Consider the following 108,071-nt stretch of genomic DNA (forward strand, 5'->3'; position numbering starts at 1 on the left):
AAAAAAGTATTGCCGTAGGGAATTTTTTATTAACTTTTCCGTATGGGTGTGGTTCGGCTTAGTTTTTTTTTTAATCAGGTCCAAAGTTGGTGTCGGAGACCCTACCCCACCCATACGGAAAAGTTAATAAAAAATTCCCTACGGCAATACTTTTTTCCGCACTAGGTTCAAAGTGAAGCTGAGTAGCTGAGGTTTACTTGAGAAAAAATCCAGGGTGTGGTTCGGCTTTTTTTTTTTTTTTAATCAGGTCCAAAGTTGGTGTTGGACACCCTACCCCACCCATACGGAAAAGTTAATAAAAAATTCCCTACGGCAATACTTTTTCCGCACTAGGTGCAAAGTGAAGCTGAGTAGCTGAGATTTACTTGAGAAAAAATCCAGGGTGTGGTTCGGCTTAGTTTTTTTTTAATCAGGTCCAAAGTTGGTGTCGGAGACCCTACCCCACCCATACGGAAAAGTTAATAAAAAATTCCCTACGGCAATACTTTTTTCCGCACTAGGTGCAAAGTGAAGCTGAGTAGCTGTAGTTTACTTGAGAAAAAATCCAGGGTGTGGTTCGGCTTAGTTTTTTTTTTAATCAGGTCCAAAGTTGGGGTCGGACACCCTACCCCACCCATACGGAAAAGTTAATAAAAAATTCCCTACGACAATATTTTTTTCCGCACTAGGTGCAAAGTGAAGCTGAGTAGCTGTAGTTTACTTGAGAAAAAATCCAGGGTGTGGTTCGGCTTAGTTTTTTTTTTAATCAGGTCCAAATTTGGGGTCGGACACCCTACCCCACCCATACGGAAAAGTTAATAAAAAATTCCCTACGGCAATACTTTTTTCCGCACTAGGTGCAAACGGAAGCTTGTGACCTAGGGCCTGCTAGACCAAAATTCAAAATCGGGGTATAGCACGGATCTATTTTTTAAATAGATAATAAATAATTTCCTTGCCCACCATACTTTGTGTACAAAAAATAAACCTTTCGTCTAATCAAAAGTAAACGAAATCTACTGGTTTAGAAATAGAAAATTTCGTTAAAACATATTTGTCTGATTAAAATAAAATTAAAGCACGAGCGCAACTTTCTATTCTTGTAATGCAGAACAATGTTAACTTTTCAGGAACTATTTGACAGGATGCCGAGAATATGGAAAGCCATTTGACACAATATCACAAAAATAATTTCTGATGTCTTAGTCAATTCCATGTTACAAGCAATTTTGCAAGCATTTCAATAATTTCATAACTATTTACGATTCTATATACACTCAAAACTGTTGACTATTAAAAATTTAAAGCGTGCAGTACGCTGTTTGGTATATTTAAACCGATTAATATTGTCTTTAAGTTAATGAACAGGAAATGATTTTTTTAAATTCATTGAATAGTGTCTTCGACTGCTTAATTATATATTAAAAACTAATTGTATAGTAGTTATATATTAATAAAAACATTTTGAGTACGTTTGAATCTCATGCAACTTTTGGGTTCATAGACATATCCGAAAACTGGCTGCTAGCGTAGTGGCTGCTAGCGAGTGGCTGCTAGCTTGAGCCTGGTTAACATCTAGGCATGTAATAATATAGCTCCCTAAATATTTAAGTATAGACAAATTTTCATTAGTAAATAACCAAACAAATTTTGCCTCATTTGAAAGATATATAAAATTAGGACAGATACAGTTTATCTCCTTGAAAAATATCTCCCTATCATTATTGTATGCTGGACAACTAGTAATAAAATGTTGTTCATCTTCAACCAGATTTAGAGTACATTTCTTACAAAGCCTTTGGTCTCTTTCTATATATAAAGTTTTATACCTGTCTCTTTCTATTTTGAGATCATGTGCACTGATTCTGATTTTACATATGGCACTTCTCAATTGAAAATTGTTTAAAGATAGATACATTTCTTTCGAAAAACAAGTTTTAAGTTTGAAATAAGTATCTAATTTACTACTCTTTGTAGTAGATAAGAAACACAAGTGACCATAATAAATTAATATTGATTGATTGATTGATTGTTGATTGCTTAACGTCCAGTGGCAAATATTTCATGCATATTCAGGACGAGAACAAATTAACAATAAATAAAATAGGTAGTAGGGCGTCCGGGATTAAGGTCGGAGAAAGGAGTAGGTCCGGTAAGGGCCGATTTTGGCCTCAAAATTCAGGTTCATCTGATGAAAGATTTTGGACACTTTTTAAACACTTAAGTGTCTACTTCAGTCGATTCAATTAGTTTATGTGAAAGATTTGAACTGATTTAGTCATTAAAGACGCTCAAATTCAAGCTTAGATATGAAAAATCTATCAAATATGCCATAATATGTCACTTTTCAGATGGTTTTTGTCAAAAATGAAAGTGGCCGCATCCGTGTTCATTCTCAACCTTTATATATGTTATGTATTATCATCAAATACAACTTACATTTAAATATTAAGAATGAACACAAATGCGACCACTTCCATTTCGGACGGAAACCGTCTAAAACTTAACCAAAAAGCTAAAATTTCGAGGATTTCAGTAATTTAGCATGACTTAATGATGCTAGTACCCGATACATGTGCATTGTATTGTCAAAAACAGCCCATATTTATGTAACAGAAGTATTCTTCTTTCCAATAAATAGCTAAAAATTTACATTTTAACAATTTTGTAAAACTGATATATTTTGGGGCCAAAAAGGGGTCTTACTGGGCCTACTCCTTTAGACTGCCACGGGAAATGAGGATATATTGGATAGGGACAGAAATTTAGCCTTGCAACAGGTCACATACGGACCCCTGAAAGAGTTGTTGCAAGGGTTCTTAACGTGCAAAGAGCTTGGCATCGGATTTAACGTCCCCATTCTGACCGGACGTGGCTGCAAATTTGTACATCCCGCACAGCCAAACGGACGCCCCACTTTAGCAAGGGTTTTACTGCCGGTCGAAGGAAGACCAATGGTGACCATATTTCTATTCCCCAGTCACCCTTGGGAGTTAATAAATTAATAAATAATCTAACTAATTTCAAAGACAACGTCGAAATAGATAGTATTACTGATGCTTTATCTGAGTGCTTTATCAACTGACCGTACTGAATTATTATAGCAAAACAAATCGAAGGAAAAAGAAAATATTCCGTTAGTTTTAGTTACTAAATATAACCCATATATACGTAAAATAAAAAAAAAACGTACTAGTATCATGAAACACTTGCATTTATTGCAGTTTGATGAAGAATTTGTACAAGTATTCAATGTTGCACCAATACTTGCACATAGCAGACATAAAAGTATGGGAGACATGCTTACTAGATCAAAGTTAAAGAATTGAACATAAAATTGACAGTTGGACCCCTGATGATGGCAGATCTGTCATAATATCTCGATCTATTGATGAAGAATTAAAATATAAATATATCAATACATACATGAATAATTTTCATATTTTTAATTATATTAAAGTAATGCCTGCCGAAACACTAAAATAGTGTCGGGTCCTATCAGGCAATATATGGGATGTGTGGTTGTATGGATGTTTTATAATAACAAAAAAAAATGATGTTGGTTCTCCTTAGTTGGTGCTCCTGGAGGGATGATTTTTGTGATGGTGCGAGCACAACCGATTCTGACAGAGTGTTTCAAACGGTAACTGTTCTAGGAAAAAATGAATGTTGATAGATGTTATTGTTACTCCGAGATATTTAGATGATGTTACATGTACATGTGTTCCAGATAGTGGCTGTGGAGAGTATATTTCTTTGTTATTGATGTTTTGTTCTATGTGACAGAGAGTACCTGACATTTATCAGGATGGAATTTCATCATCCGCTTTTCTTCCCACGGAGGGACAATTTGTCTAAATCTTACTTGAGGGTATTTTCCTCTGATGTTACAGTGATGTATGCAATGGTGTCATCTGCAAAGAGCCTCACAGTCGATTTAATGTTCTCTGGTATGTCATTTATATAAAAGAGGAAGGTACTGGGTCCTAGTACAGATCCGTGTGATATCCCATACTCTACATCAATGGAATCAGATGGTTCCCCTTCTATCAGTACTCGCTGAGTTCTCTCAGAAAAAAGCTTTTGATCCAGTTGTTCAAAAAACATGTGCAAATAAAAATGTCTATTGCCTAATAATAAACTGAATCATAGACAAAATGCCCATATAAGCAAGCTGTAAACATTTATTTGCTTTTGATATTTTAAAAGTTTCTGTTGCTCATACCATAGATTAATAGCTCATACTATATATTTTATAGCTATAAATACGTTACCATCATAAATTCTGAGTGTAACCCCAATTGCGTCATAGGTCAGATGGAAAATCCCGACTAAAAATAAACGTACTCTCACTGGTCCGGACATATACCCCTGTTTGCCCATATTCTCTCATTCAATTTCCATCTGCGACATCGGTCACACGTGCAAATATATACAGATTCAACAGAGAAGTGTTTAGTTGTTTGTAAAGTTTTTGAATAGCTTAATTGCTTTTCATATTGTGTATATTATTGGAAATTTATTCCCTTGTTTAGCTTGAATTTCTAAACAAATTATTTGTGTTTTTTTTGACTAAAGTAAATTTTATTATGGACTTTAATTTGAATAGTCCGTATGTAAATATTCCTGGTTCGGACTATCTCTTAGATGGGTCACTACCTTTAAGTCCCCCCCAAACTACCAGTACAATGACCGGAGTTTCGACAACGGTGTCTGGTAATGCTACCTATCCGACCCTTTCACAAGGTTCGGCCATGCATTTTGGGGGGGTACCTACATCAACTTCGGTGACTCATACTTTATCTAGGCCTGTTAATTCATCGGGTACTATTAGTTCTGTCCCAGGTACAGCTATGGGCTTGAACTTGCCAGGTTCTAGACCCCCATTATCCTATTGTGGGTATATGCTTCCCAACACGGGCACACAACCTTTACCCTCATGGTCTCAGCCACCTTGGCCACAGTCTTACCCTTATGGTGGGTTTATGCCAAACCAACCTGGTTTTTGGCCTTATAGGGACAATTTCTATGGTCCCCCTTCTGGGGTAGCTACTGCACCACCTTTAGCTCCTGCTCCACCCGTAGCAGTATCTTTGACTCCTGCAGTAGCTCCTTCTACCACCGTACCTGACTCTCGAGCTCAATCTTCTAGCTCTTCTCATGGTACTCAGGGTTCTGATCATGCATCATCTTTGGATGGTTTTCAGAAGTTGCTTTTGGACTTTGGTGAGTCTTTCAAGGCTGAATTTAGTACTCTATCCAGTCGTATGTCTCTACTGGAGAATAGAGTTTCTTCTCATCAACCTTCTCCAGCTAAGTCTGTAGAATGTGATGAGAGGGAGGATGACGAGCTTTCTGTTTCCCCTGGGAGTCATGAAAGGGCTTTCCTCACTGATGAGGATGTTGAAAGTTCTTCTTCTCCCAAGGTATCGAAGACGGCACCTGAGCCTTCTTCTAAGTCAGCTCAACAACCTCCCACCAAGGAGACTGAGGATCCTCCATCCTTGAAGGATCTTAGGGATAAGGTGTATACCTTGATGAGGGATGAAGCACATATCCCTTTTGCCTCTCCTTCCAAGCCGAAGAAACCTTCTTCAACTTTTGAAGCTTCCTGTGGTATTTCTCAGGATACTGTGACTTCTCACAATTCTTTTCCTGAATCTGGCCATATGGCATTTGCTTTACAATTTATTAATGAAGGTATCGCTAATTCTGCTAGTGAAAAGGTTGCTAATAACAATATCTCTGGATTTGGAATGTCATCCTTTTCTGATCAGGTTAAGTACAAGGATTTTGATATCTTCGATTCTTCACTGGGTAGACTTGTTCCCAGTTGTGACAAATCTATGTCATCTTTATTGGGAAAAAAGCCAGTAGATGGTCTTCGTCTCACTCAACCTGTTTGGTCAAAGACTGAGAATCTCCTTCGTAGTGCTTCTCAAGTTCTTGGCACAGCCGAACATTTTCTAGCTGCAACCGGACATTTGCTTAACAGCGAAGATTCGGTTGTTCCAGCAGAAGTACGATCCTTCTTACTTCAACTGGATAAAGCTCTAGGTTCATCTCAGTTGCTTTTAATGGGTTCTATTGCTAATTTCACCCTATCTAAAAGAGCAGAGTTTCTTGAAAACATTTCTGTTGCTGAGCCTTTGAAAGATTCTTTACTGAAATCTCCACTTACTGACAAGATGTTTGGTTTACCCTTACAGCGGGTTCAAGAGGAACTCAGCAAAAACCCTCCTCCAGTTAAAGTTAGTGTACAAGTTACTAATGGCAAGAGGTCGGTTAATGCTACATCTAGTTCTACTAGTACTTCTGCTTCAGGTGGTCCTCCTTCTTCTGCTAAGAAAAGGAAGAATAACTACGGCAAACCGCAGAACAAACCCAATAACTCCGGAAAAAGCTCAGGTAAGCCTTCTGGTGGTTTTAAGGGTCCCAAGAAACCTGGGTCTAGTACCTAGGTTCTTGCCCCCTCGTACGTTATTGACAGCTTCCCCAGGGGAAAATTTACAACAAGTTCCTCAAAAATCAATACCAGTAGGGGGGAGGTTAAGTTTTTTCCTAAATCAGTGGAAGAAAATTACCTCAGACTGTTATGTGCTGTCAATAATTCGAGGGGGATTAACACTTCAGTTCAAGAACCCACCTCCTCTGTCTGCAGTTCCGATAAGTTTGTCTCATACTCAAGACCCAGTCAAGTATCAACTTCTATCAGTAGAAGTGGACACAATGTTACAAAAATCTGCAATAGAGGAGGTGTCGCTCTTAACTCTGTCTCCGGGATTTTATTCCCGTCTTTTTCTGGTTCCAAAGAAGACTGGAGGAATGAGGCCGGTCATAGACCTATCTATTCTGAACAACTTTCTTATTGTTCCCCATTTCAAAATGGAAACCAACAGATCAATCAGGGCTTCAATCCTTCCAGGAATGTGGACTACTTCTCTGGATCTTTCAGATGCTTATTTCCACATTCCCATTTCCCATACTTACAGGAAATACCTTCGCTTCGTTTGGAACAACAAAGTTTTCCAGTTCAAGGCTCTCCCTTTTGGCCTGTCTACAGCCCCTTTGGCTTTTACCAAAATCATGCAGGCAGCTATAGCTCACCTACATTCCCTGTCTATTCAGATTCATTCCTACCTGGACGATTCCCTTCTCAAGGAATTTTGCCCAATCAAATTGAGAGTTCAGACAGATTTGGTCATCAATTGTTTTCTGTCCCTAGGCTTCCTAATCTCTTGGAAAAAGTCAGAGATAATTCCTTCTCAAGACTTTGTTTTCCTGGGAGAACATTTCCTAACCAGTGTAGGCCTAGTCCTCCCACCAGAGGAAAAATTTACAAAACTATGTCAGAAAATACATTTATTCCTGACGGTTCAATCAGTCACAGCACGTCAATTCTTGCAACTTCTGGGTCTATTGAACTCACTGGCAGATGTAATTCCATTGGGACGACTTCACATTCGTCCGCTTCAGTTTTATCTGCACAAGTTATGGATTCCAGCTTCACAAGAATGGGAAGCATTGATTCCAATCACTCAGCCTTTATTTCCACACCTTCAATGGTGGTTAGTACGGGAAAATGTAATGAGGGGCCTATGTCTGTCCCCTCAAGTTCCCAGTCTAACATTATTCACAGATGCCTCCACCCTCGGTTGGGGAGCATATCTGGAGGGGCTTACAATCTCGGGAGTCTGGAATCCAGATCTTTTAGAAGAGCATATCAATGTATTGGAAATGAAAGCAGTTCTGTTTGCACTGAATCATTTCCAAATGTCTCTAAAGAACCAGTCTGTCATTCTGGCCACGGACAACACAACAGTTGTAGCTTATCTCAAGAATCAGGGAGGAACTCATTCACCTTCTCTTTATCAGATAGCCAGAGACATTCTCCTTCTGTGTTTTCAACTCCAGGTTCATCTAGTGGTGAGACATATTGCGGGGCACCTCAATATTCTAGCCGACACTCTATCCAGATCCCTTGCTCCAGTAAACACGGAGTGGGAACTACTTCAAGTAGTTTTCAAAGCTGTGACTCTTCATTGGGGGTCACCTCAGATAGATCTGTTTGCGACCAGTCTCAATCACAAACTTCTAACATTTGTGTCTCCGGTTCCAGATCCAAAATCTTTTGCGGTAGACGCAATGAGCCTATCTTGGAAAGGAATGTTCGGGTACGCCTTCCCTCCTTTCAGGTTTCTCTCCCCAGTACTTCAGAAAATAGCAGGGGAAAATTGCAAGATCATAGTTATTGCTCCAGCATGGCCGAAACAGTCTTGGTTTCCAGACCTTCTGCGCCTATCATGTGCTTGTCCTCTAGTTCTACCTCTGAGACCAGACCTTCTGTCTCAAATCAAGGGCAAGGTTCTTTATCAAAATCCAGAAAAACTTCATCTACACGCCTGGCTTCTCTCAGGGTTAGCCTCAGAAAGAGAGGTTTTTCTGAGGGAGCAACCAAGCATCTCACAAAGTCTGTCAGAGACTCCACTAGCATTGTCTATGATGCAAAATGGTCAATCTTCTCAGATTGGTGTAGTGAGCGGGAAATTGATCCTTTCCAAGTCACTGTACAACAATTAGCAGACTTTCTAGTTTTTCTTTTTGAATCCAAAGGATTATGTCCCTCTACTATTAAGGGATATAGATCAGCTATTTCAAGAACTATTCATATTTCTGGTGGCCCAGATTTTGGAAACAATGAGCATATTTCTCTTTTGGTTCGTAGTTTTAGTCTTGAAAGACCAAGACAAAAAACTTTAGTTCCTAAGTGGGACCTTGGACTAGTTTTATCCTTTTTAAAACTTCCTCCTTTTGAACCAGCAGAAACAATAGATTTAAGGTTTCTTTCCTATAAATGCTGTTTTCTTTTAGCTTTGGCTTCTGGACGGAGAAGGAGTGAAATCCATGCCTTCTCTATTTCTGATGCTTGCCTTCGATTTAACAGGGATAAATCTTCTGTTACTCTTTTAACGGATCCTGCTTTTTTGGCAAAGAATCAGATTCCAGATAAGGGTGCAGAATCAGTCGTGATTCCTGCACTCCCTAGCGATTCTATTTCTGTACTTTTATGTCCAGTAAGAATCCTTTCTATTTATCTGGATAGAACGAGTAGTTTACGTTCTGTTTCTAACTCAAGACTCTTTATTCCTATTAAAAAAGGAATCTCAGATCTTTCTGTTAAAACTATTTCTACTTGGATATGCAAATGCATATCTTTAGCTTATGGTTCTTCTAAGTCAGAACTTTTAAATAGTTTTAATGTTAAAGCTCATGATGTTAGGGGTATCTCTACATCCTGGGCTCTGTTTAACAGTGCATCTTTAGAAGAGGTACTGTCTGCAGGTTTCTGGAGAAATGAGAACTCTTTTATATCTCATTACCTCCAATCTATGGCTACTTTTGCCGAGAGTTTATACTCTCTTGGACCTATAGTTTCAGCACAAAGATTGAACTTTCCTCCTGTTTCTTCTGTTACAGGGGATTCAGCTTTACGTTAGATTCTGTTACTCAGAATTTATGATGGTAACGTATTTATAGCTATAAAATATTCAAATTTTAAAGTAAATTTGGATTTTATTAGATAAATACTTACCATCATAAATTATAGGTCCCACCCACCTCCCCTTCATCCCCTTTCCCTACGTTTCTGTCTTGAGGAAATTGAATGGGAGAATATGGGCAAACAGGGGTATATGTCCGGACCAGTGAGAGTACGTTTATTTTTAGTCGGGATTTTCCATCTGACCTATGACGCAATTGGGGTTACACTCAGAATTTATGATGGTAAGTATTTATCTAATAAAATCCAAATTTACTTTAAAATTTGAATAATTCAGCTGATACACATTTCAAACGTCTTTGTTTCATGTCCTCTCCGTCAAAAGTTTCTAATTATATGAATTATTCGCAGTTTCCGGTTATTTCTCCACGAAATGAAAATAGACAAAACAATTTGAACTGTTGTTTTATTTTTGCACAACACATTTTCTTTAACATTTTATTTTGAAAAATGTTGGAAGGCTTATTTGGAGAAGAAGATTTAACCTCTTCGAAAATATCCGAGCCTTCCAAACCTGGAATACAGTCACCACCAAGACCACGTTATCAGTGTGGTCTAGCAGGAATTAGTAACCAAGGAGCCACATGTTATCTTAATTCTCTGCTGCAAACCTTACTATACACTCCAGAATTTCGTGGTGAGAATTGGATAACGAAAAATAAATAGCAAAATTCAAATTTCATCTTTTGTCAGGATATACAGCATGTACAGTACATGTATATAAAAGAACGAAATGAAAATCAATCACAGTCTGTCCTTTCTGTTTGACATGTTTGATGTATCTTTACCAGGGCTTTTTCCTGCATATATATTTGATGGCAAGATTATACACCATTCCTAATGAAAAAAATGTTTTCCCTTATCTGCGTTACAAATTATTCCCATTATGATAAAGATTGTTATTTTTCAACTTGTACAAAATCCAGACACAAGTTTCCACTTCCCAAAAACAATATTTGATGTGGCCTAAAATACATGTAGTCAATTTTGATATAAAATAAGATTGCAAAATTGTGTGTTGCATGTATATAACAGGGTGCTTCTTTCAAACAAAATGAGTTATGTATAAAAATAAGATGTGGTATGATTGCCAATGAGACAACTCTCCACAAGAGACCAAATTACACAGAAATTAACAACTATAGGTCGTTGTTCGGCCTTCAACAATGAGTAAAACCCAAACTCAAGATATTATGTCAGATAGAGTTGTTATAGTTCCAGGGGGAAAATGCAAAACTACTATAAAACTTAATCTGCATTTAATGAAAATAACACTAAATGAGTTGGGTGCATCTGAAGTGCTTTTCTGAATATACCTTTTTTACTACTAAAAGTTTTTGCTGGATGTTTTACAAGTCATAAATGCTCAAACCTAACAAGGTGAAAGCCATAGATGCATGTATAAGTACCACTGTCTCTAACTGAATACATATGGAGTTTATTATTTAATGTACTTTCAGAATCATTATTTGACTTGACAGAACATGAGCTAGGAAGTTTTGATAGTAAAGATATTCCTGGGAAAAAGGTATAAATGATATGATTTTCTTGAATGTAACTTTTTTATGCATATCTTATAAATCATTTAATACATTTAAATACATATTTAAAGTAGCATTGCAAACAATGTTTTGGGGGTGGTAAATTACTGCAAATTATTCATTACCTTATATAACTTGCCAATACTATACAAAGGATATACAGTCTCAAGGGTTTGTTTTAACATGTTTTAAGCAAAGGAAAATATTAAGACTAGGATTAAGAGGGGACACAGAAAAAGTCTGTTTATAGTACAGGTTGTTTTAACCTGCCCTTTGCAATACAATTAATTTATAAGGACATAGAAATGCTGGGGCATCCATCTTATCTTGTAACTTGTAGGTGCTTTCATGCCTACATTTCATCTCAAATGTCTAAGACATTTGTATCAAAGTGTTTAATCAGCAATGTCCTAGAAACTTTCAAAAGTCATTGCTGATCAACTATTTATATTGGAGATATGTCACTTGCCTTGGAAATGTAATTAATGTGGATTTCTTTTAGACACTCTCACCCTACATTTTTGTCAGATTTTTATTAAATTAAAATCAGAAGTTTATTTAGCAATGTCTTGGATAAACTCCATAATCAGCACCATTCAACTATTTTTACAAGAGGTATGTCACTTTGAAATGAAATTACATGTATATGGAAAATTTTAAGTGCTCCCTTGCCTACATTTTTTTCACATTTAAAAAAAAATATATTGAAGGTTAATATAAGCAATATTTTGGTAGCCTGAATGTTCTATGCATTTGAAATATTGGACAAATTATTAGAGTTTTTGCCCTTGGACAGATATAATATATGCTGTGGTGGAGGCATATTTTTTACTGTGAACAAAAGTCAGTGGTTTTCTCTGGGCACTCCAGCTTCCTCCGCCAATAAAAACTGACTGCCACAAAATAGTACAATAGTGCTGAAAGTGGCGTAAACACCAATCAATCAATCAATTTTTGCTGTGACAAATTATAATGATTAAAAACTCAAGTCAATATTATATAGGTATACATAAGTACTATCAGTATGTGGATTTACATTGTAGGCTAGAGTGATACCATTACAATTACAGAAATTGTTTACAAGATTATTACTGAGTAATCAACAAAGTATATCTACAACAGAGCTGACTGATAGTTTTGGATGGAATAACAAAGAGGTGTGTGATTATTCTGTGTAGTCATTTAGTAATGGTATATTGCTTATAGGTTGACAAAGTATTTTGTCATGAGACTGAATAATTTCAATCACCTTACTTCATTGACTCATGGGGAAATGTATACTACAGGAAACTAGCTAAGGTAGCTACAGCTGTTGATTGAATATTGCTGCTCAAGAAACAAAACAAAAATCAAAAACAGCATGTCTAACAGGTTTCAAGAAGTCCCATCATAAAATCTGATTGAATCAGCAGTATTTGTGAAAACCCTGTAGAAATAAAAAATCATCAGACCATTGGAAGAAAGAACCATTGTTACTGAATTAAAGTATATTACATTTGTAGCCCTTGGTTTTGATAGATGTAAGAACTTTCCCCAGTTTAGATATATCATTTTCAATGTTTTAGTTCTATTAAAAACATTACAATAAAAGGTAGGATGAGAAATACTGTCTATTTTTTTTAAGAGAAACATAATATTTACAGATATGATGTTGATAATACTGTAATTTTGTTTTAAGTACAAAAAAATGTATACAAAAGTCTGTGGTATCTGTAATCTTGGAAAATTAACTTTTCTGTCCTCTCAGTATCTTAAAAATTTAGTTTATTTCTTATCTCCTGTTCTTTAAGGATAAATCAAGATTAAACATAAACCTGGAAATTTCTTTTAATCAGGAATTACAACAACATGATGTGCAGGAACTTAATCGTATCTTGTTTAGTGCTGTGGAAGCTTCATTAGTAGGGACTTCAGGAAAGGACTTGATAAACAGACTTTACCATGGAACACTTGTCAATCAGGTAATGAGCAGACTTTGCTATGGAACACTTGTCAATCAGGTAATAAACAGACTTTACTATGGAACACTTGTCATTCAGGTAATAAACAGACTTTACTATGGAACACTTGTCATTCAGGTAATAAACAGACTTTACTATGGAACACTTGTCAATCAAATAATGAGCAGACTTACCATGGAACGCTTGTGGATCAGGTAATGAGCAGACTTTACCATGGAACACTTGTCAATCAGGTAATGAGCAGACTTTACTATGGAACACTTGTCAATCAGGTAATAAACAGACTTTACTATGGAACACTTGTCAATCAGGTTATAAACAGACTTTATTATGGAACACTTGTCAATCAAATAATGAGCAGACTTACCATGGAACACTCATTAAAGAGGTGAAATTCAAATCCACAAATGACAATAAGCCACCATTTTGAATTGCTGGAATTCACAAATATGCGATTAATACAATGTAATCGAAATACAACAATTCCTACCTCAAAAATGCCTTTTTAATGAGATATTATATGTTACATGATTCGTACAAGTAAGGAAATAATCTTCAGGCTTGAAATTTCCATTTGAATGATGTCAATTCTTGCCATAACGTTTATGCTCCAAAATCATTCGATAAATTTTATTCGTTCTTAAATTTATACATTTTTACAAGCCCTTATGGACTATTTCAATTGCCTCCTCTACATGTCGCCAGTAAAACTGTATTTGTGACGATCAAGTGCCCAATTGATTGGGACAACATTTCAACTACAGAATTGTCATTCCTTCAATATGCTATTATTTTATATCATTCTACAATTGAAACAAGACGACATTGAAAAAACACCAGACCAACCTTCAAAACAGTATGAATAGTGTTAGTTTACTGAATGAACTAATCGAACAAACCATCATTTTGCAAAAAATTAATATAAAATTGTCTATAGCCATTTATTATTCAGGTTTTTGAGAGTAATCTGGTTATTTAAATGTCAAAGTACGGTGGGTGGGTGGGGAGTTTCAACCAATACTTGTCTAATTTTAATGTGTTGCTTCTGATGACAAAATTGAAGTCAAGTTCAAATTTAACATTTTATCTACAATGTATTACCTTTCAAGAGTTATGATCCTTGATAGATTGGAAAATGGCACTTTATGTTGCTTCTTTGAATAACATGTGAACCATTCAACCAATGCTTTTCAAATTTTGATATGTTGTTACTCATGACAAAATAGAGTTCAAATAAGATATTGACCATTTTATCATTCAGGAGAAATGGTCATGAAAATTTTTAAAATATACGCAGAATGAGGTAGGTTGAACAAGCCTGAAAGCACCTTCAAAATACAGAAAACCTGGTTTGCTGTCAATTTGATAGCTAATTTCTTGTAAATGAAAAAGCATGCACTTAAAAAATAGTCTGAAGTAAAAAATTGCATTTTATATTTATAGAGTACATTTTTTTATTTACATTTTTTTTCATATTCAAACATTGGTAAACAGATAATTTTATGTTCTTCAATTTCATCATAGAGCTTAGAAAATGTATCTATTTAAAAAAAAGCAATATAATAAGGAGGATGTCAAATTTCATGGTTAAAGTAAAAGAAAGAAGACCTATCCTAAATCTTTACAGTATGTTCTTACACAATGATAAAACATGTTTGTTCAAATCAAATTGGCTCTTTTTACAAATGGAATAGATTTTATATTTAGACTAAATCTTGGGTAATAAATGTTGTTTTCTCTCATTTATAATGTTTTCATAGTATCTTTTTATGCTATTTTTGTCATTTAATGGCACACAATCTTCTCATGTAAAATATGAAATTATCAAAATACTATTTACATTATAGATCATTTGCTCTGTGTGTGGAAAAGTTAGTGAAAGAGAGGTAAGATAATAAACAAGATATAATAAGTTCAATGATTTCTGATACACATCAAGTCAAGGTAACCAGTAAAAATATTAATTCATACCAGTATGGAAAACAATTTTTTTTTTTTAATTTGTTTAAAACATCTTGAGGTTGAGTCAGAAAGGAAATATTCACTGAGCTTCATATGACCAAAGTTTGTTATTTACAAATATTTGATGTAACTCCATATAAATAGAATAATATGAAAGTATCTTGTCATCTAACAGATGTATATCATCTCACTTCTGAAATCTGTTAATATACAATTTTTTTTACTTTTTTTTAAAATTTGGATAGGCCTGTGATACTAATGTGTAAGATACTGATTTATGATTGTGGGATGTAAATTATCAATATTTGTAATTTTAGGAGGATTATTTAGATTTAACATTAACAGTTGCTGGCAACAATAGTTTGGAAGAAGCTCTTTGTGGTAGCTTTGTTGATATGGAAAGTATGGATGGTAAAAACCAATACAAATGTGAATCTTGTAACAAACTTGTCAATGCTAAAAAGGTAAATAACTAAGACTATTTACTCAGGATCTTTGAGGTCTTTGCTATATCACAGGTTAAGAACATTGTAAAGCTGAGGTAGTCTGACGTTCACCTCATGCCTTTAACGTGTGAGGTTGCTGGTTAAATCTACATATAATCAGTGTTTAGACTGTTAATATTGCTAATATTGCTGAATTAGGTGTTGAAATAGGTATTTACTGATTCTCTACTAAGCATGCATCATTTGTGAATAAAAGCATGAAAGGTACTATGTTTTCTTGTGGACTTTTATCTTATTAGAAAGATTTGTATGCTCTTGTCGATCATGAGATAGTATCCAGAATTAAATTTTGTAAAAAAAAAAATCCTATTTATCTGTATTTTACTTATAAATGGACTTAGTTTTTCTGCCAGTTAACATTACATTCACTCTGTGGTTATGGTTTTAAAAATTTTAATAACTTTCTTAAACTATCCTGGATTTCTACCAAACTTGGACAGCAGCTTGTTTATGATGAAAAGCTAGTATCTAGAAGGAAATTTTGTAAAAATTTATTTCCTGTTTTTCTGTATATTACTTATAAATGGACTTAGTTTTTCTTCCACTAAACATTACATATAGTCTGCAATTAAAGTTTTTAAAACATTTATTAGATTCATAAACCATCCTGGATTTTTACCAAACTTGGACAGAAGCTTCTTACAATCAACGTTTTATTTCATTAAGTGTAAATCTATTATGTGCATTCCCCTATCACACTGAAAACATAGACAACAGCAAAAGTAGGCGAGACACTGGGTTCTGCATAACCCTTACGAATTTTTAACTTGGAAAATTGCAAAGCCTGAGCGGGGCCATTTGTGTCCTCAGACACATTCTTCTTTATATTTAGAATGAAACTCGAGTAAAATTGTAGCACAAAGTATTTTATTTCCATGTTATATTTATATGTTATACTCAGGAGTGTGTATTTTATATTCCCTACCATATGTGTTCTGTTAATCATACTGTTAATTTTTATGTTATTTTAGGGAGCCAAATTAAGAAGTTTACCAGAAATTCTGTCTATCTCTTTTCTAAGATTTAGTTTTGACTACCAAAAGATGGAAAGATACAAGGTAATATATAGAGAGATAAACAGTAAAACCAGCAAAAATGAACTCTATTGTAGAGAATGGTTACAAATAAGTCAACATACAAATCGATCATTCTGAATATATATAAACTATAATAAATGACTATTGTGTCTCTAAGCATTTCAGACATGTATTTATTTTTGAAATGGTTTCTACATAACTTCAGTAATTTAAGCATTGAATGAAATATTACTCTTGTAAAAGATTAATTCTCACCAGATTTATCAGGTTTTTAATTCAGAAAATAAATTTTATTTTTCAGGAGGCAGGAAGACTGGTTTTCCCACATACCATTGACATGGCTCCATATTGTGAAAAGGTATCATTATGTTATAAGGGACATAACTTTCCATTGATTATATATATATTTTTTATTGGAAAATTTTGTTAAACACACAATTAGTTTAATCAAATACAAATTTTGTCCTTTTTGAAAAAATTTTAAGGGAACAACTAACAATTTATTGATTATTGTCAAAAAATTTAAATGATTCTTGTATTTAAAACATTTATCTCTTTATTTCTTACTGGTAAGACTATATTTGTTGGGCTAGATAGCTGATAAACCCCTACCAATTGCCTACAGAGGTCACTACAGTTTCTTTTTAAAGGACTACCTTTAATCCCTGGATAGAGTTTAGAATCATTTAAGATATTTTAAGGGTTATGTTTTACTGCAATTAGGCTAATTTAATTTAAAATGATTGTTAATTTATGTACTTGATATATTTCCCTACCGTAAAAGCTTTTATGAGACACCATAGATCACATGTTCTATCTTTGACACCATAGATCACATGTTCTATCTTTGACACCATAGATCACATGTTCTATCTTTGACACCATAGATCACATGTTCTATCTTTAACACCATAGATCACATGTTCTATCTTTAAATGTTTAATGAGACACCATAGATTACATGTTCTATCTTAAATGTTTATATTTTAATAGATTAGAGTGAGCTGTGTGAAATTGTGTTGTGCTCTAAATATATAACATTAACTTATGTAAGAACTATGAATAAAACAGAAACGAGTAAACATCTATGAGACAGCAATCCAGCAAGCATCAGTAATGTACAAGCACCCACACCATAAACTAAATTATGTATCACACTGAGTCTAAACCTGTGAAAAAATCAACAAGGATTTTTGTTTTCAGGAAGATCATTCTTCAGAGTATGAGTTGTTTTCTGTTGTGATTCACAAAGGAGGAGCCTATGGTGGCCATTACCATGCATTTATAAAGGATGTAGACTCTCTTGGGAAGTGGACTCACCCAGTTAGTAGGAGTTACAATAGTTTGTAAATCTGTAGAATGGGAAAACACCATCAAGCAAAAATTCTGTTGCTTATTATTGATGATTGTTATGAACAAGCTCTTTTGATATGGAACTTTGTCATTAATAACACTATACAAAATCATTAGTTGTAGTATTTTTCAATTTCAACAGACACTTAAGAAATTCTAATTCTAAGAGTTCCTTGAAGGTATTGTTTTACATACAATTCAAAGGGTGTCATATGAAAATGTTTTGGATAACCCGACATAAATACAAGTAAAAATGGTGTAAATTAAATAGGAGGGATACCAACATAGACAAGTAATGTAGAAAAAAATAAGTAAAAATATAGATTCATCTGTTGCAAATGAAGAAATATTGTAAGTCATTGGAATTTGTTTCTACCTTAGGGTTGGTTGGTCATGTGTAAAAACATCTGCTTGAATAGGGAAATGTAGCGACCACTAATATGACATCATAATGAATAAGCTACCCATCACACAACACCCGAAATTATCATTTCATTGCACAAGACACTTGCAGTCACATTTGGTTTAATGCTAAACCACTTGGCTGAGTGTCATATAAAAGCAAATAAAATAGGGAGAAATTTTTTTTACCCTTTTAAAAATCTGAGTTAATGAGGGGGATTTATAAATAGAATTACTTCATAATAGGATGGTAATAGAAAATTCAAATGAATTCAAACTAAATGAAAATGGCAGCATTAATCCTATTGATCTGCGAGAGTTAATAATGCTGTTGTTTACAAACAAAATCACATTTTGATTTATCCACCTTTTTACAATACAATTACAGGTGTACAGAACACACAAGGCAATATACATATATAGTCTCCTGATATCCTCGTCTGTTGCTAGCCTTGCTTTTCTTACTGTTTCTGTAGGTTGTACAAAAGTTTTTTATATTTCTTGTGATGTACAAATATAGAATATTTCTTTAAATATTAGGATGAAGAAATTATCCAGCTTCCAACAGACCCAAGTACTGGTGAAGTTGACTACATTGAGGTAGACTCCCCTGTAGAGCTGATACAAGCCATTCTTGTCAGAAATCCTGTCCTCACTATAGACAAACTGTGTGCTGTAAGTCATAGTACCTTAAGTCAGATTTCTTCTAAAACTAAGCTATGCTATTCTTGTCAGGATTTGTACTACAAGTGTCAATTTATAATTTAAAATACTTATGTTTAGATGTAAATTGTATTGGTACTAGTTGTATTTTATGACATTGTCTATGCAATGTAAAATCTGTTTTTGGATGGTAAGATTTCATGTTTTAGAGTAAAATAGAAAAAAAAGTATAATACACATCTTGCAATTATTCCACCTCTAAGATACTGTTCATTAAATAGAAATATGTCCCTCAAAAATAAAAACTAGTAAGAAACAAATAAGCTATTTAAACATATATGTAGGCCTCAACTTTGTATAATATGTTTCTTTTGATTTTCCATTAGTTTATCATTATTCTGATGTGCTGTACAAAATATAGGGTCACATCTTTTGACCTAATGATCTTATACTGTTGTTTTCCAATTTATAGTAAATTTGTTTTCCAATAAATACCAAATTTCCCAGGGTTTATACATATGATGTCCTCTAAACAATTTTCAGTCAATGGCTGAAATTTGAATGTCAGAAATTTTCATTCTTCCCCAAAAAAGACAAAACATACCTGGATTATCAACTTTTATTTTTTATCTACAGGCAATTTCATTGAAAGAAAGTTGATCCTTATTATCCAGAGATTAAAGCATTTTTACATTCTAGATTTGTAGATTTGAGGAGAGTTGTTTTTGTGCTGGAAAGTTTAATTCAGTTGGAGTTAAAATAATCACAGATGATCCTTTCATTTTTTATTCAAACGTTTCTCAATAATTGTTCTCAATAAAAAACATGTGACATAGAACTGGCAGTTGATTTATTAAGTTTAATGAGCTCAAGGAGTGAAACTTTAACATGTATAATTGTTTTTTAACAGGAGATAAGTAAACAGACTGGGGTATCATGGAACAAAAGATTTAGGAAAAACTTTGGACCTATTGTTAAGGTTAGTTATGGTTAAGTCTGAAAACCATTGGAAGTAAAACACTGCACAACAGAAAATAGAATTTTTCTTTTATTTGTGGTAATAATTTTTTTTTAAATGTACATATCTATGAAATCATGAGTTGTAAGTTATCCTTTATAAAATACTATTGTCAGACTTTATTCGTATGAAATATCATAATTTTACTAAAAGAAACAATAGTTACTATAAGTGAAAGTTGTTTCCTGTAGAAAATTGTACTAAAAGAAAAAAAAAATTGCTATAGGTGGCAGTTGATCACTACCAAATTTGACAGATGACACAGTTTTTCACAGCTGTAAAATGTCTGTCCCAAAGCAAACTTAAAAATGGCATAAACGTTTTGGTTGAAACAAACAAAAAAGAGTCACAATTTATTTATTCGTTTGGTCTTTTCGCAAATGGTTGACATTTTACAATTGTGGTTGTAAAAAGCAAAAATCATGTATCTCACACAAATTATTAATTGATAAAACACATCATTTTTATGCCCCAGCCGAAGCAGAGGGGGCATTAAGTTTTTACCCTTGTCCGTCTGTCCGTACGTACGTACATCCCAAAATTGGTTTCTGTTCTCTAACTTAAGTTTGCCTCAACCAAATGTTATCAAACGCATACACAATGCTTATTACCACAAAACACCGAGCAAGATTGAATTTTGGTGGCGTCACTTTAACCGTTCTAGAGTTAAGCCCCTTTATAAATGGAAAAATTGCAAAATTTTTCATTTCCGTTCTCTAACTTAAGTTTGCCTCAACCAAATGCTATGACACACAATACACAATGCTTATTACCACAATACACAGATCAAGTTTGAATTTTGGTGGCGTCACTTTTACTGTTCTAGAGTTATGCCCCTTTACAAATAGAAAAATTAAGCAATTTTTCATTTTTTTTCTAAAAATATCAATGATGTCATTGTTCAAGTAATTTTTAAAATTGGAGTTATCTTCCTTTGTCCATGATTATAATTGAATCAACTTCAATCAATGCTTTATACAATGCAATGTTTAATTTTGCCTTCCACTGATAAAACACAGATCAAGTTGAATTTGGGAAGTGTCACTTTAACCATTATTGAGTTATGCCCCTTTATAAATCGAAAAATTGCAAAATTTTTAGTTTCCGTTCTGTAACTTAAGTTTGCCCAAACCAAACATGAAACCTATACACAATACTTATTACCACAAAACTAAGATCAACTACAAATTTGGGTAGCGTCACTTTTATTGTTCTTGAGTTATGTCCCTTTATAATGTATGCCAGCGGGGGCATCATCTGTGTCCATGGGGACACATTCTCCATTTATTTGTATTTTCTTTGATAAAGTCAACTGAAGTCTTTAGGTTCTGAAATTTTCAGTGTGATGGATAATTTGATAGAATAATTAATTCAGAGTTCTGATCATGTTGATGACATTAGTAGAAAGACAATAGAATGAATTTGTTGTCTTCATTTTACTTGATGTTTCTGAATAATTCTAATAACAATAAATGTCAACAACATTCAGTACTTCATCATTTGTATAGAAATAGATCTATTTTAAAAGGTTGTATAGATATATTTTTCTTGTTGTATTTTCAGTTTTTAGAAAAAAATCATGAAGTATTTGTATTTGACCCTGGTAGTAATCATGTATCACTAGGAAATTCTACGAAAGTGACGGGTGATAAAGAACAAAATTCTCCTACAGCAACTGCTGAGCCAAGAAATAAGAGGTAAACTTCTTAATCAGAACTTCTCTCAATAGCTTCTCTCTGTTACAGCTTTTTCATTTTGTTGATAGTAAACTTACGGTGACCTAAAGTTAACTTCTGTGTCATTTGGTCATTGATGGAGAGTTGTCTCATTGGCAATCATACCACATTTTCTTATTTTTATATTAATTGACAGTTAGTGTCAGAATTATTAAGAATCTAAAGGCTTATCTTGCCATAAGTAAACCTCATGTATAGGTCATATCATCTTTTTCATTTAAAGACAAATTCCTACTCAGGGAAGAATTACAATCTTCGAGAGAACCATCAATAAAACTGATATTCACATTGATCCAGGCTTGTATAGATTTCATAGCCTCTAAGCACAGAAGTAATTACTGAGTGACAAACTGTTGATGTGTTATTTCATGGAATACCCATTATAAAAATCTAAAAATATCACTGATGAAAACACATAGCTTTAGTTCATCATCTATGCAGATGATTATACATTTATTTGAAACAAATAAAAGATGGTAAAAAAACTCTTATTTCTGTTGTAGACCACAATCACCAACACCAATGCCTGGTCAAGCTTGGTTTAACTTTGATGACTCAAGAGTTTCTCCAATCAGAGAAAAGGAAATAGAAAAACAATATCAAGGAAAAGAAAGTGCTTATATGTTGTTCTACAGAAGGAAGACATTGACAAGACCAATAGAAGGTAGTATCCCTAAAAGTCATTTCATTGCACATTTATATACTTACACTGTAAGCTAACACTACCATTTAGATACTTACACTGTAAGCTAACACTACCATTTAGATACTTACACTGTAAGCTAACACTACCATTCTCGCTGGTCTTTATAGTGAATTAAGACTTTCCATTACTTGCATACATTATGAAAAACCTTTCCAGTACAGTTGGTATTAAGAAGAGTAAAGGATTTATTTGAGTCTACCTTATTGAGTAGAATACTGTATTCGTACTTTTGCCTTGGGTTTTGTTTCACCTTGACGGAGTCAAAAAGTGAGACATAGGTATGCTATTTCTGGCAGCGGAAACGGCGTCAACAGCAGCAGAGAAGGCAGCGTCAACAAGGGATTAGGTAGTTTATGGGGAACCACTAGTGGTAGGTCAATGATATTTGGTATGCAGTTGTATAAACATTGGTACATCTCATTTCCATGGAGATTATTTTGCCCCACCCCCTCAGTCACGGTCTATTGACATTGAAACTTTTGCTTAGTTTACATGTATTAGTTTGTGTTTAGGTCAGTTTATGGGGAACCACTAGTGGTAGGCCAATGATATTTGGTATGCAGTTGTTTTACTGTTGGCACATCTCATTTCTATGGAGATTATTTGGGCCTGCCCCCTCAGTCATAGTCTATTGACTTTCAAACTTTTGCTTAGTTTACATGTATTAGTTTGTGATTAGGTCAGTTTATGGGGAACCACTTGTGGTAGGTCAGTGATATTTGGTATGCAGTTTTGTTAGCATTGGCACATCTCATTTCTATGGAGATTGTTTGGTCCTGTACCTTCAGTCATTGTTCATTGACTTTGAAAATGTTTCATAACTTACATGTTAAAGTATTGCTATTTTAATTTTAATATTTGAATTTTACTATCAAAATAACGAAAAGGTGAGACATATCTCTGTATTAACAGTTTATTGTATTGACCAATTGTTTAGTCCAAGTGAATGAGCCTTTATTTAAGTATGAGGTATGTGATATCTTGTCTATTGTTAAGCGTTATATTTAGATTTATATATATACATGTCCCTTATTCTCACCAAATATTACTGTGTGTAAAACAAGTAAAAATAAAAATGTTATGAATATAAATTAAAGATCAGCAAAATATTCTGTAAGCTTTGAGTTTCCTTATTGATTTTTACATCTCTAGATATAGGAAGATGTGGTATGAGTGCCAATGAGACAACTCTCCATCCAAGTTACAATTTATAAAAGTAAACCATTATAGGTCAAGGTACGGCCTTCAACACAGAGCATTGGCTCACACTGAACAGCAAGCTATAAAGGGCCCCAAAATATTACTAGTGTAAAACCATTAAAACGGAAAAACCAACGGTCTAATCTATATAAAAACGAGAAACGAGAAACACGTCTACCCATTTGAAATGTTGATAGATGTATACTAGTTTCTGCTTCTATGCAGATTTGGTCTTCAAAGTGAGTATATCTTTAATTTTAGCTGAAGGAAATCCAGCATACAAGGTTCCAGATAACCTAGTTACAGATATTATCATAGAAAATGATGAACTCAGTAGAAAAAGGTATTTATAACGTCACCTCACTGAAAAAGGTACTTATAACATCATCTCACCAAAAGGGTACTTATAACACCACCTCACCAAAAAGGTATTTATAACATCACCTCATTGAAAAAGGTAATTATAACATCACCTCACCAAAAAGGTACTTATAACACCACCTCACCAAAAAGGTACTTATAACACCACCTCACCAAAAAGGTACTTATAACACCATCGCACCAAAAAGGTACTTATAACACCACCTCACCAAAAAAGTACTTATAACACCATCTCACCAAAAAGGTACTTATAACATCACCTCACAGAAAAAGGTATGGGTTGTGCTCATTGTTGAAGGCTGTAAAGCAACCTATAGTTGTTAATTTCTGTGTCAATTGGTCTCTTGTGGAGAGTTGTCTCATTGGCAATCATACCACATCTTCTTATTTTTATAATAACATCCCCTAACCAAAAGAGGTAATTTTAACATCAAAGTTAACGCTACAGAAAAATGCACTGAAAACATCAATGTTAACTCTTCAGAAACAGGAACTAATAACAACATTAACTCTACAGGAAAGGGTACTTATAACATCAAAAATAACTCAACAGAATTGATTGATTGCTTGTTGGTTGCACAATGTCTAGTGGCAAATATTTCATGTATATTCAGGATGAGAACAAATTAATAATAAATACTATAGGTAGGTCCTGTAATACAGGCCGTCTGAAGGTCGGGGAAATTTGGACCACCACTATAAAATGAGAGTATTTAGGTTAGGGACAAATTTTTTCTATGCAACAGGCCACTTACAGACCCCTCAAAGAGTTGTTGCAAGAGTTCTTAGCTTGGCACACTCTTTACACGGACGTTGCTGCATACTTGTACATCCTGCATAGACAAATGGACGCCCCACTTTGGCAATGGTTTTAATGCCAGTCGAAAGAAGACTAAAGTGACCATTTTTCTATTTCCCATTCACCTTTTGGGGCAACTCCACAGAAAAAGGTACTTTTTACATCCAAGTTTACTCCATAAAAAAAAGTATTAATAACATCCATGTTTACTCCACAAAAAAGGGTACATATAACACAGAAAGAGGTACTTATAACATCACTGCACAAAAAAGGTACATATAACTTCAAAGTTAACTCCACAGAAAAAGTACTTTTTACATCCAAGTTTACTCCACAAAAAAGTACTTATAACGTCCAAGTTTACTCCACAAAAAAGGTACTTCTAACATCCAACTTTACTCCACAAAACAGGTACTTACAACATCCAAGTTACTTATGGCATAGTACATAAAAGTTTACTCCACATAAAGAGGTACTTATAGCATCATTGCACAAAAAAGGTACTTATAACTTCAAAGTTAACTCCGCTGAAAGAGGTACTGATGACATCTCTTCACTGGAAAGGGAAAAACTAACATTTAATGAATTGTCAGTTGACTTATTTTGAGATATGTTTGCTACAACTATCAATGAGAACATAATTAGGAATGGGTAGGGATAAATGTAATGTCTGACCACAGATGTAAAATATCTGTTTCAGACAGGAATATGAGATAGAAGTCAACACGATTACTGTACAGATCCACTTCAGCCAATCATATCAGTACTACTCTGGGGCATTACATCCTAGACCAGACCAGTGTGGCTGGATGGAACTTACTGTTGACAGGAGGAAAACTATAGCTGATCTAAAAATAGCAGTAACTGAGGTCAGTACCAATGGTACTATGATAGTGCAGAGTGCTTACACTTATAATTCAGATTTATTTGATTGTATAGTTTGTATAAAGACAAAGTATGCTTAGCAGCAAATAGAATAGAATGGTTTGGCTATGGCAAGCTAAAATATTAAATATGTACTCCTTAATACAGTAATGGAATTTTTTATAGTGCTCTAATCATTTCAAGTGTATACAAACAAATGATTCCTTTTTTTTTAAGTTTCTAATAATTTCATCTATTATTCTGAATAAAGATGTAAGACTGATAGGAGAATCTACAAGTATATCTGAATGAACAAGGGAGTCATTTGCTTGAAATATTGTGTTGCATTGTATATGATCTATACTGTCATAATTAATAGAATAGTTCTTAGAATGTATATGGAATTTAGTGTTTAATATTTTGGACTCTCCAACTTGGAATTGATATACCTAGCCATGAATATAGTGATGTTAAATAGTGTAGGGAAAACACACTCTTAATGAGAATAAATGACTTTAATATTTGTGAATTTTCCTGTATATTTCTGATGTCACAATGCTTAAATAAATGTTATTATATATCAGTAAGAGTCGATTGTTCAATGAAGTCAGGTCAACCAGGATAACTGAAATTCTGTTGAACATTTTGGAATTATTGAATAGAAAGGAGAAAATCTTATAACCTGGAACATTTTTAAATGATTTTCTATTTATTCTGTGTTTCAGTTAGGAGGAGAACTGGTACCTGAAATATTTGTAATACAAAGGTTGAAGGAGTTACCAGCTGGCCACCATTTATATGAGTTTTTATCTGGTAAATGATTACATGTTATAGATCTGTTAGGTGTTGATGCTTCAGGAGACTTCTTTGTTCATCAATCTTATACTAGCTTACAGACATAGTCCTTTAAAGACAGTGTCCATATGTTTGGATATTAAAATATTGAGCTGATTTAGCATCATCACAATAGCCAGATTTTTTTTGAAACTGACGTTGATATAAAATTTTAGAAGGTGAATAATCCATTAATTCATGAGAATGATAATTGTATTTCAGCATGCTTATAATCATGTTTGGAAGTGCTGTATTTTCCTCTAAAAATTAAGCACTTATGACTTTTTTATTGGATTGTGTCCTGTAGCCTCTTATCATAACTGAACATCTTAAAATTTCAAACCAAGAGAAATGAAGAACTAATTGTATGTCAACAGAAGATCTATAAATAGAAAGAGAAAGACAGCAACACATCAATACATTGAATCATAGAAATATTCTCAGTAGGAAACTTGAAGAATATGGATGCCACAGGTCTAACATTGACAGAACTATTTTATATAATATCAGAAACTTAAGTCTTTTATTAAGAAATATTTTCTAATTTGAAAACAATTACTGTTTCAAAAATAATCCATCAAAGAGAATAAAGGTTGAACTTAATATAATGTCTACCTGACTAATGAACAACAATTATTACAGGTGATGACAGTAAACAGATAAAGGACATTACTATTGACGATGGAACTATGTTATTTATATGGGATGGTCATCAGGTTAGTAGATACATTACTATCTGTTTATATTTTGTAAAAATGAACATAATATAAGCTTAACATTTTACTATATCTATGATGACTTTTTGAATTGGTCATATTAACTTATAAACATCACCTTTCACACCATCATTTTGTTCACATTTTAATTTTCTGTGTCATTATATATGCCTAAAGTTGCCTAAAAATGCATTTGGCCACAAAAATAGGTAAAAATTTCAACACTACTTTGAACTAACGAATATTTATAAGATATGCATTTACTTAAAATCATTCCAAGTTAAAACTTATGATAAAATAAGAGGTTTAAAGAATTTGAAAAATTTCAGTTTATGACAGTTATCCAAGGAAAATAGTTTAAAAGCATTTTTGTATAGTTAGACACAGAACTGGAGAACATTATTATATGAGAAGAAATCAGGCAGATACTGTTGATTACTTTGTACTCCGAATAAATTCTTCTGTGATAAATGGCAACAACTATGCCTTCTAAAATGTTATTGATAAGTTATTGAAAGTAATGAATTTCTAGAGTGTGATACAAAATTTGAGAGAGAGAGATTTTTGGCAAAGCCCTGTAGCTAAAAATGGTTCATACTTAACCAATAGCCTTCTGATCTGTATATTATCTGAATTAACACTATAACTGCAGTGATCTCCGCATGCCGTTTTAGCGTCGCGGCACCTGGCCGCTATATATAATTTTTTTCCCTGATGCTGTAATATTTTGAGGATGAATTTTTTTTTGTCTCTATACATTGCCGCCAAATCGATGTCCTAATTTTTGAACTTTCGTCTAATAACCGCTTGTGATCATAAAAATTATATCACCTTTAATTGTAATCCCTTCAAGTCGGACAATGGAGGCAATTAAGAGTGATTAAATGGGTGTTAATTGCCCTTTGGGTGATAACTGTTTGGATACGAATACCCCAAGCTGACACTTATGACATGACTAATAACACGTGGTCCAATCGCAAATTTTGACATCGAGAAAATGGAATAAAAAATTCATAAACAATTAGAAATCTACATTTGCATCATGGCATAACCGTCTCCTAAGAGAAGAAAAACTAAGCGGGGTACCTAGATGTTGACAAAATGGCTGACCAAACCAAGTTGTACAAATACGCATTTTTTTCATGTCGATTAAACAGCAATTTTTCATTTATAAGTAAAGAAATTCAAAGATATAAACGATTTATTTCTTTAGAAAAGAGGTGAAAGCACTGAATTTACAGATTGGACATATATTGAATTTACAGATTGGTTGTATATTGAATTTACAGATTGGTCGTATATTATTTCAAACAAACAACTTATAAAGAAGTAGTTTCTTTCTCTACCGGTACTTGTTACTCGAGAGAGTACATTAAACATTCTGATTTTCTGCAAAATAAGTTTGATACTTCATTAGAACGTGATGAAAATTGCCTTTAGTTAATGTTTCATCCATTTATTGCATCAAAAGCGTCATATTCATTCCAAATCGCTTGTCAAACATTGTTTATTTTCGTTAATTTTTCTTTGACCGCCATTGAAATATTTGTTCAAACAACGGATCGGATGCGGGATTCATCGGAAGGGGACCAGCTATGACCAAAATCCGCATTTTTACGATAATAACTACAGACGCACAAATGGCACAGCTGACAGAATAATAATGATCCAAAAAAGGAAAACTACTCATTCCACACGCATTAACAGACTTCCTTGCTAAATGTATTTATTTCTATGTAAATGCATTAATTGTTTCAATTTACTGATTAAAGTAGCTTAAATATATATCTTTTTGATGGGAAACAACTGGGACTAATACATTGAGTCCCAGGAAACAATAAATTTCATAAACATGATAAAAAGAATAGTTTTTTAATTGAAATTTTATTAATATATGATACTTTCTTTTCCTTTTTGATATAAAAAAAAAGGTTTTTTTTGTACTAGATATTTAGTTGTAGTTTCTGACAAGAGGAAAAATCTAATTCTGTAAGAGGAAAAATATAATTCTGTAACTATAAATGAATATTGAAGACATAAACTGAAACAACTGTTATACTTTAATTGTATTCTCACATGTCTCAGTTATGAATTGAACAATATAAACATTATTTAAAGGAAATAGAGCATTGCCGCGAATCATCAAATGACATTGAAAAGAAATACAATTTATTTTTTTACGCCAAATGTGATGCTATCCAAAATTTCTGGGGAGAACACTGAAGTGGGAATGTTTATTATGACAGTTATTTACACTGTTTTTCTAGACAGGTAAGTTATTTTTATTTGACAGAAATGTTGCTTAAAACTGAAATAAATCAACACAATTTATCATTTAAAACCTGGTAAGACAAAGTTTTAAGGGAACTTTGCTGGTTGCTGGTTTATATTGAAAATATGGCATTTATTTTTTATACTCAATTTTGAAAATTTTGAGTGTTGTATATGCTATCTTTTCTGTCATTGAAGAACATTATTGTTTACAGGTGAATGGAACAACTGTACCATCTGGGCTGGAATATGAACCTATTCTACTTAACATATCTTATGGGAATGACCAACTGTTTATTAGAGGTTTTTCTAAAAGTTTGACATTGGAGCAGTTCAAGGTCATTGTTAGTGAGGAGTCGAGGATTAGAACCAAGGATCTGAGATTAAAAAGAATTGTAAATCAAGGTGAGTTTAAAGTCAAGTAGAAGATGGGGATTAGAATAAGGATATAAGAATTAAAAAGACTTTTAAAAGGACTTGATTTTACCAAGAATTGGTATTAAGGTGAGTACAAGTTCATTGTAAATGAGGAGAAGAGATTAGAATTAAAGACCTGATTTAGATTCAACTTTTAAAAAGTATCTGATATAAAATGAAAAGATTTAATGTATAATTACACCTCATGTAAGAATCCTGGGTTTTGATTGGTTGATAGCCAGTGTATTTTTCACCAATTTACTTTTACCAAATGAATATCGTTCATTTTTAAACAGCGCTGGGGTATATGCAAAAAGGATATGCCTTTTTTACCCTCTCTGCCGTAGTATTTGCCAAAAAATACTCTATCCGACTGGACGCTTGTAATGTCATGATCATCAATGCGTTTTATGTCACGATCATCAATGCGTTTTGTACGTTAACATTCGGTGTAATTAAACAGATATAGCATGTTCTTGAGGGGTATTTGCGAAAAATACCAGTCTTGAGAATGAATTTCCCTCGCCTTACGGCTCGCGAAATTTAACATTCTCGCGACTGGTATTTTTCACAAATACCCCTCCTTAACATGATATATCTGTTCATTATTTGGTTGAGGCATATTGCAATGATTATGCTGTATATTTATGCATAGTTGTAGAAATTGATAAAAATTAAATTATGTAGGCCCAATTCAAATACAGATTGAATTCAGCATATGTCCAACATACCTTCGCCTAAAAAAATAGGAAGTGTAAAGAAATATGTGATTTTTCTATCATCGAGTATAGCTGTTTGATATTTTCAACATATATGTTTTGTGAGTAGTAAATAAAAATAGTCTAACTATATGTACAAATTAACTTTTATTTGTAGACACCAACCCAAAACTGATAGATTTTTCCAGTGATTTATTGGATACAACTTTAGAAACACTTAGACTTAAGAATGGAGATGAAATAATTGTAGAGGACAAATCGGAGTAAGAATTAGTTGTTTTCTTATTAAATACAAAATATCATTCATTAAACAATTATTCTTCTATCTGGAAGTGTTTAACGACCTTGACTGGCTGCCCTCGCACGGTTGGGTATTCTTCGGTTTTCTTATATCAACTTTAAGGGAAAATATTTTAATTCATATGATCCAAGGAACAAGTGTGAACTATTGCACCTAGTTTATTTGATATTAAACCTGGTAGAAAACCTCCTTATGGTGTTAGGTTCAAATTGGGACTCATGTTTGGTCATTTAATCAGCAAAGTACCAAACTTATTTTTCAAATTTGAAAAACATCAGTAAATATTGTGCATTGGTGAATTCACAGTCTCACTTTTTCATAAATGTAAAATTAGTCTTTTAAAACAGAAGAGAAGTAGTATATGTATATGGGTGTATGATCATATCACCTTGACAGTATTTGGTCATATTTGACATCAGAAAGCTAAGATAGATGAATATTTCTTAAAATTTATCATATAAGAGGTCAGTTATTCCAATATAATCAGATGTGGATACATGTGTAATGTTGTTTAATTTCAGACAATCTGTGTCAGATAGAACCTTTCAGAACAAAATGAAAATGACCTATCCTATATATATAGAAAATCGCTGTAGTAATGTAAGTATCTGAAGACATGTGTTTGATTATTGGAAATCAATGCTTAACTTAAAAGTAACACAATCTGAATATAAATAAAAAGATATCTAAAGGGCAATAAAAAGTCAAAGTAAAGAACAGACAATGCAGCAATAAAAAGACAGATAATATCCCACAAAACATTATACCAATAAAACAACCTAAAAGTTCAGCAACATGAAATCACTTTAAGCAAAGGTATCTCAGGTGGCTTGTAAATGAACGCAATTCCTGCTTCAATATTATATATATTTTTACTATTTAAGGGGACCAAATGAGGGTCCTTATAATGATTACTCCTAAATATTAATCATTATAAGTTGCATCCATTCTTCACCAATAAATAACTTGCTAAATATCAAGGAAAGTAAACATTATTGTTTTATAAAAATTGTTCTATCTTCATTGTATATAAAGCATGTATTCTGTTTCAGAATGAAAGAATCCCAGTTTAAAGTTGAATTTTTATGTTTATAGATTTTACATGATGACAACAAGCGCATAAGATTAGAAGTTACAGCAGACATGGTAAATTTACGTCTATATTCTTTAAGATATTACAAAATTTGTACTGGTTGAGGACCATTTACTGTCAGTAACCATCTGGTATTTTGTCCAATAGCAGAGGCATTGTATTAATTCGGCATACAGCTATCATCTGCAGAAAAAACACTTTTATTTCATTTTTAAAAACTTAGTTTTGTTTGATTTGATTCAGACTAGGAAATGCTGAGTTTTCTGTTTTTAAAGGCAGTGCTTTAATGCCTTTCTAGTTGCCGGGTCAATCCTTCCTTCCGCGATATCCAACTTATCTACGTGGGGGGTCATTAGACTCCAAGTAGATCCGGAAATGTTGAATTCTCTCCTCTTCTTATTGCGATATAAAATGTTTTTTGTTTCATTTCATCTACATTGGGAAATAGAGAAACGATCATTGTGTTTTGTTAGTTTTAAAAACTTTTGATATATTAGTATTTTGCATTATAAGCAGTCAACCGATTGACAAACTAGAATTATTGAATTCCGTGTGGAAAGAGCTCAGGTTAATTTCGAGTGTTATCTGCAATCTAGATGTTTATAAATCATTTCAGTCGTTGATATAATAATTAAAGGTCGACTGAACATGAATTATATTATACAATTTAAAGCGCATTTCTGTTTATGCACGTGAACCCGTCTAACGTTATTTTCGCAGTTATATAAAGTAGCAAATTATCGTTCGTGAATAGGTGGCGCCGTGGTAGCGGATCCTGTTCCTCTACTTCCGGTTTCTGCACTGTGCAACTATTTCAGTTATATTTTTAATTAACGATGCCAAGTACTTGTTGTTGTGTACCTGGATGTCATTTAAGAGGAGGACATGCATTTCCAAATGACTTAAAAAGAAGGAAAAGTTGGATCAACGCCATGGCCCATACGCAGATTGGACGAGAACACGATGATATCGTGGAGTCCATCTCAATCAGCTGTTGTTTGCAAGGCACGTTTTACTGAAAAAAGACTACGTGCAGGAAACTATTCATGGTAAAACTCTATTTTCTTTGTGAAATATATAGTTATATATGTAATCGCCATGCGAATAAACCAAAGTCTGTTTACAACCGCAATTATCGTTTTAGAATAAAAGGGGGTGGGTAATTCAAGACGTCATAATTTTTTGGAATACGATTCAATGTGATCTGTTTGAGATTTTTTGGTGATTGCTACAATTATAATGATTTCTTACAAGAGGTATATCATACTGAGAATTATTTTAGCAGTAATTATGCTAATGACAGTTACTAATGTAGTAATGACAGGAATGCATAAGCTATGCCTCATAGACTTTCTTGAAAAATATCAATGACAATGTTAACAGGAACAAAACAATGACATGCTCTTATCTATATTATAGTTATTTAGGTACAAACAATGTACGTTTGTTGCATAAGTCTCTCATTGTTTGTCCTTTGGATTTACATAACAAACATTGAATCAGGCAAACATAGTTTTATCCAGATTGTAATGAATAAATCTAGTTAATATTTCGCCAGGTAGTACAAAGTATACATTGCTAATGGAAGTTCATTTAATTATAAAAAAACTAATGTTTTATAACCTTTTTCAGGGCGCAAACCCACCATACAGAGACTTAAGTCTACTGCAATTCCCAGCCTATTTTCCTGGACCAAGCAAGAGACTGAATCGTCCGCAAAAAGAAAAATCAGGGCAGTTTCCTGTGAAAACAAAAGAACTAAACTTGATGAATATTGTAGTAGAAATCTAGAGGAAAGTTTTGATTGTAAAGTTGGTTTTCCTGAAGAAGTCATTCATACTGCAGAAAGGATTTATGACTGTCCACCACCAACTGCCGAGCTAATGTTGAGCTTCACAGATGGAATTACGCAAACACCATCAATGCCTATGTTTTCAGCAGAGAATTTTGAAATGAAGACACATGACACAGCCATGCATTTTTATACCGGTTTAGAGTTGTATACTAAATTTTTATTTGTTTTGACCACACTTGGTCCAGCAGCACATTGTTTGAGATACATATATTTTCAAATTGATAGGGTGTCAGTTGAAAATCAGTTTTTTTATGACTTTGATGAAATTGAGGCATCATACAACCAACTTTGAACTGTCTAGATTCTAGATTGAATCTAGTGTTAAGAATATTGTGTATACATGGATTGTTTTTATGTCTAAACAGTGGTGTGAGGCTAACACTTGGCCATCTAGTGGTTTAGTCAGGTATTTTTCACCATCCAACTTCAAATTAAAGTTTCCTACGACTTGGATTATTATTGACAGCACAGAATATCCCGTGATAAAACCTAAAGCTCCTAGAGCTCAGGCAACCTTTTCATCAAATAAAAACAGAAACACTGAAAATTCTTGAATGTTCGACACCTGGTGGTTTAGTCAACTATGTCTCTATGTCACATAGAGCGAATTATTGGACTTGGCAAAACATACAAAATTCTAATAAATCCTATGAATGGAACTGAAACAAAACTTTCATCTGAAATAACATTTAGTTGTTTTATGTTGTGTAATTTTAGAACTTGTATTGTGCCAAAGGATGCATAAATAAAAGTGACGCAATGAATTTTGTTCTGATATATATATATTTACAATTACATGCACATGTAAATTGTAATGCATATAAAAATAAGGAGATGTGGTATGATATTCAGTGAGTTTATCAAACTAAAGTGCATAAGAAATGGGTTTAAGCAGTTACAGGTGTTACTGTCAACGTACAATCTCCAACAATGAGAAAAACTCGTACCCTGTAAAAAATTTCAGAGATCTTACAACTAAGTTTTGTTGTCTCACCTTGACTTTGGTGAATTTTTTATATCTGTTGATGTAAATATAAAAAAGAAGATGTGGTATGATTGCCAATGAGACAACTCTCCACACATGCACAAGAGACCAAATGACACAGAAATTAACAGCTATAGGTCACAGTACAGCCTTCAACAATGAGCAAAGCCCATACCGCACAGTCGGCTATAAAAGGCCCAGAAATGACAATGTAAAACAATTCAAACAGGAAAACTAACGGCCTATTTTATGTAAAAAAATGAACAAATATAACAAATATGCAACACATAAACAAACGACAACCACTGAATTACACTTTTATAGGCTCCTGACTTGGGACAGGCACATACATGTACATACAGAATGTGGCGGGCTTAAACATGTTAGCGGGATCCCAACCCTCCCCCTAACCTGGGACAGTGGTGTAACAGTACAATATAAGAAAGAACTATAAAAATCAGTTGATAGAGGCTAAACTCATCAGATGGATAAATACAAATACAAGTGGACGTGGTCGGGTAGTTGTACACATGTACATCCAAACAACAAAAAGACACTAAGTACAAATCTGAGAGTACTCGCAGTTACTGACAGCTAGTTCAAAGCCACTAACAACTGATAAAAAAATCTTGCATCTAAGACTAAATTATCAATCCGTAAGCTCCCTTCAGAATTTTATAAATTTTAGATTTTACATTTCTGAGTTATGGGGTTTTATTCATTAAAAAAGGGGGGATTTTCCAGTTTTTGGACAACAACTCAAAAATGCTTTAAGCAGTTCACATGAAACTTTGGTGAATTATTTATAGCTATTGATGTAATCTCCCTATTGATTTTCATAAATTTCAAATATGACATTGAGAAGAAATTGAACTTTATTTGTTTATAGTCTGGCAACAGATTTATTAAGTATTGCACAACAGCACAGTGTATTGCACAACAGCAAGAAATCTTTAATTGAATATAAATTCAATTCATATAACCGATTTCAAGTTCATTGACTTCATTTATTCAGAAACTATAATATGTCAAATATTTAATTACAATCCAAATTCAGACCTGTATCAAGCTTGAATATTGTGTCCATTTTTGCCCCAGCTGTTCAGGGTAGTACCTCTGCGGGTGTATCCAGCTGCGCTCAGCGAATCAGTTTATTTCTTAATTAAGAACTCCTTTTTATACGACCGCAAAAAAATTTTTGTGGTCGTATATTGGTATGACGTTGGCGTCGTCGTCGTCCAGCGTTGTTCGTCCGAAGACACATTAGTTTTCGCACTCTAACTTTAGTTTAAGTGAATGGATCTCAATGAAATTTTAAAATAAGGTTCAATACCACAAAAGGAAAGTGGGGATTGATTTTGGGGGTTATGGTACCAACAGTTAAGGAATTAGGGGCCAAAAATAAGCATTTTTGTAACTTCCAGACATAACTTGTGTGTAAGTGTATGGATCTCTCTGACATTGTACCACAAGGTTCCATATCACAAAGGGAATGCTGGGATTGATTTTTGGGGGTAATTGCCTCCAAATTTTAGGAATTAGGGGCCAAAAAGGGGCAAAAAACAAGCATTTTTCTAGTTTCATGACAATAACTTGTGTGCAAGTCTATGGATCTCTCTGACATTGTATCACAAGGTTCCATATCACAAAGGGAATGCTGGGATTGAATTTTGGGGTAATTGCCTCCAAATTTTAGGAATTAGGGGCCAAAAAGGGGCAAAAAACAAGCATTTTTCTAGTTTCATGGCAATAACTTGTGTGTAAGTGTATGGATCTTTATGAAATTGTACTTCAAGGTTCCATATCACAAAGGGAAAGCTGGAATTGATTTTTGGGGTAATTGCCCAAAAAGTTTAGGAATAAGGGGCCAAAAATAAGCATTTTTCTAGTTTCCAGACAATAACTTGTGTTCAAGTGTATGGATCTCTCTGAAATTGTAGTGCAAGGTACCATACCACAAAGGGAATGCTGGGCTTGATTTTGGGGGTAATTGCCTCCAAATTTTAGGAATTAGGGGCCAAAAAGGGGCAAAAAACAAGCATTTTTCTAGTTTCATGACAATAACTTGTGTGTAAGTCTATGGATCTCTCTGACATTGTATCACATGGTTCCATATCACAAAGGGAATGCTGGGATTGATTTTGGGGGTAATTGCCTCAAAATTTTAGGAATTAGGGGCCAAAAAGGGGCAAAAAACAAGCATTTTTCTAGTTTCATGGCAATAACTTGTGTGTAAGTGTATGGATCTTTATGAAATTGTACTACAAGGTTCCATATCACAAAGGGAAAGCTGGGTTAGAGTTTGGGAGTAATTGCCCTAAACGTTTAGGAATTTGGGACCAAAAAGGGGCCAAAAAACAAGCATTTTTCTAGTTTCCAGACAATAACATGTGTTCAAGTGTATGGATCTCTCTGAAATTGTACTGCAAGGTACCATACCACAAAGGGAAGGCTGGGATTGAGTTTTGGGGTGATGAATCATAAGGGGGTTCAAAAAATTGGGGGGGGGGGGATTCTTTTTCCTTTTTTTTCTTTAAAATTTTCCATTTTAAATTGGTTATTTCTGATTTATATATAATGATATGGTTTGAATATGTAAATTAAATTTTTTTAAGTATCTTAGACCACTTTCATTCTGTGTCAGAAACCTATGCTGTGTCAAATATTTAATTACAATCCAAATTCAGTGCTGAATCAAGCTTGAATGTTGTGTTCATACTTGCCCCAACTGTTCAGGGTTCGACCTCTGCGGTCGTATCAAGCTGCGCCCCAGCGGAGCATTTTATTTCATTCATAAATTACTTTATGCTTGGAAATATAATTTTGCTTGGAGTTGAAAGAGTTGACATGTTGCAATGTACATTTACTCTACATAGTTCTATGGTACCAAATCAAAAGTTTATATAAAGAAAGAAGTCAAAGGTTTCCCATCATAGTTTAGTTACATACATTTTTTTTGTACCTGAGGTCGTTGAATATAGATCATTATATAAATAAGGAGATGTGTTATGATTGCCAATGAAAAAACTAAGGATTTTCTTATCCAAGGAATAGATTACCTTAGCCGTATTTGGCACAACTTTTTGGAATTTTGGGTCCTCAATGCTCTTCAACTTTGTACTTGTTTGGCTTTGTTACTATTTTGATCTGAACGTCACTGATGAGTCTTATGTAGACGAAACACACGTCTGGCGTATTAAATTATAATCCTGGTACCTTTGATAACTAATTTGACTATAAACATAGATAAAAAAGGTACAAACTGGACATAATGCACTAGTTCATAAACAAGTGAGAACAATCGCCTTCATATAGTGCTCAGAATATGACATTCATAAAACTTATTCAATATCATTAGAGAACTCTAAATCTTAAATACTGAAAGCCACCTCTGATAAGTACACTGTACTATGCAAGATAATGATGTAACTGGACTTAAAATACACACAACCTGTAATTAACTGCCTTTACAGCGCTTTCGTGCTTTGATTGAACACATTGTGGGAGATATACGTGTAGAGACATGACATCATTACTTTACGATGTCCATGATTTTATAATACTTTTGGGAGATATACCTGTGGAGACATGACATAATTACTTTACGATGTCCATGATTTTATAATACTTGTGGGAGATATATGTGTGGGGACATGACATCATTACTTTACGATGTCCATGATTTTATAATACTTGTCGGAGATATACGTTAGGAGACATGACATCATTACTTTACAATGTCCGTGATTTTATAATACTGATTTCAGACAAAGTAATATACTTACTTTAGATCACAAAGTTCTTTCATTGGAATTCAAAACAGTTTATAAAAATGAATATCAAATTATGTGTTCCTCTTCAGTACAGAGCAACTTGACATAAATTCATGACTAGTTCAAAAAATGTAAATATTGCCCAAATACATATACTATAAAGTGATTTAAATAAAATATGCTGTATATGACCGTATGTCTTCTTTCATATGTTACTATTGCTTGACATCACAATTGAATTTGCATACATCAGTTCAAATTTAAGCAATTTCTTGAGATAAAAATGACATCTGCTTAGGCCTGAGAAGTTGGAAATTTATTTTCTTTTACCATGAAATAGCCATTCGTTAAAACAAAGTAACATCAATGATATAAAATAATTTTTTAATGATATTATACTTTATATTTTTTCAGATAGTGAGTGAAGTGAAGTGTATAGCAGTATCTAAGTTTTGTATGAATAATATTGTAGATGGAGGTCGTTTACGTCACGACCATGAAACACTTGGATTAAGATCACCAAGTAAGTTATACTTTTATGGATGTAATCAAAGATAACCTGGTTTGAATAAGTTTGTAGTCTTGTAAAGAAAATCTAAATAATTAAAAACATGGAATTCAGGAACATTTCAGAATAAATTATGATCAAATTTTATAGAAAGATCTTTTGGTGAAAAAAGTTGTTTGTTTTCAAATTATTGTGATTTCCATATGTTTTGTCATATGCTATATTGTGATTTATATCATTTTGTTTCCCTTTTCATTATAGTATATGAGAACATGACTCTGACTGAAGCCAACATTACCAAGGGCAGTAACTTAGTATTAGAATCGGGACCAGCCCCCAGTACTAACCAGGTAACACTGTAAATAAATGAACTGCTAGGTACATTGTTTAATCTTATAATAGATAGACACTTTTCCAAGTTTGAATAGCATCATTTGTTGGTCTAGTGTATTGTTGTCCAACTTTAATTTGATTGTTGAATAAATGTTAAATGAACATTGGCAGATTTTACATGATATTATACATTTTTGTCGAGCCTTCGACTTTTGTCGAAAAAGCGAGACATGGCGATCCTACATTCCGTCAGCGGCGGAAGCATCCACAAATATTCACTCTGTGGTTAAAGTTTTTGAAATTTTAATAACTTTCTTAAACTATCCTGGATTTCTACCAAACTAGGACAGAAGCTTGTTTATGATCATAAGATAGTATCCAGAAGTAAATTTTGTAAAAAAAAAATTCCATTTTTTCCGTAATTTACCTCTAAATGGACTTATTTTTTCTGCCAGGCAACATTACATTCACTCTGTGGTTAAAGTTTTTAAAATTTTAATAACTTTCTTAAACTATCCTGGATTTCTACCAAACTATGACAGAAGCTTGTTTATGATCATAAGATAGTATCCAGAAGAAAATTTTGTAAAAAAAAAATTCCATTTTTTCTGTATTTTACTTATAAATGGACTTAGTTTTTCTGCCAGGAAACATTACATTCACTCTGTGGTTAAAGTTTTTAAAATTTTAATAACTTTCTTAAACTATCCTGGATTTGTACCAAACTTGGACAGAAGCTTGTTTATGATCAAAAGCTAGTATCTAGAAGGAAATTTTGTTCCTGTTTTTCCGTATTTTACTTATAAATGGACTTAGTTTTTCTTCCAGTTAACATTACATACAGTCTGCAGTTAAAGTTTTTAAAACATTTATTAGATTCATAAACTATCCTGGATTTTTACTAAACTTGGACAGAAGCTTCTTACAATCAAAAGATAGTATCAAGAGGAATATTTTTATATTTTTTTTTCCTCTTTTTTGTTGAGCCTGCGATTAACAGCAAAAATAGGCGAGACACTGGGTTCCGTGGAACCCTTACGAATTTTATATATAGGATGAGATCACATTAAGGTATTATAATCTTAGACCAACTTGCTCATTCAGACTTTGAACTGTAATTTACAAGCTGGCAGTCTGAAGGAAAACAAATAATATTGACCTTGAGTCTACAAACCATTGCTCTTTCTCATTCCTGCCAAAGGTCAGTGGTTTTCTTTTAGTACTCCGGCTTCCTCCCAGATAAAAACTTGCTACCAGTATGTAGCCAAGGTCGCTGGAAGTGGCATTAATCACCAAAAAACAAAAGAACAAACAGTCTTTCGTCTAAATGGCCAGTAATTAGCAGAGAAGAAACAGTACCAATACTTTGTATTCCCCTCCATGGACCAAATGACATAGATGCTAGCAACTATAGGTCACCGTAAGACCTTCAACTAAAGCTACTATAAATATCTAATACATTTAAAAAACAAACCTAATCAGGATGTGTTACATTCTACCATCTATTTCATGTGTTGATTTCTTAGATTTTAGAGGTTTTCCATTAGCCTAAAAGTGACTTTTGCATGAATTTTAAACCAAGAGTTCAAGTGGTGGGTTGAAGTCATCACTTCGTAAATTTTACGGAAGTCATCACTTCGTAAATTTTTACGGACGCCATCACAAGTTGGTTGACCTTTATGGAATATCCATTTCACAGATGATAACAGATATGTTCCAATTGTCGTAACTACAATCTCATCACCTTTTCACTGAATGTGACCTACCGAATTAGACTTATCACCGGATTAGCTTACCCTTCCGGAGCACCTGAGATCACCCCCAGCTTTTGGTGGGGTTTGTGTTTGGTTTTCTATGTTGTGTTTTATTTACGGTTGTTTATCTGTTAGTCTTTTTCTTTTTTAGCCATGGCGTTGCCAATATAAAAAAGAAGATGTGGTATGATTACCAATGAGACAACTCTTCACAAGAGACCAAATGACACGAAATTAACAACTATAGGTCACCGTACGGCTTTCAACAATGAGCAAAGCCCATACTGCATAGTCAGCTATAAAAGGCCCCGAAATGACAAATGTAAAACAATTCAAACGAGAAAACTAACAGCCTGATTTATGTACAAAAAAATGAACGAAAAACAAATATGTAACACATCAACAAACGACAACACTGAATTACAGGCTCCTGACTTGGGACAGGCACATACAAACAGAATGTGGCGGGGTTAAACATGTTAGCGGGATCCCAACCCTCCCCCTAACCTGGGACAGTGGTGTTACGGTACAACATAAGAACAAACTATAAAAATCAGTTGAAAAAGGCTTAACTCATCAGATGAATACAAATAGAAATACATCTAACAAAAACACAGAGTGTGCAGTTTGTTTTTCGACTTATGAGTTTGAATGTGCCTTTGGTATCTTTTGCCTCTCTTTTAAAGGGTAAACCTAACCAAACTTCAAAATTATTTTCAGTAGTAGTGTTTCACCATTTTTGAGATTTACTTTTGATGTTGATTTTTAGTATTTATTTTAGTCAAATATGAATTTTTGCATATGTAGTACTCTAAAGCAAATGTAATTGCGCTAAGTGAAGATATGCACTTCACACACTTTTTCTGCTTTGAGTTCAATGTCAGAGGTTTCCATAGTCATAAAATGAACTTTGGTCAGGTCACCCCGATAAGTAAAATTGAATAGCAAGTAACACACCACATATAGGTATATGTATAAAAATGCACATGTATTCCATATGTACAAGTATTGGTGGAGAGTGTGGAGCTTTAAATGCTGGCACTGTTTTAGAAGCAATCACCTGAGCCAGTGTAGGGAGTGATTTATGATGTCTGCCCTTACATGTGATATATAAATAATGTTTTAATAAAATACATGTATTGTTTAATTAATGTAACTGGAAGAAATTGAATATTATGTAGCATATATAAAATATTATTATTGAGAATAAAAAAATGGTGAAATACTAACATTAATATATTTTTAACATTTCTTTAAAACTAATTACAGATGACCTTGACATTTACACCTGGAGACCTCAGAAGTGACCTTTCAGATTTGGAGGTTACTGTTGACAAAATGACAACTGTAGGAGATTGTTTACAGTGTATGATTCTCAAGGCAGGGTTTACAGGTAATGCTAGATAAATGTCCATGATTTACCCTGGGTACACACACACATCAAGGCAGGGTTTACAGGTAATGCTAGATAACTGTCCATGGTTTACCCTGGGTACACACACACATCAAGGCAGGGTTTACAGGTAATGTTAGATAAATGTCCATAGTTTACCCTGAGTACACACACACATGCAAAAAATTAAAGTCAGGTAATTAGTCTAAACAACTTGAATCAGTCTTAAGGAAGGTTAAACACATAGCTACAATTTAACTACACATTGATACACAATATTAGGTCAATGTCAGAAAAATATCCACTTTTTTCGTATAAAGCCTAGAAACGGGAGAAAGGCGAGATTAACATTGACCTAATATTGTTATTATACTGCAGATAAAAATGGCTACAATTATAGTTATGAAAATATTAACACAAAAATAAAACAAATTTTCCATCCCTAAACGAACCCTAATTGTAACCAAAAGTGACGTAACAGAAATCTATATTGCACAAAATATCACTTTGTTGCTATATTTGACAGATAAAGACAATAGGAAGTGGTCTTCCTGCAGAATAAATAATATTAAGATATCATAAACAGAACAACACATAAAATTTGCCATTTCAGAATCTATTGAATTCTGGGTAATATTTTCAAAAGCTTGTGATTTGCTTACAAAGTTCTAAACAATGTGATTTCAACCAATGACGTTATTTTGATTTTGGGGTAAGAACAATGAAATTATTCACAATCCCCCAGATTCTGTACTGGTGAATTGACAAAGGTGTTTGGTTTCCTCTTATACAGGGTTTACAAGTAAAATAGTTCACATAAAATTGATCGCTTAACTATGGCTAGCTTAATCTCCACTTCTCCAGCTGCCAATATTTCATACATATTTGGTACAATGTATAAAGAATTGTGATCCTGATAACAGTGTTTGTGAGTTTGCCAGTTTAATGTTGTGGATCATTAATTTTTCAGAGTAACGGTCCTTGAACATAATATTTCATTAAATTTTATGGTTTTCTGTACTATTTTCTTAATCACCTTGGACATTAATTGTGTATATGGTGAGAAATTAAAAGATTGAGCTCACATTTTATTCTGGTCTCATGATTTCTCTAGACCTCACTTTTTAACTTTGAAATTGAAAGAATTTGAGGTTTTTAAAAATGTTTTCAACATATCTTAAAAAGACCTATATCTGTCCTATTAGAGAGAAACAGCTTGTATTTCACTTTCTCATAGTGTTATGGATGTATGATTTAGAAAATTCATGAAATTTAAGGTTTTCACCCTTAATTCTATAATTGTGTTTGTCATGATTTCTTATTAAATTCAGATAAAGTGTTTCAAATGTTTTATTGCTTTTTATGAATTGACAGCCCTTAGACTTCAATAGGTTGAAGAATGTCCATTTTAAGATAATGAGTGGTCATCTTCATATATTACTACAGCTAGAAGGGAGACAATGTATTTCTATTATAAATATTATTAGGACATTTGTTTAACAGATGATGACTGGCATTTACAGAAAACAAATTGGTGTGGGGAACCAGCAGAAGTCCTTGATGACCTAGACTTGACCTTGGAAATGAGTTTAGTTAACCATGGTGACCATTTACTTCTCGTGAAAGGAAAGCTCCCTCCGAAAGTAATTACTATTAAAATAATATACAAATTATATTATAAACATAAATTTCTTTGCACATGGTATCTGATGATTTGTCTACTGTACCTTTACTTTTTATTTTTCACTTTCTGAACTTTGTTATTCAAATATCCCTGAAAATGAATCATATTGCAATGTAGAATTATTGTTTGAGTATTTTGTTTTTTATACGACCGCAAAAATACTTTTGTGGTCGTATATTGGTATGACGTTGGCGTCGTCCTCGTCCTCATCCGGCGTCGTTGTCGTCTTCCGAAGACACATTAGTTTTCGCACTCTAACTTTAGTTTAAGTGAATGGATCTTAATGAAATTTTACCATAAGGTTAAATACCACAAAAGGAAGGTGGGGATTGATTTTGGGGGTTATGGTACCAACAGTTAAGGAATTAGGGGCCAAAAAGGGGCCAAAAATAAGCATTTTTGTAACTTCCAGACATAACTTGTGTGTAAGTGTATGGATCTCTCTGACATTGTACCACAAGGTTCCATATCACAAAGAGAATGCTGGGATTGATTTTGGGGGTAATTGCCTCCAAATTTTAGGAATTAGGGGCCAAAAAGGGGCAAAAAACAAGCATTTTTCTAGTTTCATGACAATAACTTGTGTGTAAGTGTATGGATCTCTCTGACATTGTATCACAAGGTTCCATATCACAAAGGGAATGCTGGGATTGATTTTGGGGGTAATTGCCTCCAAATTTTAGGAATTAGGGGCCAAAAACGGGCAAAAAACAAGCATTTTTCTAGTTTCATGACAATAACTTGTGTTTAAGTGTATGGATCTTTATGAAATTGTACTACAAGGTTTCATATCACAAAGGGAAAGCTTGAATTGAGTTTGGGGGTAATTGCCCAAAAAGTTTAGGAATAAGGGGCCAAAAAGGGGCCAAAAATAAGCATTTTTCTAGTTTCCAGACAATAACTTGTGTTCAAGTGTATGGATCTCTCTGAAATTGTACTGCAAGGTACCATACCACAAAGGGAAGGCTGGGATTGATTTTGGGGGTAATTCCCTCAAAATTTTAGGAATTAGGGGCCATAAAAGGGCAAAAAAACAAGCATTTTTCTAGTTTCAGGACAATAACTTGTGTGTAAGTGTATGGATCTTTATGAAATTGTACTACAAGGTTCCATATCACAAAGGGAAAGCTGGGTTTGAGTTTGGGGGTAATTGCCCAAAAAGTTTAGGATTAAGGGGCCAAAAATAAGCATTTTTCTAGTTTCCAGACAATAACTTGTGTTCAAGTGTATGGATCTCTCTGAAATTGTACTGCAAGGTACCATACCACAAAGGGAAGGCTGGGATTAATTTTGGGGGTAATTCCCTCAAAATTTTAGGAATTAGGGGCCATAAAAGGGCAAAAAAACAAGCATTTTTCTAGTTTCAGGACAATAACTTGTGTGTAAGTGTATGTATCTTTATGACATTGTACTGCAAGGTTCCATATCACAAAGGGAAAGCTGGGTTTGAGTTTGGGGGTAATTGCCCTAAACGTTTAGGAATTTGGGACCAAAAAACAAGCATTTTTCTAGTTTCCAGACAATAACTTGTGTTCAAGTGTATGGATCTCTCTGAAATTGTACTGCAAGGTACCATACCACAAAGGGAAGGCTGGGATTGAGTTTGGGGGTGGTGAATCATAAGGGGGTTCAAAAAATTTGGGGGGGATTTTTTTTTCTTTAAAATTTTCCATTTTAAATTGGTTATTTCTGATATCTGATTTATATATAAAAGCAAATAATAATGATATGGTTTGAATAGGTAAATTAAAAATTTTTAAGTTCTTTCATTCTGTGTCAGAAACCTATGCTGTGTCAAATATTTAATTACAATCCAAATTCAGTGCTGTATCAAGCTTGAATGTTGTGTCCATACTTGCCCCAACTGTTCAGGGTTCGACCTCTGCGGTCGTATCAAGCTGCACCCCAGCGGAGCATTTTATTTTACTAGTCACTATTGAATTGAGTATTACAGACATCTACCCTTATTTCTGTTTGGAAGTATTTGGTTATTGATTGGTTTTCAAAGTTTCTAGACAGTTAAGTATGCTCAGTAACTGACATGTTTGAAAAACAATTTATTTGATGAAATAAAGGCACACATCAGTTGCAAGACATTTCTAAAGAGTTCAGTGTCCTACATTTTTACAGGGTTTTGTACGAATTCCAATCTGGCTGTATCCATCACCAAGGAAACCATTTTGTGATTCAGCTAACAATACAGGAAATGGAATGTTTAGTTGGTTAACCAATCAGATACAAGGTATTGAATTATATGCATGGTATTAACCAATCAGAAATATATGATAAGGTCAATAAAGTTCCCATAACTTATTCGTCTGTCATCTTTCTTAGTGTTCTCAGCTGTGTTTATATCAAACCAATTTTCTCTCTTTTGGCACTTTGGTATTCCACTTTTTCATTACACACCACATGAAACCCAAACAATATGGGAAAAGGTAACATTTTTTACCTACACAATATATGAAAAAGTATACATTTTTAAAATCTAAATTATAAGAAAAGGGTGGGGTAACAGAACCCCAGCGGCACCCCCTATCAATTAAGTATTGAAGTGCCCCCCCCCCAAGGTGTTTACTGACAGCACAATCCTGTACATCAGTCTTAATTTATTTGAATCATTATAATTCTGCTACTGTTACTTAATGAAGAAAATTTTTGCTATAAGTTAAGTGTGGGGAAAAAATCCTGAATTAATGGACTGGTTTAAACCATGTCATACATTTATGATGACATATCAAAATGATGAATGAAGACCTGAACCACCATCAAAAATGATATCCACCTTTATTGTCCCCCCTCGCAACAAAACATTTCGTTTTTGGCTAGAAGATTAACACAAAGTGATCAATGTGTTTTAAATAGAATCCGTGTTTTACTTACTAATAATGGCCTTGACCTTTGAAATATAACCTTGTCCTCAATATAAGCTGATATTATTTTGTGTATCATAACATAGTCAACATTTTTTAAAGTCTGTTGTTGATAATATAAGAATATTATTCTCCAAAATAGGACCACATAATGGCATACAACAAAAGCAATATAATTGGTAACATTTGCATAACAATATATATATGAAAAGAGATTTCATAGTTGATCTTTGACAACACTAATATATTTACAGGCTTGTTCAGATCAGACAGTAAATCTCAGGATACCAGTACAACATCAGAAGAACCATTATACTTAGGTGATATAGAAGTTGCCTTGGTGATGACTTTAGAAGAGTTTAAATTCCAGATACTGACCTTACCATCATTGTCAGGTTTATCATTACCAACACATGGGTTTCTAAGAGTTACAATGGTAGAATCTGGGTACCTGTCTACAGTATTAAAAGGAACCAGTCAGACATTACAGTAAGTTTTACATAATCCATTTGTAGGATAAACTTATGATTCTAAGTGGTAGAATTCTCTCAGTTCAGTATTTGGTGTAAAAAATAAATCTCTATGCCAAAAATCATGCTTTCGATGTTGCTGTTTACTGAAACTAGCAAATATATTTACATGAATGTAACTTTTTCTGATTGATAAATATATTTTTATCATTTTGATCACATGTTTACTTGTACAAGAACTTGCAATACAATTTTAGGGTAGATGTGCTAAATAGTATGATAATTAAGATTATTAGAAAACCAACAGGCTACTTTTAGCAGTAGGGAACTTCTGAAACATCAAGTGTCACTACAAGACTAAACATTGGTTGAAAATTGGCATGTAGAAAATCAATATATGTATAATAAAGGATATATATGGTTTTTATGAAGTTTAACTTAAGGTAAAAGATTTAGAGAGCTGTGAAAAATTTGGTTGAATATATAGGGATTTTGAATTTAAGGGCATACAATATAGTTACAGTGGAGGTCATTACGTTAACATAATGTTATTTTTCGCGACGTCAAACTGAGACATATGGGGAAAAGATGCATTTTTTCAACTGATTTTAATTATTAGCTTGAAAATGAGTACATGTACCCCTCTTTTTAAAAATTTCATTTGGCTTGATTATGTTTGAAGATTATTTGTTTCAATTTTTATGAATAAATCACAGATGAATTTTTTTGAAATAAAGAATAAGATAATTATGCAGCACAAAAAGCAGGTTTTTCCTAAAATCATTACAATTTAATAAAAAATGAATTATTTCTAAAGAGTTGTTACACAAGCTTAGATCATACTTATTTAAAGAAGATATTCATGATATTTTTCCAAAAATCCGTTTGTCTTTATCTTTTGAAATAAAAAAGTTAAGTTTGTCTGTCCAAAGGATAGAAATGTCCAAGAAACGGAAATTTTGAGTAAATTTCTAAAATTTCCACCCCATTTATCTCTGAAGGTAGCTTATGAAATTATGATGGTATATTTTTTATTACATATATGAAATGACTAGGTGAAAAATAGCTTGTATGGAAATTTTCGTAAAAATATCACTGTGGGATCAAAACTGTATTGTATGCCCTTAAAAGACATTAGTAAATATAAAGTTTAAAAGTGTTTTACATCCAAGATTTATGGAGGAATGTTTATTTATTATAGGAAGCTTAAAGTCAAGTCTTGTAATAAATTGGCAGTACAGATACTTGATGAAGAGGAAAATTTGAAGTAAGATGTAATTACAAAACTGACAGTTCTATTTCACCAATGAATTTATATTGACCTCATTTTAAAGCTTGTTGAAAAAGATATAGTTCCTAGCATTTTAAACTGTATTCATATCAAATATAAATGTTATAGAAGACGAAGTCCTCATAACAAGAAGACAATCATTAAAAAGAAATATCAATAAAAAATCAATATACTAGTGAATTCAAAATCATTTAACATTTTTTTCAACATTTGCACATTACCCTGATTGATGTCAGCTACCATACCTGCAACTTTGTGTATATCTGATTACCAAAAAGTTTCATGAAAATAAAACAGACTTTGTCCTCTTTCATAGGTTATACCTGCCTTATATTAAAAAGAATAACTAATCCAAAAATTCAAATATAAAAAAAAATTTCAACTTGTGACAGAACAACAGTGATATTTCACTCATGCTCGGCTGTTGTCTGCTCTATGGTCGGGTTGTTGTCTCTTTGACACATTCCCCATTTCCATTCTCAATTTTATACTATACACATTTGTGTCAGTTTCCATTGCATATTGAATATTTATAGATGATCAAATTTTAGGAGCAGATTTTTATAGATAATATTTTACTTGAAATATTTGCATTAAAAACAAGTAAAGCAGCTATATTTTTATAATTCCAGTGTAAACCAGATGGTTTTATACATTAAGCAGAGAATTCCTAATACAAGAGAATACCTTCCATCTGTAGAAATAATCTGGGACACATCACAAGGACCAACTATAAATAGCCTACAGAAAACCATAGCAGATAGACTATTTATACCACCAGAACATCTAGGCATGGCTAAGCATTTCTCAAAAAGATTTGATTGGTTGATTATAAGGGAGTGTCCAAATAAGGTTAGTAATAGACTAGGGAGAATTTAGAGCTTGAAATATTGTATAAACACCTATCTTTTGATGAATACTGTATGTTGCTATCTAGATGTCTTTTGGTTATTTTTATCATTGGGTTGCTGTCTATTTGGTGTATAACCCACATCTCCTTTTATTCATAGTTCTTCAGTTTAAATATTGTACTCAGAAGGCTAATCTGGTTAAGAAGAAGATTGATTTGATAAGTATGAAATATGGAGACAAGGGTTGAAAGTCAGTAAAAACACAGAGATCCTAATACAACCTTCAATAGTGGACACAAGACAAGGGTTGAATGTTAGTAAAAACACAGAGATCCTAATACAATCTTCAATAGTGGACACAAGACAAGGGTTGAAGTCAGTATAACACAGAGATCCTAATACAACCTTCAATAGTGGACACTAGACAAGGGTTGAATGTCAGTAAAACACAGAGATCCTAATACAACCTTCAATAGTGGACACTAGACAAGGGTTGAACGTTAGTAAAAACACAGAGATCCTAATACAACCGTCAATAGTGAACACTTAACTAATACAACCTTCAATAGTGGACACACAACTAATACAACCTTCAATAGTGAACACACAACTAATACAACCTTCAATAGTGGACACACAAATAATACAACCTTCAATAATTGACACACAACTAATACAACCTTCAATAATTGACACACAACTAATACAACTTTCAATAATTGACACACAACTAATACAACCTTCAATAGTGGACACACAACTAGAACAACCTTCAATAATTGACACACAACTAATACAACCTTCAATAATTGACACACAACTAATACAACCTTCAATAGTGGACACACAACTAATACAACCTTCAATAGTGGACACACAACTAATACAACCTTCAATAATTGACACACAACTAATACAACCTTCAATAATTGACACACAACTAATACAACCTTCAATAATTGACACACAACTAATACAACCTTCAATAGTGGACACACAACTAATACAACCTTCAATAGTGGACACACAACTAATACAACCTTCAATAATTGACACACAACTAATACAACCTTCAATAATTGACACACAACTAATACAACCTTCAATAGTGGACACACAACTAATACAACCTTCAATAATTGACACACAACTAATACAACCTTCAATAATTGACACACAACTAATACAACCTTCAATAATTTACACACAACTAGTACAACCTTCAATAAACTAATTCATTTGGCTCTTTCTGAATGAAAGTCTCCTTAAACCCTGATGATTAACTCAGATAGAAACTGATGATCTGACATCAACATTCTATTCCTATGAGATAAGCAATCTAACTAACAAAAAAGTGGCAACATACACTCACAGGATTCCTGTGACATATAAATGAGTATGGTGGGGTTCTTGGAATTTTGTTTTTATGCCCCCGCCGTAGCGGAGGGGGCATTAAGTTTTACCCTTGTCCGTCTGTACGTACGTCCCAAAATTGGTTTCCGTTCTCTAACTTTAGTTTGTCTCAACCGAATGTTATGAAACTTATACACAATGCTTATTACCACAAAACACAATTTTAGTTTGAATTTTGGTGGCGTCACTTTTACCATTCTAGAGTTATGCCCCTTTACAAATGGAAAATTTGCTGAATTTTTCGTTTCCGTTCTCTAACTTTAGTTTGCCTCAACCAAATGTTATGAAACTTATACACAATGCTTATTATCACAAAACACAGATCAAGTTTGAATATTGGTGGCGTCACTTTAACTGTTCTAGAGTTATGCCCCTTTAGAAATGGAAAAATTGCTAAATTTTTATTTTCTTCTAAATATCAAGTTTTTTTTAAAATTGGAGTTATCTTTCTTTTTCCATGATTATAGTTGAATCAACTACAATCAATGCTTTATACAATGCAATGTTTAATTTTGACTTCCACTGATAAAACACAGATCAAGTTGAATTTGGGTAGTGTCACTTTAACCATTATTGAGTTATGCCCCTTAATAAATCGAAAGATTGCAAAATTTTTAGTTTCCATTCTGTAACTTAAGTTTGCCCCAACCAAACATTATGAAACCTATACACAATATTCATTACCACAAAACTAAGATCAAGAACAAATTTTTTGTTTCCGTTTTCTAACTTGAGTTTGCCTCAACCAAATGTTATGAAACTTATACACAATGCTTATTACTACATAATACAGATTAAGTACGAAATTTGGTGGCAACACTTTTACCATTCTTGAGTTATGTCCCTTTATAAACATAAAAATTGCTGAATTTTTCGTTTCCGTTCTCTAACTTTAGTTTGTCTCAACCAAATGTTATAAAACTTATATACAACTGTTCTAGAGTTATGCGTGTTTACAAATAGAAAAATTGCTGAATTTTTAGTTTCTGTTCTCTACTTAAGTTAGCCTCAACCAAATGTTATGAGACTTACACACAGTGCTTATTACCACAAAACTCAGATCAAGTTCAAATTTGGGTAGCGTCACTTTTACCGTTCTTCAGTTATGTCCCTTTATAACTATATGATATGCAAGCAGGGGCATCATCTGTGTCCACATGTGGACACTATCCACATTTATTTATAGATAACTCAAAATAGATCATCTGCATCAATGATTTTTACACCATATAAACTATTTCCTAAATGTAAAGAAGTAATATAATTGTATAATTTTGAGGTATTGGGTACTGAACAACACTCTAGAGTGGAAAATAATATGGAACAAACACAAAATTTAATCATAACTTCGAAAGAAATGGGTATGGAATATATGTACATAAGACAAAACTATCCTGAAATAATTTGTTTATCTAATGAACTGCACTATTATTGCCCATCTTTATTTTGAAAGGACTATGCAGTTCCTCAATAATGTAAAATGTCTACACCTGACAGTGATGTCTTGTGTGTGATAGACTTAATGGGCGCCCGCCAAACATGTTTAACCCCGCCACATTCTGTATGTGCCTGTCCCAAGTCAGAAGCCTGTAATTCAGTGGTTGTCGTTTGTTGCTGTATATCATATTTGTTTTTCGTTCATTATTTTGTACATAAATCAGGCTGTTAGTTTTTTCGTTTGAATAGTTTTACATTTGTCATTTCAGGGCCTTTTATAGCTGACTATGAGGTATGGGCTTTGCTCATTGTTGAAGGCCGTACAGTGACCTATAGTTTTGAATTTCTATGTCATTATGTCTCTTGTGGAGAGTTGTCTCATTGGCAATCATACCACATCTTCTTATTTTAAATTAAGGATATTAGCTGCTTACATTTTCTACTTTTCCTTATGTTTTGTAACCTCTTGATTATATTCCTAGGCAATGCGTACAAAAGTTTGCCCAGCAACCACTATTTTACTGAATACTTTTTATACATATACCTCAAAAACACTTATGATAATTTACATTAAAATTCTTGTTATATCTGTTACATTATTATTTATATTTTTTCTCATCATTTTCATATGAAAAATCCAGAAAGATGATTTTCCTGTCAAATACTCCAGTTTTGCAAAAGATCATATCTCCAAAACAACTCCATAGACCTATCCTTTCCCCCCATAATTTTGACATTGTCTATATTTGCTATTGAAAAGGACCAATTAATGAAAATGTTGTTATTTTGAATTCCAGCAGCTAAATCCATAAGTGGTATTATTTATTTTTTGAAGAAACATGTGAAAAATCTCAATTTTGTTGGATAAGTTTTAGTTTTGTATAGAAATATAATAAATAACCGGTCAGTTTTGAAGATTTGTTTTATTTTGTTAACATTTTATAGTATTGATGTGTGAAAAAAATTAAATTTTTAATGAGTAAATTGATGAACATATTATTTTTATTTTTCTAGTCAGGTGGTAAAGGCAAGAAGAAAGTACAGAAAACTAACCTACGACACAGTCCTTATAATCTACAAGATGGTGATATTATAGGCATTAAGGTAAACTAACCTACGACACGGTCCTTATAATCTACAACATGGTGATATTATAGGTATTAAGGTAAACTAACCTACGACACAGTCCTTATAATCTACAACATGGTCATATTATAGGCATTGAGGTAAACTAACCTATGACACGGTCCTTATAATCTACAACATGGTCATATTATAGGCATTGAGGTAAACTAACCTACGACACAGTCCTTATAATCTACAAGATGGTGATATTATAGGCATTAAGGTAAACTAACCTACGACACAGTCCTTATAATCTACAAGATGGTGATATTATAGGCATTAAGGTAAACTAACCTACGACACAGTCCTTATAATCTACAACATGGTCATATTATAGGTATTAAGGTAAACTAACCTACAACACAGTCCTTATAATCTACGAGATGGTGATATTATAGGTATTAAGGTAAACTAACCTACGACACGGTTTTATAATCTACAAGATGGTGATATTATAGGTATTAAGGTAAACTAACCTACGACACAGTCCTTATAATCTACAAGAGGGTGATATTATAGGTATTAAGGTAAACTAACCTACGACACAGTTTTATAATCTACAAGATGGTGATATTATAGGCATTAAGGTAAACTAACCTACGACACAGTCCTTATAATCTACAAGAGGGTGATATTATAGGCATTAAGGTAAACTAACCTACGACACGGTCCTTATAATCTACAAGATGGTGATATTATAGGCATCAAGGTAAACTAACCTACGACACGGTCCTTATAATCTACAACATGGTGATATTATAGGCATTAAGGTACACTAACCTAAGACACGGTCCTTATAATCTACAAGATGGTGATATTATAGGCATCAAGGTAAACTAACCTACGACACGGTCCTTATAATCTACAACATGGTGATATTATAGGCATTAAGGTACACTAACCTAAGACATGGTCCTTATAATCTACAACATGGTGATATTATAGGCATTAAGGTAAACTAACCTACGACACGGTCCTTATAATCTACAGGATGGTGATATTATAGGCATTAAGGTAAACTAACCTACGACATGGTCCTTATAATCTACAGGATGGTGATATTATAGGCATTAAGGTAAACTAACCTACGACACGGTCCTTATAATCTACAGGATGATGATATTATAGGCATTAAGGTAAACTAACCTTGACAAGGTCCTTATAATCTACAGGATGGTGATATTATAGGCATTAAGGTTAACTAACCTATGACACAGTCCTCATAATCTACAAGATGGTGATATTATAGGCATCAAGGTAAACTAACCTACGACACGGTCCTCATAATCTACAAGATGGTGATATTATAGGCATCAAGGTAAACTAACCTACGACACGGTCCTTATAATCTACAAGATGGTGATATTATAGGCATCAAGGTAAACTAACCTTGACAAGGTCCTTATAATCTACAAGATGGTAATATTATAGGCATTAAGGTAAACTAACCTACGACACGGTCCTTATAACCTACAAGATGGTGATATTATAGGCATTAAGGTTAACTAACCTACGACACGGTCCTTATAATCTACAGGATGGTGATATTATAGGCATTAAGGTAAACTAACCTACAACACGGTCCTTATAATCTACAAGATGGTGATATTATAGGCATTAAGGTAAACTAACCTACGACACGATCCTTATAATCTACAAGATGGTGATATTATAGGCATTAAGGTAAACTAACCTACGACACAGTCCTTATAATCTACAAGATGGTGATATTATAGGCATTAAGGTAAACTAACCTATGACACGGTCCTTATAATCTACAGGATGGTGATATTATAGGCATTAAGGTAAACTAACCTACGACACAGTCCTTATAATCTACAAGATGGTGATATTATAGGCATTAAGGTAAACTAACCTACGACACGGTCCATATAATCTACAGGATGGTGATATTATAGGTATTAAGGTAAACTAACCTACGACACGCTCCTTATAATCTACAGGATGGTGATATTCTAGGTATTAAGGTAAACTAACCTACGACACGGTCCTTATAATCTACAGGATGGTAATATTATAGGTATTAAGGTAAACTAACCTACGACACGGTCCTTATAATCTACAAGATGGTGATATTATAGGTATTAAGGTAAACTAACCTACCACACGGTCCTTATAATCTACAAGATGGTGATGTTATAGGCATTGAGGTAAACTAACCTACCACACGGTCCTTATAATCTACAAGATGGTGATATTATAGGCATCAAGGTAAACTAACCTACCACACGTTCCTTATAATCTACAAGAAGGTGATATTATAGGCATTAAGGTAATCTAACCTACGACACGGTCCTTATAATCTACAAGATGGTGATATTATAGGCATTAAGGTAAACTAACCTACGACACGATCCTTATAATCTACAAGATGGTGATATTATAGGCATTAAGGTAAACTAACCTACGACACAGTCCTTATAATCTACAAGATGGTGATATTAAAGGCATCAAGGTTAACTAACCTACGACACGCTCCTTATAATCTACAAGATGGTGATATTATAGGCATTAAGGTAAACTAACCTACGACACGGTCCTTATAATCTACAAGATGGTGATATTATAGGCATTGAGGTAAACTAACCTACGACACGCTCCTTATAATCTACAAGATGGTGATATTATAGGCATTGAGGTAAACTAACCTACGACACGGTCCTTATAATCTACAAGATGGTGATATTATAGGCATTCAGGTAAACTAACCTACGACACGGTCCTTATAATCTACAAGATGGTGATATTATAGGCATTAAGGTAAACTAACCTACGACACGGTCCTTATAATCTACAAGATGGTGATATTATAGGCATTAAGGTAAACTAACCTACGACACTGTCCTTATAATCTACAGGATGGTGATATTATAGGCATTAAGGTAAACTAACCTACGACACGGTCCTTATAATCTACAAGATGGTGATATTATAGGTATTAAGGTAAACTAACCTACGACACAGTCCTTATAATCTACAAGATGGTGATATTATAGGCATCAAGGTAAACTAACCTACGACACGCTCCTTATAATCTATAAGATGATGATATTATAGGCATTAAGATAAACTGAAACATTAAGTTATGAGTAAACTTGCTGCTCTATATGATAGGTATATGAGTCCTGTAATGGGACAGGAATACTAAATATAGTGTTACACTTTTTTTATATGCAAAAAGGTAAAGTGGATTGTATAAATGCAAGAATCAATGAAAATAATACCCCTCTAAGCAGGAATTGATTTAAGTAGAACTTCCTCAGAATATTTTTTGTTTGAAATATCCAAAAGATAAGGTCTAAGAAAGTTTAAAGCTGGTAAAATAAGAAAGTTCAAGGTTGATAAAACTTTCTTTAAGAATCAGTTGTGTTACTGCCCTGTTTTAATACCCTACCTAGGAAAGCAGATGGGTATTGTTTTGAGGGATAATAACATAATGTCTGTCCTGCTTCTTAATAACAATATAGATATTTTGCTGTAGTTACATTTTGTGATAAGACAACTATATATGATCCTTTCTTTCAGAATTTACAGTTAGATTTTGAAAGGAAAGAAGATTATTGTACAATTGAAGATGACCAAGGCAAGATAGAGTTACAGAAACAGACAGAGGAAAAGAAAAAACAGTAAGCTATGTCAAAATTTCAAATGAACTTAAAATAAAATCTTCAAAAACAGGCAAACATATTTAGACTATGTTCTATATGTCTAACAAAGAATGTTGTAATGAATAAAGTCTATGAAAAGTTAATTCAACTTATAGATAAACTATGGTCACCCTGACTAAAATGTTAATCAGTACATCTCCAACGGATTAAGCATAAAGACGTCATTTGAGAAAAGCATGACCTTGTGCAATACCAAAATATAGTATTGAAAGAATGAAGGACTGTAAGTGTTGATAGATATAAGAAGATGTGGTATGAGTGCCAATGAGACAACTCTCCATCTAAGTCACAATTTGTAAAAGTAAACCATTATTGATACCTGGATAGCAATGTCTAGGTATGTATTTAATAAACAGTTTTACTTAGAACAACTTTACTGGAATATTAGAGTTGACTTTCTCAGTGTCGGTATACTTTTGGACTATGTTGTAGAATTATTGGATTATTAGAGTAGACTTTCTCAGTGTCTGTATACTTTCGTACTATGTTGTAGAATTATTTGATTTTATACGAGAGGTCAATACTCATTGTTTTTAAAATCTTGTGGAAAGACTTTTCAGTATGAAAAGAATGATATATAGTGGATGGATATAAGATAATAATCATTGTGTTTAAATCAATGTTTTATTATTACTCTAAGATGAAAGATTTGTATTTTTATTTCAGGAGAGAAGAAAGAAAAAAATATCAAGATGCCTTAGATAGTACATTGTCTAGGTCCCGGAGACCTGAAGTGTCACTGACTATAAAAGTGGACGACTTTAGATAACTCATAAAAACAGAACAAATATTTGTGCTGTTCTTTACTATAAAGTAGTAATTGCAATATTAAATTATAATACAAGAGGAGTGACTTCTCATACCAACATTGCTGCTTTATGAAAAGTTTTTTGTATTTTTTTTATGTTACTGAACGTTGACTAGAATGTCTTTATTTTTGTACATCATCATTATACCAATCTGATTAAAGGCTTTTTGTAAGGATCTGACTACACTCTGTACTATACTGGGATCATTAGATTTCTTGTAATGATCTGACCACACTCTGTACTATACTGGGATCATTAGATTTCCTGTAATGATCTGACCACACTCTGTACTATACTGGGATCATTAGATTTCTTGTAAGGATCCGACCACACTCTGTACTATACTGGGATCATTAGATTTCTTGTAATGATCTGACCACACTCTGTACTATACTGGGATCATTAGATTTCTTGTAATGATCTGACCACACTCTGTACTATACTGGGATCATTAGATTTCTTGTAATGATGCACCCTTTCAAAAATTTGGGAGCAGACATTTTTTAAATATGCCCCCAAGTGTTGCCCTTGACTGCCCGTCTTTCCATCCGTCCTTCCCTCCCATTTTCGTTTCCGCATTCTAACTTAAGTTTGCCTCATGCAAATTTTATAAAATTATACACAATGCTAAGAACCAAAAGTTGCAGACAGAGTTCGAATTTGGGCAGTGATTCACTTACCGTTCTAGAGTTATGCCCTTTATAACATTTGAGGTTCATAGTCAAACCCAATTTTGAGTTTATCAGTACTTCTGTTGTTACACATTTGTTATATGTCTAAATGATCAATACAGTTTAGTATTTCCTGATATGAGCTAATAACTCATAATGGAAAATCAAATTATAGTACATCATACACATTCACTGTTATACTCTACTACTGGGACATTTTTATTTAACTACATTTTGTATTTTATAAGTATTTCTTATAATAGACTGCAGGTGTTTTTACTCTTATAAGTTGAAGTAAATATGAAAAGTAGAATTTTCATGGTTGTTAGAATTTTGTGATATACATTTTTATAACAAAAAAATTGTTGATTGTTAAATTGTTGAACTGTTTCAATAAAACATTTTAATTGATCATATTTGTTTTCCTAATTTATTTGAAATTATATGTTTATCTGATAATAATAGTGGTCTTCTATCTCCAAGGAATATATTCAAGGTGAATGTATACATACCATTTTTATTCAGAAATTAAGATTAAAACATGGTTTTATGTAACCTGCTACAAAAGTGATGCAAGCAAGACAGTATTATACTGTGGTGAACTGTGCTGTTCCAGTGTGTTCATTATAAACTGTAGGGATCAATGTTGTTCCAATGTGGTCAGTATTATACTGTGGTGAACAGTGTTGTTCCAATGTGGTCAGTATTATACTGGGATAAACAGTGTTGTTCCAATGTGGTCAGTATTATACTGTGGTGAACAGTGTTGTTCCAATGTGGTCAGTATTATACTGTGGTGAACAGTGTTGTTCCAGTGTGGTCAGTATTATACTGGGATGAACAGTGTTGTTCCAATGTGGTCAGTATTATACTGGGATGAACAGTGTTGTTCCAATGTGGTCAGTATTATACTGGGCTGAACAGTGTTGTTCCAGTGTGTTCAGTATTATACTGGGGTAAACAGTGTTGTTCCAATGTGGTCAGTATTATACTGTGGTGAACAGTGTTGTTTCAATGTAGTCAGTTTTATACTGGGGTGAACATTGTTGTTCCAGTGTGTTCAGGATTATACTGGGGTGAACAGGGTTGTTCCAATGTGGTCAGTATTATACTGTGGTGAACAGTGTTGTTCCAATGTGGTCAGTATTATACTGTGGTGAACTGTGTTGTTTCAGTGTGTTCAGTATTATACTGGGATGAACAGTGTTGTTCCAATGTAGTCAGTATTATACTGTGGTGAACAGTGTTGATCCAGTGTGGTCGGTATTATACTGTGGTGAACAGTGTTGTTCCAATGTGGTCAGTATTATACTGTGGTGAACAGTGTTGTTCCAATGTGGTCAGTATTATACTGTGGTGAACTGTGTTGTTTCAGTGTGTTCAGTATTATACTGGGATGAACAGTGTTGTTCCAATGTAGTCAGTATTATACTGTGGTGAACAGTGTTGTTCCAATGTGGTCAGTATTATACTGTAGTGAACTGTGTTGTTCCAATGTGGTCAGTATTATACTGTGGTGAACTGTGTTGTTTCAGTGTGTTCAGTATTATACTGGGATGAACAGTGTTGTTCCAATGTAGTCAGTATTATACTGTGGTGAACAGTGTTTTCCAGTGTGGTCAGTTTTATACTGGGATGAACAGTATTGTTCCAGTGTGGTCAGTTTTGTACTGTGGTGAACGGTGATGTTCCAGTGTTGTTTTGTGCTGTTCCAGTGTGCTCATTATAAACTGTAGGGATCAATGTTGTTTTAATTTGGTCAGTATAATACTGTGATGAACAGTGTTGTTCCAATGTATCAATATTTCACTGTGGTGAACAGTACTGTTCCAGTGTGATTATTATCCTACTGTGGAGAAATGTGCTCTTCCAGTGTGCTCAGTATTATTCTGTGAAGATAAGTGCTGTTCAAATGTGCTCAGTATTATTCTGTGTTGAACAGTGTTGTTCCAGGGTGTTCAGGATTATACTGGGGTGAACAGTGTTGTTCCAATGTGCTCAGTATTACACTATGGTGAATTGTGTTGTTCCGGTATGTTCAGGATTATACCGGGGTGAACAGTGTTGTTCCAGTGTGGTCAGTATTATACTGTGGTGAACAGTGTTTTTCCAATGTGGTCAGTATTATACTATGGTGAACTGTGCTGTTCCAGTGTGTTCAGTATTATACTGTAGGGAACTGTGCTGTTCTAGTGTGTTCAGTATTATACTGTAGGGAACTGTGCTGTTCCAGTGTGTTCATTATTATAATGTGGTGAACAGTGTTCTTATGTGTTCAGTATTATACTGTAGTAAAATGTGCTGTTCTAGTGTGTTCAGTATTATACTGTGGTGAACTGTGTTGTTTTAGTGTGTTAATTATTATACTGTAGTGAACAGTGTTGTTCTAATCTGTTCGGTATTATACTGTAGTGAACTGTGCTGTTGTAGTATATTCAGTATTATACTGTAGTGAACTGTGCTGTTCCAGTGTGGTCAGTATTATACTGTGATGAACAGTGTTGGTTCAGTGTGTTCAGTATTGTACTGTTATGAACAGTGCTGTTCCGGTGTGTTCATTATTACATTATGATGAACAGTGCTGTTCCATTGTTTTCAGTATTATACTGCAATGAACTGTGCTTTTGTAGTGTGTTCAGTATTATACTGTGGTGAACTGTGTTGTCCCAGTGTGTTCATTATTATAATGTAGTGAACAGTGTTGTCCCAGTGTGTTCAGTATTATACTGTATTGAACTGTGCTGTTCCAGTGTTTTCATATTATACTGTGGTGAACAGTGTTGTTCAGATGTGGTTAGTATTATACTGTCGTGAGAACAGTGCTGTTCCAGTATGCTCAGTATTATACTTTGGTGAATGTTCAAATGTGCTCAGTTTTATACTGTGGTGAACGGTGATATTCCAGTGTTGTTTTATACTGTTGTGAACAGTGCTGTTCCAGTGTGCTCATTATAAGTTGTAGGGATCAATGTTGTTTTTATTTGGTCAGTATTATACTGTGATGAACAGTGTTGTTCCAATGTATCAATATTACACTGTGGTGAACAGTACTGTTCCAGTGTGTTCATTATTATACTGTGGAGAAATGTGATCTTCCCGTGTGCTCAGTATTATTCTGTGAAGAACAGTGCTATTCCAGTGTGTTCATTATTATACTGTGGTGAACAATGTTCCAATGTGTTCAGTGTCCCGTAGTTACTTATTTACTTGTAATTTTCGATCTACAATACATAAAATGAACATTAGCTCTGAACGCCATACAATTATTCATTTTCATTGGGATATAATGTTTATCAAACTTATAATAGGCGACGCTAAGATGAGTTTGAAAATTAGTAAGCCAGTGTTCGAACAGAGAAATGCCTCCAAAAAGCAACCATTTACAAGTAAACGTTGCAAGACAATGAAATTGAACAGTTAATTTAGTTGCATGTCCCTTTATCCATTGGTCCCATATTATATATAGATTTATATAAGAATAAAATGTGGTATGATTGCTAATGGGACTACTATTGTTTAATAGCAGTTCTCAGATTATATGATGAAATAAATGTGCACTTTTACTTGTTTTATTGTTGAGTTTTCTCTTTTGCATTTTTCTGTACGTTGCCTCAAAGGTTGAAGCGTGTACATGTATTTGAAATGTATCTTCAAACTGCAGACACACAATAATTTGGAACCCCCAGAACACTGCAGGGCGTTTAAACTCTTTTCCATAGCAGTCTGATTTTTTTTGTGATATGTTTTTGTGTACGTTATGTATACAAAAGATAATGTATAAACCAGATAAGCAGACTTGGAAAAATTAAATTATAAAGTTAAATCCATTTACTTTGAAGTAACAGTATTTCACAGATTGATGGTAATCGGTTTTATTTAGTACTTAAGAAATTTAATCTGCTTAAGAATATCAGTAATTTTAATACCTGCAAATTCCTTTGGGATTAAACATAAAATTAACTTTGAAGTCGGTCTTTTAAAATGATGAGTAATGATTTAAAATCCACATTAGTCCTGTAGTTTATTTGTACTACATGAATTTGTATTTTGTACTTTAAGTTAGTTCTATACGTTAATTATTAGATTGGTAGACAATAGCAGAGTTAGAGGTAAAATTGTTATTTTTTTTAACTTGTATTAGCTTGTTATTTCTAACACAATTTTGATGTTTCATTTTATTATAAACTAAAGAAAGTACATTTTCTATCATTTATCTATTTCAGTCGTAACATTATACTTTACTAATCAAATATGCAATATGTATGCTGCACTAAAAGCTAGATAAACAGTGGTGCTTTTATGCTAAATTGTTTTTTTAAGAAATCTTCGTTATTACCATAGAAAATTTCTTTATATTTGATGTATATCCGTTCGTTCATCCATCTCTCGTTAGTTGAGACACATTTCATACCGGTATGATGATCGTAAAACTTGTGTAGTCTCAATTTCTGTCGTTCCTCATAACCCTGGTGAAAGATGTATGGATTGATTGGTGTTTAACGTCCAGTGGCAAATTTACTTTCAAATCAGTACGAGAACATATTGATGTGATATGCATGTGACACCTACTTTGTGTAGTTGTTAATTTCTGTGTCATTTGGTTTCTTGTAGAGAGTTGTCTCATTGGCAATCATACCACATCTTATTTTTACATTTGTATATAAAAATAGGGAGATGTGGTATGATTGCGAATGAGACAACTATCCACAAAAGTTCAAATGAAGTGGATGTATGCAACTATAGGCAACCGTAAGTACTTTAACCATGAAAATACCCATACCGTAAAGTCGGTTATAAAAGGCCCCGACGTGAAAAAATGAAACAATTCAAATGAGAAAAAAAAACAAATATGACAGACCAACGACAACCACTGAACTACAGGCTCCTGGCTTGCGACAGGCACATCAAGAATGTGGCTGGTTAAACATGTTTGAAGGCGCCAACCATCCCCTGATCTGGGACAGTGGTGTAACGGCACAACACAAGAACAAACTATGCAAACAATAAACGAAAAACAAACATGAGAAACAGCAAAAAACGACAATCACTCGATTACAGGCTCCTGACTTGGGACAGGTACATATAGAATGTGGCGGGGTTAAACATGTTTGAAGGCACCAACCCTTCCCTAACCTGGGACAGTGGCGTAACAGTACAATATAAAAACAAACTATAAAAATCAGTTGAAAGGACTTAACTAATCAGATCGATACAAAGTAGAAAAACATCTAACAAAAACACAGACCGGACGTGGCAGGGTATTTATACATCCCTCACAACAACAAAAAGACACAAAGTGCAGATCTAAGTGTACACGCAGTTACTGACAGCTAGTTCAAAGCAAATAACAGGATGAAAAATTGTGTCCTGCATTTTTTTTTAGTTGTAATCTCGGTCCTGCTTATTTTTTTATTAGTTTATCCTGACTTTTTATACATAATTTGTCATGCTGCCTTTTTTTTTTGCCCAGTTGCTCATCCTGCCTTTTTTTTACTCAAAACTTCTGTGCTGCCTTTTTTTCAAATTTCATCTTAAAAAAAGTTCAAAACCAAATGTGCGCAGGAAGAATATCCTCTGATTGGATACCTAATTCCGACTCCTAGCCGATCAGTCTTTTTTCTTACTATAAATTATCGTGTGCTAGTCGCGGGAGCAGCAAATACCAATGATAAAGTACGCCACAACGAGAACATCTTCATTTAATGATCACTTTGAACAGATACGGTTATGACTAGGTCTATCATAAGTTTGTTTGATGAACTACGAAATACTTTTTTTAATACCTTCCCAACGCTCAATTGCTGATAGCACGCAGATATTTCTACACTTTTTCGTATTTCTTCAAACCAAAACTGTTTTTATGGTTTCAAGCTAACCCTAAGAGCATTAAGGTAGCTGCTCATACCGCTGTCCCAAATAATGTGAATAAACATTTGTATCCACCATCCTCTTAAAATCATAGCTTCCTATAATAATCTAATGTGCGCGAAAAAAGATTATCAGCAGACCCGTACTATGATGGCTGTTTGTTGCTGAACGTTTCTTTTGAATAGATATAGACGTCCTTTAGAAGTCGAATAGATATAGACATCCTTTGAAAGTCGAAAGGATGTATCTACAACTTTTTTTAATCTATGCCAAAATTTTTAAATTCATTTAACCATATACAGAATACCAGAATACAGAGAAACCCCCAAGCTCAGATAAAACAGATATATTACTGGCCTTTTCCTGAGTTCAAGGTATATGCTTAGTACATAATTTTATATGCAGGTTTCCTGAAATCAGGTTACCATATATCTTATCAAAAGAAAGCTGAACATCCCCTCAGTCTAATGGCAATGTCATGGGACAGGTGAACATAATTAAAAACTTCTTTTATTGATATGCTGAATATTGATAATAGAAGTGAACGCTATTATAGGTCTCAATGCAAACGTATAAACCAAATCAACATCGAACCAATTCTACGTCTGGTCATCTCTTGTCCATATTTGAGAACCATTGTAGCTATCAGTATTATGCAAACTTCCATACATTCATTTCTTTAATTCCTCATATATGAGATTTAAATAACAAAATGTTTTCAAAGAGTGTGATACAATGTCGTTTTTCAGTCTTTATAAGTGTACGAGTATCATTGAATTTTTTTGTCACCATGGGCTGTTTCTTTGATTGATAAACCTGAAAATCATAAAAGGCATTTTTTTTTAGAATAAAATACATCAACATGAATAATAAAAGTATTGATTTATTAACTTATCTATCATATTTGATTACTCTACCGTTTAAAACTTTATACCTCCCTACTTCGTAACATACAACCACCTAATATTTCGTAAACGTATAAAAAAAAACAACAGTATAAGTTTAATTTTTTAATTATAAGTCAGTTACATCAGACTTCAATATAGATAGTTTTCTTCTTCAACATGAAACTTAACCCGAATAATTCAGTCCCTCCTCGTAATCGATCTCTCCTACTAATGGAGTAATCGTAGATCAGCGGAGTATAGCGACTGAATTATTCGGGTTACATGAGACTGTGAAACGTATAGATTCGATCTCTACGGCAATGTTATTACAGGGGACCTCAAAATCGTTCAAGACCGAGAGGTTATAAACTTTTTGAAAAAAGAACTAAACTATCGTCCATTAAAAATGAATTGGAAAGAGTGTCATCAGATCATGCAAAATGCACATTCATCCTTTTGTAAAAATTGGTGTAAACGGTGTAAATCTGACCAAAAAAAATCACTTGATTCTTATTTGAATAAATGTATCACATTTCGAAAATAAGTTAGGCAATAATATAAGGGTTAATTATACGCCCATTTCTATGATTTCAATTTAACTTCAAGTATCAAGCGTTTTGTGTTCGTGCCCGTCGTGGCCTGTCTACAAAGCAGTCAACAGTGTGCTTCTGATATGACGTAAATACGACACGGAAGTTTTTCTGGAAGGAAATTGTAAATTCTTCTGCATTCAAAGCCGTGCGCTCCACGGCGGAGAGTCAAATAGTAGACCGTCATTTAAGCTTAAAGTTTCTTCTGACCATTCAAAAGTTCCTTCTAGGTATCGGCTGCTTAATTATCGATACATGAAAAACGTCAAATATTGTTTCATCTAAGGCTTCTAATGAGTTTTCTACAATCCCTGACTACAATTAAATAACTTATTATCTATTTTATGAAAATACTGGAATTAATTGTTTATCAGTTTAAAAAAAACTCTTTGGATGTTTTAGATTAACTACGTGTTTTTTATGGTGCTTTTGATTCGGTTGATTTTTCGACTCTATACATTACACTTCCACACAATCTTATCAAACAGAAATTTTCTCATCTGATTGCAAACTTAATTACTGCAACTCTTAATCTGTAATGAGAAAGGTAAGTATTCTAGATGAACATTAAGAAAATGAGATGACTAAAGCTGTTAATTTTCTCCTGACAACAGCTATGTACGTTTCGGCATTCCTATGAGCACTATTTGTGCCCTTGAATAGCAGACTTGTTCCTTCATTGTTATGACGCACAGTTTGTAAATACACTCAGTAAAATCCGTCTTTTCAGTTTATAGAAAAATCAATATCACCTATCGTTATATTGATGGTAATATCTTGTTTGCTTAAATAATCAAGAATTCTTAAATTATAATACGAAAATCACCTCCTAATATTTTTACAGTCATGTTATTTATAGAGCCCGTACATTTGGATATCGTCCATGTAAACTTATCGATCCTTCGAATAAACTTATTCTGAAAGGTTATCAATTTAACTCTTTAGTTAGATCTTTGAATATTGTCTTTTATTTTGATTTTGATTAATCAAAACTTAACTGAATGTGTATGGCTGTACATTTATCGTCAGTTGTGAACACGTTTGGTCCTACATCCTGTCGATACTTATATTTTCGCATTGGCATGCACAAGGCCATATTTTCTTGGGCTTTTTATGACGTCTATACACTAAATTCACCGGTACCTTGTTTTTTTTTTTTCTTATGTTTTTTTTTATGTGGTAAGTGCTTATATTTGATGAGTCAAGCCTTTTACAGCTGCTTTTTGCAGTTTTTTTCAGTGCTGTTACACCACTGTCCGGGTAAGAGGAAAAACTATTTAATCCTACCACATTTGTGATGTGCCTGTGCTCTATATATACAGTTGTTTACATCCTCATTAAAGCGGGGTAAAGACTGCGGGAGAAATATGTTTATATCCATGTTGATATGGATGACGATTTTAACATGTTGGTTCAAACCAATACAAATCAGGCGTTATAAAGTTTTACATTCTTTCCATTCGACTTAAAGATTATTTTCCTAAATCAAGATAATCAGATTTAACTTCAATACGTGTTAGCAGATGATGTCTAAATCGAAGATATGTCTTTATTTTATAAGGCGGATCAATTATTTACGATCAATTGGTATTTAATGCTTGTAGATCACCCAGAAGAAACATTTAAAGAATCCTACTACTTTAATAAGAGTATTTTATTTGAACTGATAACGTTGTTTAATTTTTTATCAAGTATTTGTAATTGTGTGAATCTTTAAATTAGTGAAGTCCCCGACAAATACTATACACGTGTGAATGGAAACCATTTACCTACTGGATACTGGAGCCCAGACACCAAGCACTGTCATACTGGACCCCAAACATCAAGCGCTGTCATACTGGACCCCAAACATCAAGCATGGTAATTCGACCGTCTCGTCCGTGAGCCAAGTTAATGAGATATCCCACATTTTTAACGCACAAGGTCACAGGCAAACAGTTATGAAAGTACTGAAAATCAAAATGATAATAATTATTGTATTTAAGCAGCTACTGAAATATTTCAGGACCTCATAATTCGAATTCAAAATACCAATAAATCATTGAGAACCTCCTGAAATATGTCAGGACCTCCATAATTGATTTAATGAAAGATTGTTTACTTAGAATTTTAATTAGTTCAAAAGGTAAGGGAGTTTATAAAGTCTCAATGTAAGATCGGAAGAATGTACAATGTCCCCAGGTAAGATCGGAAGACTGTATAATGTCTCCAGGTACGATCGGAAGAATGTATAATGTCTCCAGGTAAGATCGGAAGAATGTATACTGTCTCAATGTATAAGATCGGGGAAAAAAACTAGTATGATGTCTCAAAGTAGGATCGGAAGAACGTATAATGTCTCAACGGAAGATTTGGAAGATTACAACATCTCAATTTAAGTTCGGGAGAATGTACAGGTATAAGGTCTCAATGTACCGAATCAGAAAAATTTAATCGATGTCGAGGTGAAGATCGGAAGAATGTATTGCGTTTCAATGTAAGATCGAGAGAATTCGAATGTCTAAATGTAAGAATTCATAACGTCTCATGAACGCTCGAGCCCCAAAAAGAGTAGCCACATTCATTAAATCATCAACTTTTGCACGAGAGACTACTTCTTAATAATTTCTTAATTTATTGACGAAGAATTCAAGAAAAGAATCTTATAAACCATGTCAGTATCAAACCCACTCTCTTTACCTGAGACAGTGGTGTACACAACATAAGAACAAACTTTAAAATCCGTTGCTTTATAACTAAATAGATGGGTACAAAGCACAAAAAAAAAAAACAAGTAACATAAAAACAATTACACAAGGCACCGATATAGGAGTTATCGCAGTGAAAGCTAGTTGAGTATTATCAATCCGTACACATCAAACGTATTTAGTACAAAGAAGTCATAAACAGTCTGGAAATATAGTTAGCTGTGGATAAAAGACACAGAAAATCTACAAATAAAAAACGGTTCTATGTATCGTTTTAGGGGGGGGGGGCAATTTTCTTTTTTTATTTCCGTTTTTACTCTTTTTATTTTTTTTTTATTATTATCATTATTATTATTCATTGTGTTATAATAGTTATCTTGGTGTAATCAGTGGTGTATAGAATTCAACATCGGTGTAAAATTCCGTACATCCCTGATTACACCAAGATAACGAATTTATTTCTTATTTTAAGTTCCTTTACTTATTTTATACCGGGGAATAAAATTTAAAATTTGTTATCATGGAAGAGCTTCCACTACACATTTTTTCAACACCGATGTATTGCCTTTTTCAATTTTTTTTATTTGTAGGAACTTTGTAAAATATTTATAATTTAGGGGATTTTTTTAAGAAAAAGAAATGTTTTTCTAAATTTGAAAAAAAAAAATTGCAATTACGCATTTTTTTTTTTATTTTTGCAAAATTTTATCTTTTTTTAAATTTGGCAAAATTTTAATTGTGCAATTTTGAACATTTGAATTTTTGCTATTTTCTTATTTTTTTGCTAATTTTGGCAATTTTGGCAAACTTCTATCACCGGGTGAACTGGGTGGGGTGTTTTTTTTTACACCAGGGTACTTAACCAATCAGATTGCATGATTTCTTGCTTCATAAGAAATAAAAATGATTGTAATTCTATGGTATCAATATAAAATATAAAATCATTGGTTATTATTATTAACCGTGACTTACTATGATCATAGACAGTGGTATACACAGGTAGCGGTTAAGATGTAGGTTAATAATATTTGTAAACAAACAAAAACGTGGTGGGATTTAATTCTAAAAATAATAACTAATCATTAGAGAGAACTAGGACGACCTTAAAATAAACGACCAATGAACGATCGCTTTAAATATACAACGTTTCTTTAAGCAGCCATTTTATTCATTTTCATAAATCACATGTTGTCGCATATAAGGACCAAAGTGCGTTGAATTAGACAACATAAAGACGCGTGTCAACCTAGTTTTGACTAGAAACTATGATAAAACATATTTTGTCTTGTAGACTAATCTGACAAGGTGTGATATTTGCGATTTCAAATTCAGAAAACATACTTTGATTTTGAGGACAGAGAATCGTAACCAACGACGCCTACCAGCTTCAGCAACAAAAACAAAGTCAAAAGACTGAAAAGGAATGAGATTCTCTAAATGATTAAATATTAAGAACGAAATCCAGTGATGTCTAAGCATGAATTGATGTCTTACAAGATTGTTGTGGTTGGAGATGGAGGCGTGGGAAAATCAGCTCTCACCATCCAGTTCTTTCAGAAGATGTTTGTAGAGGATTATGATCCTACAATAGAAGACTCATACATTCAACACACAGAAATCGATGGCAAGATGTGTATATTAGATGGTAAGGAGCTTATTAAAGGTGATCAATAACAGATGACAGGGTTTACACATACATGTCCCATAGAGTTCCAGGTACAAATTTAAAACCAGTTCAACATTGCATCAGATGTTGGTTTCACATGTTTCATGTTTTCCTGCTTCTCTTTTCATAGTTGCAATGAACATATAGCCAAAAGCCATATTCCCTTTTCAATGTTTTCTCTCAGATTTTAACACCCTCCCCTTCCTAACCTTTCTCACAAAATATATTTCTTTTTCATGCATATTTACATTTGTGTACTTTCATGAACCCATAAACTCAGAAATATAATGACCTAATTAGTATAGCTTCAATCCAGATTGGATTTGGGTTCCCTAATGTAAATTCCTTTCCGTACTTTGAAATCTTCCATCCCTAGCTTTGCTGTCTTACTATAACTAAGATGATATAGTCTGGCCTTCTTTTAGGGTAAGACTTGGTTTACTTTAATTCTTTTTTGGATTGGGACCCCTTAAGTAAAAGAAGGCTGAAATATTTGTTATAGTATTTATAAGTGGTATATATTGTGAATTTTTGTAAAAGAATGACTGCAAATTTTAGGGGACGACCATTTGATTTTTAGGGCGACTGGAGAATTTTTGCAGACAGAATATCCATTCACCTATATATAGCTATTGCTGCATTTGTACATGTAGTCCTGTTTGTTTATTTTTTTTATCTTTTGAACGCAATTATCTACTGTACTTTTTTTGGGCAGAAAAATTCCTCACTTCTAATTTCAGTATGTATTACTTGGTTGGATATATACATGTAGTATGTTTCATGTATGTATCATTCTAATTGTGTAAAGGACAAATTGAATTTGATTGTGACATGTAAATGACTGTCAGGACACATAAAGTTGTTAGTCCCTGGACATTAAAACCTTTGTATTGTTATGGTTCTATAAAACCGTTTGTATACTTCAGTTATAATCTGACCATAAAACTGTCATCATCTTATAGTCCATAAATTTATACTGCGGGACATGTTTAAATGATTTTCTGATAAAAACTTCCAACTGTGGTAGACATTTACTTTAGATTATCATCAATGAAATATTTTATTGTCCACTTACAGTGTATAAAGCAAGAGATGACCATAGGTGACCAACACTTTATATCGCCAGGACAGAGTGTAACAATGAAGAATTGTGGGTCCCAACTATTTATTAGATTATATAAAGCTTAATCATTTCAATGTGATAATTTATGTGAAGTGTTTGTTAATTTAACACTAAATACATACATGACATAGGTGAATATGTACCTGTAGGTATATAATGAATGATACAGTCTTTCTCATATGTACAAAATGAATATCTTGGTGTTATAAAGTATATGTTAATACTCAGACATAATCATATTAAATGGACTTCATTTAAAAATTAAACCACCCATATAATTACAAATGACATTTAAACACTCAATTACAAATATCCCCCAGCATAACATAACATCAAGAAAGTCAACCAGAATGGCCTCTAAATTTTCTATGTATCATTAAAATGAAATTAAAATATGTCTTAGAAGTTAGATTATTTTCTGTTATTCCTCACAATCTACATGTTTGTACATGGCAATGAAGCAACTACAGCTTCAATATAATATTTCTTTTTATTTTAGACAGAAATGTACAGCTGAACATAATAAGGGTCAATTACTGGTTAGAGTCAGGTGCTTTTGACCTAAGAAAACAAAGTGATCACCATTTTCACAACAGAGTACTAAAATATTTTGTATTGAACAAACTTGTGGAGCCTCTGCCCAGTTTGTTGGAGATTAATGATTTTTTATACCACATGTTATATATTGTAAGATTTTGGGAGCTAGCTTGTTGATTGTTTATTACTTTTATTGCTGTAGAATTTGTTTGAAAAATTTATATTTCCATTTGTTTGAAAAAAAGTTATATTTCCATTTGTTTGGTGAAATTTTTGCTTTGGGTTTACCATTTTAACCATGCCATACAACTGACATGACTGACCCCAGTAAGCTAGATTGAATTTGACACTCACTGAGCATATTAAAATCTCCATGTTTATCAATAATGTGTATAACTCAATGGATCAACCTATATGTATACTTTTGAAATTAAAAAAAAGTGCACTTTTTTCTGCAATAATTCCCCCTCAAACAAACAGAGTCATTTATGACAATTAAAGGGTCCATGATCAATGAGCAAAGTAATTTATTACTAAATTACAATTATTTTTTTTATAATTGAGAGACACAAATAATTTTAATAATGCCTAAAGCATATGTAAAAAGCATTAATACAACTTATTATATAAAATATTAACACACAAATATTCTCAATGGGTTGCATATAAACATGTCAACTATATTGATAGTTTTCTGAGTTCAAAACATAAAAGTTCTGATAATTTTCAATACCTCTAGATTTAAAAAAAAAGCCAATTGAACTTAGCACTTGTACATGTATGTACAATGTATTAAGATTAGGTTAATGTTCCTGCTAACAAATTGGATTTTTTTTAATAATTAAGTACATCACTTGACAACAGTGGCCATCAGTACCTAAGTACCATTAAAGTTTAATTGTCATTATACCAATAAGAATTTAAAATAATTAAAAGGAGATGTATGTGGCTAGGTCAATAAAACAGCTAGTATGATTCTAAGTAAATATTCATATTTTATGTATTTAAATTTTTCCTAAAAAGGTGTGTAACTTGAACCTTGACAAATTTAGATCTGAGAAAATAAGAGATTTATAAACTGGTAGTGAAAAGACTTAATTATCAACATCCTGTCCAAGAGAAATTTCATATCTTTTTATGTAAACATATCAGTCAAATGAAGACAGGTTTATGATTAATTTTTGTCATTGATTTTTGTTGAAAAGCAGAGGTAAAGATTTAAATATCTCAGCATTTTAAATTTGTGATGTTAACAAAAATTAAATAGTGTCATGGTACAAATCTATTAAAGATTTGTGTCAGGTATTTGTATTTAATATTGCGTGATACTATTAGTGATACTATTAAACGGGAAGTTAGGGTTCATATTCATCTAACAAAAGAGATTCATTATAGAAAGGAAGTTGTGGGATAGGTGACATACATTTCCTTGTATTTGGAATATTAGTTATTCACACCTAAAGTGTCTTTGGGCCAATATCTTAACTTACTTAACCTCAGTCCTGATGTTTACCTTTTTCTCATCTTTCATACTTATTAATTACATTATTATGTACATTACTTCTATAACTTCTATCAGTTATAACCACAGTGGTGTAGAAGTAGACTTAAAATGGGGGCTGCAAACTTCTAAAAGTGACAAGCAACAAAAAACACTTTTATATAGTCAAAGAGTCTAGAAGTTAGTGTCAGCTTTAATTTTTTATCCCTTAGTGTCTGTTGTCATTGTCTGTTAACTTTTAAAAATCTTCTCCTCTGAAACTACATGGTCAAATTAAACCAAACTTTACCACAATCATCAGTAGGGTATTCAGTTTAACAAATGTGTCCTATATATGACCCCGTCTGCTAACCAAGATGGCTGACATGGCTAAAAATAGAACATAGGGGTAAAATGCAAGTTTTGCCTATTATTTTGAAAATAGCTATAAATAGAAAAATCTGTCAGTGCAAAAATTGGCAAAATTTTGAGCTCTACCTATTATCTATTTACATCAAAACTGTCAGACGAATTCTTATAGGAGTTATTACCCTTAAATGACAATTTTTTTTTTAAATTTGCCTTTTATCTGGAAAATTATAATAGATGGATAGAATTTATGTAAATGCATCATTTCCCATAAGTTGCAATATTTAATCTGGCTATTTATTAATGGTGTTCAACAAATACAACAATAAAAGCTCACAAACATTTGGTTTTTTGATTTTTTTCAAAATTTTAATATGTTAAGAAGAAAAAAATTTCAGAAATTTTTATGTATAACTTAATTATATCAATTTTTTCTGAACATTTTAACAACTTTTTGTTCATTTTGGGGTTTTCTTGTCCTAATTAGGAAATTTATGCCATTGAGATTAAATTGGGAAATTTTCAGAGTTATCACCGGTTCCTTGTAGGGTAAGAATTCCTTTTGAATCCCCCAACATGTACATGTACATGTATGACTATGTTTGTCTACCAACAAAGGGGGTACAACAGAAGTATTTCAGTGATTTGATTTTGGGGGACATAGTGCTAATTAAAAACATGTATCTCGAGTATCCATGGATTTGGGGTGCTATTTGAAAATACATGATAGAACACTAATTTAAACTTTTGTGGATTTTTATTTAATTAACAAAAATAATCCAAACTGATTTACTTGCAATTTTGGTATCATAGTAATGGCACTGAAATAAAGTGACTGGTAAATTTGATCATGTTGATATTCAGAATAACGTGTATTGGAAAATGAAGCACTTGATTTTATTACAATACTCCTTTGGTTATATATCTCTTACTTGTGTGAAATTGACAATACCACTAAGTTAGAGCAGAAGCAATTTCCAATTTCATAAGAGCTTATATCAAGTTATAAATATACATTTTTAAGATTCATAATAAGTAACCAGTTCAATCTGTTTCAACAATAATGTTGTTGGCAGTTATTATGTCTGTTGAATTCATGTCAGAATTATTTTGAACATTGATTTCAGATTATTGTCTCACCTGTGACATATATGCAATACTAAGACATTAAAGAGATTTTTTATATTTTTTTGTGGGAAGCTTTATATTTTATTGGATAAAAGACCTGGATAGTTCATATCTTTATATACAGATATCTTAAGGGATGAAGTTCCTCTGTACTTTGCCCTTGACCTTATTTTCAAGGTTCAATTACTAAATAAAAAATATTTTAGTATAGGTTTCTTTTTCACATGATTGTAATTTGTACCTTAATTGATTAGCTATATATATATATATATATTTACATGTATAGATATGTATATAGGACATCAATTCATTCATCAGTCACGTCTCAGTCATTACAGCTGAACGGACATGCTTGGTCATCTCCTCTTTACCAGCAAACTAAGATGTTGGACTGCTGGTGGATGGCTCAACGACATACTACTTTTGATGACAGAAACCAACTAAACGGTGTACAGTCTATATAAATGTCCGCGTCAGCATATGCCATACACTTCAAAACCCATTGTGGATGGGGGAGTGTTATGCTGCCTGATGTCTGAGGGCCCTGTATCCGTGGTGTTAGATAGTGGACCGTCATTTCACCGTCTCACGACAGTCCTGATAACACTTGCTGTCATCATTATTACTACGTCCTAGACTCATCAACCAATACTTCATCATCCTGGTTGGCGGACTGCACAGCTGACCTACCTGGCCCTGAAAACAGCCGTTGTAAATGCACTATACTTCAAACCAAACCAAAATAGTCAACAAACCAAATAGATCCATGCAAAACCAAAATGACTGCCTTTTCCAACTTTAAGACAACAACAACCACATTCCAATGCTCATCAAACACCGTCAGCCGACCATGCGAGGGCTTAACAGCCAGTCAAGGTCGTTAAACAACCCCTAGGAGTAGTAGTAGTAGTATATAGGAATCACCCTGTGTGTATCCATCTGTATACATGGTCATGTGCCTTGTAAGTGCAGTTTTTAAAGGTCTAAATGGAGATGTTGATGAAACTTAACACAGTTGTAGAAAATCACAGTGCATTTTATAAATTTTGGGAATTGCATGGAGGCAATTTTGATGTAATTTTGAAAATATTCTGTTAACTTTAGAAAAAAGATGCTTTTTAAAGAAAATATACTTGTCAATAAAAGGCAAATCTACTTTAAAAAGAAAAATGATAGAAGTTTGATGCACATTGAATCACATTGCTGGTATTCTGGGTATTAATTTGAGCCCTTAACCATATCTGTACATCAACGATTGTCAGATAAACAAGACTTAATACAAACAAATTGTCTAAAAATTGACTTCATGGTTACACTCTACCAGTGTGTATCGGTTACACTCTACCAATGTGTATCGGTTACACTCTATCAGTGTGTATTGGTTACACTCTACCAGTGTGTATAGGTTACACTCTACCAGTGTGTATAGGTTACACTCAACCAGTGTGTATCGGTTTAACACTCTACCAGTGTGTATCAGTTAACTTACTCTACCAGTGTGTATCTGTTACACTCTACCAGTGTGTATTGGTTACACTCTACCAGTGTGTATAGGTTACACTCAACCAGTGTGTATCGGTTTAACACTCTACCAGTGTGTATCGGTTAACTTACTCTACCAGTGTGTATCGGTTACACTCTACCAGTGTGTATTGGTTACACTCTACCAGTGTGTATCGGTTACACTCTACCAGTGTGTATCGGTTTAACACTCTACCAGTGTGTATCGGTTTAACACTCTACCAGTGTGTATTGGTTACACTCTACTAGTGTGTATTGGTTTAACACTCTACCAGTGTGTATGGGAAAGGGTTAATTGTCTTGACACATCACATGATAGACATCTGTCATCATCTGTCTATTGTTGAAGACTTTAAGATGATTTCTAGAGGACTTTTGATTACTTGTGTTGTTGGGTTGCTTTCTCATTGACATATATTAACCCCATCACTCTTTTCCCCTTATCTCTTTTATTTACATTGAATGTAAGGACTGTTAACTGAGTGCATGTTTGCCTAATGCATCAATGTCTGGACATGTGCAATCTGAATAATATGCAAATTTTTCAGGTATGTGTGTGTCCAAATTCTTTTACTTGGTTTTAAAGTACATACATTGTACAAATGCCTTCGAGCAAGGTATGAAATTGTCATTTTATTAGTCTGACTAAACACTTATGTAATAAGTAGGTAAGATACTTAAACAAATTTATAAAAGTTTTCCCCAAAACTAATATCCACAATTTGTCACATAATTTATACAGACAATCATGTCTTCATTAACCTTTTATACCTCAAAGTCTTATATAAGTTCACATTAAACAGGTGTATTTATACCACATCTTCTTATTTGTATTTACATTAACAAGTTCAATTATTGAAGTATATGTAACAGTAGGTAGTCCAAGATTAATATACAGTGCCTATCATATACATTATATATCTATTTAATAAACAATGAATTATACATGGTTAATATTGTCTAGAGCAGTATATCATAATGTACAACCTGTGAGTGTATTACCATATACTGTGAGGGACAATAACCCTTATATTATATAGTACCAAATATTTCACCAACATTTATACTTCCTCCAATTCCTGTCGCTATGAAGCTTGCAGTAATGACCCGATGTCAAATTCTGTCATCTTTTAATCTCTTGTCTGCTTGTATGCAAATACTGTTTTACTTGGAACCTCTCTAGTGCAGTGCAAACCTTCTTCAAGGAGAAAGTATGGGATGAAATATCGACCAAATGCAATATATTTAACTCATTGGAAATGTTCTACTTTTTAGATATATTTGTAAAGGAAGACCATTAAAAAATATCTGCAAACATTTACATTATTATTTTAATAGAAATCTACATCAAATATTCATACTATTATAATACACCAAAAGTTAAAGCAAGAATGACCAGAAATACCCCACAGTTCAGCAGAGAGAGCAGACCACATCAACTACCCACACTCCACTACTCTGAAAAAAAAATAGACGTAGTAACAAAAATTTCTTTCTACACAATATAATTTACATTGCAACCTTTGGTGTTATTTTTATACGACAGCAAAAAAATTTTGTGGTCGTATATTGGTATGACGTTGGCGTCGTCGTCCGAAGACACATTGGTTTTCGCACTCTAACTTTAGCTTATGTGAATGGATCTCTATGAAATTTTACCACAAAGTTCAATACCACAAAAGGAAGGTTGGGATTGATTTTGGGGGTTATGGTACCAACAGTTTAGGAATTAGGGGCCAAAAAATAGCATTTTTGTAACTTCCAGACATAACTTGTGTGTTAGTGTATGGATCTCTCTGACATTGTACCACAAGGTTCCATATCACAAAGGGAATGCTGGGATTGATTTTGGGGGTAATTGCATCAAAATTTTAGGAATTAGGGCCAAAAAAGGGGCAAAAAACAAGCATTTTTCTAGTTTCATGACAATAACTTGTTTGTAAGTGTAAGGATCTTTCTGAAGTTGTACTACAAGGTTCCATATCACAAAGGGAAAGCTGGAATTTAGTTTGGGGGTAATTGCCCAAAACATTTAGGAATAAGGGGCCAAAAGGGGGCCAAAAATAAGCATTTTCTAGTTTCCAGACAATAACTTGTGTTCAAGTGTATGGATCTCTCTGAAATTGTACTGCAAGTTACCATACCACAAAGGGAAGGCTGGGAGGGACTGATTTTGGGGGTAATTGCCCCAAAATTTTAGGAATTAGGGGCCAAAAAGGGGCAAAAAAACAAGCATTTTTCTAGTTTCAGGACAATAACTTGTGTGTAAGTGTATGGATCTTTATGAAATTGTACAACAAGGTTCCATATCACAAAGGGAAAGCTGGGTTTGAGTTTGGGGTAATTGCCCTAAACATTTAGGAATTTGGGGCCCAAAAGGGGCAAAAAAACAAGCATTTTTCTAGTTTCCAGACAATTACTTGTGTTCAAGTGTACGGATCTCTCTGAAATTGTACTGCAAGGCACCATACATTGTAACACAAAGGGAAGGCTGGGATTGAGTTTGGTGGTGATGAATCATAAGGGGGTTCAAAAAATTTGAAGGGGGATTTTTTTCCCCTTTTTTTATGCCCCCGCCGTAGCGGAGGGGGCATTAAGTTTTACCCTTGTCCGTCTGTACGTACGTACGTACATCCGTCCGTACGTCCCGAAATTGGTTTCCGTTCTCTAACTTGAGTTTGCCTCAACCAAATGTTATGAAACTTATACACAACGCTTATTACCACAAAACACATATCAAGTTTGAATTTTGGTGGCGTCACTTTAACCGATCTAGAGTTATGCCCCTTTATAAAAGGAAATATTGCAAAATTTTTAGTTTCCGTTCTCTAACTTAAGTTTGCCTCAACCAAATGTTATGAAACTTATACACAATGCTTATTACCACAAAACACAGATCAAGTTTGAATTTTGGTGGTGTCACTTTAACCGATCTAGAGTTATGCCCCTTTATAAAAGGAAAAATTGCAAAATTTTTATTTTCTTCTAAATATCAAGTTTATATAATATATTTTTAAAATTGGAGTTATCTTCCTTTGACCATGATTATAGTTGAATCAACTACAATCAATGCTTTATACAATGCAATGTTTAATTTTGACTTCCACTGATAAAACACAGATCAAGTTGAATTTGAGTAGTGTCACTTTTACCATTATTGAGTTATGCCCCTTTATAAATAGAAAGATTGCAAAATTTTTTAGTTTCTATTCTGTAACTGAAGTTTTCCCCAGCCAAACATTATGAAACCTATACACAATATTCATTACCACAAAACTCAGTAAGGATCAAGTACAATTTTTTTGTTTCAGTTCTCTAACTTGAGTTTGCCTCAACCAAATGTTATGAAACTTATACACAATGCTTATTACTACATAATACAGATTAAGTACGAAATTAGGTGGCAACACTTTTACCATTCTAGAGTTATGTCCCTTTATAAATATAAAAATTGCTGAATTTTTTAGTTTGTCTCAAACAAATGTTGTAAAACTTATACACAACCGTTCTAGAGTTATGCGTGTTTACAAATAGAAAAATTGCTGAATTTTTAGTTTCTGTTCTCTACTTAAGTTAGCCTTAACCAAATGTTATGAGACTTACACACAATGCTTATTACCACAAAACTCAGATCAAGTTCAAATTTGGGTAGTGTCACTTTTACCGTTCTTCAGTTATGTCCCTTTATAACTATATGATATGCAAGCGGGGGCATCATCTGTGTCCACATGTGGACACTATCCACATTTATTTCTTTATTTTCCATTTTAAATTGGTTATTTCTGATTTATATATAAAAGCAAATAATAATGATATGGTTTGAATAGGTAAATTAAAAAATTTTAAGTTCTTAGACCACATTCATTCTGTGTCAGAAACCTATGCTGTGTCAAATATTTAATCACAATCCAAATTCAGTGCTGTATCAAGCTTGAATGTTGTGTCCATACTTGCCCCAACTGTTCAGGGTTCGACCTCTGTGGTCGTAACCAGCTGCGCCCAGCGGAGCATTTTATTTATCTGTCGATTGGTGAATTTTGAATTTATAAAGTTTTATTTATTTATTTATAGTTCTGGATACAGCAGGACAAGAAGAGTTTAGTGCTATGAGGGAACAGTACATGCGGAAGGGTGATGGCTTCCTGTTAGTGTATTCAGTAACAGACAGACAAAGCTATGAGAATGTACCAAGTTTTCATACACAAATCCTTCGTGTAAAGGATCGGTATGTATATATATATATATATCTGTAACCTGTGATTATGCTTTGGTTTACTCTGTTACTGATTGAACATTGCCTACTGGTCAATAGGTAAATTATTGAAAGTGTAATGGAAAAAAAAAGCAAGAAATGTTTGTAATTGATGTGCTACAGAAAACATGACTTCTTACACTGTATATCTACCACTGTACCTCTTAGTATGGAATATTTCTTACAGCAAAGTCGTCAACAGTTTAAAACTTGTAATAAGTTGAGGAAATACCTTGTATATCATAATTCTCCCAAAATTTTAATGTCATGTAAAACTTACCTTGAATAAAAGATGACCAAAGGCAGTGAACCTTAAAATATTGGTTATAACACCTTCATTCTAGTGGCATGTGGCAGGATTAAGCTAAAAAATACAAAATAATAGGTCTTAAGAAAGTTTTTAATATTAAAAAAAGAAGTTCAAGATTTAGTATGATCTATAGGTCATGGCACAGCCTTCAACAATGAGCAAAACCAATCCCACACAATAAGCTATAAAAGGCGTGAAAGGACAAATGTAAAAAGAATTTTAACAATGAAACTATGACCGGACCTTTGATGTACTGATTAGTTTTTATACGACCACAAAAAAATTTTGCGGTCGTATATTGGTATCACGTTGGCTTCAGAGTCGTCCGCAGACATTTGGTTTCTGGACAATAACTTTAGTTTAAGTGTATGGATCTCTATGAAATTTAAACAAAAGGTTCAATACCACAAAAGGAAGGTTGGGATTGTTTTTGGGGGTGATGGTCCTAACCGTTTCGGAATTAGGGGCCAAAAAGGGACTAAAACAAGCATTTTTCTAGTTTCAGGACAATAAATTGTGTTTAAGTGTATGGATTTCTCTTAATTTGTACCACATGTAACAAAAAAAAAAATCTTCAAAATTATTTTTTTTGGAAAAGGGGGGGGGGGGGGGGGGGGGGGGTAAACAAAAAAAATTTTTTTTTTGGGGGGGGGCAGTTTTTTTAAAGAAAATTCTCAAATATTTTTTTTTGGAGGGGGGTAAAAAAAAATTTTTTGGAGGGTCAATTTTTTTCCATCAAGATTTAAGAAATTTTCAATTTTCCAAAGAAAAAAAATAATTTTGCTAATTTGTTTGTATATAGTCTGAAAACAGATTTACTAAGTATTGCGCAACAGCACAGTGTATTTCACAACAGCAAGAAATCTTCAATTGAATATAAATTCAAATCATATAACCAATTTCAAGTTCTTTGACTACATTTATTCTGTGTCAGAACCTATAATGTGTCAAATATTTAATTACAATCCAAATTCAGACCTGTATCAAGCTTGAATATTGTGTCCATTTTTGCCCCAACTGTTCAGGGTTGGACCTCTGCGGTCGTATCCAGCTGCGCTCGGCGAAGCAGATTATTAAAATTATCAAGAGTGACAACTATTATATAATTTGACACTAATTAATAAGGGTAAAATACCTGACAGAGTACCTCACATTCTTATATTATTTGACACTTATTGTTAAAACTAACATATACTGTTATTGACCTGCCTTTCGATAAAACATAGATCATTCACAAGAAGCTTTAGCTATTAGAAAGTACTGAATGCATCCATAAATTTAAGCGAAATTTTCATTTATCCCCCAAATAAGTGAAAAAAAACTCTGCTATACGGTATGATATACAGCAAAAAACAACAATAACTGAATTACAGGCTCCTGGCTTCAGACAGGCACATATAGAATGTTACGGGGTTAAATATGTTAGCAGGCACCCAACCCTCCCCTAAACCTGGGACAGTGATACAAAAGAACAACACAAGAACAAGCTGTACAAAACAATAAATGAAAAACAAAAATGATATACAACAAGAAACAACAACCACTCAAAAACGCTAATGACTTGAGACTTCTGACTTATTGTGGATGAATACATACTTTAAAGCTGAGAGTATTCCAATATGTCCAATTGTCTTAAACTGTCTTCAGGCAAGAAACTAAAAAACTAAAGTTCTTAGTTATCCATATGCATGTTGTTTATAAACATACATTTTTTTCATAAATAAAACATTTGAATATGATTTTGTTAATGATTTGCAGAGATGACTATCCTATGATTCTGTGTGCCAATAAAGTAGACTTGGTTAGTCTGAGGAAAGTATCTGAGGAGGCTGGGAGAGATATGGCTTCACACTTAAGGGTCAGTATTTATACCAACCTTACAGTCCAACAATAAATTTAAATTCTTTCTATGAAATCAAAACATATTTGGGTTTGATTTAGTATTACTGTGGATTCATTATTGTTCGTTGGATACCAATTTTCGTGGATTTCGTGGTTATAGGTTAACCACGAAATTAAATGTTCAACAAATTTCAAATTTACTATAGGCTTGTATGCAGACATAGTCAAAAACCACGAAATTAAATATCCACGAACATGGAGGTTTTCCTGAATCCACGAAAATTGGTACCCACGAAAATAAATAAATCCACAGTATCAAAGTTTTAAGCATATGCAGTGAAATTTCATATACATTGTAATAAGAAATAGTTTAAAATTCTATGGTGGTGAAAAGGAGATAAAGATAATGTTGACAAGACAGCAACCCAGTAACATGAGTGAAACAATATAGATTGCTTCAGTCCATCTGAGCTTACAATCAATTGATATTTTATCCATGGACAATGGGGAAACTGTTCTGACTATTGATATGAGCATTCATAAAGTATGTGATGTATATTCCTACCCTTTTCTAATAAGATGTATTCACTTTAATTTGTACTTTACGTTTTACTTATTGTAGATTCCATATTTAGAAACTAGTGCTAAAGAGAACATAAATGTGGATCTGTCCTTTCATGAACTGGTCAGAGTTATAAGGTTAGTCAATTTTATAAGTGGATTTAAATTAAAATGTACTTTCACATGCTATAAGTAATAGTTTTTCCAGGAATAAGTTACTAGGTTTTTATTATACCTGCAGTTGTTGAAACACACTGTATATCAAAATATAAAGCTATGCACATAAATATATGCTGTTTTTACATGTATATTCAATATGAGAAGAGTGCAACAATGTTATATTCAATTGTAAGCATTAATATTTTAATTTTTATAAATGAATGCTTGAATATGTTGTGTGATTTTATTTGTCACACATTTTTTGTAGATTATTGACTTAAGCAGCTTTGTATTGAGTTAAATGTTTATGAAAAGGAAGCATTGTGGGTTTTTTAAGGAAAAAAGTACAATATTCACTTCTATTAAGTGCATTGCTATATAATTTTTTAAATTGTGACATAATCTGTAGATAAACCTGATGGTTATATAATTTTAAGCTCACCTGTACCAAAGGGCTAATGGCCATTGCTTTCACGTGGCATTCAACATGCATCTGTTACAGGGTCATAAAGTTTTTTTTACCATTTTCAAATTATTTCCATGACTTTTCTATGATGTTTTTTGAAAATATCCCCAAATGATAAAAAAAAAACAGACAAAACCCTTGTAAGCAAAGAGAAATGGTTTATGCTAAAAACATACTTGTGTGCCCCATTTAAATCTTGTAACAACCAGTAATCTTGTTACTGTAAATTCAGAAATTATTGCGTGCATTTATTATTGCGATTTTGTTGTTTTAAACTAAAATGCGATTTAAATTTTTGCGATATTGAAAACAAATCCTGTTTAATTCATATAAAAAATTTTCAAATGCGAGTTTAAATTATTGCGATTATAACCATGTCGCATTTTTCGCAATAATAAAAACATCGCGATAATTTCTGAATTTACAGTAACACAATAAAGTAGTTTTAAAGCACTGAAACATAATCAGAATTACTAAACTTAAATAGGAATAGGAGTGTACTACAGGTGTTTATTTATGAATTAGACCTACTCTTATAGTTTCAATGAAAGAGGATAACCTACACATTTAGTATTAAAAACATTAGTAAATTTATAAAAGTTTCCAAATTATTTGATAAATACTTTTGTTCTTCAAATTAATTTATCCATTTCTTTATCATTTTCTTCATTAAATATTTTTGAATGATCATTTTAAGACACTTTCAGCCTTCAAAAGACAATGTTCTGTTTAAAATCTGATTGATATTATATATAATTAAAAGATACCATGTAAACCATATAGTCTCTATGGAGATTGTTATTTTAAGTGTTGCCACACCTTCAGCAGACTTATAAAAAAGATTAACATAATCATTTGTAAACTTTTGCAGTATAAAATATTGCATAATTACTAACAACAACAGTATAATACTAAGATTAGTCCATATTGTTCTGAATATCTATCAATTAATTCAGGTCCTATGTTAAGCTTTCAAACATGATACAGTAGTGCCTAACCACCAAATCAAACATCAACAGACATACCATTTTTCCTCAATCCATAAATTTATGAATTCACAGTATATATTTTGACACTAGGTTATTCTGCCTGCTGCTTTTTACACTGTAAATATTTATTAGAGAATAATCTTTAGCACATTACAATGATACTCTGATTACTATCCTATAATTAGTTATTGAAAGTTATAATCCTTAAAATGAAATGTTTGATTTGATTTTTACAGGCAACAGCCTCCTGATTACAAGAAAGAAAGACGACGTCTTGGGAAGAAAAAGAGGAAATGTACCATACTGTGATCATCATCAGACTTGTCCCACCTGTTTATGTACTTACCATGATTGTAGAAGTTGACAAATATTCCACATAATTAGTTCTGTTAATTTTATGAGCACAAAAATCTAGTCATCAATTAAAAGAATATATAAATAAATGTGTATAAATATGTTAATATCATGTGTATAAATTTGTTAACATGAATAATGTCTGGAAGCCACATGTGGACACATTTGAGAATTTCAGTGAATTGATCACAATATATTTTATTCCTTTAAAAAACAATTTAAAAAGCATTTATCTCATTCCTGTATTCCAATTAGTTACACTGAAAAAATATGAAAGATAAAACAATTAAATAAAATTCATTTTTTTCATAGGGAAATGATAAGATGTTTAATAGATTTAGAATATATGAAAACTAAATCCAGATAATACCATAATGATGAATTCATGATCGTCCTGGATTTTATTCCCTATTCCACTGCCTATCTTGGCAGGGACTGGTAAATTGTTTTTAATTTTCTCAAGTGGCACAACCATTAATTTTTAAATGCATAATCTGTCTAGAAGGGGAGACAACTGGAATATGACTAGAAGTTCATTGATGTTTCAATGTTAATACATAAAAGTTATGATTATAAAATATTGTTAAGTTTCAGTTGTGAGTATTTTTTATAAGGTTATTTTGTTTATGGTTGTAACTTGCTAGTACGCCTAGTTATTGTTTAAGTGTACAGAGTTTGGAACAGAGAAACCACAAATATATACAAACTGGAATTTTTTATTAACAAGGAAGATAAATGTCCTTCAAAATTGGAATTTTTATGTCAGGAAAAAAATTACTACCTTCAAAACACATATTTGGTCATGTATATTATTTTAAGAAATGCAACATTAAGCTTACAAAAACCTAGATAATTTATTACGAATATTTGATGTTGATAAATGTCTAATTTTTTGCCTTTTTAAAATTACATGTAATGTTTTAACTACCTTCTGTGTTAAATAAATCACAACCAGAGCTAAGGACATTCCAAAGAAATGAACTGTTTTACAGGTTTTGTTTTCAAGGAATCATATACAGATTTCATTTGAGCAATTAAAAAAGTTATTCAAAAGTCTAAACAGGCCAAATCATATATTTATATCTATCACTGAAATTGAAGCTGGTCATTTACCTGTAAATAATTACATTACATATATGTTTCACGAGAATTTCTTAAATTTGATTGGCTAACAACAATTGCGCGTCATTCAAAAATTAACCTTCATATCAAAATGAAATGTTACATTCGTGATGACACGTGCTTCTACAAAAAGTGCACAGGTAAATAAAAGGAAAACTTGATAAAACTTTTTTTCATGGTCTTATTAGCATAAAAATGTAATATAAGAAAAGAATGCTTCTTTTTGTATTTTATTGGGGTATAAAAGGGTTGATTGTGCACACATTTCTAGAATGAAGTGCTTGTGCGCTTCATACGAAATGTGCTTCAGTCAACACTTTTACATCCAATAAAATTACAAAAAGAAACATTCATTTCTTAAATAACTGTATCAGTTTTTTTTTTATATACAGTCCATGATAATGATGTTCTTTATGGTTGTATGTAATTAGAGGAAACAAAACATTTATCTGACTTTACAAGATCAGTTTATCACCTGATGTAGGAAAGAACAAATCATAAGAGTTAATTGTTATTATTAATTGGATTAATGATTTGATTATGTTATATTTATATTTTTTGTTGATTTGTTTTATATTTTAACTTGGTGCATTACTCCTAGGGCTTGTTTATATTACATTTGTGAATACGTAATTGATGTTAACCGATCATTTTAATAACATGTATGTAAATCATAAATCATGCTTATTTTTGACAAACCTTACATCTCCTTTATTCCATTATAGTTGCAATAATTGAATGATTAGACTTTTCAGAAAATTGTAAAATAAATTAAGATATTGAAGTTAACAACATTAATTTGCTTACATATTGTAATCTTTATGGACAATGTTTTAGAGTGGACAGGTGCTAATCATGTGTAAAGCGAAAAATGATTCAAAAGAAAATGAAAAAAATTAATTTGGTTCTCAAAATAGTTGAAAAACAGGCAAATTAAACCCTTAATTTCCAAATTTAGCTAGTTTATAACATATAGCATACAATATATGTAACACTGACTCAGTTCAATACAATTTCAATAGATAAACCAGATAAATATGGTCCATAAATAAACCAGATAAATATGGTCCATAAATAAACCAGATAAATATGGTCCATAGATAAACCAGATAAATATGGCATATCTTTGCGGGCGTCATCTGTTCATTCAAAATATGAGATTGATTTATATGGTCAGGAGTTAGCATTTGACCCCCCATGTGTAGGAATTTTTAAAGGCGCTACTGGTGATATACACAAGTCATTTTAATTTTGATCTCTTGAATATATTTTTACAAAATTTTAGTCAGTGTAGAGTAAACTAGCCAATATAACTTATACATAGAATTTTACTGTTAGAATAATCATAGTTTATCATCCGCTCAATGTTTATAAAGTTTTCTACAAAACAAAGATTGCTAGCCATATAAGTCTACCACCATCAAACAGTTAAGATAAATTTAGTTAGAAAGTAATAGAAAAAGAATCTTCATTCTTGAAATACTAATTTAGGTAAAATTACTTCTATGTTACATTGATCTCAATTAAACTGTTATTCCCTTTGTGTTCAATGCAAGCCCATTGATGTTTGTTTAAAGTCCAAAAACCCAAAGTCTTACACAAAATTAAAATGATTTGATCAACAATGTAATTGTATTGTGGTGATTTGAATTATTGTTATTTACGATGTATGGTTTGTAATTATTCCAAAATTTAGCTACTAATAATGTGTCATACATGGATCATTTTGCTGGTAGATCCTTTCCATATTTGTGATGACAGTGATGTTACATGAGTATTAGGTTGTAAGACACCTTTTGTATGCCTATAAAAAAACCATGAAACCTTTTGCAATAGATTTACCCGTTACACGAACAACTTTTTACATTTGATTTTTATACTAAAATCCGAACAAAGATTTACTGTAAATTTATAAATACTGAAAACCTTATAACAAACTTTTAAGGAGAACATGAGAATAAACTTTTAAAGGAGATTTGAATACTAATAACCTGTGAAAAAACTTTAACATTAGATTTAATTACTAAAAACCTTTGAAAACACTCTTCCAGTAGATTTATTTACTTATAACAAAAAAAACCCAACTTTATAGTAGATTTATGAATACTGAAAACATTGAACTTTTAAAGTAGATTTATTAATACTGCACACCTTTAAAACCTTCAAAGCAGATTTAGATACTAAAAATATGAGAATGAACTTTTACTTAAGATTTGAATACTAAAAACCTGTGAAGAAAACTTTTACATTAGATTCAATTAATAATAAACACAAACAAACATTTACAGTTGATTTATAAATACTGAAACCCTTTGAACAAACTTTTTAAGTAGAATTAGAAATACTGAAAACCTCTGACTTTTAGAAGAGAGACAAAGAATACCAAAGGTACATTCAAACTCATAAGTCGAAAATAAACTTGACAGCGCCATGGCTAACAAAGAAATAGACAAACAGACAAACAACAGTACACAAAACACAACAGTAGATTTATAAATATTAAAAACCTTTGACGTTTTAAGCAGATTTATTTAATACTGAAAACTTTTGCAACATTTTAAGCAGATTTATATACTAAAAACCTTTGCACAAACTTTTACAGCAGATTAAACTACTAAAAACCTTACATGAACAATTTTTGTTTGTTTAAGAAACCATATTCCCTGTTGTGCCATATTATAAATGATGTATATATTATAATGTTAAAATCACTGTTGAATGAATAATTAGAAACACTGGTTATAATATGTTTATATTTAAAAGTGTTCCTACACAGATATTTATATGGTAAGGAGCATCCATTGTTTATCCTTTTGAACTTTGTTTACAAAATATGCTGGCACAACCATCTGCCATGCAATTTAAACAATACAAAACAATTATTTTACCTAAGTTGAAATTTTAATTAACAGATTTTTAAACTGTTTATGGCAGTATAAGTTTATGTTTTTGTTGTTTTTGTTTTGAGGCAATATTACATTCCAGAAGTTAGAACCTCTTTTGTTTTCTTTTAACCTCATACTGCATGTACATTCAATTATATAGTTATAAATGATGTTATAGATAATTCACACCATGTTTTATTTTTAGAGTTTATTGACACATATTATTTGTTATGTTAATATAATTTTCAGTCTATCTCTTATATGTGAGAAAATTCACTTTTTATCTGTCTTTTGACATGATTTTGAGTAGATATATTTCATTCAATAATTCCCATGAAATACCGTTAAATCAGAGGAAGGGCAGTGCAAAAAGTGTAGATTTTTATGTTCATACATAATTGCAAGGTCATTTTCAAGGTATAAAAAGTTGATAAATTAGGATTTTGAAAATTCTTACTGTTATACAGTATCAAAGAAAACTATGAATTATGCAATAATTTTAAACTGATTCTATGAGCCTAAACCATTTTGGTAAATGTTGACTATTCTGAAAAATGCAGGTTGTAATACGTATTAGGCTTTCAAACATTATAACTATCAGTTTATTGTTTATTTTTGCATTTTCCTTTCTCTGACTCGAGGAAAATGTGACAAAAAGTAAGATTGTATGTGAACTGCAGCAAAGTAAAGATAGGTTGTATTTTTTACTTACACATAATGTTATTTTTACATGTATTAACTGATTTTATTTACTAATTTCTATGTAGGAAAGAAACAAATAAATGAGTATCTTTCAATTGTTAAAGAGATATGAAAATATATGTTGTTCAAATGTAGCAAAAAAATGAGATTTTTCACTTTTACATGTAAAATGATCTCAATTGTTCTATGTTAGAATACATTTTTGTAAAATTTAGATATGACAAAATAAAACGTCATCAATATTCATTATAGAAAAAAAATAATGAAATAGTCTTAACTTAATAAAGTCGTGAAAATTGAAACTGTTTAGTTTATTCCCAGTCTGTTTAGTCCATTTTTGGTAATATCCTTTTGTCGTGGCTCGCTACTTATACATCCCGCCATTGTGTTATTGTACTATGGTCATTTTTTATACGACTGCAAAAAAATTTTTTGCAGTCGTATATTGGTATGACGTTGGTTTCGTCGTCATCGTCCGAAGTCACATTGGTTTTCGCACAATAACTTTAGTTTAAGTGAATGGATCTCTATGAAATTTTACCATAAGGTTCAATACCACAAAAGGAAGGTTGGGATTGATTTTGGGGGTTATGGTACCAACAGTTAAGGAATAAGGGGCCAAAAAGAGACCAAAAATAGGCATTTTTGTTACTTTCAGACAATAACTTGTGTGTTAGTGTATGGATCTCTCTGACATTGTACCACAAGGTTCCATATCACAAAGGGAATGCTGGGATTGATTTTAGGGGTAATTGCCTCAAAATTTTAGGAATTAGGGGCCAAAAAATGGGCATAAAACAAGCATTTTTCTAGTTTCATTACAATAACTTGTGTGTAAGTGTATGGATCTTTCTGAAATTGTACTACAAGGTTCCATATCACAAAGGGAAAGCTGGAATTGAGTTTGGGGGTAATTGCCCAAAATGTTTAGGAATAAGGGGCCAAAAATAAGCATTTTTATGCCCCCGCCGTAGCGGAGGGGGCATTAAGTTTAACCCTTGTCCGTCTGTACGTATGTACGTACAAACGTACGAACGTACGTACCAAATTGGTTTCCGTTCTCTAACTTTAGTTTGCCTCAACCAAATGTTATGAAACTTATACACAATGCTTATTACCACAAAACACAGATCAAGTTTAAATTTTGGTGGCGTCACTTTTACTGTTCTATAGTTATGCCCCTTTACAAATGGAAAATTGCTGAATTTATCGTTTCCGTTCTCTAACTTAAGTTTGCCTCAACCAAATGTTAAGAAACTTATACACAATGCTTATTACCACAAAACACAGATCAAGTTTGAATTTTGGTGGCGTCACTTTTACAGTTCTAGAGTTATGCCCCTTTACAAATGGAAAAAATGCTGAATTTTTCGTTTCCAATCTCTAACTTAAGTTTGCCTCAACCAAATGTTATGAAACTTATATACAATGCTTATTACCACAAAACACAGATCAAGTTTGAATTTTGGTGGCGTCACTTTAACCATTCTAGAGTTATGCCACTTTAGAAATGGAAAGATTGCAAAATTTTTATTTTCTTTTAAATATCAAGTAATTTGATTAAAATTGGAGTCATCTTCCTTTGTCCATGATTATAGTTGAATCAACTGCAATCAATGCTTTATACAATGCAATGTTAAATTTTGACTTCCACTGATAAAACACAGATCAAGTTGAATTTGGGTAGTGTCACTTTAATCATTATTGAGTTATGCCGCTTTAGAAATGGAAAGATTGCAAAATTTTTATTTTCTTTTAAATATCAAGTAATTTGATTAAAATTGGAGTCATCTTCCTTTGTCCATGATTATAGTTGAATCAACTGCAATCAATGCTTTATACAATGCAATGTTAAATTTTGACTTCCACTGATAAAACACAGATCAAGTTGAATTTGGGTAGTGTCACTTTAATCATTATTGAGTTATGCCCTTTATAAATCGAAAGATTGCATAATTTTTAGTTTCCATTCTGTAACTTAAGTTTGCCCCAACCAAACATTATGAAACCTATACACAATATTCATTACCACAAAACTAAGATCAAGTACAAATTTTTTGTTTCCGTTTTTTAACTTTAGTTTGCCTCAACCAAATGTTATGAAACTTATAAACAATGCTTATTACTACATAATACAGATTAAGTACGAAATTTGATGGCACACTTTTACCATTCTTGAGTTATGTCCCTTTATAAACATAAAAATTGCCAAATTTTATGTTCCATTCTCTAACTTTAGTTTGTCTCAACCAAATGTTATAAAACTTATACACAACCGTTCTAGAGTTATGCGTGTTCACAAATAATAAAATTGCTGAATTTTTAGTTTCTGTTCTCTACTTTAGTTAGCCTCAACCAAATGTTATGAGACTTACACACAATGCTTATTACCACAAAACTCAGATCAAGTTCAAATTTGGGTAGCGTCACTTTTACCGTTCTTCAATTATGTCCCTTTATAACTATATGATATGCAAGCGGGGGCATCATCTGTGTCCACATGTGGACACTATCCACATTTATTCTAGTTTCCAGACAATAACTTGTGTATGGATCTCTCTCAAATTGTACTGCAAGGTACCATACCATAAAGGGAAGGCTGGGATTGATTTTTGTGGGTAATTGCCTCAAAATTTTAGGAATTAGGGGAAAAAAAGGGGCAAAAAAACAAGCATTTTTCTAGTTTCAGGACAATAACTTGTGTGCAAGTGTATGGATCTTTATGAAATTGTACTACAAGGTTCCATATCACAAAGGGAAAGCTGGGTTTGAGTTTGGGGGTAATTGCCCTAAATGTTTAGGAATTTGGGGCCAAAAAACAAGCATTTTTATAGTTTCCAGACAATAACTTGTGTTCAAGTGTATGGATCTCTCTGAAATTGTACTGCAAGGTACCATACCACAAAGGGAAGGCTGGGATTGAGTTTGGGGGTGATGAATCATAAGGGGGTTCAAAAAATTTGGGAGGGGGGATTTTTTTTCTTCATTTTTAGCTCGCCATAATCATTATTAGGGTATCTAGTTAAAAAAAATTGTCCGATGACCCAGCCTTCCAACCATCATGGCCGACTTGGTTAAAAATAGAACACAGGGGTAAAATGCAGTTTTTGGTTTATATCTCTGAAACTAAAGCATTTAGAGGAAATCTGACAGGTGGCAAAAATGTTCATCAGATTTAGATTTATCTGCCCTGAAATTTTCAGATGAATCCGACAACCCGTTGATGGGTTGCTGCCCCTGAGTTAGTAATTATACAAAAATTTTGCAGTTGTTATTATCTTAGATATCATTATAATATATAATATCTAATACTATTAATTATGATTTTAACCTTATTTTACATGATTTCCAAAGCATCAGTAAATACAGGTGAGCGACACAGGCTCTTGAGAGCCTCTAGTTTTCCTTTTTTTTCTTTAAAATTTTCCATTTTAAGTTGGTTATTTCTGATTTATATATAAAAGCAAATAATAATGATATGGTTTGAATAGGTAAATTAAAATTTTTTAAGTTCTTAGACCACATTCATTCTGTGTCAGAAACCTATGCTGTGTCAAATATTTAATCACAATCCAAATTCAGAGCTGTATCAAGCTTGAATGTTGTGTCCATACTTGCCCCAACTGTTCAGGGTTCGACCTCTGTGGTCGTAGCAAGCTGCGCCCAGGGGAGCATTTTATTGTATTCTTGTCTTTCATTTTTATGCCCCACCTAGGGGCATTATGTTTTTCGGTCTGTGCGTCCGTTCATTAGTCTGTCTGTTCGTTCGTTCGTCCATCTGTCTGTCCCGCTTCAGGTTAAAGTTTTTGGTCAAGGTAGTTTTTGATGAAGTTGAAGTCCAACCAACTTGAAACTTAGTATACATGTTCCCTATGATATGATCTTTCTAATTTTAATGCCAAATTAGTGTTTTGACCCCAATTTCACGGTCCACAGAACATAGAAAATGATAGTGCGAGTGGGGCATCCGTGTACTATGGACACATTATTGTTGCTTATGTGCTTTGCCTATATGCCATTTTGTTTTTCTTTGTTGACATGTTTGTTTTTTATAGTGATTAAGGTTATAACACAATGTTGACTGCTGTACCCTATTTTGGACATTTTTGTCGAAAGCTAGACATAGTGATCCGGCGGCGGCGTTAACAAACTTCTTAAAAGCCTAATATTTCAGAAGGTAGAAGATACTTTGTATATAGATGCCTTATGTTATGAAGTTTCCTTCTGTCGTATGTCCATTGTCCTTGACCTTATTTTCATGGTTCAGTGAATGCTTGAAAAAAATTTTAAGATTTTTTGTATTCTTAATTTCTCTCTTATTATGAGTAAGAGGATAACTATATTTGGTATGTGCGTACCTTGCAAGGTCCTCATGCCTGTCAGACAGTTTTCACTTTTCACAGGATCAGTGAACAAGGTTAAGTTTTCGTGGTCAAGTCCATATCTCAGATACTATAAGCAATAGGTCTAATATATTTGATGTATGGAATGATTGTAAGGTGTACATGTCCAACTAGCAGGTGTCTGACCTTGACCTCATTTTCATGGTTCAGTTGTTAAAGTTAATTTTTTGTGTTTTGGACTGTTTTTCTAATATTGCATGCAATAAGTCAACTATATTTGGTGTATGAAAATATTTTACGATGTACATGTCAGTGTGGCCGGTTTTATTTGACTTTGACCTCATTTTTACAGTTCATTGCTCAATGTTAAGTTATTGTGTTTTGGTCTGTTTTTCTTAAACTATGAGCAATAGGTCAACTATATTTGGTGTATGGAATGATTGTAAGGTGTATATGTCTATCTGGCAGTTATCATCTGACCTTGACCTCATTTTCATGGTTCATTGGTCAATGTTAAGTTTTCCTGGTTAAGTTTTTTTCTTAGACACTATATACAATAGGTCAACTATATTCTAAGCATGTAATGATAGTAAGGTGTACATGTTTGTCTAGTATGGATCATCTGACCTTGACCTCATTTTCATGGTTCATTGATCAATGTTAAGTTTTCCTGGTTAAGTTTGTTTCTTAGATACTATGTACATTAGGTCAACTATATTTAAAGCATAGAATGATTGTAAGGTGTACGTGTCAGTCTGGCAGGGTTCATCTGACCTTTACCTCATTGACCTCATTTTCATGTTTTTTTGCTCAATATAAAGATTTCATAGTTTTGTCTGTTTCTTGTATACTATAAGCAATAGGTCAACTATATTTGGTGTGTGGAATGATTTTAAGGTGTACATGTATTTCTGGCTTGGTTTATCTGACCTTAACCTCATTCTCTTTGATTTGGTTAAGTTTGTGATACTTATAGTAAAACTTTATATTTAGGACTATCAACATAAAATTAATGGTCAGTAAAGCAGGCGAGACATTTCAGCGTGTGCACTCTTGTTTCCTATTATATATAAAAATAAGAAGATGTGATATGATTGCTGACGAGACAACTCTCCACAAGAGACAAAATGACACAGAAATTAACAACTATAGGTCATCGTACGACCGTCAACAATGAGTAAAATCCATACCGCATAGTCGGCTGTAAAAGGCCACGAAATGACAAATGTAAAACAATTCAAACAAGAAAACTAACGGCCAGATTTATGTACAAAATAATGAAAGAAAAACAAATATGATATACAGCAACAAACGACAACCACTGAATTACAGGCTCCTGACTTGGGACAGGCACATGGAATCTGATGTTCAGTAGTTGTCGTTTTTTGATGTGGTTCATAAGTGTTTCTCGTTTCTCGTTTTTTATATATATTAGACCGTTGGTTTTCCCGTTTGAATGGTTTTACACTAGTAATTTTTGGGGCCCTTTATAGCTTACTGTTCGGTGTGAGCCAAGGCTCCGTGTTGAAAACAATACTTTGACCTATAATGGTTTACTTTTTTAAATTTTGACTTGGAAGGAGAGTTGTCTCATTGGCACTCATACCACATCTTCTTATATCTACATACAGAATGTGGCGGGGTTAAACTAGTTTGATGTCTGTTTGTTTTGTTCACACATTGTTGTCAATATAATGGAATTCTATGTGACTGTCATACAAGTGAGAGGTTTAGCTAGCTATAAAACCAGGTTTAATCCACCATTTTCTGCATAAGGAAATGCCTGTACCAAGTCCGGAATATGACGTTTGTTTTCCATTCGTTTGATGTGTTTGAGCTTTTGATTTTGCCATTTGATAAGGGACTTTCCGTTTTGAATTTTCCTTAGAGTTCGGTATTTTAGTTATTTTACCTTTTTTCAGAAGGAGAAATACATTTTATTTCTTCAAACATTCCTACTGAAGAGACATTAATTGTCTAATGCGCAATTGTTGCATAAAAATTGGTACTGTTAATGTTATTAATATTCAAAGATCCTTATTTGTGATGAAAAATTATTTGACTATTTTAGACAAATTCTGTATTCTGATATACAATTATAACTGTTTCTTTCATTGGGTTTAAATATATGAACATATGATATACATATGATATACATATTTTATTTCTATTTTTCACAGTTCATGGTAAAATATGTAAAGATTGTAATCCTTAGCTGAAAGATGATAATCCACAAAAAATCCACATTAATTATTATCACATGACCACAGAGGGATAAAGTAATGCCTGATATCAGTCAGTCGTTTTCTTTGTATTTTGTCCAAAAAGTATTGTTCATGTGGAATGTTTGGTTAAGATGTGTATTTGTATATATCTAAATGTCTTGATTCAACAATTTCCAGGTAGGAGTGTGTAAATGTTCTCTGCATATGAAAAAGTCTATGGTAATAACTCATTTGTAGATATGTGGCTGGCAAAGTGCTTTTCCCCATCGACTATTTAATAGAACTTTATATTTTGCAATATCTATAAATACCATTATCCAAATTAAAGTGACGCAATGCATAGTATGGTGTTACTTTGGTATTCTGATTAAGTTCTTTGAATAGCCAGTGCTAAAATATAATTTCAGAAATCTACTTGGAAAATAGCCATCATAGAACAATGTCTGCCTCAAATATCTTTAAGAGCATTATATGCAAGATATTTAAAATGAAGTTTCTGAGTAAATGTAATCTGCACTTGGATCTTTTGTTTCTTAAAGGCAGAATTAGAAAATCAGTGACATTATTGTAAAATGTGATACATGCCCCTGCCATAGATATAAACCAGAGTTAAAAAAAGAGAATGTTGTTAAATGTAATAAATCAAAACATCGTCAATGTTGTGATCCAGCCAATTTTATAGCTAGTCTGATATTTTATTTCTGATTATACTTCTTTCAATATTTTCATAATCTTTCTGTAAAATTTCTATTGCTTTTGCCAAAAGATGGAGAATTTCGCAATATCGATGCAAATATTTATTTTTATATTTCAATTTTAGACACTGTCAGATTTTTTAACATCTTTTTATTATAAATATTTGCAATTTAATGATTTTGACAAGAATGGGAAGGGAAATTGTCAAACAAGTGGTATATTTATTATATGCTATTAATATTAATTGGTTAATAATTTCCAGAAAGAGGCATTAGAAATGCACTTTCTTAACAACAAAAATTAAAAAAAAATAATAACTAATTTTTATCTAAATTGGTGTTTATTCTTCATTAAGAAAAAATTACATTTCCTGTATTCAAAATAAATGTAAATACTTAATGCTGAGATATTTCCAATTACTGTTAAAAAGCAATATAATAGGATATAGATGGAGAATAAACCAATAAATTTTATTGCAGAAAATGCTCAGGTAAGAGTTATGCAATTTTGTTTATTGTTTCAACCAAATTACTGATAATTGTAACTTAATTAGAACTTGATTATTGACCTATGTCAGATGATAATGACACTGATTTTACAAGTGAAATAAAGTCTGCTTGCATTTTTTATACTGGCACATTTTTTTCATTTTTAGTCTTTTCTTTGAAAAAAAACCAATATGTGATTAATCATTCAGCTTTCACACAAACTTAACAGAATGATTTAATGTAGTGTGTAGTGTCCATCAAAATAAATAATACATTTGTAGGTATCTTATTGTTGCTATGCCTATGCAAATAAATTCCTGGAGTACAAACTTCAATTTATTTTTCTACTGGCTGTATACCTCTCCGGGAAATGCCAATTATCCGTATATATATATGCAGCTAGATATGAGAAGTTCGGGGGGAAATTCAAAGGAATCGATTGATATGCAGCAAAGATTAACACTTTTGAAATTAAGTTACTTAGCATTTTCAAACGGACTTTATCCCGATGTAAACATTGAATTTGAATAGACCGAGAAGACCGCAAAGACAGATATAAAAATCGAGACGACCTTTTCTTAAAATTGTATAAAAGTAGTGAAAAGATACCCACTTTATAAAAATATTTTTCTCTAATTTTTTAACCTGCACAGACTTGTAAATTGTCATTTTCACGAAAAGACAATATTTCTATATTGAATATTCACGTGACAAGAGTAGACCGGTGTACTCGAAAACTTAGATGTGAAAAATAAGCAAATTTTGGAAATTGTAACATACTCAGGACTTTGTGGAACACTCCGACAATTGGTGACCTGAACGATCTTTAAATTTTGTATGTTTCATAAGAAGATTGAATTTTCTATTGTTCTAGTTCACTAAATTCTCTACTGGGTATTTGTATATTTGAAGTAGTAAATGTATTTTCCTAGTGAGGAATGAACACCAGTTTTGATAAAAATTAAAAAATCGTTTAATCAATTTTTTGGTTGTTGAAAACAGTGTGTTGTCTATGCCTGTTTCTGGAAAATATGAAATCATTTTTAGAAAAATTCTTTACGTCCATCATGATCATATCAAAATCACTATTTCCTAATGTTTAGAAAAAAGAAAATGTAAAAAAATAAGTGCACCTTCTTGAAGTGTAAATCTAAAATAAAAAAATAACTTGTTTATTGAATCTTTGAACAAAACCATTATTGTTCATGGAAATATTCCAACCGACAGCTAATCATTATCAGAATTGTTCAATGTCACATATTTTTAAAAAAAAAAATGTTGCAATCTAAAATTGTTATGCAAATACAGTGACCTACTGACGTTGAAAAACATTTAGCTCGTTTTGTCTACTGAAAGAATTGCTAATATTTCTCAAGAATTGCAGTAATGCAGCTATATGTAATAGTGCTATATCAAGCTTTGATTTATTGAATCTTTACTTACCAATAAATGTAATCAGCTAACATAGAGGGAACTATACCACCAAAAATCCTTACTTTAATTTAGTAAGTGAAGAAAGATGATGTTCCCAAGGTTGATAACCCACACGCTGTGAAAAATGGACCATGAAGTATTTGGCTGACAGTTTAGATGTAAATCCCAAAGTTAAAGATGGGTCATCAAAACACATACCAAAGTACAAAGTCCCACTCTGGATATCCAACTGGATATACAACAAGAGTGAGATCAGCTATGTACTTTAGAGATATGAAGTTACTGGATTGTTGGTAAATAAGTTGTGAGACCAACATAATATAAGCTATGCTGTTAGACGATCACACAAGGTGTAGGAATCATTGCAATAAAAAACTATCATACCAGACATCTTACACAAAGCTTATTAGTATTCATGAAGCTGTGAAGAAGAAGGAAGATCTACTTGCCCAATTCTACCTCACTAGTTAAGCTGATGATGAAACTATTACTAGATTGAGTAGTAGATTATAAGTATTATTGGTTGAGTAGTACGTAGACAGAGTTTATTAATAACAAAGAGAGGAACAGCATGCTTCTACATTCTATGTTATTGATTGGTTTAAAAACAGAGCTGAAGGACAAATAAGGCCACAATTTTGATACTTGAAATGATTTTCACGAACATAAGAGTAGTACTTTGACGGACAAAACAGGACCACGAGTCATCATCACAGAAGCCCCACTTAACCAACCAAAGCAATGCCACTGCCACATCTAACTCCACCGTGCATAGGGACTGATACATTTATCGTCTACCAGAATGAATCATAGATTGGCAAACACAGCTTAGAGGCTGGTCAACCAGAGGTCACGGTTTTAGATACAAAAAGAGATAAAATAAGCCATGTTCACCACAAGCTACTCCAGCTTGCCAACACAAAGAAAAAAAATTCTTTAGACTAGGTTTGCCAAAACACCAAAAGATTTGTACTTCAATATAAGATAGGAATATAAATTAGGGCCGTCACTAGGAATTATATGCTTCCACTACGAAAGTTAAAAAAAATGTACCACCAAGATTGTTGGAAGCTCTACAGAAACTTAAGTTATTCTACATAGTAAAACAGTTAATGAGTCTTGATACATGGTCAACCGATGCTCTTATGACAGTTTCAATACCTTCATCTCAGAGATGCCGTATTATACAGAGGTGTGGTGATTTGTTATAACAAAATAGGTGTTTGGACTTCACAAAGACACCAAGATGTCAATCACTAAGTACATCAAGGATCTGTTCCGTGACAGACTTTTCCATGCCTATGAACTGGCAGCAGAGGAGTTCAAGACTGTACAAATAATTCAGAACTCAAATATTTTAGATTTCCCCCTCAGGTTGAAATTGCATTGTCTTGAATTTAATGACATACGGTGACTAATAGTTGCTTAGATCCACGTCATTTTGGTGTCTCATGGGCAGTCACACCACATCTCCTTATTTCTATAATAGTTAGATATCTACAAACAGAATGTGATTGAAACGGCGTAACTGAGTCAGCGGTATCATAAGATATTCAGGTGTTTATTTTACCTAATTCTACGGGATTGAAAAAAACGAATCTCAAAAATAAAAAAAATGCCTTTAAACTTTTCCAGGTGCACAAGATTAATTTGTAATCAGAATAACTTTTGAGGTATAAACATCGCCATATTTCACAATACCTTAAGATGAACCTTAACGCCATTTGTAGCGCTTTTGGCTATGCCATGGCAGTCGTTTTTTATTGCTAGAGTAAGGAGAATACGGAGAAAACCACCGACCTTTGGAAGTTTGTTCTAAATTAACTTTTAATCAGTTTGATATCGATATAAACAAGTTATGTCTTTAACTTTAAAGCTTGTAGACTTACTTTTCCATTGTGTTCGAAAAATCAGTTCTCCCACAACATACAACAACGTGTAATTTTTAAAAATCCCTTTGAATTATTTTACTATTATTTTCATTACAAAAGTAGATCACAGATACATATAATTCTTATAATTTTACATAAAAAAGCCGATATTTTCCAACAAAGAATATTACCCTTTGCCCCTTTGGTATCTTTCGCCTCTCTTTTAAAAAAAGTAATAAAAGTAAGTTATTCAGCATTAAGATTCTAGAACTCCTTGCCCAACTACGCAGGAATATTATTTTTTTACAATTCAAATACTAAATTTCTACCGGGTTTTTTTTCTGAAAGTTGTTTTAAGAGCAAAATTGTAGACACTTGACTTGCATCTTGAAATTGACAATGAGGGTCGGTTGAGAACAAAACTTTACGACAAATGAGATGATTTCAGCTTCTCAATTGTGAACTTTCCAAGTCTGCATATGGAGTAAATATCTTCCAGTTGAACAGATATTCCAGAGCTTGCGTTTCCAATCATGATTTCCTCGATAGAGGGTTGCTGCTCTTACCAAGAGTCCCATGTGGTGAAGATGAATTAGTCCTTTCGTAAATTTTAGACTTCATCACGAGTTGGTTGACCATTATGGAATATCGGTTTTACAGATGTTCCAATTGTCCCAACTACGATTCCATCCTCTCTTCCTTGAATGTGACCTACTGAATTAGACTAATTACAGGGTATGCACTTGCGTGAGCAACACAACGGGTGCAACATGTGGAGCAGGATCTGTTTACCCTAACGTGGCATCCGCAGTTTTGGTAGGGTTTGTTTTGCTCAGTCTTTAATTTTTTATTTACTATCTTCTTTGTCAAACCATTATTAAAATAAGATGCGGTATGATAGCCAATGAGACAGCTATCCATCAGAGAATAAATGGCATTTCCTTGATAGAGGGTTGCTGCTCTTACCAAGAGTCCCATGTGGTGAAGATGAATTAGTCCTTTCGAAAATTTTAGAATTCATCACGAGTTGGTTGACCATTATGGAATATCGGTTTGTTTTCGAATACACTTTTGGTATCTTTCGGTTGTCTTTAACAAGGGTTATAATTTTCCCTTTGACACTTTATGCTTCATAGATGTACTCTCTCCAATGTTCTTTCCAAGTTTGTGACGATGTTGATCACATTAATCTAAGCCATTGATAAAGTGGAGGACTTAAATTATCCCATTGTGAACGTTCAATTAATATGTCGAAATATTCCAGTGCCATCTGCACATTTGGTATATATCTCAAAATTAATGCCACATAATAGTGCTGCTCTTAAATTCCGATCTCACAACTCCCTTAAATGACACGATTTAATGCGAATTGTAACAAAATTTTACTAGCAATCAGTGGAAAAATGTAAAAACAAAAATACTGAACTCCAAAATAAATTCAAAACTAGATGTGTGAGAACGACACGATTGGCCCTGCTTGCAAAAAAAAGCTGGAAGCCATTTTTAGGAGTGGAAATTTTCAATGTCCAAAGCCTGTTATTTCGGCAAATATCAGCGGAGCTAAAGTTGGCAGGGCCATAAAAAGGGGAAGTCCATAAAACGGGCAGTGCCAAATGCTCGACTACATCAACCAACCGTAACAACTGGAAAAGGAGCACATCAATTTGTGTGATCAGGTTACGCCATCTTTAGTTTTGTGTGTAGTTTTGTTCTTTTTGCCCCAGTGTTGTTCATCTTTCTTGAGGCACGCAGCTTTCGAATGCCCTCTTGGTATATCTTACTTATTCTATATCAATTTGAGATGAATAGGTTGTTAATAATAAATATCGGTTTCCAAAATTAATAAAAACTGTTGGTCCATGCATGTACCATAGAATGCAAGTATTTTCTCAAAATTTTAAAGATTAATAAATGGAAATAGGGGAGTAATAGTTATACCTCAATAAGAAGCAGCAGTCACAGGAGCACCCCAAAATGAAACAATCAAGCATTCTGAGAGTATTGCATGGCAATACATAGTCCCCTACCGGTTAAAAATTAATTGTACTGGAACAATATGCTAACTTGATCTATAACTTGTCATGGTGTAAACTATATAACAAATATCAAGTCAATATCTTCAAGCATGATGACAATAAAATGCTCCGCAGGGCGCAGCTTGATACGACCGCAGAGGTCGCACCCTGAACAGTTGGGGCAAGTATGGACACAACATTCAAGCTTGATACAGCTTTGCATTTGGATTGTGATTAAATATTTGACACAGCATAGGTTTCTGACACAGAATGAATGTGGTCTAAGAACTTAAAAATTTTAAATTGGACATTCACCTATTATGGTCCAATATCCAAAATCTAAATACATGGTTAGATTCAGCATATCAAAGAACCCCAAGAATTCAATTTTTGATGAACTCAAACAAATTTTAATTTTGGACCCTTTTGACCTCAATGTGGACAAAGTTGATAACGGGGCCCAAAAATCAAAAATCTAAATACATGGTTAGATTCAGCATATCAAAGAACCCCATATATTCAATTTTTGTTGAAATCAAACAAAGTTTAATTTTGGACCCCGATTTGGACCAACTTGAAAACTGGGCCCATAATCAAAAATCTAAATACATGTTTAGATTCAGCATATCAAAGAACCCCAAGAATTCAATTTTTGTTAAAATCAAACTAAGTTTAATTTTGGACCCTTTGGACCTTAATGTAGACCAATTTGAAAACGGAACCAAAAATTAAGAATCTAAATACACGGTTAGATTCGGCATATCAAAGAACCCCAATAATTCAATTTTTGATGAAATCAAACAAAGTTTAATTTTGGACCCTTTGAACCTCAATGTGGACCAATTTAAAAACGAGGCCCAAAATCCAAAAACTAAATACAGTTAGATTCAGCATATTCAAGAACCCCAAGAATTCAAGAATAAAACCCCATTGAAATTGGTCAAGAAATAAGCAATTTATATGAAGTATCTTCTTTTGCACAATACTGTGAAATTAAATATTTCTTGCTATTGCGCAATACTGTACAATTGACAATTTCTTGCTATTGCGCAATATTGTGCTATTGGATATTTCTTGCTATTGCGCAATACTGTACAATTGAAGATTTCTTGCTATTGCGCAATACTGTGCAATTGAAGATTTCTTGCTATTGTGCAATACTGTGCAATTGAAAATTTCTTGCTATTGCACAATACTTATTATATAATAATTTACACATCCTGTTTGGTGTGTATCTCCTACCATATCATTATTATTTGCTTTTAAATATAAATCAGAAATAACCAACTTAAAATGGAAAATTTTAAAAGAAAAAAAAAGGAAAAAAAGAAAAAAAAGGAAAAAAAAAAAATCCCCCCCCCCCAAAATTTTTTGAACCCCCTTATGATTCATCACCCCCAAACTCAATCCCAGCCTTCCCTTTGTGGTCTGGTACCTTGCAGTACAATTTCAGAGAGATCCATACACTTGAACACAAGTTATTGTCTGGAAACTAGAAAAATGTGTTTTTTGGCCCCTTTTTGGCCCCAAATTCCTAAACGTTTAGGGCAATTACCCCCAAACTCAAACCCAGCTTTCCCTTTGTGATATGGAACCTTGTAGTACAATTTCTGAAAGATCCATACACTTACACACAAGTTATTGTCCTGAAACTAGAAAAATGCTTGTTTTTTGCCCCTTTTTTGGCCCCTAATTCCTAAAATTTTGAGGCAATTACCCCCAAAATCAATCCCAGCATTCCTTTTGTGATATGGAACCTTGTGGTACAATGTCAGAGAGATCCATACACTAGCAAACAAGTTATGTCTGGAAGTTACAAAAATGCTTATTTTTGGCCCCTAATTCCTTTACTGTTGGTACCATAACCCCCAAAATCAATCCCAACCTTCCTTTTGTGGTATTAAACCTTGTGGTAAAATTTCATAGAGATCCATTCACTTAAACTAAAGTTAGAGTGCGAAAACCAATGTGTCTTCGGACGACGCCGGACGACGCCAGACGACGACGACGACGCCAACGTCATACCAATATACGACCACAAAAATTTGTTTGCTGTCGTATAAAAAGTGTGGAAAACTGATTATTTAAGTGAATTTTCTAAGTCCACGGACCATAACTCTGCACAAAATCATCAGACCTGAACAAAATTCGAACTTGGTATGTAACTTGTCATGATAAAACTATATACCAATTATCAAATCAATATCTTCAAGCATGACGAAAAAATGTTTGGAAAACTGATTATTTGAGCGAATTTTCTAAGTCCAAGGACCACAACTTTGCACAAAATCATCAGACCGGAACAAAATTCGAACTTATCTGTAACTTGTCATGATAAAACAATGTACCAATTATTAAATCAATTTCTTCAAGCATGACAAAAATAAATTGCTTCGGCGAGCGCAGCTGGATACGACCGCAGAGGTCCAACCCTGAACAGTTGGGGCCAAAATGGACACAACATTCGCGCTTGATACAGGTCTGAATTTGGATTATAATTAAATATTTGACACATAATAGGTTTCTGACACAGAATAACTGTAGTCAAAGAACTTAGAATTGGTAATATGATTTGAATTTATATTCTTTGCTTTTGTGCAATACACTTTGCTGTTGCGAATTGAACCCCGCTCCCCCCACAAAAAAAAAAATTACCCCCCCCTTTTTTTTACACTATGCTGTTGCGTATTGACAATACTACACCCCCCCCCCTTTTCAGACCCCACACACACACTTTTTTTTTGCCAAAAAATAATATTTGAAGAATTTTTCATTTTAATTTCTGAAATCTGAAATGAGAAAAAATTGACCCCCCCACAAAAAAAAAATTCTTTCCCTCAAGATATGGTCATAATCTCAATTCAAATTTCCAATTGAGTTTGCAACCATAATTACCCATTTAAATACATCATAAAAGTCTTAAAATACAAAATGACATACATAATCATTATTCCTTAATAGTAACTTCTAAAAATAAATTGACAGCTAATCATCTCAAGACAATACAACATTTCTTTATACATAATTTAAAAGCAGTGTAAGGGAGGTAATCGAAACGTTGTGTTTGGATTACCTCCCTTACACTGCTTTTAAATTGTCCATTAACCAGGAAACCCTCGTTTTTCCCCCCAATTCCTAAACGGTTTGAGCCATAACCCCCCAAAGCAAATCCTAACCATCCCTTTGTGGTATGGAAACTTGTATAATTTCAGAGAGATCCATACACCGTTCCACAAGTTATTGTCTGGAAACTACAAAAATGCTTATTTGGGCCCCTTTTTGGCCCTTAATTCCTAAACTGTTAGGACCATAACCCCCAAAATCAATCCCAACCTTCCTTTTGTGGTTATAAACCTTGATTTTAAATTTCATAGATTTCTATTTAATTATACCTAAGTTATTGTCTGGAAACCAAATGACGACGAGGTGATACCAATATACGACCTCAAAATTTTTTGCGGTCTTATAAAAAGTGTGGAAAACTGAATATTTGAGTGAATTTTCCAAGTCCAAGGACCATAACTCTGCACAAAATGATCATAACGGAACAAAATTTGAACTTGATCTGTAACTTGTCATGATAAAACAATATACCAAATATCAAATCAATATCTTCAAGCATGAAGAAAAAAAAGTGTGGAAAACTGATTTGCCGGACTGATAGACAGACGGAGGGAGTGCAAACCTAAAGTCCCCTTTGACTTTGTCGGTAGGGGACTAAAAACTTGCACTAAAGCATACGGTGGGTTTAAACTAATATTGAAGAGTATCATTTGACTGTGCGAGATATATATAAAATAAAATACTCCCAAGTCAGAAGCTATATGGACAGGGTTGTTAAATCTGATGCACCATATTAACATGCCTTCAGCATGTTAAAGAATCTTTGCAACGGCTAATGAGGGGCGAGTGTTTAACCTACATCAGCTTGATCCAACAAATATTTTTTTCAGTGGCAATCCAAATTTGCTCCACTCCCTCATTATTTGATATATTGGTTTATTAGTACTCATCCTGAATATGTGTAGATTATAGAACCCAGGACAAGCAAAACAAATCTGACTTTTAGCTGAATGCCTACTTATTAAATTAATCTGCATGCAAGTATATAAGGCAAAACAAATCTTAATGACCAGAGTTGTCGACTTTGATTCAAACTTGACACTAATATTACATGAAAAGAAGTTCAAATGGGTCATATGTTCTAATACTAGGTATAGGTAATGCTAAGAATTATACCAATTAACTTTGATGGCAAGTGAAACCAGTACCTGTGCAAGGGGTTGATTCTTTAACAGACAGCATATCTGGGGCTGGTTGTGTTGTGTATATTTGTGTTTTCATCTTTAAAGGGGGCAGTGTTGAAACGCAATGCATATTAAAAACATAATCAGTTTTATTTATTGCGAAGGAAATATGACCATTCCCCAGAATAAGTTGGTCATTACAATTTTAACAAAGTGAAACTGTGTCCCATTGAATAAATATAATAGGTATTGTGCTTTGTAGAGGTCATTCAATGGAAACATTAAATTTCTCCTTGAAAAACCAACCATTCATTGATTAATT

At 33.0% G+C, this 108,071-nt stretch overlaps 2 protein-coding genes and 2 long non-coding RNA genes across 5 annotated transcripts; all 4 read left to right on the forward strand.

Moving 5' to 3' along the window:
• The first annotated feature begins 9,822 nt into the window (after positions 1-9,822).
• Positions 9,823-59,344, forward strand: LOC127731092 (ubiquitin carboxyl-terminal hydrolase 40-like). Of its 2 annotated transcripts, XM_052239951.1 has the most exons (33): positions 9,823-10,175; positions 10,999-11,066; positions 12,123-12,236; positions 12,915-13,040; positions 13,313-13,351; positions 14,888-14,926; positions 15,320-15,466; positions 16,480-16,566; positions 16,847-16,903; positions 17,749-17,868; positions 18,841-18,975; positions 19,874-19,942; positions 21,545-21,678; positions 22,221-22,381; positions 23,885-23,966; positions 25,504-25,672; positions 26,393-26,480; positions 27,144-27,217; positions 29,704-29,893; positions 30,782-30,887; positions 31,447-31,525; positions 32,021-32,071; positions 39,046-39,154; positions 39,401-39,489; positions 42,496-42,619; positions 44,123-44,262; positions 46,434-46,545; positions 47,431-47,665; positions 48,848-48,913; positions 49,570-49,789; positions 53,653-53,742; positions 57,310-57,410; positions 58,119-59,344. In XM_052239951.1, exons 1-33 carry the CDS (start codon positions 9,989-9,991, stop codon positions 58,219-58,221), a joined length of 3,711 nt encoding a protein of 1,236 aa, XP_052095911.1. In that variant the 5' UTR covers positions 9,823-9,988; the 3' UTR covers positions 58,222-59,344. The 2 variants fall into 2 exon arrangements, with proteins under 2 accessions (XP_052095911.1, XP_052095912.1); XM_052239952.1 differs by lacking the exon at positions 13,313-13,351.
• On the forward strand, positions 32,523-34,637 carry LOC127731095 (uncharacterized). The gene is made up of 2 exons (XR_007995492.1): positions 32,523-33,067; positions 33,651-34,637. It is a non-coding gene; the product is annotated as an uncharacterized LOC127731095 (long non-coding RNA).
• On the forward strand, positions 55,008-56,859 carry LOC127731097 (uncharacterized). The gene is made up of 4 exons (XR_007995493.1): positions 55,008-55,020; positions 56,301-56,361; positions 56,667-56,719; positions 56,842-56,859. It is a non-coding gene; the product is annotated as an uncharacterized LOC127731097 (long non-coding RNA).
• A 10,770-nt stretch (positions 59,345-70,114) lies between the features above and the next one.
• On the forward strand, positions 70,115-90,732 carry LOC127731094 (ras-related protein M-Ras-like). Its single transcript, XM_052239954.1, has 5 exons — positions 70,115-70,609; positions 80,860-81,013; positions 83,109-83,208; positions 83,815-83,891; positions 85,604-90,732. Exons 1-5 carry the CDS (start codon positions 70,432-70,434, stop codon positions 85,674-85,676), a joined length of 582 nt encoding a protein of 193 aa, XP_052095914.1. The 5' UTR covers positions 70,115-70,431; the 3' UTR covers positions 85,677-90,732.
• Positions 90,733-108,071: the final 17,339 nt, after the last annotated feature.

The sequence above is a fragment of the Mytilus californianus genome, unplaced genomic scaffold (assembly GCF_021869535.1).
Source record: "Mytilus californianus isolate M0D057914Y unplaced genomic scaffold, xbMytCali1.0.p SCAF_2, whole genome shotgun sequence".
NCBI lineage: Eukaryota > Metazoa > Mollusca > Bivalvia > Mytilida > Mytilidae > Mytilus > Mytilus californianus.

What these genes read in the sequence shown, in the direction of transcription:
- LOC127731094 (XM_052239954.1), top strand. Translation starts at nt 70,432, where the DNA reads ATGTCTAAGCATGAATTGATGTCTTACAAGATTGTTGTGGTTGGAGAT. An exon ending in ATCCTTCGTGTAAAGGATCG is followed by an intron (nt 81,014 to 83,108) that starts GTATGTATATAT and finishes AATGATTTGCAG; the next exon opens with AGATGACTATCCTATGATTC. An exon ending in GAACTGGTCAGAGTTATAAG is followed by an intron (nt 83,892 to 85,603) that starts GTTAGTCAATTT and finishes TGATTTTTACAG; the next exon opens with GCAACAGCCTCCTGATTACA.
- LOC127731092 (XM_052239951.1), top strand. Translation starts at nt 9,989, where the DNA reads ATGTTGGAAGGCTTATTTGGAGAAGAAGATTTAACCTCTTCGAAAATA. An exon ending in TTATATGGGATGGTCATCAG is followed by an intron (nt 27,218 to 29,703) that starts GTTAGTAGATAC and finishes TATTGTTTACAG; the next exon opens with GTGAATGGAACAACTGTACC. An exon ending in GATGAAGAGGAAAATTTGAA is followed by an intron (nt 48,914 to 49,569) that starts GTAAGATGTAAT and finishes TTATAATTCCAG; the next exon opens with TGTAAACCAGATGGTTTTAT.